Source organism: Pantherophis guttatus, chromosome 1, assembly GCF_059756535.1.
Source record: "Pantherophis guttatus breed Tessera chromosome 1, ASM5975653v1, whole genome shotgun sequence".
In the NCBI taxonomy this organism is placed as follows: Eukaryota; Metazoa; Chordata; class Lepidosauria; order Squamata; family Colubridae; genus Pantherophis; species Pantherophis guttatus.
In genome coordinates this window covers 244264101-244376107 of record NC_142063.1, presented here as the reverse complement: position 1 = coordinate 244376107, position 112007 = coordinate 244264101, and the positions used below count along the sequence as shown (strand labels likewise).

The following is a 112007-nucleotide window of genomic DNA, read 5'->3' as shown; positions in this document are numbered from 1 at the left end:
CGAACTGGAGTGAGCAGAGAGTTAGCATGTAGTACTGCATTCTAACCACTGCACCACCACGGCTCAAGTTTCCTTCAGACTGAATTCCTATGGTTTTCTGATCTTTCTTTCTTTCATACATGCTGGCAGTATTGTTTCTCTTTTGGTACAAGCCCCTTGGAAAGTCTTTTCTAATGGTAACTGGATTTTCAAACAATTGTTTTCTTTTCCAAAGTTATTTACCCTATACCAAGGGTGGGCAACTGTGGCCCCTTTACAACCTGTGGACTTCAACTCCCAGAATTCCTGAGACAGCCAAGCTGTCTCAGAAATTCTGGGAGTTGAAGTCCACAGGTTGTAAAAGGACCACAGTTGCTCACCCCTGCCCTATACCTATATAAATCAAGGCAGATTCTCCAAGCTTTATACTCTTCATTCATGGAGTATGAAGTTTCTCTTTCGTAAGCGGGTGCTGTGTAGTTTTGCATAACACTTATAACCACGGGTAAGATTTTTAGTTTTCTTAATCCACACAGAATGCCTGATCACATGGGCTGGAATCACACAACCACTGAATCACAAGTCAGCCACATTCCCTTTAGCATAAATAGCATTTTACTATTTACATTTGATGGAAAGCATTTCAGTAAAAAAGTGAATTAAATTAATAAGCATTTTTTTTAAAAAAATTGTTTTTCTATTAAATACAGTTCTTAGTGCTTAATAAACATCTGGTTGTCTGGGTATTTAATTTGCTTAACAATACAAATTTACATTCTTAATCTCCACCCCTTTTTTCTAACCATTTTCCATATTTGATAATATTCTACGTCTTCTTTCTGTTTAATTTTCAATGTCAAATCTATCCATTTCTGCACACTATCTCTTCATCTTGTGGTATATCTTCATTTTTCCAGTATTATATTCGCACAATATTGGGAGGAGGGGGGAAATCCTTTTTTGTTGTTCCATTTATAACTAGAGCTCTGGAAGATGCCCCTAAGAAGGCGGCACATAGAGTCCTAGGACTCACGTTGTGTCTCTCTGAAATAGGGTCCAGCAGACAGGATGACAGCATGACTTCACAGATGTATAAGAGGCTTGTGATCGTGTTGAGTTGAATGTCATCCGGTTGTAGTAATTGACTGCACTTCAGTTTCTAATGCTCCTCCTTCGTTTCCCCCTTAGAGATTAATCATATCCTCAGGCCACATCTTGATTTCCTGTTCAAAGCACTCTTGTGATATGAATTCCCCTCCATCCTCTGTAGTAAAAGCGGATGCTGAATGGACATTTCAGCTACCTATTGACTTAAGAGAAACTACGATTAATCCAGCCACCTAGGGCACAAAAGAGCTGTGTCAGGGCTGGCTGTCCATCCAGCTTTCCCTTTCAACCCGTTCAACAAAAATGTACAAGAAATACATGCATTTGCTTGTTTCAGAGCTGCAGAGATGCCCACTGAATGACCCTTTGGAGCAGACAAAATGTTTCTGGGCCACAGCTTCTTCATTCTGTTTGTAGGATCATGAACAGTATGTGCATATTTATAATGCACATATATCCAGAAAAATATCTTCTACATCTAATTGCTATCCAGATGGGCTGTTTTATAGTTTCAATCATCATTCAGAATTAAGTATTCCTCTTACTACTTTATCCTCAACACAACCATGTAAGTATGTAGTCTAAGAAATATTGAGTTCATTTATATATATCACTAAATCAAGATTTTCTAACCACCTTATTGATGAAGGAAAAATCTGAGTCATAATAGCTACGTTCACACATCATACTCAAACCAAAACACAGTACAGTTTAGAATTATTATTAATTAACAATATTGTTAATTATTGTTAATCAGACCACTGAGATCTGAAATTGCCAGAGATTTTCAAGAAAACATTGGACAACCATTTGGGATTTTATAAGGTCTTTGACGGGGTTGGAGTGGAAGACCTCCAAGGTTGCTTCCCAGTCCTATAAGTCTATGAAATCAGGATAATTGCTACAATTAATCTTACCTGGAACTCCATAGTGCTTGTATGATTAATAAGATTACAATATTTCTGCCTGGTTCATACATGTCATTAAGGTAGGCATATTAAACTAGATAAAAAGTTCTTATGCGTAGATGAAAACATACTATACCTTCACTGCAGATAAGACTACCATGTGGTAGCAGGAGAGGTTGGAGTTTTCTTGATCTCTTTGTTGCCATCAAATGGGTACCCAGAGTTTTGCAGGTGTGATAGGCTTAGCTTATTCATTTCTCTCTCAACCCTCCTTAAGACCATACCTAATCAATTCTAGCCCCATCTACTTTTAGAAAATGTCCTTTTTTTCTAAAGCCCTTGACTTATAATACAGAAAGAGAACTGTAGAGTTGTACAGGTAATCCTAAATGTGAATAAAATAAAAGATAATCCTCATTTAACAGCCCCAACTCAGTTGTTAAGTGAAGCAGTCACTAAGTGAAATTACAACTGTTTATTATCTTATTTTAGGCATACAGGCCTGCACGATTGTTCACAAATATGTGAACATTTTTATTAATTTTTAAAGATGAAATGCTTTTCTGCTTTAATATCTCAGTAAAAAAATAATAATTAAGAGTAACTTAATAATATCTGTATTATCAATCTTCAATCTTGAAGTAAAATGCTGTTGCAAAACTTGATCCCTTGTCTTCTTTCTGTTAAAGCACACCAAAATATCCTTTTTTATTCTTGCAAATCTACTATTTATTCTATATATTTTAATATTTTTTTTGCCTCTGTATCCATCTCGTTCCAATCCCAAAAAATGGCTAAAACCTCAATAATCTTTCTTCTAATATCTTCACCGGAATCCTCTGAGATCACTCTAAATCTCAAACAAAATTCCTTCTCTCTCAATTCAATAAACTCAGATCATCTAGTTTTCTTTTCAACTGCCTGTAATTTCTGCCTTACTCTCCAAAATTTCCACTTCATCATGAATTTTATTTATATAACCAGACGTAACTTTCACAGAGTTTTTCATCTTCTTAACTTCTTCTTTCATCTACTCTTTCATCTTTATATTTTTCATTCATTGTTTTTTTCAAAAATTGTCAATTTAGTATCAAGGGATACATTCACCCCCTGGCCAGTTGCTCCAACATTTTCTGATGCAAATCTGGCATAATTCTTCCCTCTGCAGGTTGCTGTGGCGATCCTTCCCTCCATTTTTGCTGGTTGCCATTATAATCCAAAAATGCAAGTATTTCAAACAAGACAAAAAGAAAGATAACACCCCCCCACACACACCTTTTGTCTTCCTCCGCCCTTAATACTTTGCCTTAAGTGGCACTCATAACTACAGTCAACATCACAGTATGGCTCATATTTCTGTCATCTTTTGTTGCATAAAATCCACCAATTGCCTAGCCCTAGCCCTAAAACAAATGGGATTGAACTGGGGTTTGGGTGAATTTTTTAAGGTATTTAATAATTGTTACCTCCTGCCCACCTAACAGATGAAAAACATGCAAATCCAAGTAGATAAATAGGCACCACTTCAGTGGGAAGGTAACAGCATTCCATGTGCCTTTGACATATATAGCTATGCTGGTCACATGACCATGGAAATTGTCTTTGGACAATGCTGGCTCCCTCAGCTAAGAAATGGAGATGAGCATCCTGTCCTAGAGTCGGACATGATTGGGAAGCTTTTATCTTTGCTACTGGAAAAGACTGGCATCCAATTGAGTCCAAGGCAAGGGCTATCTATGACAATCCACAGACTAGGTTGCCAGTCAGTGTTTCAACCTAAAGTTACTTTTTCACGCCTTAGTGAGATTCCGTCAGGGAGTGGAACTGAGCAGCCATAAATCAAGTCATTTACTCAGAGTCAGCTCATAAAACCATAAATCAGTCTGTAGCTCTTCATCAAATGAAAGGGGCTAGGCAAACACAGCAGCCTGCCAATGGGAGTTTGGACTCAGAAAAAAAATGATTTTAAGTCCATCTCTGAAGTTAAGAAGTCACATTATGGGGATCATGTATCATTTATCATTTAAAATTGTTCTCACAAAGGATGAGCCTGGAGAACAACTTTCTATACACTGCCATTTATACCCCCTGCACAGCCCCTTGAGCACAGCCCTTACGCTTGTTTCTGAGATGTCTACCTTCACTGTGAAATCTGAAAAACTGGATTCTTGAGGATTGATGCTAGACAGTGCAGAGTAGCATCTTTTCCCCCTGGAAAATTGCATTCCAGCAATATCTGGAAGGGGCAGATTTGCCAGTGGAAGGACAGAAGCAGCTTAGATAAAAGACTACCTTCTGTGTGAACTCAACAGCAAGCTGGTTTTCTTAATGAGCAGCATATTGCATCAAGTGAAAAAGATTTTAGTTGCAGTTGCTCAATCTTACGGAAAATACAGATAGTTCTATCCATGAGTGCTAGAAGTTAAATAAAACCTGGGCTGTTTTACTGAGCCTTTTGGTGGATTGCAACATTTTTGCATGTTTGCTGCTTTTATTTTACAATTTTACAGCAGTGCTAATCTTTTAAAAGAATTATAACCCACTCTGATAGCTTTCCTTGACAGAAAAGCAGTACAAAAATATAGTAGAGAGAGGTATACTAATAAATACTGCTACTAAATCTAAGAGACCAATATTCTTAAAGAAAAACCAACTAGACCCAGAGTTACTTATTTTATTAACAAAATTAATGGACTAATGGAGATAAAGACATCTGTTTCTCTACTGCTTTAGGAAGTCTAAGTTACATCTTAGTTTATTTAAATCGAGATTTCAAGTGAACATAAGAAAAATATTTTGATAATGTAAAAAGGCTAAAATTATTTTAGTAAGAAACTGGGTCTCAAGAATTGTTTTCTAGAGAAAAGTGCAGCGCACCATCCTTTAGATGTGGACCTTATCTTGGGCAGCTGGCAGATTAGGGCACACCATGAAACATCCACGTAACATCACTGTTCATGGATTATATAGTAGAGGATTGATGGCTAACCTTTTTTTCCTCGGGTGCCGAAAGCGCACACGTGTGTGCGACAGTGCATGCATGCGTGCCCACAGCCATAATGCAATGCCTCCCGCGTGCCCTGCCCCCTGCGCATACACGCACGTGCCCCATGTTTCCCCACCCCTTGCGCATGTACGCGTGACCTCCCCACTCCCTCATGGTCCCCCCCTCTACACATGCATGTGTGTCCCCGGCCCGTTTTTGGTCCCAGGAGGCTTCACGGAGTCCTGCTAGGCCCAAAATGGGACTGTGGGGCACACCTCATCCCCCCGACCCCCCCGGTGCATGCGTTCACGACCACCCCGGTTCCCTGCACATTTGTGCACGACCCCACCCACCCAATCACCCCCCGCACATGTGAGTGTGTCTCTGCAGACCAGGCAGTTGGTCGGTGGAGGCTGTTGTGGCTCCGTTGCCTGAGCCTGGGCTATCGACAGATGCAGAGTCTGAGAGTGAGGGGGAGGAATTGGCAAGGCCTCCCTCTCCAGGACCCTCCTCTCTGGCAATGCCTCCGGAGGACACCGAAGGCCAAACGATAGGTTCAGAGCCAAGCACGTCCCCGCAGCCACAGGTGGACAGCGACGAGGAAAATAAGTGCTGGCTGGACCCTCGCCAGAGGCGCAGGGAGAAGCTAATCTCTGGCGAGGCACTTTGCACCTTCGGACACACCACCTATTTGCTGTGGATTTAATTACAAACTGGACTATTCAAACTGTGTATTTTTGTCTGTGTTATCAGAGTAAAAGTTTTTGGCAGGCAGCCACGGAGTTGCTGCCAAGTTCCTTATCACTGACGTTGAGTGTTTGAAGAGTTTATTTAATCCTCGGCTGGCTGGTTGGGTGTGTGCGTGTTACGGGGACAGAACAGAGGCATGCGTGCATACTCAGTGGAGCTGACTTAGGGCGATGGCTCCCGTGCCTGCACAGATGGCTCCGCATGCCACCTGTGGCACCTGTGCCATAGGTTCGCTATCACGGTACTAGAGGTTTTCGGATTTTCACCTCAGTTTATTAGCTATACATGCTCAGAGCCTGGGTACTTTGGGTATTGCCTCTCTCCAATGGTTTCCACCAAGGATGGATTCTAAATTGTTTTACTACCGGTTCTGTGGGCGTGGTTTATTTTGTGGGTGTGGCTTGATGGTCATGTGACAATTCTTTAGGATTTAGCAGAGGTACTGGTCTACCAGGCTTTTAACTACTTGCAGAGCTGTATCGGTCTACTCATTTGTTTTTGGAGGCACCAGTCTACCATTTGTTTTTGGAGGCACCAGTGTACCCGTTTGTTTTTCGAGCGCACTGGTCTACCACCACACTGCCTTTTAACACTCATCAGCTGTAGGGCAGCCATTTGAAGCCCCGCAGCAAGAGTTTAAACATTTTTTTCCTTCTAGCCGATCAGCTGGAACTCGGGAGGCAATAAATAGATTGGGAGCGGGGCCGAATAAAAGGTAAGAATAATGCGGGGGGGGGAGGGCCCAGCTCCTGAACAAAGAGAACCTGTTCAGTGATGTCATATCATCACCGCTATCGGTTCGGCCGAACCGGGCCAAACTGGGAGGAACCCACCACTGGTTTCCACCTATCCTGCAAAATTTGGCAGGGTAAACATACACCAGGTCCTTTTGGAGATCTGAGGTGAACAATCTACATGAAGTTGGATAGTGTTGAACCTCTTGGCTCTTTGAAACTCTACAAATCTGTTTTTTCCCTTAGTTTATAATAAGAATGTTAATGGAGCCCAGTGTTTCCTTCCCCTTGTTGAGCAAGATGTTTTATCTGGCATAGTTTTTTATCTGGCATAGTATTTTTTATATTGTTCCTATATAAATCTCTTTTTATAACTAACTGCCCAGATTTAGAATACGAATAAGAATTAGAATTAAAATTAGAATAGAATAAAATTAGAATAGAATAGAATAGAATAGAATAGAATAGAATAGAATAGAATAGAATAGAATAGAATAGAATAGAATAGAATAGAATAGAATAGAATAGAATAGAACAGAACAGAACAGAACAGAACAGAACAAGCTGGAAGGGACCTTGGAAGTCTTGTAGTCCAGCTCAAGTAGGAGAACCCAGGCTCAAGCAAAAGAACCTATACCATTTCAGATAAGTGATTGTCTAGTCTTTTCTTAAAACCCTCCAGTGATGGAGCATTCACGATTTCTGAAGGCAAGCTGTTCTACTGGTTAATTGTCCTCACTGTTACAAAGTTTTTTCTTAATTTCAGGTTGCTTCTTTCTGATTAGTTTCCAATCATTCTTTCTTGTCCTGCTCTCTGGTGCTTTGGAGAATAATTTCACCCCCACCCCCTTCTTTGTGACATCCCCTCAAATACTGACTACTAGCATGTCACCCCTAATTTTTCTTTTCTTTAGACTAGCCAAGTCCAAATCCTGCAGCTGTTCATGTTTCAGACTCCAGGCCTTTGATCATGTTAGTTGCTCTTCTCGGAACTTTTTCCAAAGTCTCAACATCTTTCTTGTAGTATGGTGACAAAAACTGGTTGCAGTATTCCAGGTGTGGTCTTCTTACTGGGGTTTTATAAAGCAGTACTAATACTTCACGTGATTTTGATTCTATGCCTGTGTTTATACAACCCAGGATTGTATTAACTTTTTTGGCTGCTGCTGCACCCTGCAGGCTTATATTCAAGTGCTCATCCACTAGGACTCCAAGGTTGCTCTCTCAGTTACTGTTTTTGAGCCATGTCTTGCCTAATCTGTACTTATACCTTTGATTTTTCCTGCCTAAATGTAAAACTTTGCTTTCCTCCACATTAAAATTCATTTTGTTGGATAGGGCCCATTGTTCAAGTTTGTCAAGGTCTTTTTAGATCCTGAGCTTGTCTTCTGGGGTGTTGGCTATTCCTGCCAGTTTAGTGTCATCTGCAAATTTGATGAGTTCCCTTTCTATTCCCTCATCTAAGTCACTTATGAAAATATTGAAGAGTATTGGGCCTAAGATGGAACCTTGTGGTATCCCACTGCTTACTTCTCTCCATATGGATGTAGTACCATTAAGGACTACTCGTTGAGTATATTTTGTCAGTCAGATACAAATCCAACTGGTGAGGATTTACTGGATTAATTTGGATGCCATAAAAACAATCCATCCACCTTGTAATTTGTTGTATTCTAATAACAGAAGTTTTATCTAAGCAGTATGCACATATATAAAGCAATAAGGTTCTCTAGCCAATTTTCCTTGAATCCATTCTTGGTGGAATTGGGACTATGATCTCATTGGATTTCTTGTTTTGCTTAACAATGTTATTTGTGCAATGTATGAGAAAAATGATTACAATAAAAGTTGAATAAAATAGGATGATGACTATTGTACATGTATTGAAAATATTAAAAGGGTCAGCATTGTATTCAATTTCAAACATGAAAAATTCATGCCAATGAATGATTTGTAAACGGGACAGAAATCATTTAGGGCTGTGCCCAATGTTTTCCCACCCAGCATATATTTAAACACCCAGAAACTGGTGGTAAATGCCAATGTTTTATTTTTCATCACATAATCCTTTTAAACCTCAGTCACAAATGGATGATTGATAGAAATAAACATTCAGCAATAGACATTAAATGAAGGTATAAAATACAGGATATATAGAAAGACAATCAGTGCTTTGTTCCAACAAGACAGAGACAGTAAACAGGTGGAAACATGATCTTTCCCAACCCGCTCATCACTGTCTTCTCTTTTAAAAGACCCCAAAATTCAAGTGACTTGTTTTTATTATATGTAAACACCATAATGAATTAAAAATGGACCATGAGGTAATCTATATTCTATGGAGGACAGGTTTAAAAATGTTAGATAAAAAGTCAATATTCAAGACACACAGATATTGTGTTCACTTTGGTCTCTGATTATTTAATTCATTCACTAGAGTAATATACAAATTCAAGTCAATCTGTTAATACTTGTCAGCCATACTGTTAAGAAGTAGGAAACTGAAAGAGGTAGTCGCTATTGTAATGGTTTTTCTTAGTTTGTCACGGTAAGTTAGCAATAGTTTAGAGCAAATGTCCTAACTTCTTATATTCAATTTCATTCTCATTTTCTTGTGACGGACATTGCATTGGATCTTCACGTGAGCAAGCTGTGTGCTTGGGAAAGAAGCTTGATGCTTCCTTCCCGAGATACAAATATTTAGTCAGGAACTATTGATGCTGAAAATGGAGCTTAAAACCCCGAATTTGCTCAACCACAGTACAGGGGTGGCAGAGTCAGGGGTCTGATCCATCTGCATCAGAGGACTGAATTTATATTCACAACATTGCTTATTTTCAACTTCTTTGGCCTGATGTAGGGCATTGTGAAAAATTGTTGAAGCCTTTGTCAGCATCTTGTCGCCAACCAATCATGATGGCAGAATAACACTACTAGCCTATCTTTAAAAGGCCAATGATATAAAACAGAACAAGATACATTTAACAAGTCTTTAAAGGTGACCATAGACAAAGTCATAAAATCTCATTAAAGACATCTAGCAAAATTAAATCCTGCGCATCCGCACACATTTTCCCAATGACATTCATTTCCATCATAACTAAAGGGGAGGAAAAACACACATATATTCTTTTTGATAAACATTTCTCACAGATAAATTAATTTAAATTAGTTTAAGACTTAATGCGATCTTTCCCCTTTATATTTTTCATACAAAAGTCACCAGATCTATAACACTTTTATGGGTCTCTATCCACAAAATTACACAAAGGAAGTAACTTTGGGGTAGTACTAAGACAAATTAAGATCTTTTTAACTGAGTAGCCTGTATTTAGCAAAAGAATCACATCCTTACAGAGCTAATTGTACAATCAAATAACACCTAAGTAATTGTCCTCTTATCTTTTCCCTCTGAGATTTTTTTTTTAAAGTTGCTAGTCAAGTGTGCACAGCTCCTACTGTTTTCACTATATGAGACCAGTTCTGGAGCACAAGGGCCTCAATTCTAGGGCAAGGAGACAAAGAAAACATTTGTGCAAGTGAAGTCCCATTGCAATTCATATGACAGACTTGCTGTTTCAAGTTTTGGCTTAGTCACATTAGAAAGTTCAAAAAAGGTTTCATAAAGCTCAGTGCCAACAAGAGTTCAGGATGCTGTTGAAAGCAACAGTGATTCCTAAATGAGGCAATTTAAAATAAAGTATTTTAATTTTGCAGTAAAATTGTAAATCTTAAAAGCTTTAAAGGTATTGGCATCTATCATTCAAGCATGAATTGTGCTCATGTATTTTTATTTTATTTTTTTCTTATCCACTTAGTAACCTTTCACAGAGTTAAGTGTTGGTCTACTTAGCTATTATGTTATTTATGCTGGGGGTTAAAAAGTGCAAACTGGATTTGCACACATGCCGTTAGCATTTGTTTAGTGATGCTCAAAGTGGGTGGGGCAAAATACTTAGGATTTTGCACTTGTGCTTTGAGTGTGGGCAAGTTAAAGAGCAAAGCAAATGCCTTAAAGCTTGCAGGTCCTTAAACCAAAGCTTGGTAAAACTGACCTTGTGCAGTTACATCTGAGGGGAGAAAGTAGGGTTGTGCTCCCAGCATCTTGGGGGTTTTGGCCTTTGGCTGTAACCATCACCACGACTCCGAGGGCAAAGAGGTGGGAAGAGAGGTTTCTCCAGGCACTCCCCTTGGGCTATCTCATTGCCCAGCTGTCTCTACCTTGCTGGGAGACCTCTGTGCACAGATCATGCTTCCCTATTCGCATCACATTCAGGGTGGCCAGGAATGGTTGCAGTTGGAGCATCAGGCCATTCTTGCAGTCAATGGAACTGCGACTGTGATTTATTAAATCAGTCTCCTTATTCGGACATCATACCAGACTGCAGTCTAATTGCTGTTCACCAGTTGGAAATGGATCTCGTTTTACAAGCTAACCTGGTTCGGATGTCAATGGGAAGCATGATTTAACAAATCACACTCACCTTCCCTCGTGTGTGGGTCTGCAGACAGGGGCGAGGAGGAGAATGAGGGAGACGTGCTGAAATCCAAAGCTTTTTCTGCTCTGAGATTGCCTGATTTGGGCCACGGGATTATTTAGGCCAGACAAAAACCCAGGGCTGGGCAGCCAAGTCTTGCTGGAGTCTGCCCATTATCAAAGCAATGAAACCCAGGAGTGTATTATTTTGGAACAATATGGTTGTTCTATGTTCCTTACAAACTGGCAAACATACTGAAATGGGATAAATATAGTATCGCTCTCACTAGCAGTCTGCTAGGTTGTTATATAACTGCTGGTTGTTATAACTGCTTATTATTTACTTTCATCAGATAATTATATCTTATAAACAGAGCAAGGAAAAAAACTAACAATTCTCTTGCCATCCAGGAATAATGAGATAATTAGTTAATTCCCACATGTTGGTTCTTTCTTAAGAGGGGGGTGGGGTGGGGAAATCCTCCTGGTACATCAACAGCACCTCTCTCTCTGTCAACCAGGTAGAAAAAGTTAAAATTTCAAGAGAGACTCTCATATCATTTCAAACAAGATGCATCGTTTTCAAAACTAAATATCATTGTAATATGTGTATGTTGCACAAGCATTTTTTTTTCTTTTAAAGTAGAGGTATGTACCATAGAATCAAAAGCCACATTTAAGGCCAGAGCAACACGCAGATATTGCTTCTGTGGTCAGTAATGAGGTAGTTGTTTGCTGTAAACAGAAATAATTATATTCTTCCCTATATTAACAATGTGGCTTAGAAATTCAGGAACGGGGAGACATTGCCCTGCCCACAACCCTAAAGATCAGCCATGCTTGTACTGTGTTCACTTCAGTACATGGGAAATATAATGCAAAAAGTTGATATCTGAGTCATAAGAAACTCATTAGTAAACAGAGGTAGTTATTATCATTAGCACATAATATGTATATAATAGCACGGTACATAGCAGTATCAAAGCATTTTTGTTTGTTCTGAACAAGCAAGCAATCTGTAAAAGAAAAATAATAATTACATACCATTTTCCCTGAGCAAGGTTCTTTGTCCTGAGAAGGATATTTTGCAATAGTGACCATCCTCCAATATACAAAAATAACATGTAAACTTTTAATAATAAGATAGGTCTGCTAGGCTCTCTTAGCAATTCAGTTTGTGGCTGCTGGAATTATTAATTTCATTCAAAAAAAAAAAAAGTAATTCTGGAATTTTAAAGTAGCTAAACAGAGAATGGCCAGTTTTCAAATCCACCATTTCCATATTACTCTCTAAAAAAAGGTCAATAAACTTTGGTTTATATTTTCAAAGTGACCTTACCCTTGCCATTGTTGCTGTTTTATAACCCAGTTATTATACCTACTAAAAGATTAGGCAATGCCACTTCGATTTGTCTACATAACTTAAATAAGTTTACAATCCTTGCATAAGGCAAGGAAGTAGTTCTCTATACATACATCACATTCAGTATCGTCAAAACAAAAACAAAACAAAAACCAAAAAACCAAAACACCCCATTTTGCACTGAAATTCACTGAAAACTTCAGTATGAACAACCAAGTTTCTTCTTTCTCTCCAGCACTGCCATGGATTCCAAGCAAATTTCCATAATCAGAGTTGGGCCCACCTTTAGGCCACTGAGTCATTTTCCTGAAGGAAAGTGGGATAGTGGTGACAGCAGTATGATCAACAATATTTAGAGAGGAATTTTTTCTGATAATAATCCTCTCAGATTGTGCAGAACCTACCAAAAACAAGCCCTGGGATTCTCAATGACTTAACCTAGGTGTGCACAATCCATGGCCCATGGGCCACATGCATCCCTGGAGAACAAGTAATGCGGCCCCACAAAATTGTAAACTTTTAACATTATTATGTGATTTATATACATTAAGCTATATAAGCTATCTATTTTATATGGGACCAAAGACAATTCCTCTTCACTCAATGCAGCCCAGGCAAGCCAAAATGGTGGACACCCATGACTTAATCGAAGAAAAATCTGAAGATATGGTTCAAACTAAACTATATTTTGAAATCAGATCGTCTTTACTCATATTTGCTTTTACATTAATTTGCCAAATAAATGGGGTAAAGTATTTCTTCAAGATTAATTTTAAAAGAAAGAAGCAATGGTCCATAGGACTTAATTAACATCTGGCTCATGGGTCTTTTGAAGGTATCAACAGCAGCAGCTGCTCCAAAATTGGTGAAATGGGTAAGAAACTGATTTTAGCTCATTCCTGGGAGAGTGGAAAAATTGTGACAGTTGGCAGGCCTGAAGATCCAACGAAAAAGATGGCAGGGTTAGAACCCTGACAACAGTTTGATCCTGATCAAATAATATTGTAATGGATGGCGCAGAACCCACCTTGGATAACAAGGAAGATTCAGTTTCAGGAAAGTCAGAGAGGGCCAGCCGGAGTACAAGGTGGACTATCATAGACTCTAGATGGCGTCAGAACTGGTTGCAGTACCTGATCAACTGGAAGGGGTATGGCCCTAAGGACATATCCTGGGAAGATGCTGAGGCCATGCATACCCCCCTATCTGGTCTGCTAGTTTCTCCTCCGGGACCCATGGAAACTGGTCCATGGAGATCATAGGGGGGAAGGCCATGCTGGTGGGGGATAGTATAATGGATGCCTTAGAAGCTAGTTCAACAAGGAAGAGCTTCACGAACTTCAGATTGGGGCTCTGAGGAAAGTCTGGAAGATTTAAGGGACTATGAGTCAGGAAGGGATTGGCAAGAGCAGGAGGAGAGGCCAAGAAAGTTGGAGAAGTGATCGGACAAGCAGCTGAGAATTGGACTCATTGGGTTTTGCACTGATTCCTGTGTGAGGTGAATCCTGGGGAATACTATTCAGGGATGATGAAGCCTCAGTAAAGATTTCAAACCCTTGTAGTGTATGTACATATGAGCGGGACAGGACAAATGTATTGCCAGTTAACTGGCTTTCTAATCTCTTTTTATAAAATCAATCCCCCAAACTCCAAGCATCTGGACAACTCCGTAGGCTTTTAAATAATTCAGCATGTACACAGACTGAAATTACTGTTATGTAATATAGCAATTAAATAAATTTAAGACTGCAATCCTATATACTAATTTTTCCTGAGCTCGAGGCCAGTGAGATCTTACACAGGATTGCACTGTAAATATCAAATATTGATCTTTGGGAAGTTAAAAGGCCAAGACCCATTTCTTAGAAAGACCTATAGAAATCTGTCCAGTGACATGAACACTGAATTGGAAGATGCTACTGCTGCCATCACCATCGCTTTCATAATACTCAAGATTTGCACAAGATGAGTCCAATCAAGTTTTGCAAAAGGGGAGTCCAAATGGCATTTCAATATCACTTTAAACCATTATTTTAACATCTACATTCTCCCATAGAATCACCTAACCTATATTAAAGTCATAGTGAGTTGATACAGTATTTCAGATAACACATTCATTGTCTAAGGGGAGGGCAGGGAAAAGGGGGGATGCTGCCTTTAATTCTTTAAAACTTTGTGGCAATTCTGAGGCATCTTTAAACCAAGGCATTACCCTTTCAAGCTAAGGACTAAAAACTTCCATCCTCCATCTTTTCCACAGAGAGGAATTACAATTTCCCTGAATTCTACAAGGATGTATTGATCTATTCAGTACCGTGGGCATGATGACTCTATACTCAGGAAAGTATGGTTACAATTCTTTCCCTCCCCTTCTTCCTCTTTTATAATTAAAAAAGGCAACATTAAAGAAAAAAATCCATTCAAAACTCAAACTATTACTTTCCCATGAATTCAAGAAACATAGTATTTAAGGTATACATTCAGGCAATGGGCTAGTCTGTACATCAAAATGTCAGATGGTTTATTGTGACAGGAATGGGTTTCTGTGCACAGTGGGTTCTGCTTCCCAGCTCTTGGATGGCTATGAAGAAGAAAAAAAAAACACTTCCATTTCTTATTAATTGCTGTTTAGAATTAATGAATACTATAACTATTTTTCCCCCAAACAAGACATGGGTTAAGATAAACCACAGAGAACTCAAGCAGCTAAAGAAGCATAATCTTCCATAATTCTATAGGGCTGCTCTGGAAAAGTGGGGAAGAAGCAAAGAATATATGCCCAACAATAATTTAGGCTAAGTTTAAAAATCATATGAGATCCTGATGCCCAAACTGTTTAGAAACCCATTAGCCATTAAACCCATCTGAAATTTACTTGGAGTGACTGGTTTGCTTTGGTTTTTTGTTTTCAAAAGACCTCTGGTCCACAACAGTAGTTAAAAGTTGAGGTTTGTTGCAGGATAATACATGAGATTAATTCTCCTTGTGCTTGAATGAGGTAGACGTCCCAAGAGGTAATGAAAGGCGGTGACAAAGCTTTTTAAGTCTTTTTTCTTTTTTGAACTGACGGTCCCTTCCGGCTTTGCTCTTCAGGTGACGGAGAAAACTTACTTGAAGCAGCTTCTTGAGGTGACTTTCCTGAAGGCGGTAAGCTATCTGGCCTTCCTTCCAGAGAATAGGATGGAGAAGTGAAGCCATAGGCTCCTCCTCCTCCTCCTTCCCTCAAGAAGGCTGATGTGGAGGGCTGGGTATCAGCTTCGTATCTTCCCAGGTAACTCGTGGGCTGCTGTGGAACAGTTTTAAGCGGACAGTTTGCCACCATGTGCATGATGCTCTGACAGTAATGGCACTTCTTTGGCTGTGGAGGTAGAATACATTCCTTAGCATGATGATCAAAGCCACCACAATTGTAGCATCTGCAAAACACAAACGGGGAGATATATCCTTAATTGAATAGGCTCACAAGAGAAGTGTTTGATCCTCAGCTTTAAAAAAAAAATAGCAAGGGGCCGGTGCCGAGGAGACCAAAATCACCAAACTTAAAAGTCCTTGATGCTGTCTGAGGTTGTTTGTTTGTTTACAGAAGTTTCATTACCCAATTAGATAACTTCATCAGTGCAAATTTGGAATTCTTAAATTACCTGATGCTTTTTTGACACTATTTTGGAAAGCTGCTTTCTAATATTCCAGGGTATTTCAAAGGATAGGACAACACTGACTACTTTGGAATAGGAACCATGAAGTATAAATGAAAGGAAAAGAAGCAGTACAAGGGAACTTCTTTGTTGTTTCTAAATGACCATCAAAAGCAATTGATAAAAGACTTAATACCTAAGAAACTGACTACATCAGCCTGGCAAACATCCATCAATGTAGGCTTAGTCTATACCCGTGATGGCGAACCTATGGCACATGTGCTGGAAGTGGCACATCCAGAGCCATCTCTCCGGGCACACGAGCCATTGCTCGTTGCTCTTCTGGGTTCTGGCACGCTGGCCAGCTTGTGTTCACGCACCCGGGAGCGCTGGAAACCAGAAGAGCAAACTGCCCAGCGCACTGCTCTTCTGGTTTCCAGCACGCACATCGGCCACCTGGTCTTTTGGTTACTGGTGCACATGCACGCATTGGAAACTGGAAGATCATCTTCCCGGGGTGCGCATGCGTACCAGGTTGCTGCTCTTCTGGTTTCCAGCATGTGCATGCATGCCAACCAGCTGATCTTCGCGCGCGCATGCGTGCCAGAAACTGGAAGACCAAGTGGCCGGTGCATATGCACACACTGGAAACTGGGAAGAGCAGCTGCCTGGCACACGCATGTGCACCGGGCAGCTGCTCTTCCGGTGTCCAGCATGCTCCCGTTTCGGCACTCAGTGGCGAAAAAGTTCACTACAACTGGTCTGTACATTCTTATCAACTACAACAGTGCTATTATTGGGAGATTTGCACATTTGCTTCAGTCTCCTTTAGTCCACAAGTAACAAGATAACAGTCTAATATTGACTGAAAAAAATGACAGAATCTTTCTTAAAACATGAACAATAGTCAATTTATGCTGGATTCTACTCAGAAAACTCAATAAAGTTGTGAGATGTAAAATATGCAAAAAAAAAAAAAAATAGTCCTGGCTAGGGTGCACAATAGTACTGATATTGAGAAACATTGGAAAGTTTATTGGAGACTATTATGAATGGTATTGCTTCTCAAAAGAGACTCATGAAGGATAACCATGCATCAATTTGTTGTCATTGCTGATTTCTGTTTCACATATTTTTTTTAAAAAATCTTAAGAATAAGAACAACCTGTAAGCAAAAGGCAAGAAACTCAACAGTCTGCAGTTACCATCTCTTGGATTTTGAGATAACCTGAAGTTTATTTATTTAAATTTATTTGTATCCCACCTTTATTATTTTTACAAATAACTCAAGGCCACACCATATCCAACACCCCTTTCTCCTCCTACGGTATTTCTCCACAACGACTCTGTGAGGTGGGTTGGGCTGAGAGTGCCTGGCCCAATGTCACCTAGCAGCTGGCTTTCATGGCTAAAGCAGGACTTGAACTCACAGCCTCCTGCTTTCTATCATGGTGCCTTAACCAGTAGACCAAACTGGTTCTCATTCTGATGCTTTTCATTCCTTCCCTTTTTGCTGGAACTACCAATACATCATTGTATCTTGTGGGGGGGGATACTGAGATCTCACAGAAAAGTTTTTTTTCCAAAGGAAAGGGAGGAACACTTTTAAGAACCTCCAGCGAAATTAATTTGGTATCTCAAATGCTTTCCAGCATTTGAGGTATATTAAAGCAAAGTAAATTTTTGTGCAAATTAGTCACAGGAACAGTATTACTGTGAGAACATTACAGAGCTCAAGACAAATATGTGTGGGTTGTGGGTGTTTTGAAAATATCTAAACCAAGATAAAGGAAATGATTTTCTTGTGATCAAGAGGATGGCAATGCGAAGGACAGGTTGCTGTGATTCATTGAGCAATTATCTGTGCATTTACAGATATGGATTTGCATCTGTACAGAATCCCTCATCAGAGCTTATTAGAGCTAAGAATGTTGACAGGAAGACCCCTGCTCTTCTCTCTGCATTTCCAGAAAGGGTAAACCACAGCCATATGGCTGCAGGCCAATGAAAAAAGCCATACTGGGAGGAGAACGTAGGTGGGTGTCGGCACATCAAATCTGGATTGTGGGGAGCTTTTTCTTTTAACTTTGAACAGACACTAAGTGACCGATCGTAAGTCGGGGACATTGTGTACTATGTCTCAACTATAAGGAATTCTGTGCTAGGTAAAACCCATATATGCAATGCAGAAAGAAAAAATCATGCAGGAAAAAAAGAAGATAAAAGAAACGTACTTTCAATAAATAATTATTTTGTGTGATTTTATTTTTATCTGTTTCAGAATAACCCACTAGAGGGCAGCAACCATCTGATCATTCCCCTCTTCCTTGAAGTGCTTTAAACTGTTATTTCAAAAATTATTGTCAGAGAGGAAAACCAGGTCATTTTAACAACAGTTTTAAAGATGAAAAAAGGTATGATAAGATAAAAAAATATCAGCCTCTAAAGAAGAATTATTTGTAGCTCAGGGTTGAAATGAGGGTTGAAACGAGCAATCAGCACTCAGATGAGCATAGATTAACTCAAAGATTAACATCCACTCAACAATCAAAAAGTAAACAATTCCCCAATCAAGGAACTACCAAAAAAGCCAACGGTAGTAAACAACCCAACCTAAGACTCTCCAAGACCAAAACCACGCCCACCAACACTGACACTAGGAATATAAACTGAAAACAAACCACAGTCCTTAGCAACACTAATGACATTACCTAGTTTGGGTAATAAAATATTTGCAAGAAAACCAAGCTCAGATAGCACCAGCCTCATATGTTCCTGTAAGAGCTGTAAATAGGGACGCGGTGGCTAAAACGCTGAGCTTGTCAATCGAAAGGTCGGCAGTTCAGCGGTTCGAATCCCTAGTGCCGCATAACGGGGTGAGCTCCCGTTACTTGTCCCAACTTCTGCCTACCTAGCAGTTCGAAAGCACGTTAAAAATGCAAGGCAAAAATTAGGGACCACCTTTGGTGGGAAGGTAACAGAGTTCCGTGTGCCTCTGGCCAGCCACCATGACCACAGAGAAGTCTTCGGACAGTGCTGGCTCTTTGGCTTTGAAACAGAGATGAGCACTGCCCCTTAGAGTCGGGAATGACTAGCACATATGTGTGAGGGAATCCTTTATCTTTACCCTTACCTAAGAGCTGTAAGTCTCCAAACATTGCTAAGCAAATGCTTTTGAAACAATAGGAGCTTTCCAAAAAGCAGCTTTCCCACCTCCCATTTATTTCAAGGGACTTTGCAGATTAGACTTGTATTTTATAATAAAACAACATTACACCAAAAGTTACAAAACTAATGGGGGGAGGGGAGAAGAAACTACGTCGCAATATAGCCATGACTAGGTAAATTTTTGTATGAACAAGAAATAGAAACAAGAGATTAAAATAATCTAATTTTTCACCCAAATGTGGCCTGGTAATAGTCGATTCACTTTTTTAGATTGACTATTAGATGAAGTTTTAGTTTAGTTGCTCTGATTCCTTTCATACCGTGTTTCCCCGAAAATAAGACCCTGTCTTATATTTTTGAACCCTGAAATAAGCGCTTGGCCTTATTTTCGAGGAGATCTTATTATTTTGGGGCATGTGGAGCAACACAGGACTCCTCTTGCCATCTTACCTGATTTCCAGCTCTGTCTCCCTACCCTAAAACCAGAGGAAATGGAGGGGACCAGCTGCACATGCGCTCAAAAGCCCGATTGGGCTTATTATCTGGGGAAGTCTTATTTTTGTCAAAACAGGGTAGGTTTGTTGAAACCTGAAGTTCCTCCTCAATCTTTTCTGGGATGTGATTTTTCACCAAGGAATGTTTTGGGTTAAATCATTCAGTTTAGTTTATTTCTTTTTCACTCCCATTTTGGCAGAAGGATGTGAATGGATGAAAACATGCTTCTATTGGAAGTTCCCTCTAAGCCAGTGGTTCTCAACCTGTGGGTCGGGACCCCTTTGGGGGTCGAATGACCCTTTCACAGGGGTCGCCTAAGACCATAGGAAAACACATATTTTCAATGATTTTAGAAATAATTTTATTGTTGGGGGTCACTACAACATGAGGAACTGTATTAAAGGGTCGCAGCATTAGGAAGGTTGAGAGCCATAGCTAAGCCCAGCTGGGAATTCACAGAGAATTCACATATTTACTCATTTTGGGTGGGGGGGTCCTTTTAGACTTCCCTACCCAGTGAGGTACACCAAGTGTCATTTTCATTATGACTGATGAGTGTTGGGCAGTATATAAGTATGTAATATAAAGTTAATTACAGAAATAAGAAATATTTCTATAACACAGAAGCACCTATGAGTTTAAATGAAACTTGATGATCAGGTCCGGATCAGCAATTTTTTGTGATCCTTTTCAAAGGAAGCCTGGCTATCAGCTGATTGTGAGCTAATTGTGAACACAGGCTTACCGCTATTCCAAAACAGTGCTAATCTGGAACTGTGCAACTCCACAGTTGTATAAACCTTTGCCCCAAAGGAGATTATGACCATGTTCATGAAAACCTTTGTGTCAAACAGAGCAAAAATTGATAGCCAAACAGCCAAGCTTGATGCTTGGTTGCATCCCACTTAAGGAAAATGACTTTTGGGTATTTTCCTTATAGGGGAATGGGAAGAATAAAGTCAGGATATCTATCAACCTCTATAGGGTACCTTCTATATAAAGGTCAGCATCAGACCTTTATTACTTTGGCTTCTATATCTCTGTTCACCTAAAGACACCCCTTCCATTCACCTGATTAGGTTGATTAAAATAAGATGAAGTATATTCAGTTAAGACAGGGGTCTGCAACATTAAACACTCCACCCAACATTGGACCCCTTTTCCACAGGGGGAAAAAAAAACACCGGGAGCCACAAAACCTGGGTGGGCATGACTCACTCCCACCCAGTCACATGACCCCTAGCCACACCTACCCAGCCGGTCATTAGAGTAGAGAGCTGGTTGTTAAAAAACACACCGGGAACCATAAAACCTTTCTTTCTTTCTTCTCTTTTCTTTCTCTCTCTCTCTCCGTCTCTGTATCTATGTATCTTTCTCTCTTCCCTTCTCTCCCCCCCCTCTGTATCTCTCTCTCCCCTGTCCCTCCTGAGCTTTTTAAAACCGTGGCTGGGCACTGTGGGCCCATCCCCCTTTCCGTCATCCTCCCCTCCTCCCAGATCCCATTCCCACCCCGCCAGCCGTAGTGTTAGTGAGGCCGACATCGGTCACGGCTGGGTCGGGCCAGTGTCTTGGGGCGGAGAGCAGGTTGTGCGTCTTCCCAAGCAACCAAGGTACACCCAGCACCAACAAACTCCAGGATGAGTTAGGCGCCGGAGAATCAGCCTCAGCTGCTTCTCCACCCCCCGCCGTTGCCCTTACCTTCTCAGGCCAGGCGAGGAGTGACTGGGAGGTGAGGGCGAGGATTGGGGCCAGCCAGTGAAGGGAGCTGCAGCAGAAGGCCCAAAGAGCCTCATGCAACTCAGGAGCCGCGGGTTGCCGAAACCCGAGTTGAGACAATATAAGTAAAAAATTCTGTTTTGTTGGGCTTCTTGATGGAAGAAAATAAAAACCAGCTTGTGGTATTACCTTCTTTAAAAATGAATTCTATTCAGGAGGAGGAAGAAATATACAAGGTTCAACAAAACAAAGACTTAGCAATGAATTTAAAGGAGGCGAGCTCATTTTTGTTAGGCCTACATACAGACTTAAGCACACGTATTGCTCCACACATTTTTCTTTAAATGTGTTGAAGTAGGCTAAAGGGCTTCATCAGCAGATCAGTTAGCAGCCATAGATAAATCCATTTAATAAGTCACTAGGGTAGGCACTATGTTACTCAATTTAATTTTTTACCTTCCCAATTAATCAAAAGCCAGTTAGCCCAGGGGGCCTCCTCATTTTGTACATATAGACGGGTATATATGAGTTATCCATCATCTATTTATGCACTGCTTGGAAAGGAACATACTTTCTAAATTCATTTGAGAGTTTAATTCTCCTTTTCACTTTTACCTAAAGAATATTGTGATTAAGATTTGGAGCCTATAGTTTATTACCAAGAAGCAAGCTTGTAGTGAGTGCATTCCATTACACCAGAGGTCTTCAAACTTGGCAGCTTTAAGACTTGTGGACTTCAACTCCCAGCTATGCTGGCTGGAGAATTCTGGGAGTTGAAGTCCACAAGTCTTAAAGCTGCCAAGTTTGAAGACCTCTGCATTACACTATGCATGTCCTTATCTGTATACATTTAAACTTCATGGATTTAGAATCGTAATTTGGTTCCCCTGAATTTTGTTTATAAAAGTCTTATCCATCATGCACTTCTTATCCAATCACACCCTTTTCAAAACACTTTGCCTCTCCGTGAACCTAAGGATCTTAAAAAGCAGAGAACTAATTATAGGCACACATCACCACAAATATATTACAAATAACAAAGCACCATTCATGAAAGTGAATTCAAATTGGAAAATTAAAGCGTTTAAAACAGCAGAGTTCTCAGTGTGTTTAGCTGAGTTAGTTTATTATACACACAAAACCCTAAGTATGACTTTTGATATACTTTACAAAATATGTTTCAGACATGGCAAAGTTATTTCTGGTCTTAAAAAATCCTTAATGCTGTAGCAGAGCACTAAAATAGGTATTTTATGATTGATAAACAGGTGAAAACCTTTTGTGTTATTGCCTTCCCCCCCCCAAAAATAATATAGAATACTGTAGATGGTAAGATACAAAGTTCCACCAAATATTCAGTACAGATAGTCCTTGACTTATGATCACAATTGAGCCCCAAATTTCTATTGTTAAGTGAGACAGTTAAGTGAATTTTGCTCCATTTTACGACCTTTCTTGACACAGTTATTAAGTGAATCACTGCAGTTGTTACCGTAATTTAGTAACAGTTGTTAAGTGAATCTGGCTTTCTCATTGACTTTGCTTGTCAGAAGGTCACAAAAGGTGGATCACATGTCCTGGGATGTTGCAGCAGTCATAAATGTGAAAAATGTTTATAAGTCACTTTTTCAATGTTGTCGCAATTTTGAACGGTCACTAAATGAACCGTTGTAAATTGAGGACCACCTATATTAATCGCTGTACATGGTAAGCCCTATTTGCAATTTTGTGTTTCCAGAAAATCTTTCCGAAATCTCCTTCCTCTGACAAATATGTAGAAAGATTTGAATTAGTTGCCTGCCTTCTCAGATATGTTTTTCTCTTCTTTTTAAAAGCAAACAGTTCCCTAATAGTATGAACAGTAGGAAAATCACCAATAAAAACTTCCTCAGTTTCTGTGACTGGCAAATGGATTGTAAAAGCTCTGTGGAAGGAGATTTTAGGATTTTAATGCCATGTCTGGAACACAAATAATTCAAATGTTCCAAAAAAAATTTGGGGAGGAACAATTTTTTTTCAAAAATGCCATGGTGCTATTTATCTATGTGCTAAGTAAATATAAAAATGTAAATATATGTTTGTAAATATATATACCGTGTTTCCCCAAAACTAAGACCCTGTCTTATATTTTTTTGAACCCTGAAATAAGTGCTTGGCCTTATTGCCGTGAGCTCAAAAGCCCATTTGGGCTTATTATCAGGGGATGTCTTATTTGGGGGGAAACAGGGTATATTTATATTTATATAAGTAATATATATTTTACATCGAACAACAAGTTTCCAAAAAAAGACTTTAGTAATTCATGTTTCATGGTTACTGACAGTCAAATTAACATTACAGAGATTTTACTGTCTGACCACATCTAATCTGATATTTCCCCCTGCCTTTAAAATGGTATTATAGTTTTTCTGTCACTTGAGGCTGGCTATTAATTTTTCACACTGGTCCTTCTTAAATCCAGGCATCTCAGATACTATCTCAAAATATGTTACTGAAATGCCTTCCTCTATTCAAAATCAATGTTCCATCTTAAAAACAGTAGTTGAAAAAGGGAGATGGAATACAGAACACAAACTGATGGGCATGCAGATTTTACCTGGTTTTTCATCTTGCCCCCTTTTTATAAAGTCATTTTAAATGTTTATGGAATAAAGGAAAGCTTTAAAAAAGATGGAGATAAATATGTTTTATTAATAGACACTTTAAAAAAAAAAAGAATTTATAGGTTCAAAAGCAAGAAGCTGGCAACACACTGCCCTTTTGTAGCTACAGGGGATTAAAATAATAGTTGTACTTTTTAACAGCAAACTTTACCTGTTTTAAGAATTATAGTGGTAAAAGTCAAATAACTATCACATTCTCCCCCCCACCCATTTCCTGTAGTAAATACAATTTTCAGCATTTTAAACCTGTGACCTTTTTGTAGAGTCTTTGTGTTTTAGATCTCTTCATCTCTGTATTACATGATAGATAAATCATTTTCATGATTCAGTCAGTCCCTGATCTTGCATGTATTTTTAACCCTTTAATCCATTAAGGATTAATCTAGGTGTACTTTACAAAACAGAATCGTTTAACTTTTCGTTTTTCCTCTCTGTGGGATTAAATTCATTTTATGTGTTCTAATATATTCCTCTATATACTTTCATTATATTAATAGTTCTATTATATATGTGTGTGTGTGTGTTCCAAAACATAACAGAACTATTAATATGTGCCTTACAAGAAATCTATTCCCTTCAATCTAGTTTATATAGAATTATTCTAATTTGACATATAGTGACCAAATCTGTCAAAACGTGCAGGCAAATAGTTGTGTACAATCTTATCTGCATTAAGACTTAAAGACTGTTGACTGATTTTTCTTCTGTGTGTGTGTGTGTGTGTGTGTATTTGTAAAAGGGGAGGAAGAATTTTTCTTTTCTTTCAGCACTCAGCAAGTGTGGATCCTACATGTTAAATTTAATTGACCACTTTTTCTTCCTTTTTTTGTACACTATTTTTTGTCAGGCAGGAATACTTAAACATACATGCACACACAGGTCCATAGGTCATAATGAATGAAGGAGCAAATGAGTGAATACACACACACACATACACACACACACTACACAGACAAATATCCTTCTTGCCCTATGGATAGATACTATGGCATTATAGACAAAAGCATAGCTTAAACAATGGATGACTGTCTCGTCATTCTCCTTCAAACAAAAAGATTCTCTCTTTAGATATTTCCACCGGACTTGATAGAAACTTCTATGTGATCAAAAGCATGTTTCAGCAGATACAAGGAAACAAATATTTGTAAATTTGAAAGCTATCAAATGCTTAGTAGAAAGTGCTATACAAAATGAAAAATAGTTCTACCAAAATAGTGCTTCTTTTTTTACTTACTCCTATCAAAAATAAACAACTTTTCTGGAAAATGTGGAAGAACAAAACTTTAAATAATGTTGTGCATTTCTTTGGTCCACAAGAAGAGTTTTCTGCTAGAAATACATCTGTATACAGTTATTTATTTATTAAATCTTTATCCCGCCCTTATTAGGAGGGGAAAAATCTATACCAGTCCATGGGCATTATTATCTTTTCCCAATTATAATTAATAGAAGGGGAATTTTAATTTAAAAAGGAAGAAAACCAAGATGAAAAGGGATCAGAAGTAATAAGCCATACATCCTACTTGTGTCATGTATGCTGTTAGTCCTCCACTACAGGAAGTCCTTGATTTACAACCATTTGTTTAGTGACCAACACTGAAAAAAGTGAATTATGGTTTTCACACTTATGACCATTGCAGCATCTCCACAGTTGCATGATCAAAATTTTGGGCACTTGGAAACAGAGATGTATTTATAACAGTTGCAGTATACTGAAGTCACGCAATCACCATTTGTGACCATTTGTGATCTTGTCAGCAAGCTTCCAACAAGCTTAACACTCCCTTAACACTCACTTAACAACTGCAGTGATTCGCTTAACAACTGTAGCAAAAAGATCATAAAATGGGACACAACTCAACAATTGTCTCTATCTGTACTTATTGCATTTTAGAATCCATGTGCTACTGCGGTAGCTAGTAGCAGGAACTGACTCTGTAATTGCTACATTCCATTTAAACATTTCATTTCACATTGTCTCTCTCCCTTTCCCACTTTTCAAAAAATTCATGTTAATTTTTTAAAAAAACTATCCACATCTGTGACAGACTGCCTTCTGCTGTTTCTTTCAACTGGTTTGATGGTAGGTTACCCAACTGTACAACAACATCTGTTTCAGCTGACCCAGCAAGCAGTTACTCTTCAAACAGTACAAAATATGTTTTGGGGTTTTTTTTTTGGAAGAGAGAAAAACAGTCCAACCATCTATAGGAAATATGCACTGATATTTTACTTTCAAAATTATTCTTGGTGTTTTTGCAGTAACCACTGACCTTGACAACTGCCAGACAACATTTTTAAACAATAGGTCATAAAAACATGACATTGAAAACCAGGTTTCTTTTTCTTTTTTTTATATTTTTCATAAATAAGTAAATAAATACATCCAGACTCAAGTTATTAGGTCTGCCATCTATTATGTCAAAGAGATCCGTGAGCAGAAATTTCCTTCCTGATAAAGCAAACAGAGTTATTCTGTAAGGCAAAAAGGAGATGAGAATCTTCCAGCAAAAGAAGCAATGATTTCCTAATCAGAATCTGCACAGTAACTTTTAAGCTTTCTGTCCTTGGCCCAGCATACTGCAAGGACATTGCAGTACTTACTAACCGAAAAAGCATTGTGAAAATTGCATTGTTTCAAAATCCTGATCCCTCCAGTGAAGGGTGCTGGATGTAACAGGAAATTGGTGGCATTTTTACATGGCTGAATTCCTTCCCTTTTATTAACATTGAGTTCTACTGCTGTTCATCATGGACCTCCCATTCTGCAATCTTCTTTAAAAAAAAAAAAAAATGTTATTCTCCTGCATGGACATACCATCTGCTTGCATTTTTAATACCCTGAATGATCTGAATAAGGCACAATCTTGTCTCCTTATTTATTACTAATAACTCTGTTTTCCATGAAATATTATCCTTGTTTTCAATTTTGCCTTCAGAGATTAAGCTTGACTCAAAAAAGCTGCCAATTTTCCCCTCCCAGAGTGACTGTGACTTTGTTAAAAGCTTTAATGACAAATGTTCATTTAGCATATATTTTCCTACCTTCTTTTCTGTTTATTGGTAGGCCAGGCTGGTAGTCTCTTATTTGGAATACCTGCCTATAGTTGATAGCTGTGAATTTGTTTCTGCTTTAGACCAAAGGTTACTGATGTCTGTCCACCTTTTTTAGGGTTTTTTTTCCTATTAAAAAAAAGACTTGCAGAAAAAATAGAATAAGTAATCAAATTTGCAAGTCAATGACTAGGTTTTTATGAAAAATGCTATTAAACCTTATTGATCTGAATATGGCAACTTAAGTAAATAGTTGTAGATGTTTCTTAAGGACATCAGAACTTAGCGACTTATTTATTTATTTACTTACTTACTTAAAAGACTTCTGTGACCTCTTGTCTTGGGAAACACAATTTGGGTGGCTCACAACAGTTTTATAAAACTGAGCATCATTTTTAAAAAGGCAATTAAACCTGCAGTATAATCAGTATAACATTTCCTGCAAGCAACACCACTATCTTATAATCTTTAAATTTAAATACAGCACATACCATACACATGTCCTGCCCTTATTATTTTTATAAATAACTCAAAATGATGAACATGCCTAATACTCCTCTTATCTTCCCCACAACAACGATCCTGAGACCTGGGTTGGGCTAAGAGAGACTGTCCCAAAGTCACTAGGACTAAAGCTCATAATCTCCCAGCTTCTAGCCTGGTGCCTTAACCACTAGACTAGACCAAACTCTGCCTTTGACAAGGTTGGGAAAGTGGAGGCCTGTCAGATCTCAAGAGGAAGGATGTTCCATAGGGCAGGGGCTTCCATGGAAAAGACATACTTCCTAGAGTCTGCTGATTTTTAAAGGACGGGACCTGGAACATGCCAAAACTATTTAATCTGATGTAATGAACAAAGATAGGGTGAAAAACTGGAATGCTTTCCTTGTTTAATACCAGTTTTTAAAAATCTGTTTCTTCCCATTTCCTATAATTAAACTTTTCTTTGCACAAGACTTCTTCATCCCTCTTTTTTCCCTTCAGCCCTGCCCTGACCCAAACTCCCAGTGTGGCCAGTGAGAACAGAGGGATATTGAATCTGTTTGCCAACGGTGGCCCATTAGCAATTGCCTTCATCCTCTTAATTCTAAACTGAAACAATTTAGAAACTATGGGTTGTGATAAACAGCCTTGGGTTTTTTTTTTTTTTTGAGAAACATGTATCTCCCCTCCCAAAAGAAGCCAAAAATTTACATTATAGTATTTCCAGGCTAATGTACATATTTTGTCTGTGACCAGACATTCGTGTTGTAGCCACATTCAACCACAACAACAAAGTTCTTATCAGGCTCTGCTGCCTTTAAGCATCTCCTACAAATCTATAAGTTGCCTTATCTACATCTCCCCATGCTCAGGTCTTCAATCTTGCTGAGAAAATTGTTTCCTGATCTTAATTATCTTTTCTTTTCATAAATGACTTTCACAACCAACAAAACCTAGACAGCAAGTAATAGCAATAAATAAATACGCATATACTAAAAACCAAATTGAAACCCTTATATGCAACTTCTATTGTCTTTTTCTCTCTATCATATTTTGAAAGTCGTGAATTTAGAATGCTTAAAAGTTTAAAGAATCTTTGTATTTAAAATGTAGCAAATACTAAATGTTCTAGGAAATTTTGTTTCCCAGCCCTCCATACTGAAACCAATCAGCATCTCAAATGATTTTATTTTAACAAAAGACTTCAAAGACTTACAACAGGCTTTTTTATTTATTTGTCTATTGATCAATGAATTATACACACACAAGATTGAAGAATATTAAAATTGGTTCAGTTGTGAAGATATCAAAAGACAAAACTCCGTATTTAATAATTTGAGAAGTCAATCCAAAAATGTTGATCTAGCATCACACTTAGGCTGTTATGTGCTCATTATTTTGTGAAATATATGAAAATGGTAATAGATTAACATTTAAGCAGTTTATATGAAAGGGGGGGGGAACCCAAAGGAGCTCCTGTTTTCCATTTATTTATTTATATTTACTTTTCACATAGTTTTATATTACCAGTTCTGCAACTCTAAATGTGGTTATTTCAGTAGGCTTTTTTTTTTACAGTTGCAGAGATGTCAAGATGGAAAAATATATTTGTATGTAGAATGAACAGTGCAAATACACGATCTAGCATGCCATATATCACAGTATTTCCCTCCATGTTTGTTTTATGCTTGCATGCAGCACAAATACATTTTAGTTTCACTGATATTTATTACAGAAATAAAGTGGGGCATACCCAAAATGTTATTCTAATTTAACCTAATTCCATGCTGGCAGTCAACTAGAAATACTTTTTAAAAGCACATTTTGCATTTAATCACTAGTTTTCATTAATTCTCTGCTATGTCACCCACCCTTTTTGTAATTATTTCAGTTTCAAAAAATACTTTTCTATGCCAGCTTTAACCGGAGGTACTGTTGGGCACATGAGTAAAGAGAAAATTTCTTTAAACTCTTGATTCAGAATGGCTTATTAAGACTTTTTTCTATAGATCTTCACAATATGCTTCTGTTAGAAGTGAGAAGCACTCCATGCTTTCACAAACCTCAGCTATATTTAGCTTGGAAATGTATATTATTGTAAAAAAATCATTTTTAAAAAATGAACAAATCAGTAACAAATCATGCTTCCCTGTGTTTTTAAGTTATACTAGGAAAAGAGCTGTATCACCAAAATCAACCAAAAAAAAGTGCTGGTTCACCAAAATCAACCAAAATGGTTTTACTTGCCCTCTTTTTCTAAATTAAAATGCCCAAGTACATGGCATAAGAAAGGCAAATTGACATTTTGGAAATAGTACACAGTTATAATGTGTTGGTGGGATCAAAAACTGAGATGTACAGTATATATTGTAAGAAAAGATATTTAAGGCATTTTTCTGCAATTTCATAAATACTCTTCAAATACCCATTTTTGTAATGCTTAGGTTTTAGTTTTAAACCTATAAAGCTTATAAGGCTTCCTGAAACCATTTTCAAGAGTTTAACCTTTTATAAACCTCAATGGAAAGATATCAACATTACACAAAATAGAAACAGTAAAATTTAGCTAATCTCTTACTCTCCATACATCTTTCATAAGAAAACCAAGTCACCACCCCCGATTGTTGAAAAAAATACTCAATTATTTGAAGAATGTTTAACCTCATTTTGATAACTTGACTGAACCAGCTTCTTTAAAGACATCTTGAAAAAGAGGTTTAGGATAAACTAATGAGGACCATACAGTGGAAAGTTTGTTAGGAAAATCAGTACTTTAATTATTGTAATGATTTCTTTTAAAAAATACCTTGATTTAAAGTTAAATCCAAATGTAACACAAACATTTGGATTTACATTTAATTCTGCACTTCTTTTAAACTAAACCCATGACCTATTTATGAATAGCAACTTTTAAGAGACTTTTTCTTAAAAAAGGAGAATAATAATTAACAAGAAGGGATGTGTCTACTTTAAAATATAACGTAACTATACTGGAAATCACCCAGTGATTTATTACACCTACAAGCGATCACTGCAAACTTTTTTCTAGACTCCAGGAATGGCACATTGGCATTAGGTTCTATGATATAAATCTGTATTTCTTCAGAATCCTCTGGTGCTTCTTTTTCATTCCTTTTAACAATGGAAGCTCTGCAGTTTATGTTTTTATCAGATTATGAATGCTTATGACCACTATCAAACCCACAAAGACACTTGTTGTTACAGCAACCAATTATTGTAATGCCTATTAGTTCAGGAAAGGTGCATATAAAAACTGAAGCTTGATTTAATTAGCAATTTTAAAAAGGTAGTTGTTTACAGTTATTTATAAAATGTATTTATTCCATGAGACCTGATTTATCCCATTCTACCATGTAATTCAGCTCTATTTAATTGGCTTTTCACTACATGGTGGGACTAACACAAATATTTCTACTCACAGCAAAAGAGGAAATGTAAGGAACATTCCAAGAATTCAGACCACTTTATGTATCTTATAGCATTAATCCTTGTAATTCTCTTGAAAGGCTTTCAACTGTCTTCATCACACTATATTGCAAATCAGACGGAAACAGGAAGTCTGTAGGGAAACAGCAGCTTCCCAAAGGCTATTTAGCAAGATTATGACAGAGATATTTAATGTGCACAAGAGATCAGCTTTAATTTATGTAACTTAAAATCATTTACAAACATTTCAGCAGGCAAGCCACTGTACACTATAATGATGTCACTCAAATTCCGAGAGACAGGGGGAAAAAAAGATACATTTTTGCATATAATTTGCCTATTTAGTTATGCAAAACTGCAATATATTTTATTCACGTTTAAGATATGTAAAAAGGAGCTTGATTGTTACAACCTCTTCTGACATGGACATGTGTGCTGATGTGCATTCATACACACACAATTGCTGAAAATGTCTTAAACACAATTATGCTGTTGGGTGAACAATTATTTTTAATTTTTAAATTTCTACAGAAAAGCAGGCATTGTTTTTTCCCAACTTGTTCATGAAAAATGTTTCTTATAAACACCGGATTACACAGAAAGCATCTGTATGGCAGCAATTTAAAAAACTTTGAGTTTAATTATTAGACATTTAAACAATTACAGCCACGATCTTAAGAACCCCTGGAAATGTAGAGACTAGTGTTAACGCTACAGCTAATGACAGGGAAAATAATTAGGTAACAAGAAGTTGCAAGACCAGATTCCTAACTATATTGCCCATTGCTTTGCTTCACACACACACACACACACACACAAACATACACACAGAGAGAAAATTCTCTTTATGATGCTGCTAATAAACTATCTAAAATGAAGCAAAATTACTTCTATCTATCTCATTTGATATAGAAATCTTTGAAAAATTCATCACAATTAGCTTATTAAGTCTGAAATTATTTATTAAAAATTTGGTCAGAGACTATTTCTAACCAAAATGTGCTATTTTTTTCCCCTCTGCAACTATATTCCAGTCTTGAAACTATCTTAATCTCCTGCCCTAAGATGTTGACCTTTGTAGGAACAAAGGTCAGAGGTTAGAAGAGACAGGCTGCAGAATATCTGGACTACCAATTCATGCCTGAAAGATTTCTCTTCTACAATAGAAGCTACTAAACAGCAAATTCAAAAATCTGACCAAACAAGTCTTAAAATAGAACAAACCCATTATATTTACAGAAATGTGCTGAACCATTTATAGTTTTAAACGTGCTTAAAGTGACTTGCATAGTATTATAATTTGTTCATTACAAATTATCAAACAGCTCCTTTGGAGAGGAACAGAAGTAAGTTAGAGAAAATTTGAAACATTAGTATATATTATTATTTAAGTTACTTTTTAAGTTACCTTTAAATTTTTTAAAACAATACATTAGTTTCAATTCTCATTAGTTTCTCTGAGTGGATACCAGTATTAGAAGGATACAGTGGTCACATGTGTAAATGTATCTTTAAAACTATTTCCAGAGTATAATATATTAGTTTTCTTTCACCCATTAATGTTAAAGTATTCAGCTGTATATCAGATAACTTCCATGCTGTAATTTTCCAAACATTAGTTTCTTTTAAAGAAATGTGCAACGATCCAACAAGATTTATGTAGAAGCCCGATCTAACTTGCCAAGAATAGGAAAACCTTTTAATAATACTCACCCTCTTTCCTAAGGGTTATGGACATAAAAACAAGCATCTTTTCAAAACAGGCTAGCACAGTAAACACAATCCCAAAATGACTCAGAAAAAGTGATAAAAAGACTTGCAGATTGTTTTAATTTTTTTTAAAAAGCCAATTTATTGATCCACAGACCATCTAAAAAATTAACTTAGTGACTTTAAAGTGCAGAAATAATGCATTTGCTCTTAAATTTGTCTCCTATGGAGCTGAAGGGAGTGTGGTGTGAGTGTAACATTTTGAAGTAAGTCAGCAGCTTGATAAATAGGGAACCGCCATCTAGGCCACCCACTGAGCTCTGTTGCTGAATTGGGGGTGGGGCTTGGCGATATCCAGGCAGCCCTTAATGATCTTTAAGTTGAAGACATGAGGAATGATTGATTATACAGAAATTGGGGATCTGCTTTCCAAAATTATGATTGTTTTAATCTACTATTCTTTTCTCCAAAGGAGGAAATACAGCTGAACATAGGACTTGCAGTCTTCCAAAGGCTCCTTGTACCCAATGAAAAATTCTCTTCTTGCCCCCTTGGATTCTAGGGCAAGGCCTGTTTTACCATACATGCAATCAGAAAAATAAAAATTCCAAATACAGAATTATCGATATTAATATGCATTTTGCAGCTGATAAGGAGAGATGAATGGTGGCCTATCTGATGCTCATGCTAATAAAATGCTTTTCCTTAAACTCTTAATACCAAGGGAAAAAGATAAATTCCTTCAGAATGAAATCAAGCGTTCAATGCACAAAGCAATTTAACCCTCTCATATCAATTAAGCAGCAATTCATCACACTAGAAGGCAAAGCAGCTTGGGCATTAATTGGCAGCAAGGAAATGAAAGCATAAGAGTTTTCCAAACTCTCTCAACTTGAATGAAATTAACTGGCTTTAAAAAGAGCCAAAGCTAAAGCCAGATCTAGTCGATTTTAAATTACATAAGTGATTCTCTTTTAAAAATAACTCAATTTAAATAACTTTTTCATAAGTGTAATATTTGAAAAGGGGTGCATTCACTGAGAACCAAAACAAATTTAAAAATACAAATTAATGGAGACCAAATATAAGGCATTGTTTAAATCACTGATAAAATTATTTTTAAAGGAAGATGTCACAATCAGTATTTTATTCTCAGAAGACTGGATTATGGCTTTTGTTGTTGTTTAAGAAATCTGCTCAATTTTACCTGTTCTTGAAGGTGCTTATTGTCTTTTTCTCAGGGATAATCTTTCTGAAATTGTAAATCAATGTGGTATTGTTGATTTCCTTTCTTTCCTTGTTTTCCTTTTTGCATCTTCCATCTCTCTCTCTCTCTCTCTCTCTCTCTCTCTCTCTCTCTCTCTCTCTCTCTCTCTCTCTCCCTCCCTCCCTCTCTCTAATCTAATTTTTAAACTGCCTATCTCCCTTGAAGAGGGATTGTTGGTGATGATTGTTGGTAGTGATAATCTGATCACTGTCAATTTTATTATTAATATTGTATACATTTGCATTATTAAATGTAATGTAAATGTAAAGTTTAATAATTAGAGATACCAAGGTCCATGTTTATAAATATTACCTATAATATAAATATAAATATTACCTATAAGCCATAAAACATCCATAATTTGAGTGGCTATTTTAAGTGTCAAAATCACCTTTGCAGAACTATTAAAATTAAAATTAAATGTCTTGTTTACCAAGAATACTGATTTACAGTCAGTAAGTACATGCATTAATATGTATAATTAGTATCTCTATAATGATACATAATAATTGCTCCTCAGTCTGCTTAACAGATGGCTTATTCAACGCCATATGCATACCAGAAACTGAGTCTATAAAAAGTAAGTTATAAACTAGAGATTTTTATTCTGGCATGTGAGGAGAAAATAAACTAGGATTACAAGTTTGCAAATAAGTTAAAACCAAAAAACCTCAACAATACAATATGGTGTGTGTAACTGCTCCTAATAGCAGAAGGTGCTAAATGGGAATAAACTGATAGGTTCAATTTACTCATTTCCCATATTTTGCATTGACAAAGTTGCCTTTTCTTTTTAGGGATCATCTAAGAGAAAATGCATAATTCCCACCAATAAACCAGGAATTATGCACTGGTTTTCTGCAAAGTACTTTGATTCACCTCAAAGATGACCAACAGAAACAGAGTGTGAAAAGAGGCTCTAGAGCAGGGGTGAAATCCAGCAGGTTCTGGAGAACCGGTAGCAGAAATTTTAAGTAGTTTGGACAATTGGCAAATACCATCTCTGGTTGGCTCCAGAGTATGGTGGGAATGGGGATTTTGCAATATCCTTTCCCCTGGAGTGGGAAGGGAATGGAGATTTTGCAGTATCCTTCCCCTGCCACGCCCACCACACCATGCCCAAGCCACGCCCACAGAACTGGTAGTAAAAAAATTTGGATTTCACCACTGCTCCAGAGGTAAGATAGGAATAACGCTGAATGGAAAAAATACTCTTCTTCCTCCCAACCCACTTGTTCTAACATCCTTTCTCTCTACAATGAGCAGGCAAGCTTAACAAAGTTAGAAGCTTGTAAAAAAAATCTCACCTTCTCTGTAGTACAGCTGACTATTTTAACTTTCCTAAAAACTGTCCCAATTTGAGAAATCCTTTTACAAAACGTCACATGCAAACCAAATATAGAAGGGGACGAAATATTTACAAAGTGGGGGGGGGGGAGAGAAACAGATCATCAAAACATAATTCCAGCAACCATGGATATATAAATAAAATTTTGGACACCATGTGTCTGAAACCTTCATCCACACCCAGTTTTATTCATGATTTTCCACTTCTATATTCTTTCACAAAGTTTACAAACTATCTCCCCACTTCACTCTTAAACATAAAAAACAATTTTATAATTTATACACTTCCTTGGCTTAAATGAGTTTAAGATCCTTGATTTAAACTGCAATTTAAGGCAGGTATTTTAAATTCAAGCCTATATTCTGAAAAGATTTTGTTCTGACTCTTGTATTATAACGGCTTTACAGGTTAAGCTCTACATGCCCTCAGTTTGCCTGGGTTTTTGTGCCTCACACTGGCAAGATTGTATACAGTCACAATTTCAATGGATGGAGTGTTCCCAATCACTTTATCCAGGAAAGTTTTCCTCGTGTCAAATTAGATTCCTGGTGATTATAAGAATACATCCGTGCTGTGATTGTAGCAACAATATGGAACTAGACAACCCTGCTCTGTTAGGTCATTGTTTCAGAGATATTTCTTTACCTAAATAGAATAACCAATGGCAGGCAAAAAAGAAAGGGAAGCAGGAGCAACTTCTGATTTCCTACTGGCTTCCCCACTGTTTCCTTATGGGAATCTGGCAGGGAGCATCCTTCCCTTTCCAGCAGGGAAGTAAGTGGCTGCTGCTGGGTGGAGGAAGGAAGTGAGGATTGTGAGACAGGCTGAGAAACTGTCATGAAATGTTAAAATGGTGAAAGCAGGAACCCAGTAGTGCAGCAGCAGACCAATAGCAACGAAGCAACCACAATGTCCCAAATTTGGGAGTCAAGTCCCAGATTTTGGACACATTCTATAAATTAACCCATAATATACTTTGGTTCAAAAACTGTTGCTATATGATGCACCATTTTGCTGAGTTAAAAGTCATGACAATGAGCATTTTAGTAGTATATGGGTGGCATTGATGAATTCATATACATTAAGCATCTCTACTAGTTATAATGCTTTCCTAAAATTTCACATATCCCATCAGGGCAGAAAACTAATACAGTATTCGTAATCCCTTCTCATCTAAAGTTCAGGTGCTATTTTAATGGCCATTAATTCTGTTTTGTGATACATATTTTCAGTGATGCCAGGGAGCACAGCAAACAGTTCTGGACCACCAGGATAAAAAGAGAAGTGGATAGATGCATGGAAAAATGGGAAGCAAATATGCTCAGCAGCAAATGTATTTATTTTGCTAGTTAAATTTATATTCCACCTGGGGATCTTTTCAAAGTAGGACAGGCTGGTGAGATTCATTGGCTGAAAATTACCCAATGAGGTTCCATGGCTGATGGTGAACCTAAAAGTGAATCTCTTCTAACCTATTCCAACCAATCAATCACTGCGTCAATTGGCTTTGAGAAAAATGAAAGAAACTTTTGCATTTTTGAATATGCATTAGAAGTATTTGCTGGATTGGCCCAAATTCAGGGTAAAGCATAATAATTCAAAACATATTTTCTTTTATTCAGTGGAGACAAGGCTCTGGAGCTCAAGAACAAATGTGTAAAAGTGTAACGATTGGAACTAAGTATTTAAATGTCCCTCTTTGAGAGAGATGGGCAGTTCATAAATGTGAAAAATAAATAAAGATTTTAAAAGTGTTTAAAAATTTAATTGCAGTCGTGTTTTTTATATGGTAGAAAGCTTGGAAATTATTCTTTCCTTAAACCAAAACGTTTTTTGGTTTTAGATTATAGGAACAGTTACTTATTGCAAGAGACCATATTGTTATTCTGTTGTAAAGGAAAGTGGCATAGAAACTCGTAAAAGGGTTTAGCAAATTATCTACATGAGATCTCAAGCAAATAAGTCTAGTATCACTGCTGGTTCTTTTTATTTTAAAAGAATGTTTAATTTATAATGCCACTGTTTTTCTACATTTGCAGTTCAGTCTGTCTTCAACATCTTCTAAATTTTAGCCTTCTCTATAAGCCTTCTTCATTCATGCAAGCCCAGGGCAGAAGAACTCTGTTCCTAACTTTCACTCACAAAATTTGTTATTACCCTGTTGTGTAACATTAAAAAACAATTTTAAATTGAAACAAGAAAGCAGAAAGATTAATGACATATGCAGGTTGTGATCTTCCAGTATCTATAGCACTGTGGCATCATGTAAATCCCTATGATATTACTAGAGAACCACAAATACAGAGTATAAATCATTACCAAATTTCAATTAAATGTTCAGATACACACACTATATATAAACATACATATTCTCTCTCTCTCTCTCTCTCTCTCTCTCTCTCTCTCTCTCTCTCTCTCTCTCTCTCTCTCTATATATATATATATATATATATAGGTCTTTGGTTATTCGGGTCTTCTCCCACGTAAAATTGGAAGTGTCTTGGCGATGTTTCGACGAAGTCTCATTCGTCATCTTCAGGCTGGTGTTCTCGGCTTCGTGCTTCCAACCCTGGAAGCACGAAGCCGAGAACACCAGCCTGAAGATGACGAATGAGACTTCGTCGAAACGTCGCCAAGACACTTCCAATTTTACGTGGGAGAAGACCCGAATAACCAAAGACCTACATACAAACACCCGCGAAAACCTGAGAAAACAAATATATATATATATATATATATATATTCTGATCTCTTCTTTTTCTGCAAACATTTAAAGAAGCTATGAGACATATTATATATGTACACAGCCACCATGGGAAAACTGACTTTGAAGGGCAGCATCCAAATTTTATAAACACATACAATACTCAAATACCATTTGCACTGTAAGGACTTAACTCTGATACCGGACAAATCAGAATCATGGAGAGTATGCTTCTGAACATCTGAAAAACTCATTTTGCTCACCTAAAGCAAGTACAACTTGCATCACTGGGATGAATCAAAAACTCAGAAGTATGTAAATTCCAAAACAAAGAAATTCATATATCTAGATCAACATACTATCAATTGGTTCTGATACATACGTTTATTCACAAATAATTAAGAAATACAAATAAAAACGTTCAGAAAAGGTGCATATATAGAAAAAGTTAGTAACTCCATTACCTATCTCCCTTTGGCTTTCTTTTCTGTACTGTTTTTCCTTTGGGTCGTCTCTCACTTCCTAAACAGGGACTCCCACCTGGACCTGTTACCCGTATTGATTCAAGGCCTTTGGAAGATTTCTTAAAAGTAAATTCCACTGGTTCTCCTTCTTTTAGGCTTCTAAATCCTTCCATGTAAAGCTTGCTCTGTGAATAGGAAAAATATTCTTAGTTACCATAGACTTAGAAAAACAAAATACTAAAGGCTGTCAAAATCAAAACAGGATTATATTAGCAAACCTGTTATACTTTCCCCTGCCATGTACAATGAATGTGAGATTTCCTAAATAAAGCCCTGTTATACAATTGTTATTTAAATCTTGCATAGGCTGGCATTCTAAATCTCTGCAGCTATGCAACATCAAGTTTCTTTCTCCTCCTATGAAAGAGCCAACGTGAGAAGAAACCCCCCAAATTCTCAGATTAGGGCAGTCTTCCACAATCTAAAGAGCCTGGATTATCACTTCCAAAACTGATGCCTGTGTCAGCTGAAAAACTCTGGGAGGAATAGTCTCAGGACATCTGGATGATGCCAGATATCGAATAACTGATTAGATACTAAAGTGAAAGCATCATTACTTATTTTTCCTATTATTTTCCTTTTTTTTCCAGGAAAAAAAGCATGAGGATGATTTCTTGCCATCATTCTGTCATCACTCTGCCCAATCTTTTGAACAACTGTGAAAAGGTTTGGTGGAGAGATACTTAACTGCCACTAAATCACCCAGGCTTTTACAATTTGGTCTTCCTGATTTTTACCCAACCCTTTAACCATAGTATCACACTAGCTGTCATTGTTCTGACAGCTTTTTGTAAATATATTCAGGTGTTTTTTTAGTTTTCTTCTTCATCTAAATGGGATACGCAAGCACATTTATTTAAGAGGATTTCAAAAATGAAAGAAATCTAGAAGAATCTTCTCTCTGAATTTTTCTCCTTCTTTGTCTCCACAGTTGGTGGCACCCCTCCCTCAGAAATTAAACAGGTTCAGCTATGGTGTGGACTTGTATGGCAAAGCACCCGGGCATTCCAGAAATCTGGGCCAGTCTGGAAATTTGGGGGGAAAATCATAAAAGAAGGTAACCAATATCTCCAGTACTGCCAAAAACCTTGCATAGACTGAATATCTATGTTTGAATGAAGGCAAAGGACAAGTGATAATTAAAAAAAAAAAAATGAAGACAGAATGTTACTGAAAATAAAATCATTTTATGTAACATTCTAGATCCCCCTCCCATTGGAGCTATATGGTTAATCCTCAATTTACGACCACAATTGAGCCCAAAATTTAAGTTGTTAAATGAGACATTTGTTAAGTGAGTTTTGTCCCATTTTACAACCTTTAATGCCACAGTGGTTAAGTGAATCATTGCAGTTGTTAAGTTAATAACCCAGTTGTTAAGTGAATCTGGCTTCCCCACTGACTTTGCTTGTGAGAAGGTAACAAAACCTGTTCACGTGATCCCAGGAAACTACAACCGTTAATTTCCAAACATCTGAATTTTGATCATGTGACCATGAGGATGCTGAAACCGTCATAACTGAAAAACTAATAAGTCACTTTTTTCAGTGCAACTTTGTAACTTTGAGCAGACACTAAATGTTGTAAGTCGAGGATTACTTTCACAGTGCATATTCATGCTAGAATTATGACATACAAAGAGCATCAGCAATGAAATTCTAGTATTTACTTTCAATCTGAATTCACACATTTAAGAAACCTATAATATAGTTCCTTAGCTCCTTAGATTTGAAAAATCATACCCTTCCCTTTTCGAAATTTGAACCCTAAAATATCAGGTAAAGAACCAGACACTCCCACAAACTGCCTTCCCTTATTATGAGGTGAACAATGGTCTTAGAAATAAGATAAAGTCACTTTGACAAATGAAATGTGAAAAAAATGAAGCAAAAATATTGAAATTGGCACATTAGGCAGAATATCTCTTTGGGAAGGTAAACTACTGAAATGAGGAAAGACAAAGTTATAAATAGGTGAACTGGAAAGAATTAAAATAGTCTGTGATGAAAACTAGCAGGTTACAGGTAAAGAATGGGACAATACAGTATGGAGAGATCGATGAGTAAACTCATTCACTTGCTTCCTATAAAAAAATTCAATGTGTGTTTAAATTTCTTATTTCTCTGAATTTAAAATTTTAACAGAAATTCAGGGTCAGATGAATTTATTCTCTGCACATGCTATCACAGTCAGAGGAAACTTTTTCTTCTGCAAAAGGGCTAAATTTACTTTACATTTATCTCCGTGAAAATCAAAAATTGACTTGAGAGATTACACAATCATACATACTATATGCAAGGATTATCAAACAAAAAAGCACTACTTGTATGTGTGATGTATGACTGTAGTTCCAAGAGGGGTTTTATATTTAGACAGACATAGGTAGATATTGCTATATTGTGTGTATATGTATTTTTTAAAAAATCAAAATTACTAAAAACATGTTCAAAATCAAAATTACTTTTCACCTTCAGAACAGAAATAAACTGATTTTCTGCCTTAGTACAGACAATAAAACTGCTAAAAGAATTGTAGAGGCAAGTTTAACTATAATGTGACTATGTTTTCATGCAATGGTAAAGTAAATTTACCTAAGCAGGTATATACAAAAAGTATGAAGGCTATTGCTTAACGCATTGTAAGCCGCCCTGAGTCTCCGGAGAAGGGCGGCATCTAAATCGAACCAATTAATTAATTAATGGCTTACTGTTACATCAATAAATGGACGTTGCTTACCTGAACGTCCCTTTTAGGCGCGCTGCTGGAGAATCCAAAAGCGAGGGTTATTCATCAGTTCAATAGTCAGCACTGAGTGTATGTGTCTTTAAATTTCTGTAGACACGCCTCCTTTGTACGTCAGAGGCTCAGTTTTTGTTCACGAAGAAACAGTTTAAGGAGACGTGTGAGGTCCAGTTCCAGCAGCCTGACCGGGCGGGTTGGATTCTCCAGCAGTGTGCCTAGAAGGGATGTTCAGGTAAGCAACGTCCATTCTCCAGCGCACTGCTTGGAGAATCCAAAAGCGAGGGACATGCCCAAGCAAGTTTTAATTAGGGTGGGGTGGAAGGCTGCACATGCGTGACCGGAGCAGAACACACAGATTGCAGAACCTGCCGGCCGAACGAGGTGTCAGCCGAGGTAAATGAATCAACTTTATAGTGGCGGATGAACGTCCATGTTGCTGCTTTGCAGATGTCAGCAATGGTGGCCTGAGTCGCCCAAGCAGCCGTGGTGGATGCACTTCGTGTAAAATGAGGTAAAATCCTGCCGGGAACCGGATTGTTCTGAAGCATGTACGCCTTGGAGATACAGGCCTTCAGTCATCTCCCGATGGTGGACAAGGAGACCTTCCGTCCCATCGTCGCGGGCAGAAAAGAGATGAACAGCGCTTCCGACTTACGGAAATGACGAGTCCTCTGAATATACGTGCACAAGGCCCTGCGGACATCTAAGGTGTGCCATTGGGCCTCTTGCGGATGTCTCGGGTCCGGGCAGAAGTCCGGAAGAACCAACTCCTGTTGACGGTGTTAGAGCGAATTCACTTTCAGCAGGAACGATGGGTCCAATTGAAGAACCACCCGGTTAGGGTAGAACGTGCAGAGGTCCTCTCGTACGGATAGGGCGGCGAGCTCGGAAACACGTCGGGCTGAGGTAATCACGACCAAAAAGGTAGTCTTTAAGGTGAGAAACCGTAGGCTGATGGAACCTAACGGTTCGAAGGAGACTGTGTAAGTACTTGAAGGACCAAGGACAAGTCCCAGGTCGGGTATCGGTGGACAGCCGGAGGTCTCAGGTTCGCTGCACCCCGGAGAAAACCTCGGATCTTTGCGTTGTGCGAGAGAGGCAAGTCGTTTTTGGTCGAAAGGACTGTAGACAAGGCTGCCACTTGTCGACGGAGCGTGTTCGGGGCAAGTCCTTTGTCCAGACCGTCTTGGAGAAAATCTAACACCTCAGAGACAGATGCAGATGTAGGGTCCACATGGCCCATGGAGCACCAATTGCAGAATGAAATCCAGGTGGCGTTATAGATGCGGCACGTGGAGGGACGCCGTGATGCCTGGATAGTAGAGATCGCCTTCCCTGAGATGTTGTCCTGTCTCAGAAGGATCCTCTCAAGCGCCAGGTGGTCAGCTGCAACCATTGAGGTTCTGGATGCAGTACGACCCCCTGGCTGAGAGAAACCCTGTCGTCTGGAATGCGCCATGGAGGGACGACTGACAGATTCAGCAGGTCCACGTACCAGGCCCTCCGTGGCCAGTGGGGAGCGACGAGTAGAACTTCCGCCTTCTCACGCAGGATCTTGCGGACGAGTCGCGGAATGAGCGGAATTGGGGGAAAAGTGTATAGCAACCCCGGAGGCCAGGGAATTGCGAGTGCGTCAATCCCCTCCGCATGCGGACAAGGGTGGCGAGCAAAGACCCGAGGGAGCTGGGCGTTGTCCCGACAGGCAAACAGGTCTATGACGGAAAGTCCGAAGCGGTGGGACAGCTCGCGGAAGATGTCCGGATGAAGACGCCATTCTGAGTTGTCTATTTGCATTCTGCTCAGCCAGTCCGCAGTTATGTTCGTCGTCCCGGAGATGTGTTGTGCTCGGAGGGAGAGGAGGTGACACTCCGCCCAAGACAGCAACCGGGATGCCTCGTCCATCAGCGGTTTCGAGCGAGTGCCCCCTTCGTGGTTCATGTGTGCCATTGTTGTCACATTGTCTGTCCGGACCAACACATGATGACCCTCCACTGATGGCTGAAATTGGAGGAGAGCGAGGCGAATCGCACGGAGTTCGAGCCAGTTGATCTTGTTCTGGCGATCTGTCAGTGACCAACTGCCCTGAGCAACTTGGGACTGCATGTGAGCGCCCCATCCGGTCAGGCTGGCATCGGTTGTTATCGTGAGACATGCGGCTCCAAGAAGGCGCAGCCCTTTGTCAGAGCCAACAAGGTCCACCAGCGAAGAGACCCGCAGACCTCCGTCGGGAGGGGTACCCGAGCCGTGGAATTGCTGCGGCGGGAATGCTGGTACCGGAGCATGAACCATTGAAGCTGGCGATCATGAAAATGCGCCCACGGGACAATGGAGATGCATGAAATCATCTTCCCGAGAAGATGAGACAGTAGCAAGAGAGGGACAGACTGGAGCGAGAGAATCTGCCGAATCAATGTCCAGATGCTGCGGCATCGATCTGGCGACAGAAAAACCAGCCCCTTGCTGGAATCTATGATGGAGCCCAGGATCCTGGTAGTGGGGCACAAGTGGCTCTTTGGCAGGTTCAAGGAAAAGCCATGTTGCTGAAGGCAGTGGCAAACCGTGGCCAAGTCCCATGTGACGTGGGTCTGTGTGGACGATAAGATGAGCACATCGTCCAAATAACAAAGTACTCTGATTGGCATCTGTCGAAGATGTGCAGCAACGGCAGATAAGATCTTTGTAAAGGTCCTGGGGTGGATGAAAGCCCGAAAGGCATCGCCTTGTACTGAAAGTGCCGATGATTGTAAGAAAAATGGAGGAACCGACATTGAGAAGGGCGGATCGGGATATGGAGATAGGCCTCCTTGAGGTTCACGGAGGTCATCCAATCTCCCTGCCGAATGCATCCCAAGATAGATTTCAGGGATTGCATTTTGAACTGGTGATACAGTATGTATTTGTTCAGTTCTTTGAGATCGAGGATCCCCTGGCAGCCTCCGGAATGTTTTGGAACCAGGAAAAAGATTAAATAGAAACCGGTCCCATGGTGTTCTGTGGGAACTGGCTCTATGGCGGAAATGTCGATGAGATGTTGAATTTCTGCCTCCATCAGTCGACGTTTGGTTGAGTTGGATGACACAAGACACTGAATGAACCTGTTGTGGGGGCAGGATCGAAGCTCCAAGGTCAATCCCAGCTGGATTGTCTGGAGCACTCACGCGTCCGACATCATAGATTCCCATTGGGCTGCGAAGTGCTGAAGGCGGCCGCCAATGGGAAGATGATGAAGGGCGTCATTTGCCTCTTTGAAAGGCACGGGTCCCCGTACCTCTGAAGGGGCGCTTGGATGGGGCTGAGCGCCTGCCATGATCTCAGAAGGAAGATCTGTCATAGGAACGATCAGAGCCTTGGGAGTATTGTCTCCTGGCGAAGGACCCGCTGGGTCCGGGGTCAGCACGAAAGGGCTGCTGGTGGCTGTATGAGGGGAATTTGCGCTCGGTCTGCCGGTAAGACGAGGGCATGACCTTGCGCTTGTCCTTGTCTTCCACAAGAATTGGGTCTAATGCTTCCCCGAAGAGATGTGTCCCCTTATATGGGGCCGATGCAAGCCTCCACTTTGACTTCATGTCTCCAGTGCCTCAGCCACAGGAGACGTCTGGATGTCACCGAAGAGACTAGGGCACGAGATGCGAACTTGGCAGCACTGAGTGAAGCATCAGCAGAATATTCGGTGGCCGCTACAATCTTATTAATGTCTTGGTGGACCCTCGTGTCCTCCAGTGGCAAACGTTCCTGAAGTTGGCGCAACCAAATGAGGGTTGGCCTGTTGAAAAACAATGCCGAGGTCGCCGCCCTGACCGCCCAGGCCGCCGCGTTGTGCATCTTGCGGGCTGTGAGTTCCGCCTTCCGGTCCTCTGTCCGAAGGCTGTCGTGAGACAGGAGAGAGGATGATGAAGTCAGGTTCGCGACAGGAGTATCCACCACTAGCAAGGTCAAGATGTCCTGTAGAGATGGGGCCGAACAGTATAACTTACGGTCAAGACTGGTAGATGCTGGCAAGGAAGACGGCAGATTCCAAGATTGCTGTACAACTTCTGTGAAAAGTTGAGGACACGGAATGAATGTCTGTTCAGCCTTAGGAATGTTAAACAGAGCGTCGTGCGGCTGAGACATGGTTGGCGGATCGGAGAGACCCTCTGAGGTAGCCATATGAGTAGAAGCTTTTGCCTTGTGAAGCAAGGACTTAAATAGAGACGGTCGAAATAGGCCAGTGAAGGCCGATCTGTCAGGAAGGAGATCGTCATCATCGGAAAACTCCATGTCCCTTGGGGCCTCCTCATCCTCCAGTGAAGAGTCCTCAGCTTGTGCAGATTCCAACTGAGACGAATAGCGGTCTGCCGGGTCATCGGAATGAGAGACCTGAGGAGCCGGAGGAGGTGGCGGAGGTGGAGGAGGAACAGCCACAGAAACCTGCCTGTACAATATATGTTGGTGTGTGCTAGCTGCCAAAGTCTTGGATATAGTTTGAGAGATGATATTCTCGATGTCACAAGCTAGCATGACATGAGAAGTTCCCCCCGGGCGGAGTCCCGCAGCCGTGGGGTGTAAGTAGCCTCCGGAGGAGGGCGCTGAGTAGGTGGTCGAGTCTGAGACAAATCCACTGGAATTGCAATGTCGTGCGAGATGGCAGTAGGAGGATGTACCACTGCAGGCATCAGAGAAGATTTGATCGCCGGAGAGTGACCCTGGTACACAGAAGGCATGATCCCTGAATGGGGAGCAGAATGCACTATAGTGCTGGTAGGTGGCATGATTGTAGGCGAGGCAGTTGACTGAGCCTGTCGTTGAGCCCGATCAAATTGTCGCTCGAGCGCCTTATGGAGTCTGTTGGCATCCTTGACGGCAGTCGCAGAATATGTACGACTCCTCGTTGAGATGGCAGGAACGGTGGTATTCCCGGGCTTATCCCGCTTTTTTGTCTTTTTCCTTGCAGGACCTGGAGAAGCTGGAGCCTCAGAAGGCCCAGAACTGTGCTCCAAGTCGGAGGAAAGCTCGCAGTCAGACATGTTGACAATGCTGAAGACACGAGGAGAGCAAGGGTAAATATGCATTTGTCACAATGATATATTAGACATGCCTCATTAATTGAAGCTTCCTTTATTTTATTTTATTTTATTTGTAATATATATATCTATGATATAAATTTTTCACATTTACAGAAGGCTGTTTGGTGACAGCAACTCCCCCCCTCCTTTTTTTTTTTTTTTTTGTTAGCACAGACTGACTCAAAACCTGTGCCAGGAAAAAACATATACCAGCCAGGCATGCGTCAAGAGGGGGCTGCATTAATAATAGTGACATAGTATAAAATCCCCAAAGACAGTATCCTGCAACAGCCTTGCTAACAGCAGAGGGCGCCAGAGCAGTCACTTTATTATTGCTGCTACAAAGGAAACTGGCTCTTAGCAAGTAACAGCATGTTACCTCTAGCCACGGCTTCCGTGCTGGCAGGTGCACTTATCAGCCCCAGCTCGCCATAGTAGAGCTGTAAGGGGCACAGAAAAAGGCGCAGGGAAGACCCTGCGCGGCTGCGGCGCTGTTGCTGGGCAGAAACTATCGTCGGGAAGCAGTCTGCGGCTGTGCAGCACCTTCCTGGGTAAAAATTGAGCTACAGTCTTACCGCGCATGCGCAAGCCTGTTGCCGGGCAGAATTCGGCCAGAAGAGCTGAAAACGTGCTCCGCCATTATGGCGGCTTCATTCCACAAGCGTTAGAGAGAAAAACACAGGAATCGGCTTCAGCGACGATCCGCTCCTTCCCCCACAGCATAATAGGCGTGCAGCTACTCAAAAGCAGCCCTCGCGCCAGAAAACAAGCGATCAGGAAGAGTGTGCCACTGAGAGCAGGGCAGGGACTCTAAAGCAGCAATTTAGGCTTTAAAAATACTCGAGTTTGCCACTGAGAGCAGGGCAGGGACTCATTAGCCGCCCCAATAGACATGATTGGCAAATTAATCAAGAAGAAGGTACCCTGGCAAGGCAGAGCTTCTTATTAATGGGTAAATAGATATGGCCAGATAGGATAGAGGCCAGAAGACTTACCCAGCCGTTGACAATGAGGAACAGAAGGAAGGAAAAAAATTTCCTTATTAATCCCAAACAATTTGAAATATCCAAATCGAAATCCAAAATCAAGGTCAAGTCCAATCCAAGGTCAGAATATGAGAATCCAAAAGCGAAGAATTTATTCAAAAAGTCCAGACACCAGAGAGAAGCAAAAAATCAAATTTAAAAAAAAAAAAACAAGTCTGATTAACTGACTGAGTGAATAAAAACTGAGCCTCTGACGTACAAAGGAGGCGTGTCTACAGAAATTTAAAGACACATACACTCAGTGCTGACTACTGAACTGATGAATAACCTTCGCTTTTGGATTCTCCAAGCAGTGCGCTGGAGAATTTTCAATTTAACAACAGCTCTTTGAACTTTATCCGATTCAAAACAACAATGGCATGAACAAAAATTGTTGTAAAAGCAAACAAAATAAAGTCTAGATCATCATTTAAAGACTATAATCCTATGCATATTTGCTTGGAGGCAAGACCCTTAGTTCAACTTCCTTCTGAATAGACATGACTAATATTTCACTGTAAATGTAGGAATATCCCCCAAATAATTTGTTTACTTTAAATTACATGTTTTCAAGTTCACAGTGTGGTGGTAATGCCCAGATTTGCCAGCCAGCCATGATTTAAAATGGGTGTCCCAAAGATGCTTTTTCCAAAAGGCAACTGGACTATCTTGGATTTTTTTCCTTTGAAAACATTTTGCGTCTCAACAACTTACAAGTTTTTTCAGTTCTATCTGTCTCCGAATCTCCTTCTTTCCTGCAAATCCATCTAGCATCTTCTATCAAAAGGATCTTTTCCACCAACTCTGCCAGGTCACTTGAATGTTTGCTTAGGAGAACTTCTGTCAGGGGGTTCTTCAGAATCTGACAGAAATTCACAGAAACACCACATTTGTAGCCTATTCTCCTCTTGGTATTTGTGTTTCACTCCTATTAGCAGGTGCCCACGGAAGAGAGAAAAGGCTCCAATAATGAGGTTTAATTCGGACTTTCCTTTCTTTTGTGGGCTTACAGTCAAAACTTAAGCACCTGCTGGTTTAGCATGGAAACGAAAGTAGGGATTTTTCTTTGAAATGTCTTTGTATCCTATATGTCTCTCAGTTTCTTATTCCATTGACCTGAAGCTAAACCGTATTATTAAGTAAGCTTGCTTGGCAATTTCACAATATCGTTGATGCAGATTTTGAACATAAAAGCTCTTCAAAAGATGTATTCTGTTTTATGCTGTTCCATGATTTACATTTGAGGAGAACTTCTCTAACTCCACAAGCAATCCAGCATGTTCAGGATTCATGGCATCAGGAGCTATGGACTTGTTAATAGTCTTAGTCTGCCAGGTTCCTGTTTACTAACTCCATACTTGGATGGAATAGAGATTATCATGGCCTGCCCATTGTCACACACATCCCCATCAAGGATTTAGTGTTTTCAAACAAGAAAGCAAATACTGTAGTTGCCAGCCGGGTGAGTGAACTTATGATTCCACAAAGCTTAGCTGTGGAAATGTTTCTCCAGCCAACATATGAGAACCCTCGTAATTCAAACATAATGAACCACCAAACCATTTGCATCACAAGGCATAGATTACATTTCTGAATCAAGCTTCTAAGAGTACAGCTCAATTTACCACACACAACTTAAGGAAGCATTCTGGGTCGTGTTTGAAAGCAACATGTCAGTCACTTTAATCGTGATACAGCCAAGACTTCAGATCTGAACTCTTCTACGAAAAGAATTGTAAATGTTGTGTGGGATAGAGCCTGGAGCTGGGGTGGGAAGAAATGCCTCTGTCTCAAACTCTCCTTTGGTTTCTTCTGTAGTCCAAGTCTTTTCATGACCTTAACAAGAGAAAGCACTTCTGCATATGGCCACATCTGCGGGGTCCCATGCAGCAGCTGCCATTCGGCTTTAAAATCCTCTTGACGAGATTCTTGTCAATTAAAGCCCCCTTAGCCCAGATTTGCATAAAGCCAAAAAAAAAATTGTCGACAGGGTTACCAAATGATACTGTTGAATGAAATTCTCCTTGTTTTTTTTTTTTTAAAGTGTAAAGGTGATTGTTTACACTTCAGTTAGTACTGCTTTAAAGAGAGACTGAAGTTATTATAATAAATACTGGAATATAATACAGTGAATCAAATAAGCATCATTTGCACTGCATTCATTTAGGATGCCTGATTATTATCATTGTCTATCTTACATTTCATTAATATTAAAGAAATGTACAAAGCTTGCAATTTAATGCTTAAGGACAGTATTGGCAAATAAAAATAGTAGAACAAAAAAGAGTGCTACAGAGATTGGAGGGGAATGGAGGATCAGTTATTGATTGGTTAAGTTGATTTGTTTTTATAATTAAAAAAAAAGGATAACAAATTTGTTTATAGCTTGGATTGACTATGAAAAGGCATTCGATTCTGTTCCACATAGCTAGATTGGGAAATGATTCAAAATTATTGGAATCAGCAGAAACATTTGGCAGTTTATGAATATTTAAATGACACTTTGGCAAACAAAGCTGATAGCGAATTCGGGACAATTAGAAGAAATCAAAATTAAACATGGGATTTTTCCAGTGTGACTCATCATCATCTTTATTCTGTATACCAGACCAGGGGTGGGTTCTAAATTTTTTTACTACTGGTTCTGTGGGCGTGGCTTATTTTATGGGTGTGGCTTGATGGTCATGTGACAATCCTTTAGGATTTAACAGAGGTACTGGTCTACCAGGCTTTTAACTGCTTGCAGAGCTGTACCAGTCTACCCATTTATTTTTGCAGGCACTGGTCTACTCATGTATTTTTGCAGGCTCTGGTCTGCCCATTTATTTTTGCAGGCACCTGTCTACCACCAAACTGCCTTTTACCACTGATCAGCTGTAGCGCGGCCTTTGAAGCCCCGCAGCAAGAGTTTAAACAGTTTTTCCTTATAGCCCATTAGCTGAGACTCAGTCAGGAGGCAGCAATAGATTGGGGGGTGGGACCAAATAAAAGGTAAGAATAATGCGGGGTGGGGTGGGGTGGTGGGTGGGCAGAACCGGTTCAGTGACATCATATCGTCACCGCTACCGGCTTGGCAGAACCGGGCCGAACTGGGAGGAACCCATCACTGTACCAGAGGTCCCCAATTCCCAGGACATGGACTGGTACTGGGCCATGGCCTGTTGGGAACCAGGCCGCACAAGCTGTGGGCAAGCATGCAAAGCTTCATTTGCGGGGTTAGGTTGCACATGCAAAACCATCCCCTCCCCCACCCCACCTTGCTTCTGCCGGTCTGGGAGCCAGAAAAGTTGAGGACTGCTACTTTATACTAGAATTTTGACAATAATTTTGAACAAGGCAAACATTAAATATAAGGTTAAAAAAAAGGAATAAAAATTTTGCATGCGCTCTCTATGGATGACTTAAAACTATTTGGAAAAATGAAGTCTGAGCTGGATATTTTGCTAAAAAAGCACATGAAAATTCAACAAAGATACTGGAATGCAATCTGGGATCATCAGGTGTGCAACTACAGCCATAATGGCAGGCAAAATTGTTGAAGATGGTGGAATGCAACTTGATAATAATGATTTTGACAACTCGATAAAGACAGTAGCATCAGAACATTATAAATATTTGGGAGTTTTAAAAGCTACCAATTTATTACAGAACAAAGTCAAAGGAAGTAAATATACATACGTACGTACATACATACATACATACATACATACATACATACATATTTCTTTTTCTTTCTTTTTCATAGGCTTTTATGTGCATATTCTTTCTAGCCAGGTTTTACCTACGTAAGCTATGATGTTATGCAGCCCTGATTCTGTGAATGAGATTTCACAGAACCAGGGCTGCATAACATCATAGCTTACGTAGGTAAAACCTGGCTAGAAAGAATATACACATAAATAAAATATATTAAATGAGTTCAAAAACTTTTGAAATCAAAGCTAAAGGGTTGAAACATAATCAAAGCAATCAGTACCTAGATAGTCCCTATTATACAAATACACAGCAGGAATTGATTGGACGTAGATGAAATTTGAAAACTTGGATCAGAAAAAAGAAAACTAGTAATGATATACCATGCTCTGAATCCAAAAAGCAATATCAATCAGTTGTATTTGCTAAGAGCTGAAGGGGGCCAAGAACTACAGGTGAAACCAACTGGGAAGGAAAAAAAACATGGCTTGAATTCTGTAGAGATTCTCAGTCGTCCAAGTCATGGTTGTCCCAAAGGTGCTTCCCCCACCTTTCTTTCAGGAGGCAACTGGACTTTCTTATTTTTTCTCTGAAGACGTTTCACTTCTTATCCAAGAAGCTTCTTCAGCTCTGACTGGATGGTGGGGAATGGAAGGATTTATGCTTCCATTCCCCACTCAAGAAAGTCCAGTTCCCTCCTAAAAGGAAAAAAAATAAATCACTTTTGGGACAACCATGACCTGGATGATTGAGAATCTCTACAGACTTTTAGCTAAACAATTTGGGATGAACACCCTTTGAATGGTGTGGGAGTAGGAATGGATTTCCAAAGGGGAAAAAATTTCAGAATACAGGAACCAGGAGCACTACTCGTGTGACCCTGAGTTCAAGATAAACCTCCAAGTGCTTAAACAACCCTCTAAAAGGATGCAAATGATCAGCTGTCTGCAAGGAGTATAAATCCTTCCATTCTCCACTATCCTATCAGAGTTGAAGAAGCTTCTTGGGTGAGAAGCAAGATGTCTTCAAAGAAAAAACAAGAAAATCCAGTTGCCTCCTGGAAGGGGTGGGTGGGAAGCACTTTTGGGACATGGTTTGAATGACTGCATTAACAGAAGTAAAGAACCTTTATTAAAGGAAATCTATTAAGGAAAGCTTTTGAAAACAAAAGTAAAAGTACAGAAGTATAGAAATAAACCATTGAAAACCAATTTGTTAATTGGAAGAACAAGCCAATGCGTGAATACAGAAGGAAAGGCCAACAAAACCCCACATGGATCTGGTTAACATAAGGAGCATTAAACAAAGAAGTACTGTGTTTCCCCAAAAATAAGACCCTGTCTTATATTTTTTTAACCTTGAAATAAGCGCTTGGCCTTATTTTCGGGGAGGTCTTAATATTTTGGGGCGTGCGGAACAAGATGGGGCTCCTCCTGCTGTCTTACCTGATTTCCAGCTCTGCGTTTAAATATTTTCGGGGAGGGCTTATTTTCAGGGGAGGCTTATTTTAGCGCATGCGCTCAAAAGCCTGATTGGGCTTATTATCAGGGGATGTCTTATTTTTGGGGAATCAGGGTAGGTTTTGCAGACTAATTGCATGAAAGTAAAAATTCATCATATTAATAAACAACAGTTAAATATTGCCTTAGTTGTATCGAAAAGGATGAAAGAACTGACCATTTGATCAGTGGGCAAAACAAAATTTCAGAAACTGATTACAAGCAGTGTTATGACAAAAATTGCCAAAATTATTCCTTTGAAAGTTTGCCAGAGGTAACAGGAATTTGTATTTTGGCTTCTTTAAAATGACATTGTTTAAACATATAACAGGTACCTGAACAAAGAAAATTCACAGTAGTGATTACTGTAAGAGTAATTCTACATAACAGGACATGAATAGTTGAACTGGAATTAATATATAAATGTTATGAAAACTGTAACATAAGAAATCTGAGTAGCAGTGTGCATTTTTTTGTAATGACTCAGCCAGCTTTTTTAGTAGTTAGATTAAATTTGCCTGGTGAAGCTATTCATTTTTCATTAACTTACACAGGAAAGTGGCCTGCATTCATATATTAGCATTTCATTCACCTTGTTTTTCTCCTGATGACTGTCATAAGTAACTTTCACAGAATATATCACAAAGCATCAGCCTAGTTCAATGTAATACATAGCAATGAGAAGAGGAAAGCATTAGCTAGGAGGCTAGCACCCGTGCTCCTCCCTGGCTAGCTGGAGGGAATGTTTAGCAGCCAGAGTTAAAAATACTTCTATGGAGTTATTTATTTATTTATTTATTAGTCCAATTTATATGCCGCCCTTCTCCGTAGACTCAGGGCGGCTTACAATGCATTATAAATAATAAATAATAATTATAGCAATAGCCTGCATACTTTTATGTATATACCTGCTTATTAAGGCTTTCGGCCCCCTAAGCGATGTTGTTGTATACAAAGCTGGCTTATTGCCCCCACAATCCGGGTCCTCAATTTACCTACCTCGAAAGGATGTAAGGCTGAGTCAACCTTGAGCCTGGTGAGATTTGAACTCACACTAATTGCAGGCAGCTGGCAACTAAGTGCTAGCACTTAACAGCACTTAGTCCGCTGCACCACCAAGGCTATGAATATTCCGTAAGCAAAATCAATAATTTTGCGTGGAAGTCCCATTAAATACTTTCCCCTAAAGTATCTAGTCTGAAGCATGAGCAAAACTAAACCATGACTAAAAGTCTCATATTTGTTGCAGCATGGCAAAATAAGTGTGTTTAATGGCAAGGAGGGTGTGGAGCTAGTTGGAAGGGTCAGTTCAGGCAGCACAAAGCATTGGCAAGAAATTAAAGAGGGAAGAAAGGCTATAGGGCACAATGTTGGATGGTACATCTTGTAACAGCATTTCTAGGAAATGCTGGAGAAGTGACTGTTTTCTTTCCCATGCCAAAAGACCACACAGTACAAGGGAGAGATGTATGGGCAGAATTATAGTTCTTCCCTTCCAGCTTTAGTAATATCCTGTTATGTATAGAGAGTTATGAAAATGTTCCAAGATGGACCTTCATGCTTTTTGGGAGGGGAGGGGGGCAGTTGCAGGTCCACAGAGAACTATTTCCATTGAGACATCATCTGACTCATTTCAATTAAGACTGCTTTCATTATTGGGAATTACCATGCTTTGCTCTTTCTCATTTTGTAAGGCATTTATTTGGTTTCACAAAACTATCCTCTACCAAATTTCCCATTTGCTTCTTGCTATTTTTTGTGTGTGTGTGTGTGCATAATGCATACATTTTTATGGTGAAATGTCTCCTACACATAGATCAATCTGGATCCTCGCCATTATAAAATTTCTGGCATCCAGTGGGATTTACTCCTCCAGCAAGACTGTGAAAGAGCCTCATGTGATAGGAATGAAGCATGAGCCCACGTGGCATGAGCCAAGCAACTCCATCACCAACCCTTTGAGATGCACGCAGGAGTAGAAGGATGCTAAATTCAAACAGAAGGAGCCAGGCTTACCTGGAATGGGCTGGTGGTAGATGATGTTCCACAGGGTGGGAACATACCCATGTTTCCCTGAAAATAAGACCTTGTCATTTTTTTTGTACCCCGAAATAAGCGCTTGGCCTTATTTTTGAGGTGGTCTTATTATTTTGGGGTACGTGGAGCAAGATGGAGCTCCCCTTGCCATCTTACCTAATTTCCAGCTCTGTCTCCCTAACCAGAGGAAATGGCGGGGACTGGTCGTGTGTGCATTTAAATATTTTCGGGCACGGCTTTTTTTTCAGGGGTGGAGGCTTATTTTTTGGGTGGGGGCTTATTTTAGCGCATGCATTCAAAAGCTCGATTGGGCTTATTATCCAGGGAGATCTTATTTTCAGGGAAACAGGGTACATCCAGACAGGTTCCCAACAGAAACATCTGTAAGGGGGAATTGGCATCCGCAACATAGACAGTGCAGCACTGCGATTCAAACCCTGCCTCTTTTGTGTATCAATGTTGCTCACATGTAATGAAGAATTAGTTTTGATACTGAGCCTGCCATATAGCAGATTTTAACCCCACAAGTCCTTGGATGCTTCAGTTCATGGCCTCCATCTCACCATCCCTCCAAATCTATGTTAGACAGCCAGGAGTCTTCTTTGGCACTGGTATGAAAATCTCAACACAATGCCATGTGGAAAATCTAGGGTTATTCAGTAACAGTGGTAGTGAAAGTCAGGGGATAAAATCTTCCCTGCTCTGATGGCTCTTAAGCTTCTCTCTGTTCATATTGTCTTTCCTCAATGATCATTACAGCATAATTTACAAGAGAGATTGGATATCTGGTCTTTTTCTTTACAGGGCTATGTTTTGAAATCTTTGCTCCCCTCCCCCTTTTATCTTTCCTCTTTTGATTTATTAATCTGGGTTTAATTATTAACTTTTTCACAGAGGCAATTCCATCGTTTCCCTAATAACTTCTATTTTTATGACATATCTTTCAGCAGTATCATTTCACATTTCCTTTAATTACACTTATCCACCATTAAAAGCCTTTGCCTGTCCTTTTGATATCTAATTAATTAACTAATTAATTTTACTTAATTTATGGTTTTGTTCACATATATACTTTAATCTCATTCTTCTAGTTGTGTTTGCATTTGATGAAAAAAGTTTCAAAGATCAGCTGAGCGACGCATGATCGTCGGAACTTTTTTTTTTACTTTTTTAAAGTATTTTTTAAAAAATAAAAAAATGCTTTTAAAAAGTAAAAAAAAGAAGTTCCGACGATCGTGCGTCGCTCAGCTGATCTTTGAAACTTTTTTTTTTTTACTTTTAAAGCATTTTTTTTTACTACCAGTTTGAGTGAACCGGCCCGAACCAGTAGCATTTCGCCCCTGTGCAGCAGGCAATGGAATGCGAGAGCAGCAGCTTTTTCGGTGATGTCTGGTAGTTTTGGCGGCCTGCCACCAGCTGCCACCTCTTTGCCAGCTGCTTCCCGGCAGGCCTGCAGGCGGGTGGGGCAACCGGGAGGCTTCTTCTTTTTCGATGCAACTGTGAAAAGCCTTCTAGTTGCCATCTCTTTGCCAGCCGCTTCCCGGCAGTCGTGCGGGTGGGTCAAGCGAGCGGCGACTGGGTTACCAGTTCGGGGCATGGTCAGCCAGTGGTCGCTACCAGTTCGGTGACCCAGGCCAAATTACCACTACCAGTTCACCCAGACTGGTGCAAAGATCCTTGATAGTACAGTGGTTACGCACCCTGTTATTAACACAGCTGCCTGCAATTTACTGCTGGTTCGAATCTCTCCAAGGCTCAAGGTTGACTCAGCCTTCCATCCTTTCTAAGGTAGGTGAAATGAGGACCCAGTTTGTGGGGGCAATAAGCTGACTTTGTATAAATATACAAAAGTATGAAGGCTATTGCTTAACGCATTGTAAGCTGCCCTGAGTCTTCGGAGAAGAGCGGCATATAAATCAAATTAAAAAAAAAAAACGGTAGAAACCCACCAGTGGCCTGGGGTTTGGTTGCATTTCCAACACTTGGCAGACATATTCTTAAACATTCTAGCTAATCTTGCTGAAGGGAAGTGTCATCTATAAAACATTTTCTATAGGTTTTCTTTATATGCAGTGGATATTGACAATTTATAGTTTCTATCTCACAATGTTTGCCATTTATCCAATTCTATAGAATACCCAAAGTTTTTAGCCCATGCTACATGGTTTCTTTTACTTGCTCCTCTTTCATTCTAATAGTCAATAGATAATTATAGAATTTTTAAATTAGTTTTTCCTGTGGTCTCATTAAGATTTGATCCAATTCTGTTGGTTCTTTATAAAAACCATGTTTTAGCATCTTTATAATATCTAGATTGTATTTGTACATGCGGCCACCAAGAACACTATTATTATTAAGTGATATTATATTACTATTCTTGATCAATACTCAAATGTTTTTGAATGATAATCGTTAGTGTATTTAACCAAGTAAACTGAATGCAATAAAGCAAAAAGATAAATACAATCAGAAAAAAATAGAATGTATAGACGTTGAAAATGAGATGTACTGAAAACCTTTTGCTGAGTATATACACAGTTTGTTTATTTGTGGGTTTTTTAGAAATAATTTCACTGACAGTATAAAATTCTGATTATTTTTACTGTTCAGTTGGAATATTGCAGGTGAGATAGAATGAGGGAGGCTGGGATTGTGCAAACATATTGGTATACATTTTCTAAAATGTTTTAGGAAATAATATCTGGATTTTAACTGCATATGGAGGAACAGATTTCAGACACTTCCCTGATTTTTGTGTAGGGGCTTCAACCCTCACATTCATAATTGTACATCTAACACACTACTGACAAGTCAACATATTTTACAACTCACTGAGTGTGTGAAAATCAAAGATTACATATTTCAGTTGCACATGCACACACACAATCAATATGCATTAAAAAAACCTATTACAGCCGAACTTTGAAAAATCCAGGGTTTTTTTTTCCACAGGCAAAGTTGAAAGAATGAAAAACACATGTATACTTAACATTTCCTGACATAAACCAGATTTGAACCACTGACCTTCAAACCTCTTTCGCAAAGACTAGAAGGAGCAACGGTTGGTTACTTTCTAAGCTACTCACTAGCAAAGGACCCCATAAATTGCTGATTGAATTAAGCAGACATTTGTTGCTTTGCTGTACCAGAGAAACAACATGGTAGCAAACGAAGACCCGAGGTTGCCATTTTAAAACTGGGTTTAATGTTATTATGCTTTCCTCTCATGCAGATATTAGCACTAGAGTTTTACACATCGGGGAAACTTTTCATATCTTAGGTTTGCAAATACTCATACAAAAAAGAAAGCAGGAAAAAAAAAGTTATTCTGTTTAAAAAAAAACACAGGTTCAAAAACCCCCCTTTTTTGTTAAGCTTTTCACACTATGCAAAAACAAAACAAAACAAAGTCTTCTTTTCCATATGGTTTTTAAATAGTTTATCAACACAGTAAACACAGCAAGTTGTTCAACCTGATTTGAAATTGTTTATATCTCCTAATCTCAAAACGATGCTCTAAAATTTCTATCTCAATGAAAACCTTGTCATTGTCCATAAATGGGAGAAAAATGATCTGAAACAAAACTTTTACTAAGACAGAAAGATAAATAAAAAGGCTAGTCTAATTTTTTTTTTAAAAAAATGGGTTTCTGATCTTCAGGATTGTTGTTTACATTTATCAACTCACATACCACTGAGACCTAAAACTTTAATTACTTTTCTAAAACTAATATTTACCATTTGTCATGACAGAGAACAATAAGCAGGATGCAAAATTCATTAACAGCATTGTTAATATCAGTGCACCATTAAACAGTATCCTCAGTGTGTTTCGGTACACTGTATATTTTTAAAAAAATTCTTTATAAATAATTTATATGGCCACTCATCTCAATGGAGTGAGACCCTGGGTGGCACACAACTCAACAATTAAAAACAATAGCCAATGTTACTGGGGGTAAATGATAAATTCCAAAATTAAAAACAGACAATAAACCAGTATGTTGGTTTGCAAGGGAGTCTCAGGGATTTGAGATTGCAGCTAGTATAGAACAGAGTGAGTTCGGAGTAAAATTGGATCTGGCTGCACTTGTAATTTACTGCCCAGAAAGTAGCAAAATTGATGACTATTGTTCTATTAGCAGAGTTTTATAATGATTCTCTTCCTTCCTCTGTGGATAATTTCAGTTGATGGGGAGAAGCCTGCAGCCCTTATTTATAGCCCTTATATTACCTATAAAGCCCTTCATGGCATTTGGGACATTGACTAAATCTGATAGTTCTGTCCATCAAATAAGATTGGGTTGAGTGGGTATTTATTTAGCTATCAAATTTAGAAACCGGCTGTTTCTCTCACAGAGGTACTCTGGTGATGTACAAATAAAATATTAAAAATATAAAAACTGACTATAAAAAATTAAATATTGCTTAACGCATTGTAAGCAGCCCTGAGTCTCCGGAGAAGGGTGGCATATAAATCAAAAAAAAAAAAAAAAAAAAAGAGGCAAGAATAGTTAAAATGGAGCATTATAAGCAGTGGTTAGAATGCAGTATTGCACGTTACTTCTGCTGACTGCCAGCTGTTCGATTCTGACCGGCTCAGGGTTGACTCAGTCTTCCATCCTTTTGAGATCGGCAAAATGAGGACCCAGATTGTTGGGGGCAATATGCTGACTCTGTAAATTGCTTGGGAGAGGGCTGTAAAGTACTGTGAAGCAGTATATACCATAATTCTGAGTGCCATTTCTATTAAAATTTAATTAAAAGGGTGGGAAGAATGTTCAGAATGCTAACTAGTCCTATGGCTGTGTTCTCCTTTGTGAGCCCCAAGCAAGATGGCAGAGTTTTTAGACATTTCTGAAAAGCCAGAAGAATGGAGCCCCACTGTGCTTTTGGGGTGGGTGGGTGGGGTTTGTTCCATAGGGCCAAGGCAATGACAGAAATGGCTCTCTTCCTAGACCTCACCAGAGGAAATTCTTTGATAGGATTGAATAGGCTGATGTAATGGGGCAACCTGGCCCCGTGCCATGTAGGTCTTTAAAAGTCATAACCAACATCATGAATTGGATTTAGAAGCAAACTGGTACACAGTGCAGCTCGCACAGCAGAGATCTTATACACACAATTCTTTGGGTGCCCAAGGTTGATCAGCCCTCATCTGCAGAAACCATCCTCTTCAGCTTTTTATATACAGTGGGGCAAAAAAGTATTTAGTCAGCCACCAATTGTGCAAGTTCTCCCACTTAAAAAGATGAGAGAGGCCTGTAATTGTCATCAACTATGAGAGACAAAATGAGAAAACAAATCCAGACAATCACATTGTCTGATTTGGAAAGAGTTTATTTGCAAATTATGGTGGAAAATAAGTATTTGGTCACCTACAAACAAGCAAGATTTCTGGCTCTCACAGACCTGTAACTTCTTCTTTAAGAGGCTCCTCTGTCCTCCACTCATTACCTGTATTAATGGCACCTGTTTGAACTTGTTGTCAGTAGATAACACCTGTCCACAACCTCAAACAGTCACACTCCAAACTCCACTATGGTGAAGACCAAAGAGCTGTCGAAGGACACCAGAAACAAAATTGTAGACCTGCACCCGGCTGGGAAGACTGAATCTGCAATAGGCAAGCAGCTTGGTGTGGAGAAATCAACTGTGGGAGCAATAATTAGAAAATGGAAGACATACAAGACTACTGATAATCTCCCTGGATCTGGGGCTCCACGCAAGATCTCACCCCGTGGGGTCAAAATGATCACAAGAACAGTGAGCAAAAATCTGAGAACCACACGGGGGGACCTAGTGAATGACCTGCAGAGAGCTGGGACCAACGTAACAAAGGCTACCATCAGTAACACACTACGCCGCCAGGGACTCAGATCCTGCAGTGCCAGATGTGTTCCCCTGCTTAAGCCAGTACATGTCCGGGCTCGTCTGAAGTTTGCTAGAGAGCATTTGGATGATCCAGAAGAGGATTGGGAGAATGTCATATGGTCAGATGAAACCAAAGTAGAACTGTTTGGTAGAAACACAACTTGTCGTGTTTGGAGGAGAGAGAATGCTGAGTTGCATCCAAAGAACACCATACCTACTGTGAAGCATGGGGGCGGCAACATCATGCTTTGGGGCTGTTTCTCTGCAAACGGACCAGGACGACTGATTGGTGTACAGGAAAGAATGAATGGGGCCATGTATCGTGAGATTTTGAGTGCAAACCTCCTTCCATCAGCAAGGACACTGAAGATGAAACGTGGCTGGGTCTTTCAGCAAGACAATGATCCCAAACACATCGCCCGGGCAACGAAGGAGTGGCTTCGTAAGAAGCATTTCAAGGTCCTGGAGTGGCCTAACCAGTCTCCAGATCTCAACCCCATAGAAAACCTTTGGAGGGAGTTGAAAGTCTGTGTTGCCCAGCGACAGCCCCAAAACATCACTGCTCTAGAGGAGATCTGCATGGAGGAATGGGCCAACATACCAGCAACAGTGTGTGCCAACCTTGTGAAGACTTACAGAAAATGTTTGACCTCTGTCATTGCCAACAAAGGATATATAACAAAGTATTGAGATGAACTTTCGATATTGACCAAATACTTATTTTCCACCATAATTTGCAAATAAATTCTTTCCAAATCAGACAATGTGATTGTCTGGATTTGTTTTCTCATCTTGTCTCTCATAGTTGAGGTCTACCTACGATGTCAATTACAGTCCTCTCTCATCTTTTTAAGTGGGAGAACTTGCACAATTGGTGGCTGACTAAATACTTTTTTGCCCCATTGTATAATCTGCCTTTATTATAATTTTACAAACAGCTCTAGGCTGTAAACATACCTAATATACCTTCTTCCTTCTACTTTTCCTACAACAATCCTACAAAATGGGCTGGCCTGCTTGAGACTACATTGCTACTAGTTTCACAGGTTCAAAGGCAAATATGATGAAAGAACCAGCAAAATTTCAAAATTTGCAAAGTACCAATTAGAAACAGATGGCCCAGAAAATAGAGAATAGAACCAAATCAAGTGTTAAGAAAAAAAAAAAGATGCAATATATCTGTGCTTTCCAGCCCTCTCTAAGCAGTTTACAGAGTCGGCATATTGCCCCCAACAATCTGGGTCCTCATTTTACCAACCTCGGAAGGATGGAAGGCTCCTTGAGCCTGGTGAGACTCAAATTGCCAAACTGCAGTCAGCCGGCCATCAGCAGAAGTAGCTTACAGTACTGCATTCTAACCACTGCGCCACCACAACTAATTTCTGCCATACTGCCATAGCTCATAGTGGCCATTTCCACCCCACAAATTGATCTCAAACATCAATGAAAAGGTTTCATCAAAGTTTCATGAAACACCAGTGCAGTCCAATCCAGGAAGAGTTGAAAAGACATTCTGCTTAATTCATTAGGGCTTCTACCCTGATTAAAAAAAACTCATACTAGATTGCTCCTAAAACAAAAATATTCAGAATTATTTGAAAATATTACTAAGCAGTAGCTAGTTGTGAATGCTTTTAAAATCCCATTAATCTCCTCTGCAGCTTGGAATCTACATATATAAAAGTGAAATATCACTCACGCATCATCATGAAATTTCCAGAACCGTAAAGCCTACAAACTTGAAATTTGGCACGTATGTTCCTCTTGGTTTCTAGGTGCTTGCTAAGAAAGAATTTTTCGAAATGACTATCAGATCATTAGTATTTCTTATACCGTGTTTTCCCGAAAATAAGACCCTGTCTTATATTTTTTTGAACCGTGAAATAAGTGCTTGGCCTTATTGCCATGCACTCAAAAGCCTATCAGGGGATGTCTTATTTTGGGGGAAACAGGGGATTATTATTAACACGCTCTGATGCTAAGGAGTTAGACGTTTTACTCCCCCTCCCCACCTGAAAAGAACTCTGTTCCAACTGCCACTTGGGTATGGGCGTGGGCAGTGTGTGACTCATCTGGCCTGCGGGCTGGGAGTTTAGCCATTCTACTCCCCACCTGAAAGGGAGAGAAGAGGATAAGATAGGAGAGGCCTCTGTGGGGCAAGCCTGAAAGAGAGAAGGGAATAGGAGAGGAGAGGCTTCTGTGGGGCAAGCCTGAGGGAGAGAAGGGGAGAGGAGAGGCTGATTGTAACTCTCCATTAATTTTCAAGCTGTATGTGTCAATTTACCAAGCCTGATCACATAGTTTCGTAGTGGAGCACGGGTATCCAGCTAGTAAAAAATATAAAGTAAGAATGACTTTGCAAACCTTAGATCATACCTTTGTTCTTTTTTAAAATCAAGAAAAAAGTTTAATATTCCTCAGCTTTTCCACCTCAACAAATCTTAATTAAAAACAAAAACAAAAAAACCCAAAACCTCTTCTACTGATATCACTCAAACTCTGTGAAGTTTGTCAGTGTATTAGATTCAAATGTTCCCTCTGCATAAGCAACTTAAGGCAGCTATGATTTACAATTTTTTTCAGCACAGTAGAATGCAAAGTAAAATTACCTCAACTTTTTACTTTTACATATAAATACTAACCATTTCTGTAACAATAAACTGATCTAATCAACAAATCCAAAAGTATTTCTTTTTTATGTCTCAAGCAAAGCCAAGAAGTTGTTTCAAAGTAGAAACAAAACCAGATATATTCTTTTCTCTGATTAAAACAGAGAACTTCTCCATCCCCTTTCTGTTCCTTTCCCATTTCCCTAGTATCTTTATTTTCATTTGTATTTTATATTATGATAAACTTAAAAAAATGTTTTGAAGAGATCAAGGAAGCCCGCACAGTTCTGTCTTCTGTTTTTTCCTCCCATAACAAAACTCTACAAGGAAAGTAAGCAGAGAGAGAGAAAAAAACTTAAAAAGTCACCTAGTTTATAAAAAGAAGGGCACACTATCTCAACCTTTCTAAGCCTAGTGACTTTGTTTGTGTTGAACTACAACTTCATCCATTCCTGGCCACCAGCCATGCTGACTGGAGATGTTGGGACTGTAGTTCAATAGTTTTTTGTTTTTTTTTAAGTACTCAGACTGCTGCAAGGATAATGATAAAAAAATAAATTGCACTAGGCATTAAAATAAATCAAAAGTCTTATTGGGCCAGCTAAGACCTTCCAAAAATATGTAGAATTCTAGGCACTAGCAAAAGAATGTTATTTACCACTGAAATTTGAAATGTATTTTTGGAGGTGCCTTCATCTAATAAATTAAACAATTTGTTTTGATTTTGCCTGTTTTTAAAATACAGTACTTCTACATTCCATCATCATGCTTAAGTATATAAGTAAGATAACTGGTAAAGTTATGTTTTTTTCTAATCTGATGAGATTTGATGTTCTTCAATCTAGCCGTTTTGTGAACTTACATTTGGCCTAAAAAAGATACTACTGTAAATTTTTTAAAACTACACTGCAACATTTTTCAAACCAGAATTATAAGAAATACACCACATTTTAAAAGAAAATTACTTGATTACTGACCCAAAAACTGATTGTATCACTTTGTATTTGTTTGGTCAAGTTTCCCTTTATTGTAGATTCTTCTAATGTTATCTGATTTATATGATATATGAAATAAACAAATAAATTAGCCTGATTTATAAACTCTGAGCAAACATTTTATCTCCCTAAAAAACAGCTTCAATTCTAGAAAGTGTAGGCGTGAATCATTCACTATTATATAAAAACAAATGCTCCTATATATTATAATTATAGTTATTATAAAATGTAGGAACCATTATTGTAAACCTAAAGCTTCTAATCTTCCATGTAGATAGGCTAGCACAAACACCAAAGCCAAATATGATGACAGTGCTTTTGCATGGTTACCAAAATAATTAAATATTGTCCTTAAGATTCTCAGCGCTCATCCCAAATTCAGGATAAAATGGAGCCCTTTCATTCTAAATTGTTTTGACCTAATATTCCAAGATTGGTACGTTTTCCTTGAAAATCCTTGAGATTCTCTAATCACACATTAGCTAATTAAAAAAAAAAAAAAGAAGCAAAGGTCTAATTCCTGGCTAGAGCTAGTTGGGGTAAGACGGAAATTACAGAGGAGTCAGTTAAGCACATGTTCCGAGATTAAGAACAAGAAAGATTCCTGCCTGACTAGTAAGAAAGTTTACCGATTTAATTTTTTTGTTGTTTTTATCAAGGTGGGAGGGAGTTAATAGTTCATGGATTATAAGTAACCATGTTCTGGTGGGTCCAATGTGAGCTGTGCTTTAGGATTGCAAATACAGAAACTATGTTGCATTGTGGAGTTCTGCCAATTCAAATGTACATTAGGAATACTGGTGTGCCATTATAGTGTAAGATTGCAAATTTTAAAAAGATGTTGCTTTGCTTGCTCTGCAAAATACATTTCTGCCAGAGAAAGGTATTTTTGTTGCTGTTATATTGTCCATGGGTTTGGAATGTGTTCATTCATTGTGGTTGTTTGTTTCATTGTCAGGCTTGTTTCTTTTGCTGTTTATTCAGGCAAACCAGGGTACAAAAAAAACATGCAGAATGGCTTCTACCATTGTTTACTGAGGCTAGTTTAAACATGGTTTAATCCTTTAAAAAAAAAAACCCATCTTCTTCACCACTTTGTCTGTATGCTGAGAGGAAGATAGTATTTTGTACAGGTTGCTACCCCACATTCTTTTGTGGTGATGATGAAAAATTAGTGACGATCTTTCAACTTCCCATTGTCCACAATGACAAAATAATTGAAGCATTTTATTCTTTAAAAAAGAAGAAGAAAAGAATGTACAAGTTGCTTTGTGTTTTCTCTCATCAGAATGTTGAACAGCTGGCAGAACATTCCAAATGGGGTTAGTTTGTTCCGAAACGAAACTTTTAGTTTTTATTTATTTATTAAACTTATATGGCTGACCATCTCATAGGAGGTGGCTTTGGGTGGTGTACAATAAAACAAACAAAAGCATATTGTAAAACCACTTAAATAAATAACCATAAATAAAAAACAACTATTATTTGGAACTAATTACAAAGACCACAATTCTCTTATTGTAGCGAGGTAAGTTGCTTTGTTTCATGCATGCGTCTCCTGAATGCAGAATCCACAGTCAGAAGGCAGCACGCAAATATCTTTATTCTCAGAAGCTAGCAAAGTAACACTAGATCTATAGGTAACTGCTACTGATGGTCTTTGGCTCTATCCCATCTCAAAAATGAACTGATATCACCAACCACCTGTATGCTGTGATGCACTTGTGTGCTGTGTTGCACACAAAAGCCAGAGATGAAACATGTGTTATATGTATAATTAATCTTTCCTAGATAACCTATAACAGACTTTCATCTAAATTTATTCTATGCCACAACCCTAAATCAGAGTGAATTAAGTGAATGAAACATTTAAATAATCATGCTGCCAAATCATTTAGCAACCTAATTAACTTTACTATCTATAATCTTCAGAAAACAAACATCAACAGAAAGGACAAACAAAAATAACAGGACATTGTTAAGATCCTTCTGAGTGAAATATGACCCAAATCACTGAAGGCAAGACTAGCTAACTAGGATTGCAAATGGTTACAAAGCATCTTTTTAAAAAAATATAATGTAATTATGCAGGCAAATAACTTGGTTTGAGCATTGATCTTTTTTTTTAAAAAAAAATATATATATACACCCAATGTTTTGCATTTTTGTGTTTCATAAAAAAGCAAATGACGGGACCCAAAAGGCTATTGTTGAAATGTGTTTACCTGTATGATCAGATTTCGGTCTGATAGAAAAAGCATTGCCAATTTTCCCCACAAAAGCTACATGTGGGTGGGAATGTCAATGCCCCCTCCCCCCTTCTCCATACACGCACAGAGTCAGGCACATTCTGAACAAAATTCACTAATCACAAAGGTACCAGAGCAGGAAACATTTCTCCATCTGCCTCCCTCCACCATCCCCCACCCTAAACGCACATACTTGAAAGAAGGGCAGTGATTTGGCTGGGGTTTCACTCTCCCCCTTCCCTTCCCCCTCCTTTGAACTATCTTATTGAGTTCTGCAGCTTAAGCCTTGGCTGAAAAAGAAGGCAAGATATTCTTTTCTCCTCTCGGAGAGAATGTGCTAGGATTTCAAGATAAACATCCATTAAGGTAGGCGAGTGTCTTGCATCCTGTGTTATGAATTCAATTACCAGCCATTTCAGACAGATTTGTTCGGAATGTCAAAATAGGATTTCTGATCCCTGAATCAGCCTCTGATTCAACCCCTCGCCATGACTTGGGGAAAAAAAGGGGAAGTCATGTGATCCAAGGCCCTAAAAGGAAAAGAGCAGGTTTTCTTTCCTACTTTTTTTTTGGGGGGGGGGAATGGGGGAGAAAAGGGAGAGGGTATTTCATAAACTTCTGGCCAGAAAAAGAAACAAAGGCCTGGTATTAGCACAGCTCTGGGCTATTTGTGACTTGGGCTGGTATAATGGGGCCGCAAGTTAATCTGACCAAGAGGCCCACTTCAAGCTTTCAAATGCCTCCATCTTTTAAACATATGAAACTGCATCTTCTCCAGGCCACAGCCATAGTAATTATTCAGGCATTTTATCTAACCCCAGCACTACAATCAAAGACTTCAGTTGGGACATCAATTCATCATTTCCGAACAAAACAGCCTCTTTGCTTTTGAATCACCTCAACTTGTGCTGCCATTTAAAAAAAAAAAAAAAGAACACATACACACAGAGGCATCTACACCACAACCACCTCTCTTCCCCTCCCAGCCCACGTACGCTTCAAAGGCTTCTTGAATAAATAGTAGTATCTGATAGCTCAGATAACCAGAAAGACATGTGACCCAAAAGATTTTTCTCCAAGGCTGTGTGTTCGGGATGCAGAGATAAGCATTTGTTTTCATCAGCGGTTTGGTTAAAACTGCTTTGTGGCTTTTGCAGAGCATGTTTTATTTGAACTTATGTGACAATAAATATTAAGAAGAAAGGAGAGAGAAGGCATTAATGTTCACCAACATAGTCTTCCTGTCAAAATTATATTTTGATTTTAAGACAATCAAATAAATTTCTCCTGAGACTAAAAAGGATTTCAAAAGATAATTTAACTTTGCTGTATTATGCCGGCACTGATAATGTTCCCTATATAAAGGTAGATCCTAAATTTCTCTGATTACTTACACTTCATACAATACTAAGTTAAATTTAGATTTAAACAAACATAGAGCAGACTCGTGATTAATGTAAATCCCGCTAATTCCAGTGGATTTGTTCTAAGCATGACAGTATCGGATTCAACCCTTTAATTTGCAAAATGTTTTACAGTAGTTGGCAGAAATAGCTAACAATAGCTCTGTGCTTCACCATCCCAGTGTTATATAAACTTCCGGCCATCCTATACAGTTACTTGATAGACATTATTCCCACATTATTCACCAAGTAAACCAAGTCCCAGGCAAAATACATTCACTGCAAAGATAGTGCCTGACAAGATATCTTGAAATTATTTTTTTCAAGTCCTGACTGAAAAGGATGTTTTGAATACTATTCGTTATGACCCAATGAAAAACTGTAAATTTCTCACAATTACCTGCAAAAGACACAGGGCTTAAGATGAACTATTGTTTTAAAAAAGTGTACTACTTATTTTAGAAGCATTTGATATCCCATTAATCACACGATAAATTAGGGCTTCATAAAAATAACTTAATAAATTGTGGCTTCATAAAAAAAAATAATCACATTAACTGACAAAGAGTAATTACCGGCACAGTTTTAATATGTAGGAAAACAGTGAGTTATAAAATATCACTTCCCTGGTTTGATCAAGAAAATTTGCAGTTGGGGCCCAAAACTTGAATGAGTGAGAAAAAAATGATTAAATGGACAGCATGACAATGTTCGTTTTAGTGTTTGCATCCCTTATGTATAGATGTTTGATTGGGTTTTTTTTCAGATTTGAAGTTTTTACAGTAAATCAATTAAAATAAATGAAAAAGAAGAACAGGTTTTATAATGGACCCTCTTTACTGTTTTATAAATGTATGCTTCCATTGGACACATTTTCATTTCATTTTCATTTTCACATTGTAGCTGCAGTTCAGCATTTATCTCTGTGCAACTGACGAGGAGAGACTCTTAGAAGCAGTGCATAGAACTGCAATTCTTGCAGTCGGGAGAAAAATGATATTAGCTGAAGGAAAACCTCAGGATTTGTTCACAAAAGGACTCCACTTTTTTTCAGCAGCAGCTTCTCATCTGTAGGACAGATAGTTTGGCAGATGAGCTAATTTATGTCTGACTCAGCTGAGGTGTAACTGAAATTGCCAGTTCCTCCCCCAGCTCACTCCCCCCCCCTTTTTTGTAGTGAAGCTAGCAGAGGTGAGGAATTGCTCATTTCCTCACGAACACATTTTTTGCCTCAGCCCTCTTCCTGGTTCCCAAGTTTCAATTGCCTTGGCAAACGTTGGTGGGTCTTAAGTGTGAAATTGAGAGGTGTGTTGCCTGCTTCCTCCTTCTCCTTGTCAGGCAGAGGACAAATAGGCAGACAAACTGCTAGGCAGCCTGGCTTTATTTCATGTCTTGCTCTTTTGTATGCAAGTGAAGATTTGGGCGGGTGTTTGTGTGTGTGTGGAGAAGCATGATTACTTTAGTAGAGTATTGGTGGAAATGGCGTGGAACTGCTTCTTGTGCAAAAAGCAGAGGCATGGCTGGTGGTCATGACACATTGTTGTTTTGTTTCAAATTTTTTGTCTAGGATGGAGATGAGGGAATTTTTATTGCCACAGAATCTTGCAATAAATACTACTCTCTTGTAGTAGCTTGCAATTGCTTGGGTAGGGCATGGGTTGAGCTGCATTTTTTGCAGCCTCTGGTTGGTCAGTTAAAGGTTGCTTAGAATGTGGAAAATACAATAAGCCAATCAGCAGGTTCATTTCAAATTGTTTTGAAGGGGAGGGAAGTGAAAATAGAACTATGAGGAAGTGCCTTTGGCACTAAAGGTTTATGTAAATGGAGAAACCACTTCAAACAGCCTAAAAAAAAGGGAAAATTGAAAGTTCCGTAATGGAAAAGTAGTAAACATGGCAAGGAGCCTTACTGGATGTTTGTAACCTGAATAATGCTGCATGAAAACAACAAAAAGAGGGCAAGTTAAACTAACCATCATTATCTGAACATAAATGTCATGTAAACCCTGCTTAATATGGTTTATTCAATAGATTCCATGGCATAGCACAAGGTTTGACCTGGATCAAAGGTGCAGGTCCAAACAAACTTGGAAAAGAATTTTACATAAACCATGTTCCCAAACAACTTTCTTTAGTCTATAGTCAAATAAACACTTTATCCTCAAGTTCAATCTGGATCAGTTAGGATTGCAGACAAAACAAATTATGGCAATAACCAAAGACATAACATGAAGTATACCACTTTTAACCCTAAATAATTTTATACAATTTCCACCAATTATAATGTATTTCAAAGATTGATCAAATTATTCAATCTACAAGACAGTCTCATAAAAATTAATGAAATTATTAATAAAAATTAATAATCAGTTGTAGATTATTTTGGTTAGGAGGCCACTCATTTATTTCAATTGCTCAAAATACTACAGGACAAAACAGAGGGATCTAAATTATATGGTGCTTAAGAATATTCACTTCTGACCATAGTTAAAAAGATCATAATCAGAAAAAAAAGGGTGATCTGTAAATATGACAAAAACAAACAAATCGTGAGTTGAATAAAAGTGATCAATAAAATCATTATTGAATGGCCTTTAAATGCTTCATTGACTTCAATGAATTTCCTAGTAAATTTGCAATCCATAAAGCATGTTATCTGCAGCTGTCGTGCCAGGTAAAATTTAAAACCCAAGTCCTACTTCAAGAAAAAAGGAAGGACAAAAGATATGGGCAGTTGGCCGAAAGTAACAAGACATACAAAAAGAAATATTCAAAAAGCAGTGAATGTGGATTGGGAGAAATCTGGAGGGTATCAGTTTGTATATGGTCATTTCCTTTTGCGACAAACTTGGGTTGGGATGCAACCTGGATGGCTGCACCAAAGAAGCCTTCTTGGGACTGGCTTCCTGAATGCTGTAGGCTACAATGCAGGCACAATTAAAATAACTCTCAATGCGTTCATTAATGTCAAAGTGAATACTGAAGAGCTAATTTCCTGATTGCTTATTTGTACCCTATGACTATCATTAAGTGTTGTACCTTATGATTCTTGACGAATGTATCTTGTCTTTTTATGTACACTGAGAGCATATGCACCAAAGACAAATTCTTTGTGTGTCCAATCATACTTGGCCAATAAAGAATTTTATTTTATTCAATTCTATTCTAATTTCAACTACCTCTACAATATTAATTTAATTTCAACTAAGTGGGAGCAATGGCTTAGCGGTTAAAGATGCTGAACTTGTCAATTGGAAAGCTGACAGTCTGAGTTTGACACCCAAGCTCTGTGCAATGGGGTGAGCTCCCATTACTGCTCCTGCCCACCTAGCAGTTCAAAAGCATTCAAATGCAAGTAGATAAATAGGTACCACTTTGGTAGGAAGGTAACAGTGTTCCATGCACCTTTAGTTATGTGCATGTTAGCCACATGAGTTGTTAGCCACAGAAAATGAATTCAGACAATGCTGGTTCCCTTGGCCAAGAAACCAAGATGAGCAACGTGCCCTAGAGTCAGTCATGGCTGGACAGGGAAACCTTTACCTTTTTAATCTCAACTAAGCCTTACAGACACAGAATGGAAGCAGAATAAGAGATTCTGAATAGTAAATTTGTCCTCCTGAGGTTGCTTTTATAATCAGGTGTGAAATAATACAGTATAGTTTAAACAGCGATATTCCAATTATATTTTCTATTCAACCTTTCTATAAATGAGATGTGACTTTGTTAAAGAATGGGGGAGTTATCAATTTAACTGATTGTTTCATAGATTGATCCAGAATTAAAGTTTTCTAAAGAAGACTTACTGTATAATATAAGCTTCTTCACATAATTTTTGAAAATACGATAGTTAGCAGAACTCCAAAGTATAATTGATCTTATATTTTGGGAGAGAAAAAAAAAAACTACTTTGATGGGGCTCTAGGAATTTATGGGAGGTTTGTAAGTATTATCTATCTTGGCCAAAAGGAACCATAGGATTTGGAATAATGGTCAAGGGTACAGAAACATGCATTAAAATGTTTTCTAGATGTGTGTGAATTGTGTATATCTATAAGTAAAATATGTGTTAACACATTCAGGCAGTGAGATTTTCTGCAGCATCCAATATCCTACAAAATCTGTTCTGCAGTCTCTGAAACTCTTGTGGCTGATTTAAAGGATATCTAGACAGAAGGAAAAAAAATCACTCAATGGGACTGAGTGATCCGTTTGTTCCATCAATAGGAAACAAACACTGATTTCAACATATGTTATATTGCATTGAAATAGAAGAGAGAATATGACTGCCGGGTTTGTTTTATTTTCCAACTTTTTGGGGTTTGGGGTCTTCAGCTCAGTCTTGAAACATTTTTGGACAGAAAGATAACTGTACTTCAGTTTGCCAAAAGAGGATGTAGCTATCTATTCTTCTGTTGACTTCTCCCAGAACCTCTACAGCAGGGGTGTCAAACTGGCGGCCCATGGGCTGGATCCGTCATGCACAGGCCACCCCCACCCCAGCTCCGCAAAGGGAAAAAACATTGTGATAGATCACATGATGGCAACATGACAACATGGGTTTCCTCTACAGCAAGGCTGGAATATATTTAGTTTCATCACAGCTCCTGCAGCCTTTTGCATGTACTTCTCAATAGATACTGAAGCCAGTTATAAATCCTGAAAGTGGCCACTGCTTAATGGCAGACCCCCATGATCAATGGGGCAGACCCTTCATGACCCTAGATGCAGCTCAAGAGGAAAAAAAACAGTACTGACAATTCTGAACTATACATGGGTCAGCAGTTTGACTTTTTCCATGAAGAAGATTCTCATATTCCTAATTATTTAACATACCCAAAATGCCAAGCTTTGGGAGATGACCCTGAAGCAAACACATATTAACTTCCTGGTCAACTTTGATTAAACTGAGTTACTTACAAAAATTCTCACCATTTATCGAATTGATGTTTTAAGAAAGAATTGGCTAAACTGACGATACTTTGAAGTCTGGATACTTTAAAGAGTTCTGAAGCCCCACTAGTCTGGTTTCAGATCAATAAACTTGAAAGTGTCCTTATTGGGTTTTACTTCTACACCTTTCCCTGAGAGGAATCCTTTTCCTGTGCAACTTAATTTACTAACCTAATTAGCAAGCAAGTGATCAGATGTTAGGATATTGACTAAGGCCCTAGCTGGAACTGGGAAGCAGTCCATAGATAATTTAGACCAAAATAGAGACAACAGCTTGGATTTCTCCTTTACAGTATTTTTCTACAATGAAACAGTTTGGATTTTTGCCAATTTGATTCTGAATACCAGTTTCTAGGGATTGGGCTACTCCTCTAAGTTTCAGATGATGGTAGTAGCATTCCAAGACCTCACCCAATATGTGAATGGAGAAGAACCTTGACAACTAACCCTGAACCTAAAATATTTTCATACATATTAATTTCAAACCAAACACCTATTTTTTCCATTTAAATTAAAAAAAATCTAGGCATATGTACCTGGTCTTTTTTTTGAGTAGTTTGGAGAACCGGCAAATACCACCTCTGGCTGGCCCCCGAGTGGGGTGGGAATGGAGATTTTGCAGTATCCTTCCCCTGCCATACCCACCAAGCCACGCCCATAGAACCGGTAGTAAAAAAAATTGGATTTCACCACTGCCTTGATGGTTCTTTTTTGCACACACATTTTGAATGTTAAAGCAAAAAAGAGAACCTTTTCTTTTGCAGGAAATTGACCACATTAAATAAAAATGAGACATAATAAACAATAGTCTCCTGTGCCAAATGCACAGACTGATTGCATAAAATTGGACGAACTTAACTTTTTTCTCAGAAAGCTTGGAAAGAATGTAAAGCAGATTAAATTCTTATTCCACCCATAATGGATGAAGCAGCCATTATTTTAACTTTTCACCCATTATACCTGAGGTAATTTTGGCCAATTAACAGAAGTACTTTTAATGACTGTAACTGACTGTAAGAAGGTCAGTTTGGTGTAGTAATGTAGAAACCAGGAGACTGTGAGTTCTAGTCTCCACCTTAAGCATGAAGCCAGCTGGGTGACCTTAGACGAGTCACTCTCTCTCAGCCCTAAGGAAGAGACAATGGCAAATCACTTCTGCAAAATCTTGCCAATAAAACTGCAAGGACTCATCCATAAAACCACCAGGAGTCAACATTGATACCAAGGCAGTAAAACCCAAAGCAATATATAAAAGAAGACAAACAAAACATAATAAAACAAGCAAATTCCAGAAGCATAAGACAAGGATTGCTTTCCATACTTGTTTTTTCAATAACTGGGAGAACGTATGAGCAGAGCACCCACTGTTAAACATAAATGAACCTGTAGATAAATGCAAGATATATCTATGGCCCCTTTCCAAAATATGTTGGGAAGAGAGGACTAAAAATGAAAGGGGTGGGGAGGTAAAGAGGGAAAAGTTTGGTCTAGTGGTTAAGGCACTTGAAAGCAGGGACTGTGAGTTCAAGTCTTGCCATAACCGTGAAAGCCACTTTGAGGAAGTCACTCCCTCTCATCCCCAACCCACCTCGCCTCTAACTGATGATGGGGTTCGGACCCATTAGTGGGAGAGATTTATTCAAAGGTAATCTAGTCTGGTGAGATCCAGACTTGAAATAGTCATGAAACAGCCAAAGATGGGAAAGGTTCCTCTACACTTGCAATGCTGGAATAATTATTTTGAAAATTAGGACTTCATTCAAGCAGCCTATTACCGTGTTTCCCCGAAAATAAGACACGTCCTGAAAATAAGGCCAATCGGGCTTTTCAGGACATGTGATAATATAAGCCACCCCCGCAAAATAAGCTCCCCCACCAACTATGCGCCCCACTCCCCCCGCCGGGCATGACAGGGCTCCTGCCCCTCCCTTAGCCAGCCGCCCCCACCCGCCCCCTTTAGGGTGCAATTTGGGGGTGGCAGGTGGGATGGGCAAGAAGCGGCATAGGCGTCTTACTTTTCCAGCACTGTCACATTCCTCACCATTCTGTCCAGGGAGACATGTTGTAGAAAAAACTTTCTCGCGAGTTCAGCCAAACACCTTGAACTTGCAAGAAAGTTTTTTCTACAACGTGTCTCCCTGGACAGAATGACAAGGAATGTGATGGTACTGGAAAGGTAAGATGCGCCCCACCCCAATGGCAGCCCAACACGTCCCACCCAATGGCAGCAGCAGCCTGGCTGCTTCCCTTCCTCACCATCTCTTTATTGAGAGGAATGGCAGGTGGGGCGGGGGAGAAGCGGGACGCGCGGCTTACCTTTCCAGCACCGTTGCGTTCCTCGCCATTTTGGCCAGGGAGAAACATTGTAGAAAAAACTTTCCTGCAAGTTCAGCCAAACTCCTTGAACTCGCGAGAAAGTTTTTTCTACAACATGTCTCCCTGGACAGAAAGGTGAGGAACGTGATGGTACTGGAAAGGTAAGATGTGCGTCTCGCAGCCCAACCCGTCCCACCCCAATGGCAGCAGCAGCCTGGCTGCTTCCCTTCCTCACCATCTCTTTATTGAGAGGAATGGCAGGTGGGGCGGGGGAGAAGCAAGATGCTTCTCGCCTGCCCCATCTGCCACTCCCAAATAGCACCTTAAAAAGGGCGGGTGGGGGCGGGTGGCTAAGCGAGAGGCAGGAGTCCTGTCATGCCTGGTGGGGGGGGGAGAAGAGATGGCAAAGGGAGCCATGTCTCATTCCATGCATCTCGCTTCTCCCCTGCCCCACCTGCCAGAAACGAGTCTTTGTGAGACTCATTGCACCGCCGCCGCCTCATAGAGCAGGACTCTGCAAGGCTTGTGCCATTGCATGCGGGAACTGCAGCACAGCCGCGAGGTTTGACATACTGGCACAGCTGCGAGCGGCAGGACGCCACTGTGCCAGTATGATGAAGCTCATGGCAGTGCTGTAGTTCGTGCATGCAATGGCACAAGCCTTGAAGAGTCCTCCTATACGAGGAAGCAGCGGCGGTGGGACACAACAGGGCAGTGGCCAACGCGAAGAATGGGGAGGGGAGGTGATGGCAGCAATGGGACATCCAGTCCCACACTCACCGCCTCCTGCACCGACAAAATAAGACACCCCCCCCCCCGATAATAAGGCCAAGCCCTTATTTGGGGAGTCAAAAGAAAATAAGACCCTGTCTTATTTTTGGGGAAACACAGTACAAATCAATAAAATGTAAACCTTCATACATTTATATAGCTGTAGTCAGACTTATTAATTTGTAAATATATTCAATATATGAGCCACATGACTACTGATAAGATAAGACAGTAAAACTGCAAAAGACCTTAGAGTTCATAATCTGCAAAATCACACAATTAAAAACGTGAGACTTATTTTATATGTACATACCATTCATGACAGCTTGATTTTGATTGCTTTGGGATCAAAACTACATATCCTCTGTACATAAATTATCTTATTTAAATATGAAGTTAAATATCCCACAACAATCTGGCTACACATTTTATTTATTTATGTATTAAATTTATACGGTTGTTCATCTCACATAAAGTGATTCTGGATAGGATATAATAAACAATTAAAATAAAACCACTTAAATAACATAGCTAAAAACAATAATTATTTGTAAATAATTAAGAAGACCACAATTCTCTTATTGTGGTAAGACAAGTTGTTGCAATGAAACCTCATTGCCCTTCCTATATATACCATTGATGATGTAATACATATCAATATGCACTTTCTTTTTACAAAACAAATAATTTAAACAAGACTTTCTTTTTTTTTATTTGATTTATATGCCACCCTTCTCCGGAGACTCAGGGCGGCTTACAGTGCGTTAAGCAATAGCCTTCATACTTTTGTATATTTTATACAAAGTCAGCTTATTGCCCCCATAAACTGGGTCCTCAATTTACCTACCTTAGAAAGGATGGAAGGCTGAGTCAACCTTGAGCCTGGCAAGATTCAAACTTACTTTAATTGCAGACAGCTGGTGTTAAATTGCAGTGCCTTGTCTGCAAAGCTATCCAGGCTCCTTTTGTTCCATCCCTTACCTAACACACATTTCCTAAATTTTGAACATCAAAACTTATAACCAATCATTCAATATGTAGCCAAAATACCACTGTTACTATTTGAAACTGCATTAAAAGGTAGAAAAACTTTAATACAGTGAAATAGAGCAAAACAAACGAGTCTGATTTAGAATTTTCTCCAATATTACTTTATGCTTTGATGAACCAAAGTCACTCTTAACTTTTCAGAATGCAGATCATGATGCTAAAGAAAGGGCCACATCATAAATGTTAGCAAGGCTGCTTATTGTTGGAAATTTGACAGGTTTTATTTTAGAAAAAAAAAATCCTCCCTAGAAACTTACAGTATAGTTTTTATCTGCTTCCCATCTCAGATAAGCAGGAATCTCTGGTCTGTTTTTAGAAATCATGATTGTAGGTGGCTTGTAGGTCACAAAAAGAAAATGTGGGGGCTGCAAATGGCCCACTCCATCATTAGATTCAGGATGCCCAACTGTATACAAATGCTTGTTTTAAGAATGCCACAGCAGATTATTAGAGGGAATTTGTTTCTCTAGAGAGACTTCTGTTATTTGATCATCTAATTAAGGGGTAAGCAAATTGCTTTTATTTCAACGTACAAGAGTGAAGTTTAGAATTTCAGTCTGAGGAAATTTTGTGTTTTGATCACATTAATATTTCTAACCTCGGCTTAATTAGGAACATGGCCTAAAACATAACTTTGGGGGATATAAAGAGCATGCAATGAATATTGTACTGCAAACTGGAAAGAATTGCAACAAAAGGAAAAAGAGATGATCTGCTCAACTTTATTAGAAAGTTGCCCTGTGTTTTGTTTGATTCCAGGTGGTTACTGAATTAACTGCTGTTTTATACACGCATTTAATAAAGAGTCATAGCAAAACTGCAGATGGAAAGCATGGAGCTATGGAAAGACAATCGTTATGGGATGAATTTCTGGGAAATGGAAATTTATAATTTTGCAAAACAAACCACATCTTGACATAGCAATTTGTTAATACATTACATAACCCATAATTTACTGAACTAAACTGAAAAACAATAGCTGAGACACCCCCCCCCCCCGCAGGCCAAGAAAGTAAAAGAAAAGAGAGAATGCTGCAATTGAGTCTAAACTGCATGTTGTTATAGGTTTGTGTAAAATGGATTTTGAATACTGAATGTGTTTATGTTAATTTATATGACCACCCATCTCACAATGACAATTCTGGGCAGCTAACATAAAATTAAAATCAAATAGAAAACAACACACAAACACATTGTGTATGTGTGTATATGTATATATATATATACACATACACATACACATACACACACACACTGTATATATGTACATGTGTGTGTGTGTGTGTGTGTGTGTGTATGTGTGTGTAGAATAGAATAGAGTAGAATAGAATAGAATTCTTTATTGGCCAAGTGTGATTGGACACACAAGGAATTTGTCTTTGGTGCATACGCTGTCAGTGTACATTTAAAAAAGTACATTCATCAAGAATTGTAAGATACAACACTTAGTCATAGGATACTAAATAAGCAATGAAATCATACTAGGAAACTAAATAAAACAATATAAATCATAAAGATGCAAGGAACAAGGTTATAGTCTTAAGTGGGAAGAGATGTATACACACACACAAAATGAGACAGGAGGGGGGTGGGCAGCCAGCCAATTGTAGGAGTCTGGGATAGTCTCCTAATATCAAGAGGAAATAAATTAGAATTTTGATCATTAATTTTGAGACTGAATTTATGTGTGAAATTATCTTGGGAGCATTTACTTATTACAAACAGTTGGGAAAGAAGAAGCTCAGATAAACTGTCTTGTCTTCATCTCTTGCCTCACACCCAGTATATTACTGTATTTAAAAAGACAATTGAAGAAAATCACCACAAACGGTAGATGTAAGTTCCTTCCCCAAGTTCCTCTTCATGTGTTACTTGCCTTTTCTGTTTTTCACCATCTATCTGGAATAACTGAAATGATTCTAAGGCTTGGTTCCAAGGAATGTTATATGAATTGTTACTTTTAACTGGAATTGAATTTTGTATTGCTTTTGTTTCCTATATTGGTATTTTATTGTTATTGTAGCACTGGGTGTTGTTTTCCTATGCTACTTAAGTATCACCTTCACTGAGGCAGTTTATACATTCATAAATAAAAAAAAACCCCTAAAATAAGTAGTACTCAATTTGATTTCTACTTAAACCATCTGGAATGGGCAGCTTTCAGCCTTTTGACCTTTTTACTTTTTAGTCCTTGTCAACTATGTGCTCAGTTGACTAAAGATTAAAATAGTCTCAACATTTACAATGTGAAAAAAATAATAGACAATCCAAGATCCGTATATATGATTCCAGAAAAACCTGAACCCAAATTCCTAAGATTAGGTGACCAATAGTACCTCTGTCTTATCTGGCTTTAACTGCCGTTTGTTCACTCTACAACTGAACTTGGGAAGGAATCAAAAGGTGTCAACGGTTTTCTGGAGCTGGAAGACAATAACATAAGCTGTCTGTCATCAGCACATCAGTGGCATACACTCAGAGGTGGGCTGCTACCGATTCGGACCGGTTCACCCGAACCGGTTGTTCCTATTCTGTGCAATTCAGAGAACCGGCAAATCGAACCACTGGCTGGCTCCGCTCCCGCCCACTTTTCGGGCAGTTATCAGGTCGTTTTTCCAGCCAAAATCGGCAAAAAAAAAAAAAAAAAAGTCTGAAAATGACCTGTTTTGGGGTGTTTTTTGGGCCGGTTCCAAAATCGGCCCAAAAAACAGCCTGAAAACAGCTCAAAAACCTGGCTGCGAGAGGAAGAGAAACCAGGTGAGCTGGACCCAGACATGTCCTGGGTCTCCTCATTCCAGAAGCAGCAACGTCGCACTCTTCCCCTCTCTGCTAGCCCCCTTCTTCACATGGGATTGCCCAGCAATGGAGAGGGAGAGGGAAAAGGGGGCGGCGTTTCTGTGTCGTCCCGTTTCTGTGTGGCACTTTCCCTTCAATGCTAGCAGCTGCTGCTGCCCCTTCTCCCTCTCCACTGCTGGGTGATCCCATGTGAAGAAGGGGGCTAGCAGAGAGGGGAGAGTGCGAGGTTGCTGTTTCTGGGATGAGGTGACCTGGGAAGTGCCTGGGTCTAGCTTACACAGCTTCTCTTCCTCTCACAGCCAGCTTTCCCAGTCTAGTTTGATGCAGTCTCTCTCTCTCACACACACAAACAGGTTGGATCTTTCTTTTCTCCCGCCCCCCCCCCCCACACTGGAGACCCCTGGATTCCATTCCCAACCCTGCCTGTCCCATACAGGTACCGCCCACACAAGTGATGTAGAGTTGGCCACACCCACCCAGCCACGCCCACCCAGCCAGTCATTAGGGCAGAGAATCGGTTGTTAAAAAATGTGGAGCCCACCACTGCATACACTTCAGTATTTCCATAGATTATGTACAGATGTCTGCCAACTAAGAAGACAAGGCATAATTCCATGAGACACCACAGATCAACATCAAATCAACATCAGATCAATATCATATGTAAACAGTAGTTCCCAGCAGTACCCCCTGAATATATCCAACAAAAAGGACTAGAACAGGGGTCCTCAAACTACAGCATGCGGGTCGGATATAGCCCCCCAAAGCCATTAATCCATAAGGCTGCCCCACCCACATAGCCCCGACCCACCCGCTGGCCCCCACCCTTTGCTGAGCGCAGGACTTACTTTTATGAGCCCCACGGGCTGGAACTGGAAGGTAAGGCCAACATTTTTGGCTGGCGGAGTGCTACTGGAGGTGAGGGAGGCCAAAAAACAGGGTACACGGAAGCCCCGGGAGGGTGTATTGTTTAATAGTCTGCTAAATTGACCATGCCTACCCAGTCACATGACCATCTAGCCACAGCCCCCAAGCCGGCCCGCCCCCCCCAACAGTCTGGGGGACCATGAATTGGCCCCCTGTTTAAAAAGCTTGAGAACCCCTGGACTAGAATCATTGCAAACAGTAAATGATTACCAGTAAATCATATGCAGTGCTAATGAAATCCACTATAATGTTTATGTCAATTAATACCCATTTCTTTCCATCCATTTTCAGGCAGAGATCATTTACTAAGATGACCCAAACCCAGCCAGAAACTTACTGAAATAAATCCATATCTTCTAGATACCTTCTGTGCTTTGAGATCATTGTCGTCTTGATAGATGGGAGGTCAGTCAATCAATTCCCAATTCCCAAATCAAGAGATGGGTTTTTTAAAATAACAGATTTCTAACCACCTCATTTTAAATAGGAAAGGGGTATTTACTTTCCACAAGAAAGCCTCCATTCTCTTCCTCCTTCCATAGGCAAGCACATCCTGTCCAGTTTATAATGAGGCAGGGGAGGAGGAAAGAGGGGGAAGCATCTTGCCAGATAATTAGTCTACAACTTCGAGATCCCCAAATAGAAAACAGCTAAAATAATTGATTGGATCATATTTATCATACCCCATCCCAATTCTCAAATCCAAATTGAGGCTGTTTTGATTTAACTGTGGATTGACAAGGGAACAGATATTAACGGGGATATATCTACACAGGCAGTCCTCAATTTACGACCACAATTGAGCCCAAAGTTTATGTTGCTAAGTGACAAATTTAAGTGAGTTTTGCCCCCTTTTACGACTTTTCTTTTCTTGAGCCGTGGTGGCGCAGTGGTTAGAATGCAGTATTGCAGGCTGCTTCTGCTGACTGCCGATTGCCTGCAGTTCTGCAGTTCAGTTCTCACCAGGTCAAGGTTGACTCAGCCTTCCACCCTTCCAAGGTCGGTAAAATGAGGACCCAGATTGTTGGGGACAATATGCTGACTCTGTAAACTGCTTAAAGAGGGCTATAAAAGCACTGTGAAGCGGTATATAAGTTTAAGTGCTATTGCTATTTGTTAAGTGAATCACTGCAGTTGTTAAATTAGTAAGATGGTTGTTAAGTGAATCTAGTTTCCCCACTGACTTTATTTGTCAAAAGGCTGCAAAAGGTTATCACATGATTATGGGGCACTGCAACTATCATAAATGTGAATCAGTTGTCAAGCATCCAAATGTAAATCACATGACCACAGGGATGCTGCAATGGTCATAAGTGTGAAAAACAGTCATACGTCACTTTTTTCAGTGCGGTTGTAACTTTGAAAGGTCACTAAACAAACTGTTGTAAATCAAGGATTACCTAGGTGGGCAAGAATTTCTGACTGATATCTCCTGACTGGTCAGTATTCTGGACAATTAAATCGTCCAACCAGGAAACCTAGGACAACCTTTCAGAACCGTGTAAATCTTTCAAAACAGATGTTTCAGAACACATGGCAGATATATGAAACATGTTTTTAAATTATTAAAATGTTTCCAAACTGTTGCTTCTGGCTATCTTCACATGCCTGTGCACGCATAGCCATTTCATTCCATGCAAGCCCAAAGAAAGACGCAGCTGCTTTAATAAGTCAAACATCGGGGTGTTTCATGCCTTCTTGCATATTTCATAGCACCACTTTCAAAGGGTTATACAAACTGCAATATAATGTCACCTCTAACATTGCCAAATTAGTTCTAAGTATGAATGAAGCAGGGTAGCCGATACAATAACAGTTATCAGCCAAACACTGTCCCAACAGTGATAGGAACTCAGAATTGGCAGAATGAGACAACTTCTTGTTAGCAGACTTGGAATTCTTACAAACCAACGATTTGCTCCCAAACCCAGATTCCCAACCTTGCCGTCCAAATCTAGCTTGCTACATTACAGAGAACTGTGGAGAACTGTGTAAGATGAAGTGCCCTCTCTACCTTCAATTTATTTATTATGATTAAACTCCAATGCCCCCCTTCTGGCAGAGGTGATTCTACATGGAGTTAAGTCTCCATTATACATACCAGGTTGAAGTTACCATTCAGCATTAAATAGCGATTGGTAAATATTTTACCAGCAATTGGGCTTGGCATTCAAAAGAAAGATCTATAACCTAGATGTTCAACTTTCAAAAGAATGTGACTTCCTTGGTCAGATTTTTAGGAAAGAAGGCCAACCAGCAGCCTGCCTTTATTTTCCTGCAATGGCCAGGTTGAAACGTCTCCCATACGCCCAAATTTGTCCTTTCCACTAATACTTGCTCCTGAGCCATTTTCTGTCCTGCTCAACTCAGACACATTCCTCAACAGTGGCTCCAGTAAAATCAGCCACACAAGCGGTTTGTTAGTAAAAAGGCAGCCTTTCCCTGCACAATATACAGACTGCAGTGTGGCGCCCTTAACTCTTGAGGTTTCCTCTTTGATGACATGCAGCACTGAATGCAGTTTGCAGGCACAAGGACAATCGGAACTCCACACCAGTAACACACAGATGGAAAAACAGGGAGTCGGCAGAGATGCCAAAAAAAGTTTGCAACAAAGATACCTGTTAGACTGTTTCAGAAAAAGGGGCCTCAAATAGTGACCTAGGTAGACAAGGAGCAAGTTTACTTGCTCATAGAATTTCAGTCTCTCTCTAGTCTTCCTTTACTCCCAGAGATGCCTACAAGCTGCTCATGGCCTCTTCATTTCCTTGTGCTTTTCTCTCCCCGCCCCCCACACCTTAGGGCCTCTTTTTCCACTATCATTTGTAACCCATTTGTGCAGTAATGCAGGGGTCCCCAACCCCAGGTCCAAAGACCAGCACTGGTCCGCAGCATGCCAGCAACCAGTCCACACCAACAAGCAAAGCCCAATCCATTGGATGTAGGCAGCCTCTGGTCCACAGAAAAACCTCTTTCCACCGAACCAGTCCCTGATGCCCAAAAGGTTGGGGGCCACTGCAGTAACGGAAGTGAAATCAGCCTGTATTGCCAAAAACAATAATATTACTCAATACCGCCCTTTCATTTTAGATGAATTTCTGCAGCACAGTTAAACTGTGGGCTAGCTAGAACTGAGTACAACATAACTCTTTCCAGAAATCAAGATTTAATCAATCTTACTGGAAATGCTGGAGGAAAACTTTTGCCCCATGGGGCAAAAAAGCTTAACCAAATCTCTAACTCACCCAGATTTACTGCAAAATCATGAATCCTTCAAGTTATTTATAACCCAATAATGAAAAAAGCTCCATATTTTATCATAAAAACCCATTTTCGCTCATTTTACCAGGAAAAATTTGTTATGCTTATTTGCAAATGCATATTTAGTATTCCTAAAATGCTTTTTTTTTCAAATTATGTAAATACAGTATTTTAGTAACGCCTATACACATTACAATTTTCTTCTGTCTAGATTATTTTTTTGCTTACTGAATTCTACAAACATGTGTCAAACTCATTAATTTTGTTTCTTACAGAATTATTAGCTTTCTTTACTCTTTATACCTAGCTACAACAAGTTTAGTAGACAGGACATTAAAATTCAATCTGACATAAGGAGGTTCAACAAAGGAGGTTCATTTCTTTTTCCAAGGAATTGTTAGAAATTGTACCATATGAATGGTTCAGCTATGCACTGAGCAATATTTGAGAATCTAGGATTGTTATGCAGCACTCTGGTGTGTATGTGTAATCCAAATTACCTTCTCTGAAGAACAGCTACAGTTCTACAGTCCAAATCTGTGAAATGGGATTGATTGTGACTTGTACACTATTTATGTTTTGTATATTGTATGTTTGACTTATGTACTATTTAGATTAAAACATGGTAGTTGCTCAGAGACTTGTAGATGAAAGGGGAATATAGAAATCAAGCTTTAAAAAAAATGCCAAGTCTATATCATTACGTAGCTTCATTTAATTATTACATCCTATCAATAACTACACTGACCAATGCAAGTGTGCATGGAACAGACTAAGGTTTGTTCTCCAGATTTTACCACTGCAATTCACCCCTCCCCCAATATTTTGGTTTTACTTTTTAAAAAATCTGTGAACATGTAAACACAGAAGCCAAAAGCCTAGCAAGATACACAGCACCTTACAACATAACAATGTTTGAGTAATCAAACTACAGGTGTCTATTACATAAATGATATTTTAACAGATTTGGGGGGGTTTGATTTTCAGGTATAATATGACTCCACATATACATTCAGTTCCTTTATATATACAAAAAAATGTATATGGAGGACTTAAAATTTGGAAGGGCCAGGTGCCATTAGAAATCAGCATTGAAAACTCTATGAAGATTGTAGATTAAATCAAACAAACAAATTCATGCAAATAAAAAATCAGATATTTCATTTCACAGTTATTCTCCATATTTATAGTTAAATTAATATTCATTTTGTTTCAAGATGCCGTATTTACAATCCATTAAAGTGATATTAATTTTGTAACAAGATGGAAAAAGCAAAGTAAAAATTCTGAGAAGCAGCAACAGCAATTCTTTCACCAGTTATTCCAGAACATTTCCACTGAATTCAGTGAAAATATTACCTCAGAAGATATTTTTAAACCTGAAATTACTGGTTTTATTATCTTGTTTATTGCAAATGAATTCCTTCCCCAAATAATAATAATTATTAAAAATAACCCCACACAACAGACCATCTTAAAATTTTGCTCAAACCAGAAAAATAAAAAGCAAACTTGACACAGAAAAATATATATCTCAGTTTGCTAGGAGATCCACAGGTAATAACAGATGTATTCACATGAAACATTACTGAAGTTTTGCAGATATAACCAATCAAAAACCCAGGTCTTACTACACTCAATGGATTTAAAAAATTTTTTTTTAAAAAAAGGAATATAACAATGCACAGGAATTTCAGGAATTTGAATGTTTCATTCCCCTCCTGAGCTAATTATGCGATAGTACAATTCAAAATTTAATTCCTGATTTTTAGGATTTAGATAATCAAAGGACAGAAGAGAAAGTGAAAGGCACACGTGTCAAACATAGTTAACTGAATTAACAGTTTTATGCTGTTATTTGTTTTTACAATCATAATGGACTTTTACATGCTAAAGGAATCATGCCTTTTTTGTACATAAATATGTATAATATCACCTTTTACATTTACACTTCTAAACTTTGAGGCTTTAAAGACTGAGCAGTCTTGTTGCACTATAAAAGATATTTTCCTCTCATGGTTTATCACATACCTGAACATAAATTAGGCTTTGATATGTCATATTCTACAATATGAGCTCCATTTGTTTCCAAATAGCAGACCAATACACGTACTATTTATACTTCACTGTATTATCACAAAAAGTAACACTGTTTAATATTTTCTTTCAAAGTAAGTTCTATTTTTGGGGGGTGAGGATTCTTTAAGTTCAAATCAACATGTACAAAATTGCAGAGTTTACACCTAATTTTCTCTTGCTCCAATTTTAGTAAAGAGTAATCTATCAGACGACTAATAAGATTACAAAATTCCTCCAGAATTACACAGGAAGCACAAAAAAAACTCCACCAAGGCTTCCTACTACACTTTTGTATTGAGAAGGTACTTTATTAGCTTTTATTAACTAATAAGGTATTTTCTCAATACACTGATTTCAATGGGACTGCTGCTGTTGCCATCTGAAATTAGTTCCTAACAGAACAGGCACAATATATATATATATATATATATTTATGCAAACACTGTTTGGGTCCTATGAAACAGAAGCAATCTTAAACGGAACTAAGGATCGGTTAATTTTAGCAAAAGGGAGCGAGATGAGAAAGTAAGTTAACAAAAAGTCCTTACTTGGTGTACAAAGACATCAACCGGAGATTCCAAAGGGCTTCCCTCGCGGTTGAGCATGGAAATAAATCCGAATCCCATTCTCACATTAAACCACTTGCAATGGCCTGTTCCGTGCAAAACCTGGGATTCCTCCTCCTCCTCCGCCTCTTCTTCTTCTTCCTCTTCTTGTTCCGGCAATTTCCCGGGTTCATCTCCACTTTTACGCGCCCCCGCTGATTTGGAGAGGGATGGCGGAAAAAAAAAACACACACAAGAAAACTACGTAAATATACACGCGCGCGCTCACAAACACACACACACCCTCTCTCTTACACACAGGCAGAGAATTGAATTCTAATTAGCACCTCCTTGGCGGCTGCACAAGAGCGATTGCTACAGAAAAGGACGGAAAGCACACATATACACGCACGCTCAACGTTACGAAACCGAGCTCTTTTTCCTTCCCTTCCGACCCACACTTTGTTTTTTTAAAGCGCACCAACATTTCAAAGCACACCCACGCCCGGATCTCTTAGGAGGAAATAAAAACTGCGTTTGGAAAGAAAAATAATAATGCAACGCTGAAGGGCATCTCCGAGGGAAAGGCAAGCATCTGCGGTGACTCAGGCTCTTATTTTTCATACACTCCCCGCCACTCGCACACACAGCCTCGCACTAGCAGCAGCAGCAGCAGCAGTCCAGCCCATCCCACGTTGTTCTGTACATACGTGCGATCCTGCCCTTTAACTCCATCTTTCAGCCACATAAACCACCCCAGAAAACGATACTTTACTTGGATACTGCTGGTTGAGCACCGATCCCATCCCTCCCCAGAGGAATTCGCAGGCGAATGAGTCTCGGCTGGCGAGGGAGGGAGGGAGGGAGGGAGGGAGCGAGGAGGGGCGGGGAGGGAGGGGGGCGACCGAGCCGAGGGAGAAGGCGATTGCACAACCGCTTGGAACAGCCCATCCAGCGGCCGCGAGCTCCGGGTGTTATTTTCCAACTAGGCTCATTTCTCTCGCGCGCGCTTCCTCCGGCAACCCCCCCTCCCCTTTCTTGTACGCTCTCACTAGAGCCGAATGGAGCGGCGGTGTGTGTGAGTGAGTGTGAAGGGGGGGGCAGGTGTATAAAACTTTCCCCTTCCCTTTCTGCCTTCAGCAATTGCTTGCTCAATCACACAGGAACAATGGTCCCTCCGAAGGCTTTTCAACTCGGGTGAATCGGCGGTGGGCGGCGCAGAGCAACACAGAGGAGATCTCGGCCACAATAGGATTCTTCCTTTTCCCCCCCCCCTCATATCTCCGATTTCGTGACCGTTGTTTGTCGTGCTTTTCCTTTGAAAAAAAAAAAAACTAATTGTCCTTTAAATGGTCCTTTCCTTTAAAACGAAAGTTAAAGGGCTCTCCTTAAAAAGAAAGGAGAAGGGGAAAAAAAAAAAAGGACGGGAGAGAGAAGGAAAGCGAGGCGATGTTTCAAAGGAAAGGGGGAAAAAAAAAGCAACCCAGGCAAAGAAGGGGGGGATAACCTTCGGCCATGTTGCTTTACAGGCCTTCTGTTCCGAAGTAGCGAGGCGGAAAAGTATCCCCCCCTTTCCTGGTCAGGAGAAGCGGTCTCTGGAATTAGCTTAACATCTTGATTTTGAGCGATTTCTCCCTCTTTGGCTGTCTAGGTCCCTGCTCTCTTGTGGTGTTTTTTTTGGGGGGGGGGCTTGCGGCTGTCCCGCCCCCACCGCCCAGGCCAAGCGCCGTCCATGCTCTGGCTGGCTGGGATTCTGGGCCCCCGTTGCACGTGACTCACTCAATTACATGCCTTCTTACTACTAATTTCACCTCGGGTCTTCCGAGTTGAAGGGATTCGGAGGGGGGGGGAGTTGGCGAGGAAAAAAAAAAAAAGAATAGCCAATCGGCGCTTCCAACGGCCCTGACAGGCCGGAATAATTTATGAAGCCAACAACGAAATTTGAAAATCCGCTCCCCGTGCCACGAGTTGGCACGTTTCTCTACGTAGATCCGTCTGACGCTCTTTAAGGGTGGGGAATTCTTTGTCGGAACGCAAGGCCGCCGGCCTGCCTCGCGCGAGCCGAGCGTAGCGCTCTCTCCGGAGCGAAAGCTTTTTTTTTGTTTTGTTTTGTTTGCTTGCTTTTTTTTTTTTTTTGAGGACACGCGTGCAAAGAAATCGCCCTTCGCTCCTCGCACTTGAGTAACTGGCGGCGGAACCCGGGAGGTGGGAAGCGCCGCCGAAGCTGATCCACAAATTGGGCGAGAAGAGCTGCTTCTTTCTTTCTTTCTTTTTCACGTAAATGGCAATCGGTGGTTTTGTTTTAATTTAACTTGGGGATCGTTTCTTGCATTTAAATTGATTGGCTTGGGAGGTGGGCTTTGGATCTTTGTGTGAGCGTCGCTGGTCGTGTCCCGTTGGAATCGGTGACAGGAAGAAATAGGGGGCGCAGTCTGGCTTCTTCCTGTGCACACATTTACCTGGAAGTAAGCCGCCTTCCTTTCCACTGACCGCGCGCAGAATTTGGGCTGCGGAGGCCTGCGCTCACCCCCTAAGTAAATCTATCTGAACTTCATGGATCTTTCTGCCATGTAAGTGTATATACCGTATGACCGTAATCTTAAACAGAATTGGTAATGAATCCATCACTGAGATCAAGTCCTCTCCCTTCTCTCTGCAGGAATTCAAATTAAATCATCTCAGACGAAGGGTTGGCGAGGCTTGTTGGCGATACATCCCGTGAATAAGAACCCTCTGTTTGATTATTAGGATCCCTCCCTCCCATTTTAATTCGGAATTTGCTTTCTCTGAAACGTAGATCAATTATTTGGGGTCCCGCTCTCTTTAATAGCCATCTGCCGTGTGAATCACGTTGCAGTGTTTCCATTTTATTCCCTTCTCGGTCGTATGTCTTGTTGGAAGGGAAAGAAAAAAAAAATGTTAGGTCTCTCTGGAATATCAGAGAATAAATCTTAGCACTGAAGCCTCTTTTGATAACAGGGTTTACATGACTGAAACACACCGACTGTTCGAACGATAAACGAGCATTAAAACACGCGCAGCACACTTTGCAGAAGTAATATTCTGAAGCTGCTTATTATGGCCCTGCCTCGTAGGTTCGGTCAATCAAATCGGAACCAAAGTCGCCTTGCCGGGTCTGTACCTCGTCCATTAGGGAAGCCCCACCGGAAACGCGGTGTCATCTCAATTCGGTTCAGGATGCGAGGCAGCCGAGCGTTTCAAAGCATTTAGGGAAGCGACACGCGAGGAGTTGGTGGTGGAGGGAGCGGGATGGCGCTTCGCAGGTTCCATCCCCGTCTCGATCCGGGGGAGGGGATGTGATTGATGACTTCCTAAATAAGAGGCCAGTTTGCAAGCTCAAGCGTCCAACGAACCTCCCTCGGCTAACCGATCGTTCTCCAGGAGGCGGGAGAATGGTGGGAGAGAGACTGGAAAGGCGAAACACCGGAGCGGCCGGCAGGAGGAGAGGCGGAAAACAAAAGACAGGAGAGAGGAAGCTGGGTCACAAATTGCTGTTGAAACGGACCCCTTCTAGACAGCCGACGGTCGTTCGGAGTGTTGTCCAGTCCTGGCTTTATCTGCGAGTCTCGTCACCTTACAGCGGAACTGACATTTTAATAGACCCCGTACACGAATTGCATGGGGAGAAAACGTCTTATCTCCCTGTAGAGTTCCAAATTCATCCCCGGAATCCTCAGGGTAATAACACCCGGGCGAAGAAAGGGTGGAGGGATGGGGATGAGGGGCAATAATGACAAGTGTACGCCTCTGACTGTCGGACGTTCCCGGGAATGCTAGCAGCCCAAACTTTGGGCGTGTTCACGTCGAAGGCAGCCCAGCGAGTCTTAACTTTTCTGAGTGTTTTCTCCGTTCTTTGCCTCTGCACTGAAAATGGCCTCCGATCCTTTTAAGACCCAACAATGAACCTCCTTTGAAGATCGGTTCCTTAGCTGATTAGCATTGTGCTTGGGTTCGCTCGCCTTCTACCGCACAGATGCCGATGCGCTTATAAAAGCACATCTACGGTATTCCATTGGAATGGATACGGACAGGATTAATCCCGAAATATCAGTTTCAGCCTTCCTTGAAAATACCTACTGCCCGTTTCTCAAGCCAGATCAACATTTGCAAGGTCCAGATAGATTCTGCCACCCGCCCCTCCCGCCGTGCTTTAATTTGCCCTGCATGTTCGGACTTTTTTTTTTTTTCTCTTCCCACTAATGAAATCACAAGGTTGTCAGTTGTTGGTTTAAACCTGGCGACAGGCAGTCTGAACAAACAGTGACTAACCAAAGGGGCCTATTTACTCCCGGGTTACTGCGTAAGAGTTTGTTGCAGGGAGAGAAAAAGTGCAAACTTCTTTTCCTAACGGCCCGTTTTAAGTGGACAGGGTACCTTCCTGCCATGAGAACAGCTCCACGCGTTAATTCGTAGCGATGCCAGGGTTGTTCTCGTTTTCGGTGTGGAAGGAGGGCTGAAGTTCTTTACGGCGGCATTCCTCTGGCAAATTCAGCCATCACCTCCCCATCGGTGAGCTTGGTGCTGGAGGTCGCCTTGCTCAGCTCTCGCCCCTCCTCCTCCTCCTCCTCCCCCACCCGCCCTCCTCGCTTCCTCTCCGGCACAGCTTTTCAAACAACCAAATAGCGCGCAGGAAAGCGGTAACGGGGGAGAGGTAAATGGCGCAGAATCCCCGGCGCCTCCTTCTGAGGATCGGGATCGGGTGGCCCTAGCTTCGGAAACGATTGCGTAGAAATAAATACTCTCGGAATTCAGCGGGACTTCCATCCAAATCAGCTCGAAAAGAAGCGAATCTCATTCGAAGGAAGAAAGAGTGCAGCTTTTCCAAGACTTTAAAGGTTTATTGAGGCTGGAGGGCAGCAAGAGATTTTGCTAAAAAGATGAGGCGGAGAGAGCAAAACCCTAAAACGCTTTTACTTACCAGAAATAGAGGACCGAGGTGGCTAACTAAATGTCTTCCTATTACCAGGGGCTGGATGGTGAAACTAGATAAGAAGAACGTCCGTACCTTTCTTTGCCAAAGAGAATAAAGAGCCTTCAAAGGATTTGGGAGAACTAAAAAAATTAACCGGCTGATGGAACATAGTTTGGGGGATGTAATCCGCCCAAATGTTTCTTGCTCAGCTCGGGCAGTTTTCGGTTTAAGGAACCATGGCTGCCTGAACCTTGTGCAACGAAGAAAGTATTTGGCTTCCACCTTTTCAGAACGAAGAGACGTTTTGCTTTAAAGCCCTCACCCCATGTAAAGTTTGACTCCTCACATTGCGGGAGGCTGCATGCCTGGATCCCTCTTTGAGGTTTTGCCTTATCCATTCACCTGGTAGGGGTAATCAGTTCCGCGCGCGACTTTGTGCAGATTTTCCGTCGACCTCTAAAAAGCCGAGACAAACGTGAGAAAATCATCCTTATCATAACACAAAGTACAGTATTCCTTAGCAACTGAAGTTTATACAATGTCAAGTTGCATTCTGTGTAGTCTTTCTGTTACAAGTCTAAAAGAACGCTCGCTATGGAGAAAAAGCTGGCCAAAAATCGGAAGCGTGTGTGCATAATACACCTGTCCATAAGACTTTATACGGAGGGAGGACGTTAGAAACGCAATGCCTCCGTCGACGGGGTAGGTAGGTGAAAGTTTTAAGAAAGCAGAAAGAACCCGCTAGCTCCCTCCGGTTCAAAAGATATGTGACCTTTGGTTCAGACCATATTATTGGGTTTTGCAGAGGCTTGACTTAAATTATCTTTTTTTTTTTTTGAAGTGGAGGAATGCCATAAAGCAATTACAGTATTGAAGGCGTTGTCATATATGAAAGGGAAGAAAAGGCTGCAGGCGGTTGTACAGTATTTAAAAAACGCGGGTTTTCAAATGACTGCCCACCAGCCTTGAAATTTGGAAGCCTCTAGTATTAGCAGAATTAAGGTCGGGGCCAACGGTCTAACGAAGAGCGTCAGATGTTTTCGGCGCATCTATTCACATTTCCTGCAAAACAGCACGGTCCCTCTCCCCGCCCCAAATTCAGAACGTGCGTGCAGGAAAGGGGCGACAAAGTCAATACCTCAAAAGCGCTGCCCTGACTTGCGGATCTGAACGATGCGAGGAAGGCACTTCTCTCTTCCTTCAAAAAGTCGGCGATTCAGGCGTAAAGGTTTAGTTATACCGACCACGACCCCCACCCTTGCGTTCTGCTTCCCAGGCAAAGCGCGCATTTCGAGCGAAAGTTTCGCAATCCGGGCGAAAGTTCGACTGGCGAAACAACGGCTCGCCGGGTCTTGGTGTGACCGCAAGGGCGCGAAAGTTGGGCAGGGAAAGGTTGGGGACGGGAGAAGCGTCCGTACTCCAAAAGCCACCCCAGATTCAAGATTTCTGCTGCACTCCTGCCGCTCGGGTTATTATGACATTTTTTTCCGACGCGACAGCCGCACCTGCTGTTCCGAAGAAGTCCCAAAGAGAGAGGGGGGGGGAGAGGAGACTTTTTTGGGGGAAGTAGGAATAAATGGATCGGTGGATGGAAGGATATTTAAAGAGTCGCGAAGAAATACAGAAAGCTTGTAACTATTGGCTGCCATCTAGCGGTCGCCTGGGGTTTTACGGTCCTCATGTGGACGGGCCGGCAGCAGGAAAGATCGCGGAGGGGAAGAAGCACTTGGCTCTGCCCTTCAACTTCCAGGGGCTTCTGACAAGAAGGGGTCTGGGGTCGTCACAGAATCTTACACTTTCAGAGAAACCTTACATTACCTGCTCCGGGTCTGCATTTTTTTTCATTTGGATTTTCTTCTGGATAAATAACCCTTTTCACTATTTGTTAATAGACGAAGTCTTAACTAAGAAGAGCATCTTCTCTACCCCCCCCCTTCCCCCTCCCCACTGTCATTGGAATCTCCTGCAGCTTCCGTGTCGAATCTTTATTTTGGGCACCAATCAAATAGCGGCGGCTTCTAATATTTCTGCCGTCCGTCCGTATCTATCTATCTATCTATCTATCTATCTATCTATCTATCTATCTATCTATCTATCTATCTATCTATCTATCTATCTATCTATCTAATCTATCTAATCTATCTATCATCTATCCCATCCACCCATCCACTTTGTCTTCACTAATCCACAAACTAATATATGTAACACCGAAAAAAGGCTTGTTGAAGTGATCTATAATGTTTTCATAGCCTGTTTGCTGATAAAGAGGAGTTTTTACGGGCGGGGCGTGTGGATGTATTTGTGTCTTTTGTTGCTGACTTTGGAAAGCTTCTTTTCGGAAACGGAGCGTAGCGGCAGCGGTTCTAATCCAGAAAAAGCAAACAGCTCACTTTTCTAGGACGGTGGCCAGAGAAGACGCCTTAAACACCGTAGAGGGGACCATTTTTTTCGGCTGTTTCGCAAATGGCCAAGGCACATTTCAAAAGGAAAATGCGGGAGTGACGAGAAAGTGCGACTTTATTAACGCTAGTCCTAATCTTCGATTTAAAAGCAGGCGTTTCATATAGTAGCGGTTGATATACGTTATTCAGTCCCGGGACAGTTTTTGCTGAATTATGTCCACAGTTTCATTGTTTTTTAAGGATGGGGAAGGAGGGAGTTTCGGGCTCTTAGTAAAAGACACATTTTAAGACAAAATGAGAATCTTCCTCATCCGACGTTCGCCTGCAGCTTGGACTACCGATTGCTTGGAAATCCCACCGAAGTGAATGCGAGGCTTAGGAGAACACGTGATCCTCTAGGAATAGGTAGATCACTCGCAGTGATCCTTCGGTTTTTTAAAAAAACTAAAGCACTATGTAACTCTTCCATGGTTTTGAACGTTTCCTTATAGTACGACATAAACCAACCCGTTATTGGATCGGGTGTGACAGATATGAAGACATTTCTTCTCTCCAACCATTTCCCCTTCTCTCCCGCTTCAGTATAAATACCGAGGAACTGCGCTGAAATTCCGGATGCGACTGTTCCCCTTCATACGACTGAAGAGAGGGGAATGTCTTTGCATACTTGCTAAAATGGGAGCAGCATCCCCGAATTTGGTGCTATTAGATAGTAAGTAAAGACCTCCAGAGCCAGTCTTCTAAAGATTCCTAACATGTTCCCCGCAACTCCTATTTCTGTTAATTTAAACCGCGAGACGTTTCAGCAAAAGTTGGAAGTTACACGCGTGGGCTCTTGTTCTTTTCCTTGGCTATTACTGGTGTTAAAATCTCATTTCGAAAAAGTGTGATATCCTTGTTGTGATTACGGGGGGGGGGGTAGGGGAGGGGGAGAGGAAGGCAGACGAAATAAGAAGTTGCTGCGTGGAAACTGAATGGCAGGCCAAAACTTTTTGGTATACGAGAGAACCCACCAAAATGAATGTAAGTGGGCGCGCCCAGCGTTGTGGAAACTCAGGGCTCCAATTACCGCCATCCTTTGAGCCTGGGAACCTTCATGGCCAAGACGAATTTCAGGATCGCGAGGAGGCGGCGGCGAAGGAACAGGAAAGGGCGGCAGAGAAACTTTGTAAATCAGCTGATGCTTTTTTCTCCGCCCACTTACGTTTCTCGTTAAAGAAAGGTGCAAAACTACGGGAACGTCCGCCTCCTGCCTAAATGTATGGATCTAGGTAAGAAAGCAGGATTCATTTACGATTCATGTTTACTCATCGGACTATTTTTTTAAAAAAACAGTACGGTCATCGTGCAAATTTTAAATGAAAACCATTATTTCATTCATTCTCTAGGACAGGATCTGGAAGAAACGCTTCGTTTTAGAAGCCTTGTAACCTTCAAGGAAGAAGAAAATCAATGGATTCTGCAAACAGAAATCTTAATCCTAATCCGGCACAACTAGTCCTAACTCATCCCGAATTCCCTGCAACTTGTTGCCCAGCAAATATATTCAGTTAAGAGAAAGCGAATAAAAATCGTGCCAACCAACCCTATATTTAATGTAAACATTTTTTTTTAATTTAAAAAAATCGTAAAACCTTCCCTTGCCAGAAAACTCGCCCAGTTCGACGAGTGTTTTGCGAAGGGGCAACCACAGCCGTCGGCTTCCCAAAGGCTGCGGGGGAAGAAAAAGGGGAAAAAAAAAAAAAAACCTCCTGGGCGTTTGGACCCTGGGGAAGCTAGAGGGAAGCCGATCAGAGGGGGCTCCCTGTCCTGCGGCCACTTCCTACCGGTGGCTTTTGCGACAAAGAGGGCAGAAGCTCCTTCGGGAGCGAGACACGCGGGGCAGCTGGCAAGCAGGCTGCAGTCCCGGACCGATTTCGTGGGGCGCTTGGCTCAGCGAAATGACGGAGACTCATTCCACAGTCCCGCCGAGGAGAAGAAGGGGGGGCGGGGGAAACCTGGAAACACCTCCGAAAATCTTAAATTTCTCCCCAGGCACCGTCTCCTCCTTGGTAGCCCCGGCGTGGAGGTTCTCAGCTATTGGTAGCCAATCAGTGGCGAACAGAGAGGTGTGCGAGACCAAGTCGAATTCTGCGAACCGGTATGCAGGAGGCGGCAATAAAAGGACCGAGGGAGGTCAGCGACAGGGCGGTCTGGGCAGTTACGGGCGCCTCCCCATAGAGGCAGGCGGAGTTGTCCCGGGTATGGAATCGAGGCTTAGAACGCTTTCTATCTTAATTCTTGCTCCGGGCTTTGTGCTCAGGGGTGTCTCCCCCCCACCCCCCGCATTGCTCCGGTTCCTTTCCCTGCGAAGAGAAGTGTAGGTCCACGTGGAAAGGAAAAGCAGCAAAAGAATCGGAAAAGCCTTGCCTGGAAAAGGAGCCAGATGATGGAAAGGGAGGGGGGCTATCTTTACAGTGTTTAAATTTCGCCATACAAAGTGACGCGCTACTTTATTTTAACGCGTTTCATCAATTGTGTCGGGGAGGGGGGGCTCATTCTTCTAACATCTTGGGGGGGGGAAACACACCTTCAGACGTTCAGGGCGCATGCGCCACTGAAACTTCGCCGCCCTCCTCCCACGTCCGGGAGAGGGCATCTTGCAGGGAGCAGGAAAGTTCATCTTCAGCAACCAAAGGGCAGCCTTGAAGCCCGAAGCTCAGTCAGCTGAGCCAGAAATGCATCTCTTGGAATGGAGAAGAGAGAAGAATAGAACGAATTCAAACTCTAAGATGGGTTCTTTTTCAGCCAAGACCATCAACAGAGTTGATAGCTCAACTTTGATCAAAATGCTCAGATCATGGGGGAAGGGGGAGAGAGAGAGAAGACCAATAAGGGAGATAGTCTGCTGGATGTAAACATCCTTCTGAGTAAATATAGGAACTTGTACTGCTTGGATGGCTTCTCCAAATACATTTACATAGTTTAAAAGAATAGGGCACACTAGATTAAAAAAAACCTGTTTCATTTAGGTGTTTAAATAGTTCAACAAAACCCTGGAGGTTTCATTTAATGTTGCATTACATATATCAAATGTCTTACAGGAGAATCTTTCAAAGTTTCTTTCTCAAAATAGAAAAAATAAGCGCTCCTAACATTTGACTTGTAGGAAAATCAACTGCTGTAGTGTTCTAGCAGGATTGCTAATGCCCTAGAACAGAATTAACGTGCATGGGGAAAGTGAAATTTGCAGAAATGGGAATCATCTCAAACAGGAACAATGATTAGGTTCCAGATTATTATTATTCCAGGCTACATAATTTACAGCCTTCACTTACACAGGAAGGATCTTCAGCTTCATATGTCTTCAAAATTCAAGGAGGATACAATCAAATCTTAAGGCATCGTATTTTTGTTTTCTTTCTTCCTTTAGGGAAGCTATGGTTCATCTACTGTTATCTATTTGAACCTCATAACAAACAGTTAAGACAAGCACACAGTCAGAATGGATAAAGGGTGGGGTGAAATAAGAACTAACCTGGATCGGAAGAAACTTTCCAGAAGGATTTCATAGTCTTCTGAAGGACCTAGGAATCAGAGAGCTGCAGTCACTACCATGTTAATTCCAGCAGAGCACTCTCTTTAATTCCCCCTTTTCTAGTTTAACAAGTCATTAGAAGGCTGTAAAATGCCAGCTCTTTATGAAGTGAGCTATAAACTTTTTAACAGGTTGAGGCTTACCTAACTCATTACAACCAACACATTTAATAATAGGTGAGGCTCTCATCAAAGCAACATCAGAGAAGGTGTTCACCTTTTAATGAAAATAACTGAAGAACTGCAGAAGTACCTGAAAGTCTTTTTGGATTATTAAATTTATCATTTACTAACCATACCATGCTACAAATATTTTAGTCAGATCAACAAATATACATGAAATGGATGGCATTCACTTTGGTCAAATATGAGCAAAATGCAATAGGAGCATACTTTTTAGACAGGTGACATAGGTAATAAATAAATCCATGTATTTCTATTCAAACTGTCTTTTGAGATTTATAAGAAGCAATAATATTTGGGTGAAGTTAATGTGTTAATTCTATTATTCCATTACCTAATGGGGATTATTTGCCTATTGTGCCCTGAATATTTAAGAAATGTCAATATATCAATAATTGAGCAAATAAATTTTGACATTCACAAACCACTGGGTAGAGACATTGCTAAGTGTCTCCCAGTTACCTGCTTCCATTTCGGTTACTCTGCAAATGGAAGATGGTGTGAAACTAAGTTTAATTATTTTGTAAATCTTTCCACTAGGCTTTATATTCTATAAATTATAGATTGAATTTATAAATCAACAATTCTATCTTGAATTAAACAAAGGTAACATACAGAAATTTTCCATCCAAACTTAACAAAACTGAACTTGAATAGTACAAACAAAAGAGAAAAACTACAGATAATCATTAGGAAGGTAGACAATGATACTGGGATATGTTTCAAGTGTGTAATAGTTATAAAGAAACAGATTTTCTTTATTTCAATAAGGAAAATGTTACAAAATGAATTTCTTCAAGGCATCAGTATTTTCTTTTTTAGAAAGAACATACAAAGAAAAATATAATTAAATTGCAGTTGAAAGGGTCAGCATCTCTTCCCTTATATAATTGACAAAGCAAATATGCAGTACTCAGATTCTGTTCTGAATAATTCAAAACTAGGTCCTATTTCCCACAAAACAGCTCAGTTTCATTTGGCAGGTTAAAGTTTACCTTTTGATACATAAATGGAAGCCAAACATCAAGAGACAAAAATTGGCCAAATAGTAGCAGATATTTATAAAATTTGGCCTAGAGCAGATACTACCAAGGTTACTAGAAAAAAGATAAAAATAACATTTGGAATATTCTAGCACTTTGTTTTATTTGGTGTTTGTGTGATATTACACTAGCCTGCCTTGATACCATTGCTAGCAAAATAAGGTGAGGGGAAGAAGAAAAAGGCAAGCAGGCAGGAGAACAAGAACTGCAGCACAATCCACTGACCCTTTCCCACAGGCACGATCAGACTAGGAAGAATAATGAAGTCGAAATCCTGACTGCATTATTGGGCAATGCAAACAATGCAGCATGTTCTGCCTACATATTAATCATTTTGCTGAACTATGGCAGAATGTATATAAATAGTGAAGGAAGTAAAATAAAATATTCAGAAGGCATTTATTAAATATTCTTCGCATTTTGTCTCCTTTTCTCTATGTACTTCATTGCTATGTGCATGTCTGTCTATCTGCTCCACAAAATAAAGCAGTTGTCATATAGTGCTGTATATGACTTGCTTTATTCCACTATTAAGTGTACACTGTCTTTAGCACAGTATTATTCAACTGGTTATTTCATCAAAGAATAATATTGAACAGTCAAGCATAACCTCAAATAAGGTTATGTTTGAAGACTTTGCTAATTCAAATTGCACTGGCTGGCATGGTAATGTAAATAAAATACTCTTGATTATAAAATTCTTCCAATACTCAAAAGGCAGTTGTAAAATTAGAAGATTCTTGAGTCGTTTTGGAGGTGTTTGGAGGGTCCAGTCCTAACATTTCATTCAGCAATATAAAATATATGATATTTTAAATACCAGTACATTTCCAATTATAATTCCTTAATCTGTCTTAATTATGCTTAAATTAGTTAGCTACCTGAAATATCAATTACAAATGGAAAATTGCTGTTAAAATTCAATTAAAATAAAAATGTACTGAAATTACATGGTGAAATCGACACATACCATACACAGATTATAAACTAAGATGATACATAAATAACAGAATTGTGGAAAAATATAAGATGTTTAAGTTCACTAATATTTGAAAACTTTGTATAAATAAAATAATGTAGCAATATTCTGTTTGTCTAGTTTTCCCCCACTTCTGTGTAAAATGGTCAAGCCACCTACTTAAAAATATATTTCATTATAGCAATTACTATCTTTTTATTGTCTGAATTAACATAATTCTTATAAGATTCAGTGAAATATTAAGACTGTTTGAAATATATTTCCCAAGCAAGTAAATTCAGTCTAATATTTTCTATATTTTTAAACAAAAAACTAAACTAAATGAACTAATCTAGAATTGTTCTCAATTGCCAGATATTGATACTAAAATTTTAATTTGTTTTTAGCATTTGTTTTAAAAAATAAAATAATATTTTAGCTTTTTTCCATTTCAAGGCAGTTGAGTTATCTAAATGAAAGATTTAATACACCATGATGCCAAATTTAACTTGATTTGCATAGCAGGATGGAATATTAAGAATTATGTACATTCTTAACATTTTTCATGAAATAGATTTTATAACATACTTCTGCTTAACCAGATTGCAAGCTTTAGTGTTACTTGTTCAGATAAATATAGTATGCTTTAGCATGTGTTAGAACTGAGTATGATTACCTCTTTTTATGTTGTTAAGTATCAAAGTCATTAAAGCAGATTAATCCAAATGAAGTTATATTTTGAATTTAAGATAGATAAAAATATCAATTCACCATAACCATTAATTTCAATAAATGTCCAATAATTTTTCATAGTAATGGCCAAACAGCTGTTTCTATTGTAGTGATGATTGTCACTCAAATTCATGTCACTTCTGCCAGGGGAATGATTTCTAAAAACAATGCTTCTCTTCATATTTGTTATTCTATGTATAGTTCTCTGTTTTCAGTTAGTGCAAGCATTGAATATTCCCTTAACAAAGTACTACTTGCTCAGTTGAGAGGCTTTATTTCCAGAGTCAAAAATGCAGTTTATACTTTTAACCTGAACATAATAATCAAATATACTGCTCAAAAAAATAAAGGGAACACAAGCAGAAGACATCCGAGATCTGAATGAATGAAATAGCCTTATTAAATACTTTGTTCTTTACATATAGTAGTTTATACACTGCTCAAACAACTAAAGGGAACACAAAACTACTGTATGTAACGAACAAAGTATTTAATAAGGCTATTTCATTCATTCAGATCTCGGATGTCTTCTGCTTGTGTTCCCTTTATTTTTTTGAGCAGTGTACTTTATTTCCAATTTTTCCACTATTTAACTGGAAAAATTTAATTCCACTATCTACAATTCCTCATAAGTAATGTAATGTAATGTAATGTAATGTAACACACACACACACACAGAAGTATACACATCCACGATTGTTTAGAATATTTAATAACATATTCTATTAATTGAATTTAAGTTTTTATCTCGTTTCCAAAAGAAATGTAACTACATTTTTCTTCTAATTCAGAGAAAAAAAATGACCAAGTTTAAGAAGATTAGATTTTAATATTAGTATATTTTTATACTAACATCTATCGGTAAATCATTACTGTGTCTTTCATTATCTATGTCTAAAATACTAAATGTCTTTGAGACAGTATCAAGTTACATCATTTCTACCAAAATGTATTATGTACAAACACTAAAAAATGTTTAAGTGCAGGTAGACTTTTCAGCTTGCTTCCTAAAAGAACCTAAAGCAATGCTGAAATATTTATAGTAAGTTCAGAGCCATTTATCTGAATGAATGTACAAATCAATGCAGAATCGAAAAGGTTAATTATATGATGTAATAATTAAAATAATTATATTTTATCAGAAAGGGTATATTTCATTTTTGATAGGAATTATATTTTTAAGTAAATGATTTATTCCAACTTCTGTTATACCATTTCTTACTAAGGACCTGTCTGAGGGAGATGGGTGGTTAAGAAATATGAAATATAAATAAAGCAAATAAAAATATAAAATAAGGACTTTAAACACAAACTCAAGTTAAATTATATGAAATTTATTTATCCTACATTTTCAGTTACAAAAACAATCCCATAGAATATTTGTATTCAAATATTCAAGCATTAATATTTTATTGAAGAGAAAATTAATCCCAAATTCATAATCAGTAGTAATATTTTAGTTATAGTGATAACACTTATGTAAAGATATACTGTATAAATGCAGGATTCTTGGTTTTAATTCTATCTACACTCATATAAAATGAAAGATTAAAATTAGGTCCACAATGTTAAGTTATTCATTTTCTGCAAGCAAGTAAAAATTTGCTTTTAGGAAGCTAAAATTTATGAGTTTTACTCTGTGGACGCTGCAAAATATTAGTTTAAAAGATACCTTATATAGTGATTTTTTTCCCCTGAGTTAATGAAGCAGTTGCAGAATTAAAAATATTTTCACACAAATCTATAAAGAAATTGTTGGTAAAAACTTCATCTCTGGAAATTAAATGTTAGCACTTTTTCAGATATAATTAATTTAAAAACTTAATATATGGCACAGAATGATAGATTGAAAACCATTAATGTTTGCTACATTTTGGGGGGGGGCGCTGAAGGAAAATACCAGCTTTCAGAGGGGGGCTGAAGGAAAATACCAGCTTTCAGAGGCATGCACATTTTGATCTACTATAGCAAAACAAAATATGCAGTATTTAAAAATTTACAGATTTATTTTGGAAGCTTACATTTGTGTGATTTTGGTCAGTTTTATAGAATAGAATTTCCATCTTTGATTGTATAAATTGGGAGATTCTATGCTGATCATATAAAAAAATTTGTAACAATAGCCAACAATTTATATGTATGTATGTATGCTCTTCTTTTTTCGTAGGTCTATATGTGCATTATTGTTTCAGCCAGGCTTTTTCTTGATTTACATAGGAAAAACCCTGGCTGAAACAATAATACGTATGTATGTATGTATGTATGTATGTATTCTTTCCTTTAAATGATAGGAAAGAATACTTATATATGAATTAATATTGATATAAATGAATTTTATATCACATATTAATACTTATTAGAAAAAATATACATACATTTACTGGGCTCCTTTATAAATTATATAACATATTTCTTCATTAAAACTTATAGATTACTGTTTTGCAAATTTGTTTTGGCAAAAATAAAATTACTTTATAAGCTGTATGATTTTATCCCAGTTTGTCACATTTTGCTTTTAATCTGAAAATCCAAAAATTCAAGGATCAATTTATTCTATTTTTAGAAACAAGATGTCAAGCAATCCTATGTTCAAAACCAAAGTAGGAAATTAAAGTGAACTAGTACAGAGCTGCTTTCAAAGAACATTTTTGTTAAAACTGTTAAAATTTAATTATTTAATAAAATTTAATTTAATTTTTAAAAATTTAATAAAATTTAATTAATTAATTAAACAAAATTACTCATCCATATTTTAAGTTCTTCAATATTATTTTGTATGTGATTTGCTTGAAACTTTAATATAGGTCTTATGCAAACTCTTTACCCTTGGTTAAAAGTCTCAGCATCAACTTTCATGATGCCTTTCAAAACCTCAGAATCCAAAAAGTTATTGTTCATGCCTAAAGTCTCTTTTCACAGGAGGATTTAGGTTGGATGTATCAAAATAAATTAAATCTTTCCATTTCTACAAGTTAATTTAAAATCAGAAGAGATTTTAGCACTTCGTTCAGCATCAAGGTACAAGATACAATGTGGCATGCAACTAAATCTGCCTTTTACAAAAATGAAACCATGTTGAAAATGTAAAAATAAAAAAGGGAATTAACTGGAAAATATCATTTCTGAAGTTTAGAATGTTTTCAATTGGACATAATAATGATCAAGATGGCTGTCTTGTTTCAGCACTTTGGCCAGCGACTTTGTAGATACATCCTGTCATAGGAGGAGCTATTATGCAAATACATATGCTTCTATATCTCTGCAATTATGAATAAAGGAAAGCTAAACTATAACACTGAATTTATTTGAAAAGTTTTAATATAGCTGTCACTTCTTCCATCAAGTGTTTGTGACAGTGAGCTTTGAAATGAGTATTATAAATCACTTCAGAAGCTGTATTATAACCTTAAATAAATGATGTAAGCAACAAGTTCCTCTGGTATACATCCAAGCCATCAAAATAATTTCTTTTAAGGCAATTTAAAAAGTAAGGAATATAACATGATTTAGAATAAAATAACTGGAAAATACTGCTGTTAATATTTACAATTCATTTTTCTGTTCGAGATTTTTCTAATTGAGAGGCAGCATTGAAATTTTTATCAGTATCTAAAGAATGAAGTGTAGATTTTGACAAGGATTATTGTTCTCCCCCATCCTTCAGTTTATACTTAGACACATTTCAAAATATCATTTTTTTAAAAAGGATTCTGAACATTGCGTTTTGAGATCCAGTTTATGACCAGATAGTTTTTGTATGTAGCCTTGGTTGAATTATGATAATTTTTATTTATTATATTTATTCATTTATTTATTAAATTTTGAAGGGAAAAAAACTTCTTTTTTATTTAATAAATCCTGCTCTATACTAAAGCCATAATTTGGTATTCCAGAGGAAAGAATTTTTTAAAAAAGCATTTAGGATGATTAAACAATGGAACTTATTTTCATGTATGTGTAGTTTTTCTAATAGTATTTATAGTAAATAATACATTTGGCAAAAATGATATTTGATAGTTATCAGAGTGCCAATATTTGTTTTATTAAGCATTTTTGCCTTTAAGCTATAGTTAAAATAGTTGGAAGGTAGCGTGTGCCCTTATGTGCCATTATTTTAACTGAATATATTGATCCTTAGAATATATCTCTATACTGGATATTCATCTCACACATCATTAGCCAAACTAAGATAATTCACTTCTGGCTTCATTCTGTTTTCTGAGGTTATATAATACAGTTGTTGCCTATAATAATTTATTGGCCAGAAATAAAAATAGTAATCTTTTGGGAAGTTCACAACTGAGAAAGACACAAAGTCAACTACTTAATGCGCTACAATGTGTTCCAGGATAAATTTGAATTTATCTATACAGTAAACTAGGAGGAAAAAAATTCTCTGTTTAAAAGAAATCATACACAGAATCCCACCATACTCTATTTTTAGAACCTTATAGTGATACTGTCAAATTAATCTAACTAGATTTCTGCCATTATTACAAAAGAGACGACAGAGTTTACAGTATATGCTTAAGGTACTTTATTTTTCCCTTTCATTCCAAAACATTTGATACATTGGTTCGCAAAGAATTAACTTCTCGCTACATAGTATTATTGCAAAATAACCTGCAAGAAACAAACCACGGCATGCATAGCAACTTTGGGAGCAATTTAAAAAAAATATGTTTGCGTTGGAGAGGGGAAGAGCAAAACAATTTAAAAAGCAGCAAGCAAGATCTCGGGAGTTCATTTTCTTAATACATGAAATAGTCCAAGATGGCGTCCCATTACTTACGTTTTAAAATCCCATTCAGAGGACCCCGATTTATATAATAAACAATGATAGGCTTTCCCTTCCCATTCTTCCCCCCTAGAAACCCCAAAGGAGGTGTTTTTTTTTTTTAAATAAAAGTCTCTTTAACGAAAGACTGACTCCATCCTTTGCATTCTCCATCAGTGCAACCCTCGCGCCTTCGCATAGCAAATAATGTAAACTATGCGTCCCTTCACTTCTCGCCTCGGGCTTCCCACGTACGTGGCCCTTTAGGCTCCAGTTTCCTCGCGCTTTCTCTCCTCCAAGCTTTGGGTGGCCTTTCCTTGAACACCCTTCCCTCCTTCCCTTCCTCCCTCATGCACACCCCCTCCTCCCATCACCGTAGCCTTATCCCTTCGCCGGCTTTTCCCACGTTAAAGCAGAAACCGCACACGCGGATCAAGGCGAAGGAAAAAGAACGACGGACACGGCGCCCCCTGGCGGCCGCACTGCGGAAGGAAGGACCGGTCAGGTTCCAACCTTGGCGCAACACGCCTTTGAAAAGCATAAAAAGCTCGGCTTAAAAAAAAAAAAAGGCTGGAGAAAGGAAAACTTCCCCTGCCGTAAAAGGCGAGCAAAAGGAGAGATTCGACCGTCTGTTTCCAGGCTGGCAAGGAGGGAGGGAAATAAAGGTGCACACCCGGAAGTAGACCACCGGCAATTTTTTCTCTCTCTCTCCCCCCCCCACCCCACCCCCCTTTTGCCAGGAAAATAGCACACGCCTTTCGGCCCCTTTGCCCGGGTCTTCTGGCTGCAGTGCAGCACGCTTTGAGCGCCCCCACCTCCCGCCCTCGCTCCTCCCTTGGGCCGCGCGGGAAAGGCTATTTACTCTACTTACCTCGCGCGCGCCATGGTCACTCCAAGGCCGAGCAGGCTCAGGGCTTGCCAGAAAGGGAGCAAAATAAAATAAAATAAAATAAAATACTGTAGAGAAGAGAAGGGGGCGGCGGCGATGGGCGGAAGGATGAGCCGATAAGAGGGTGGGAAGAAAGCTCGGCTGGCCTTGACAGACCGACGGGGAAGCTTCAGCAGAGCCGCGGCAGTGGGGAGCGGGGGGGGGGGGCGCTTGCAGCAGCCGAGCCACCCCGCTTCAGCAACACCTGCTTAATAAGGTCTCTCGGCCGCGCGCCACACTGGTCCCGGCTGGGGATGAGGCCTCCTCCGATGCCGGCTCCTTGGCCGGGATTCTCCGCGCATCTTCTCGGTTTCTTCTTCTTTTTTTCTTTCTTTTCTTTCCTTTTCTTTTCCCAGACCACGCCTCCTCGAAGGCTGCTTTTTTTAACCCCTGTTCGCCCCGCGTACCGAAGCGTGAAGCCTCAAGAGTGCGGGGCGCAAAAAAAAAAACCAAAACAAAAACCCGTCAGTGTGTCAGGGCGAGAATCCAGAAGGTTGGAGACCATTAAACAAACTCCAGTGAATTTGGATATTTTCACACCCACCCACCCATTCCTTGCCGGGAAAAAAAAAACGGCACGCCTTCGCCCCTCTCTCCGGTCTTCTGGCTTGCAGCACGGTTTGAACCCGCCCCACAACAGTTACCGGCAATTGTTGTGGTTGGACCCGCAACTCGCGCAGCCTTGCATCTGCTGAACCAGAATTTGTCTTGAGACTAGGGATCGCTATGGTTAAATGTGACGATTTCTGTGCAGACAGCCACACCTCGACTGAAATCTCCAGTGTCTAACTATGCTTCACGGAGTAAATTGTTACAGCCATCAACCCAGGGGTGAAATCCAGCAGGTTCGGGGGAACCGGTAGTGGAAATTTTGAGTAGTTTGGAGAACCGGCAAATACCACCTCTGGCTGGCCCCAGAGTGGGATGGGAATGGAGATTTTGCAATATCCTTCCCCCAGGAGTGGGGAGGAAATGGGGATTTTGCAGTATCCTTCCCCTGGAATGGGATGGAAATGGAGATTTTGCAGCATCCTTCTCCAAGCGTCCGCCCACCAAGCCACACCCAAAGAACCGGTAGTAAAAAAAAAAAATTGGATTTCAGCACTGCATCAACCAATGGAACAGCTTGCCTTCAGAAGTTATGGAAGCTTCATCACTGGAAGCTTTCAAGAAGAGACTGGACTGCCATCTGTCAGAAATGGTGTAGGGTCTCCTGCTTGGGCAGGGGATTGGATTAGAAGACCTACAAGATTATTATAATTTTATTTCTATACCGCCTTTCTCCCGGAAGACTCAGGGCGGTGTACAGCCTATTAAAAGCACAAAGACAAACATCAATTAAAAATAATTAAAATTATTTAAATAGTTTCGGCTCAAATTTAAAACCCCCCAAATTTAAAACACCTAATTTAAAATCATTACATTGATAGCCCAGCCTGGCGGAACAGCAGAGTCTTGAGGGCACAACGAAATACACGGAGGTCGGAGATCTTACGCATTTCCAGGGATAGTTAATTCCACAGGGCAGGGGCTCCCACAGAGAAGGCCCTCCCCCTGGGTGTCGCCAGCCGACATAACTTGGCTGATGGCACCCTGAGGAGACCCTCTGTCTGGGAGCGGACTGGCCGGTGGGAGGCTATTGGTGGCAGAAGTCGGTCTCGAAGGTATCCGGGTCCTATGCCATGGAGCGCCTTCCAACTCTGTTAATCTGTTAAAATATGCATGCAATATGCCATAATGTCAGTTGGTTGGTTCTTACTGTGCCGTTTAAGGATAGGCCTCATCTACTTCCCCTGTGAATGTGTTTCCTCCCATCATACAAGTTTGTGTTGGTTTCATGCCAGCAACTAATCCCGCTGACATTGACAAGGCAGGTGAGAACAAAGAATAGCCAACATCAACCTTTTCCCATTGTATGCTACCAATGGTTGGGTTGAGCAATATTCCTTTGAAGAATAATCACCATCTCTTTAAGAGCTGGTGAAACTACGTCCTTTTTCACTAAGTTAACTACTGCCTAGATCCAATTCCATGTCTTCCAAGCACAACTTTAATAAGCCAGGAAGAGCATGGATCTTATATATAAATAGCTGAACTAGCAACTGAGGGAGCCTTGTCCATTTAGTTGGCAATAGGTTTCTGAGTAGAACTGAAAATATTATACAGGTAGTCCTTGACTTACAACCATTTGTTTAGTGACTGTTTGAAGTTTCAATGGCACTGGAAAAAGTGACTTACCACCATTTTTCACATTCACAACTGTTGCAGCACCCCCATGGTCACATGAACACAATTCAGACAATTGGAAAGTGATTCATATTTATGACAGTTACAGTGTCCCAGGCAATGGTGAAATCTAAAAATTTTCACCACCGGTTCTGTGGGTGTGGCTTGGTGGGCGTGGCCTGGCAGTCATGTGACCAGGTGGGCGTGGCCAAATGACATCATGTCACTCTTCCCTCTGTCTCTCCCTTCCTCTTTCTTTCTTCCCCCAGCAGAGCAGCAGTCTTGGCTCCAGCGGCAGCGGTGGGAGAAGGAAGAAAATGAAGAGCCCCTCTTAGCGCTGGCAGTGCTGGCCTTCTTATCCCCACTGCAATGGTTGCATCTCCCCCAAGGGCCGCCGGGCCAGCGGGAAGAAACTCTCTCCCACGCAAAGGCTGGATTCCTGCCACGAGTGGCAAGAAAATCTAATTGGTCCTCGGGTGGGATGGAGAGGGTTTCTCTTCCTTCCTTGTGAATTAAAAACCCATGTTAGAGCTGCGGAGGAGGAGGAGGAAGAGGGGGGCTTGCTGCACAAAAGCCCCCAAGGCCATGCAAAGTTGCAAACCTCGGTCGAGCTTGCAAAACGAACTCAATGAACTCTGCAAGGAGGAAGAGGAGAAAGTCAGTCGCCTTGCCTTCCCTCTTGCCGCTCCAAGCCCTGCCCAGCCTCGAAACTGATGGAGGAGAAGAGGAGGAGGAGGGCTGCTTGGTGTTGATGCCTACATTCTCCCCCCTTGCATGGGCAGCATTTTGGCCTTACAGCCGCCGTGGTCTGCCCCACGCAAGCCGCGGGCATTGCATTGGGGCACTGGAGACGAGTGGAGCCGTGGAGCAGTTTTGCAGAAGAGGTAGAATAGCGTGGTGGCGGCTGTACACACCCTGTTTCTTGCCAGCCAGCCAGGAGAAAGGTGGGGGGGAGGGAGGGATGGGGCGGATGGGTCTTCCTGGCCTTTGCTAGGTGCTCTCCCCCCTCCTCCCCCCAATTGCTTCTGAAAGACGCGAGAGGCATTTCAGGCAAAGGTAGCAGCCGCTGTGTCTCCCCCAAGGGCGTGGGGGTTAGAGTTAACTGGACACCAACCTCGGAAGGCAAGCGGGCATGGGGGATTGCCGGGAAGGCAGTGTGGAAGGCAGACAAGCATGACAGGGCTGCAGGGAAGGGAGTAGGCTGCTATCTCCATTCTCCTCAGCCCTGCCATGCTTGCCTGCCTTCCACGTGGCCTCCGCTTGCCTGCCTTTGCAAGCTGGCCACAAGGACACTGGGAAGGCAGCGTGGAAGGCAGGCAAGCATGGCAGGACTGTGGGTCGCGGACCGGTTTGGGGGTGTGGCCAGCCATCGGTTGCTATCAGTTCGGCAAACCAGCCTCAATCTCTGCTACCAGTGTGCCCGAACCGGTCCGAACCGGTAGCATTTCAACCCTGGTCCCGGGGTTGTGTGGTCACCTTTTGAGATCTTCTGACAAGCAAAGTCAATAAGGAAGCCAGATCACTTAATTCACTTAAAAATGAGGAAAACAGATTCACTTGCTAACTTAACAGCAGCAGTAATTCACTTAACATCTGTGGCAAGAAAAGTCATAAAATGGGGCAAGAAACATTTAACAACTATTTTGTTTAGCAACATAAATTTTGGCCTCAATTGTGGTCATAATTGGAGGATATCTATACTAGCTTTGACCTTTACAGTACAGTTGTGGCAGAAAATAGAAATATATCATTTTAAGGAGCCAAAGGATGGAATGAACCTTTCAGTCAAAATCTGCTTTTTCCTTCAGATTTGTGGAAGATTTGTGGTGATTTGTGGAAGAATTCCTGCCAGCAGGAAATCCACCAAGCACTGCCCCTTGGTTTGTCTTGCAATAAACTGCTAGGGCAGCACCATTCACTGCCCTCATTAATGTGGCAGAGTACAGTAGAGACTGGCTATGCAGACAGAGTAAATAATGCTGACATACTTTTGGATCACCTCCCAGACAGGAAGAAAGCAGATTAAACTGGTTCTCAGGATGTGTCCAAAACATTCCCTTTAAACAGCAGTCAACACTTTTATGGACTGTACAGTTTTAATCCAGCCCACCAACTGATGCATCTATGTTGTCTTTCCTTAATATGAAACACTAAAGCTATTCATGCATAAATGCTTCTGTTGCTAATACACTGGGATATTCATGCTAAGCTTCTAACAGAATGTATAGTGCAGTCAGATAAGGAGAAAAATCTACGAAAGTACATATTATCTATAGTCAGAAATAGTTTGTCCTTATTCAGGTCATAAGCCTGTATAGAGTCTATACCATTTCACTGCATAATTGAATAATTATTACTTGCTCCTTTGTACAGAAACTTCACTGCACATGATAAATATGCTCAGGAGTGCAGTCATAAAGCACTTTCTCCTTCTGTAAAGAGAAATTAAAATCAGTAACTATATTTGCATGCAGAATTTTTTTCTTACTGCTGACCAATTCGTATATTGCTTCTGTGAAATACCAGTAATTGCTCTCTTCCACTTCCCCTGCAAAAAAGAAAGAAAAAAAAAGAATGGAGAAAGAAAAGGAGACACTTAAGAACCAAATAGCTAGCAAAGGAACACAGTTGCATACTCTATGATAGCACTGCCCCATTCACTGATGTTTTTACACTATCTGTGATCTGTATTAACAGCAAAGCCCTATCTTTCTTAGCCTCATTCCCTCTAATGCAGTGTTTCTCACCCTTGGAAGCTTTCAGATGGATGGACTTCAACTCCCAGAATTCCCTAGTCAGCTGGCTGGGGAATTCTGGATGCTGAAATCCACCCATCTGAAAACTGCCAAGAGTTGAGAAACTCTGCTCTAATCTGATGAAATATAATCCAGCAATTTTCACCCATCCTGTTGTAATAGTTGCTATTCTATCTGGAAGTGATCCAATACATCTTGGTGGCAGGGGTGGGTTCTACTTACCTTTCCTACTGGTTTGCAATGGGACCGCACGCACAGAAGCTTCCTGATGATGTCCTAGTCAGTGGGCGGAGCCTCCTGCCGGTTTTACTACCGGTTCTTGTGAACCGGTCTAAACCTGGGGCAACCCACCACTGCTTGGTGGGAGAGGGTAGGATAACTAATACTGAGGCATAAAGCATAAATTATTTTTCAAGTTAATGAGGAGTAGCAGTTCATGGTTTGATTGTTTTACACCACCCAGAGTCATTTTTTATGAGGTGGCTGGCCACATAAATGTGAGAAGTTAATAAAATGGGGTTGGACTGGAACCTGTAGAAATCCAGGTTTAAGCCCATATTTAGCCATGAAAGTTCATCAGGTCACTTTGAGCAAGCCTACCCTCCAGGACTGTTGTAGGGAAAATTGGAGAGGATAATGTTATATGTGCCAACTCAGGAGTAACTGCATGAAGTCAATCTAATATCATTTGATTCCTGGTGATGTACAGCCTTTGTTAGCAACATGAAAACAGTTTGCCAGTGCCTTCTTTTGAGATGTTTCATTTTTACCAGTTTAAATGTTCCCTTTTTACTAGTTTTTACTAGTCTAGTTTGTAGCAGCATTCTAGGTCTCATTCTAGCAATTAAGAAATTATCTATAAGAAGGTCTCATCTATAAGAAGGTCTCATCCTCCTCCATTTCTGAGCCCAGAAAAATTGGATGAGGCGCATAGAGATACTCAGTAAACACAGCATTTAATTCTACAACTATTTGCTTTCTATATTCCAGTTAGGCAGTACATTTTTTTTTGGTGGAAATCTTATCAGAAGATCCAATTTCCAGCATTAACAAAATTCTGGGTCATCAGGAAAAGCAGAATTGACAGAATTCCGGTAGCAATACACA

At 39.8% G+C, this 112007-nt stretch overlaps 1 protein-coding gene across 4 annotated transcripts; it reads right to left on the bottom strand.

The window, feature by feature from the left end:
• Positions 1-11566: 11566 nt before the first annotated feature.
• Positions 11567-106636, bottom strand: LIN28B (lin-28 RNA binding posttranscriptional regulator B). 4 transcript variants are annotated; one of them, XM_034409076.3, is made up of 5 exons: positions 105862-106636; positions 97239-97287; positions 86390-86601; positions 38459-38643; positions 11567-15720 (listed from the first exon to the last, which is right to left on the bottom strand). In XM_034409076.3, the coding sequence occupies exons 2-5, from the start codon at positions 97270-97272 to the stop codon at positions 15345-15347; spliced, it is 807 nt and encodes a 268-aa protein (XP_034264967.1). In that variant the 5' UTR covers positions 97273-97287; positions 105862-106636; the 3' UTR covers positions 11567-15344. The 4 variants fall into 4 exon arrangements, with proteins under 4 accessions (XP_034264967.1, XP_034264971.1, XP_034264969.1 ...); XM_034409080.3 differs by lacking the exons at positions 97239-97287; positions 105862-106636 and adding an exon at positions 87894-87978 and having other exon boundaries at positions 11568-15720; XM_034409078.3 differs by lacking the exons at positions 97239-97287; positions 105862-106636 and adding an exon at positions 87162-87228 and having other exon boundaries at positions 11568-15720.
• Positions 106637-112007: the final 5371 nt, after the last annotated feature.

What these genes read in the sequence shown, in the direction of transcription:
- LIN28B (XM_034409076.3), bottom strand. Translation starts at nt 97,272, where the DNA reads ATGAAATCCTTCTGGAAAGTTTCTTCCGATCCAG. An exon ending in TTGATGTCTTTGTACACCAA is followed by an intron (nt 38,644 to 86,389) that starts GTAAGGACTTTT and finishes TCCTATTCACAG; the next exon opens with AGCAAGCTTTACATGGAAGG. An exon ending in AGAAAGCCAAAGGGAGATAG is followed by an intron (nt 15,721 to 38,458) that starts GTAATGGAGTTA and finishes TGTGTTTTGCAG; the next exon opens with ATGCTACAATTGTGGTGGCT.